Source organism: Equus caballus, chromosome 2, assembly GCF_041296265.1.
Source record: "Equus caballus isolate H_3958 breed thoroughbred chromosome 2, TB-T2T, whole genome shotgun sequence".
Taxonomy (NCBI): Eukaryota; Metazoa; Chordata; class Mammalia; order Perissodactyla; family Equidae; genus Equus; species Equus caballus.
Window position 1 is genome coordinate 96,638,757 of NC_091685.1, and position 131,140 is coordinate 96,769,896.

A 131,140-nucleotide genomic window follows, 5' to 3' on the forward strand; every position below is an offset into this window, starting at 1 on the left:
TAAAAAGGCAGATCAGTCAACGTAACAGTAAAGGGAGGCTTCCATTCCTTGAGAGCCCACTCACTGGGTGGGAGACCAACAGGTGCAGAGGCAGCCTCATTAAAATGGCTGGGATGCGCTCACTAGGTCATTGGAAGGAATTCAGCAGTACAAGTGAGAGCTACACAAGCACACATTTTAAAGTCCACACAAGAAACTCTCATTTGAATGCTTTGCTCTTTTGGAAACGAAGTCCCTAGGATTGTCCAACTTCCATAACAAAACAGAGCTTGGTAAATTACCGTCTTCTGAGAAGAAGAGCCTCTTTTTGCTGAGCTATCTGCAGATCTCCCGAGTGTAAAAAGAGGCGAAAAAAGGTCATCAGATATGTAGGTAGATGGGCTGTGATCACAAGAGACCTGTAGTTTTGGGGGAAAGCAAAATTGTCTAGGGATCGAGCTGACCTTTGTGTGTCTCAGATTTCAATGATTTTTAAAAAATTTTAATTCATCTATTAAGTGTGGATAAATCCCTGAATTCTCTCATGCCCGGTCCTGGAAACTCCAAATGCTTGATACAGGAACAGCTGTGGTGTGAATTAGTCGCTCTAAGCTTTTGGGCTGCTTCCAACTTGCTATTGCTCGTGCCCTACAGGTCAAGGAAAGAAGTGATGTAATGCACTTAGCTGGGCCACTTTAATTACAATGGAATGGAGAGGGGGAGGGGTTACAGGCGGTGACAAGTTTAGCACATGACTTGCCCTAGGGATGCAGGAAACAAAAACATCGACAACCATTGGCTGCGTCCACTTCCGACCCGGGTATCTAGTCCGATGTCTGGAACCTTGAAACACTTATTTCCTGGGAAGAAGGGTGGCGCTAGCCTACAGAGCGTCAACCATAAACACACACATACACACCCCCAACGGAGGCTGGCAGCGTCCTCCCTGCTGGGATGTGCGTGGGGCCGAGTGCTTAGCACACGGTCCCCAGAAGGTTCCCCCAAAGCCAGCCACAGCGGCCCGGAGGACCTGCGTCCGCGGAATCTGGTGTCACCCGGGCTCGCTCCAAGTGAGCTTCGCTGTCGTCATTCATTCGCAGTGTCCGGAGCGTCCTTCCAGCGGGGAGCTGGGCTTCGCCCCGGGTGCGAGTGGCCCGGGCATGGAGTGTTAACCGCGGTGACCTCCAGGGCTCTGAGCGGCTAGAAATCAAAGGGGCCCGGAGCTCGAGTCGGCGCTTCGGGGGCAGCCGCGCCCCAGCCCAGCTCGGCCCTGACCGCGGGGCCGAATCAGCTCTCGCCGCCCGCAGCCCTGCCCGCCGCCGAGCCGATCCCGGGACTGAGCCACACCACTTCCTCCTCCCCCCGCTCCCTTCCTCCGCCTCCTCCCGCCGCCGTGGGCCCCAGCCGGGCTGCGGCGCGGCGGGCCTGGGCGTCTGCGGCCGCGGGCTCGCGGGGGGCGGCGGCGCCGCGGAGAGGATGCTGCTCGCCGCGCCCGCGTCCTCGCCGTCCTCCTCGGCCGCCCGCCGGGGCTTTGTTGTGGCTCGGGCGCCGCGGGCCGCCCCCTGGTGAAGTCGCTTTCCGCCGCCGCACCTAGCGGGCGGGCGTGTGCCTGGGAGTGCGCGCCCCTGCGCCCCGCTGTGTGCGGGACCCGAGCCGCGGCCCCATTGTGCGTCCGCCCGCCCGCGGCGCCCGGGAACATGTGGGTGAACCCCGAAGAGGTGCTGCTGGCCAACGCGCTGTGGATCACCGAGAGGGCCAACCCCTACTTCATCCTGCAGCGGAGGAAGGGGCACGCGGGCGATGGAGGCGGCGGCGGCGGACTGGCGGGTAAGGACCCGCGGCCGGTCTCTGCGGGAGGGGGTCGGGAGCGCTGCGGCGCCGCCCGCGGCCCCGGGCTGCGGATCCCCGAGACGCCGCCCGGTCCCCGGTCCGGGGCTGGGCGACCCGCCCCACTTTGGTGCGTGGAAGGCATCAGGAGTCGTGATTTTGAGACTGGGAAAAAGATGCTGCTTTTCCTACCCTGTCAGGCTATGGGGCCCTTCGTCTACTGGGCGCCCCCAAAGTGGGTGGTGTTGATGAGAATGGAGATGAGTGAGTCTGGGGTCGGGGGAGTATCGGCCCTTAGGAATTGAATGCAGTCCTTCCTCTCCCCGCCCTTCTGAAAAATAGCGCTTTATATATGGGCAAGAGAGGTGAAGGACGGTTAATTTTTACTTCATTTTCTTTACTGGTAATAGCAGGATCAGGTTTAAAACGCTCTTTTGTTTCCAGGGAGCAATCACTAAGGAGCTGGTTTGGTCATTTCCTATATTAGTTATGACGGAAGAGAATGAATAAGGAAAAAGGAAATTTTTTTTTGGTTGCACCTAATTAGACAGGAAACAAAGCAGGTTGTCTGCTTGTGAAAAGAATTAACAGTATAACTACATTTTAACTATTTTAACTCAATCACTTGTTTCCTGAACCCCCTCACAAGGTATTATTAATACTGTAACTAGTATTACTGAAGCCATGTCATACCATTCAGGATTATCAAATCAGTCATATCCCAAGTAGTGCCATATTAGAACGGTCTGTCTTTATTAACTGACTAGTTTGCCTGGTGGGAGGTTACAAATAATCTCCAACTCATCCCAATACTAGAGAAATTGGACCTTCCTTTCTCCCTGTTGGTTAGAATGAACAGAACTGGGATAACTTTTTACAACGAAAAAGTTAGCTGAAGAAATAGGAGAGGTTTAACCAGGAAAGGACTGCAGAAAAGAGGTGAACCTTGACCTCTTAGGCCGGAGTTCAGACTATATCACCCCCCAGGAGCTTGTGTGCTTGGTAGATTGTTGCTTTCAGAATGCCCTGGTATGAACTAAAAATTCCTGATAAAGTGTGTATTTAGCTATGATTATAATGTATAAGCTAGTTTTCTCAAGATTAAAATTCAAATGTCACATATTGGTTTGAAAGATCTTGCTAGTGCATGACATCGCCTGGGGGTAATTTGATTTTTCTGCACTTTTTCTACCATAAAAGAGAAAGGAAGCTGCAGGGCTCCAGACCCTCTTCTTGAAATTCTTATTAGTGGCCTAGAATCAGAATTTTCCAGGTTGCTTTCTAGAAGTTGTCTAACTATATACCTTAATGTGTAACTTGCATATCTAATATTGGGATCAGCCCAGATTGTCTTTTAAATCGAAAACAACAATGGAGAGATGGAGAGTAGACCGCTTACTATATTGACAAAGAACATTTCCTGCCTGGAGTTCACCCTCCTACACCATGTAACTACTAGATATTTATTTTCTAGAGTCATTTGCAATAAGTTATGAAAAATTCAGAGATGCAGAGCCTTCTTTTTCTAGTGAACATTTTTATTGTGTTCCTACTGACTCTTAGAGCTGTTACTACCTACAGTCCATCTGGAATCTCATCATTGCTGACTTATTTCAGACTGATAAAGTTAGATCTTTTTAACTGAGAACTCATAGCCATTGTACTTACTGCTAGAATAATGGAAATTATTATCGTGAGTAAAAATATTCCTGCCAACAGAGGCTATTTTCAACCAACAGAGGTATTTGCTCTGATGGATTGGTGCCATGTCAAATGTAGCAGGAACATGTTAGAAATCCTTGTACTAGGTATAGTATATTCTAATTTGAATGTGAGTTCATTCATGCATTCATTAACTCACTAAATCATTTAACAGATATTTGTTGCCAACTTCTGAAATACCAGTGTCCTGAAGCCCACAGCCTAATGGGAAAAGGGAGATGTTGATGAGATAAACACATAAAGTAATAGAAAATTGGCACTCTGCAGGGTCTCAGCAGAAAACAGAATCCAGCCTGGTTCAAATGAGGAGAGTTTGGTGAAAAGACAATTAAGAAAGATGGAGGCAGGGTTACCAGAACCAGTGAAAGTCCCAGCAGTGGGGAGCTGTTAGCGCCCTAGGCCTGAAAAACAAGAGGCAGGAGTGATGCTCCTGGAGTCTCTGTGACCTGGAGCCAGGCAGGAGGAGCTTGGGCCTCCAGAGAAGCAGCCACCCCTAGACACCCAGACCACAGCCAAAAGGGGGAGGAGAGAACATGCCCTGACTGCTCTCTTCTCCCTGCCTCCCAGCCTCTGCCATTGCCCTCTCATCAGTGGAACCCAATAGAAGCCAGCCGGACAGGGTGTCCTGGTGACATAGTTTCTAGGGATCAGCCACCCAGGCATGGATCTGGGAGATGGCGGCTAACTGAGAATGACCAGCACTAAGAAAGGAACATACTGTTGGTTATCCCAGTCTGGGAAGGGGGTGGGATGGAGGCAAGGAAAGATTCCCTGAGGAAGTAACACTTGAGCTGAGAAATGAAGAAAGAAAAAAATCAGCCTGTGAGGACAGGAGGGAAGAGCAAGTGTTGGGTATCAGTTGTTGGAAGAGCTCAGAACCTTTATATAAAGTGCATAATCGGGACCAATGTGCCATTGTCTGCTCAGCAAATGGGTAATGGATGAGTGGGAAACCTGCTCAGTGTGAACTGGCCAGGAGCACTCAATGTATGTATGGTCTATGTGCTTGGTAAGATGTTAGCACAGAAAGCCATAAAAAATAATGGACCACAATGAGGACACTTGCCTCTTTATTTTTTATCTTTTTGAGGAAGATTAGCCCTGAGCTAACATCTGCTGCCAATCCTCCTCTTTTTGCTGAGGAAGACTGGCCCTGAGCTAACATCCGTGCCCATCTTCCTCTAGTTTATATGTGGGATGCCTACCACAGCATGGCTTGCCAAGCAGTGCCGTGTCCACTCCTGGAATCCAAACCAGCAAACCTCAGGCCGCCGAAGTGGAACATACACACTTAACCGCTGTGCCACCAGGCTGGGCCCCAATTGCCTTTTTATTTTATGTTATTTATTTGTTTTTGCTGAGAAAGATTGTCCCTGAGCTAACATCTGTCTCAATCTTCCTCTACTTTATATGTGGGATGCTGTCACAGCTTGGCTTGATGAGTGAAGTGTAGGCCTGCACCCGGGATCTGAACCCGTGAACCCTGGGCCACCAAAGTGGAGCCCACGAACTTAACCACTGTGCCACCAGGTCAGCCCCCTCATTTTATTTTAAACCGAGCTATTCTTGTCCCAGTATTCCAGGCAATACTATAGTGCATAGATATTGATGCAATGAAGTTTTCCTTTGTAGATTCACCTGATTTATTTATTTAACCCCCTTTAAGTGAGATTTCATATACACACAGAAAAGTGCATAAAATAAAGATGCAGAGTGCAATGATTTATCACAAAATGAACACCTTGGAACCAACTCCAGGATAAGAAAAACAGAACATTGCCAATACCCTAGGGGCCTGCCTTGTGACCCTGGCCCAAGTGCTACTCTCACCCTCCCCCAAAGGTAAAAAAAACTATCCTGATGTTTTTGGGTAAGTGCCTCCTTGCTTTTCTTTATAGTTTTTCCAACAAAGAACATATATATCTCTAAACACAATATTTTGGTTTTGCCTATTTTTTGAGCAAAGAATGAAATGGAATCATAGAGTATATATTCATTTATGTCTGGGTTCTTTGCTCAGCATTATGCTTGTGATATTTATGAACGTTGTTGCCTGTGGCTGTAATTTGTTCATTTTTCGGTGCTGTACAGAAAACTATTATATGAGTATACCACAGTCATTTATCTACTGTATTGTTGGCGGAATTTTGTATGATCCGTTTTTGGGCATTACGGATAAGGTGGCCATGATCATTCTTGTATGTGTTTCTTGGTGCCTGGGGCAGGCCATGCATCTCTGTTTGGTCCATACGGAGGAGGGGAATTGCTAGCTCCTAGGTGATGTGTGTCGTCAACTTTAGTAGATAATACCAAACTGTTTTCCAGAATAGTTGTACCAATATACTGCCACCAGCAGCATATGGGAATTTCCCTTGCTCCAACTCCTTGCCAGTATTGTCAGTCTTTGTAATTTTAGCCATTCTGGTGGTTTGGTAGTAATATCACATTGTGGAGTTAATTTTGTTTTTTCCTGACTGATGTGGTTGAGCACTTTTTCACATTTATTGGCCATTTGATTTTGTGACAGTATTTTGTGACGTGGTTGTTCAAGTCTCTTGCCTACTTTTCAGTTAGGTTGTTTGTCTTTTTCTTACTGATTTGTAGGTATTTTTAATATATTCTGGATATGAGTTCATTGTTGGTTATTTGTGTGGCAAAATATTCATTCTGTTACTTGCCTCTTCCCTCTCTTAAGGATAAGCAGAGGTTCTTAATTTTAATGTCTGTTTCCTTTATAGATTCTGTTTCCTTTATGGTTAGTGTTTTATTGCATCCTGTTCAATAAGTCCTTTCCTACTCTGAGGTTATAAAGATATTCTTCTATATTGTCTTCTAGAAACGTCACAGTTTTAACCCTTATATTTGTATGCAATTCACTGGGAATTAATGTCTGCATGTTGTGTGAGGTAGGGTTAAGTTTATTTCTAAAAAAATTTTGTGGACATCCACTTGTGCCAGCATGATTTGTTCATAAGACTATTTTTTCCCACTGCCCTTGTAGGGCTACCTTGATCATAAATCAAGTGCCCAAATATGTGTTGGTCTGTTTGGGGTCTCTAGTCTAATTCTTTTGTCTTATGGAATATTCTTTCACCAATAGTTTTGCACTGTAGTTTTACATTAAGAGTTTACATTCATTAGATCAAGTCCTCTTATTTGTTCTTTAAATGTTTCTTGGCAATTCTTTGTCTTTTACATTTATACAACATTTTAGAATCAGCTTATTAAGTTCCACCAAAACAAAACAACAGCAACAACACAGACTTTTAAACTTTTGGGGTTTTGATTGAGATTGCATTGAGTCTATAAATTTGGGCGAAATTGGGATCTTGTAATATCAGGTCTTCTGGTCCACGAACATGGTATATTCCTCTATTTATTTAGATCTTTTAAAATTTCTCTCAATGATGCTGATAGTTTTCTGTGTAGAGGTCTTATACATCTTTTATTATGTTTATTCCTAGGTATTTCATATTTTTTTGTTCTACTGTATATTGTGTCTTTTAAATTTTTATTTTCTAATTCTTTTTTGCTAACTTATAGAAATAGAGTTTTTTTATACTGACCTTGTATCCGTCTTGTATCCAGAACCTAGCTAACTTATGAAATGAAGTCTAGTAATTTATCTGTAGATTCTTTTGTATTTTTTACATAGTCATATCATCTGAGAATATTGACAGTTTTATTTATTTTATTTTATTTTATTTTTATTTTATTTATTTTAATTCTATATGACTGGAATTTTTTCAGATGCTTTTCAGTATCTATTGAGGTAATCGTATGATTTTTCTCTTTTAATCTCTTAGTATGGTGACTTATATTAACCGATTTTCAAGTGTTTAACCAAATTTGTTTATATAAAATAATCCAACTTGGCTGTGATATATTATTGTTTTTATATGTTTATTAAAATTGTTTGCTGATCTTTTATTTAGGATTTTTGCATCCTTATAAATTAGTGGGATTGATTTATAATTTTTTTTTTAACAACATCCTTGCCAAATTTTGGTATCAAGATTATACTGGCCCTAAAAACAGTGCTCACTCTGTGTTCTATTTTCTGAAAGAGTTTGTGCGATAGCAGTATTATTTCATCCTGACATGTTTGGCAAAATTCATTGGTGAGGCTATCAGGCCTTGAAGTTTTCTTCGTGGGTCTATTGAATGGAATGCCAGCTATTCACATATTTTACAGTTTTCTTTTACTGTTAGTTTGCTGAGTTGTTTATTTCTAGCATTTATCCTTATCATCTAAGTTTTCAAATATATTGGCAGAAATTTGTTAATAATATTCTTTCTCTCTTTCATTTTTTGCAAGGAAGATTGGCCCTGAGCTAACATTTGTTGCCAGTCTTCCTCTTTTTGCTTGAGGAAGATTGTTGCTGAGCTAACATCCATGCCCATCTTCCTCTAGTTTATATGTGGTATGCCTACCACAGCATGGCTTGCCAAGCAGTGCCGTGTCTGCACCCGGGACCCAAACTAGCAAACCCCGGGCTGCCGAAGCGGAACTTGCGTGCTTAACCCCTGTGCCACTGGGCTCGCCCCCGAAGCTAAGTTTTGATATGTAGTATTTTGGTGATTATTTCATTTAGAATAGTTTCTGTTCTCCATTATGATCTTTTTCTTTGATCTTGAATTATTTAGATATATAGTTCTTGGGGCCGGCCCCGTGGCCGAGTGGTTAAGTTCGCGCGCTCCGCTGCAGGCGGCCCAGTGTTTCGTTGGTTTGAATCCTGGGGGCGGACATGGCACTGCTCATCAAGCCACGCTGAGGCAGCGTCCCACATATCACAACTAGAAGGACCCACAACGAGAAATACGCAACTGTGTCCTGGGGGGCTTTGGGGAGAGAAAGGAAAACAGTAAAATCTTTAGATATATAGTTCTTAACTTCCAAACATTTTGATATTTATTTTACAGCAGTCAGAAACCATAACCATATTTTATATAATTCACTGTTTTGAAATTTAATAAGACTTGTTTTATGCCCTGTTGATAATCAACTTTTTTGTAAATGTTACATGTTATGCTTGAGAAGAATATGTACCTTGCAGTTGCTGGATAAATGCTTTCTTTATGTTCATTTGGTCAAGTTTGCTACTTGTGTTCAAATCTTCGATATCTTAACTGATTTTTTAATCCTCTAATTTTGTCATTTACAGAGAGAGGTATGTTCAGTTCTTCCACCATAATTGTCATTTTGACTGTTTCTCCTTGTAGTTCTTAAAATTTTTGTTTTCTGTTTTTGAGGCTATATTATTTGGTGTATATGTGTTCATAATTGTAGTATATTTCTGGTGAATTGAACATTTTATCATTATGAAATGTTTGTCAGTATCTCCAGGATTGCTTTTTGCTTCGTTATTGTAGTTAGAACAGATTTATTTGGTTAGCATTTGTATGGCTATCTTTTTTATAATTTTACTTTCAACCTTTTATATCCTTATGTTTTAGATGTGTCTTTTATAAGAAGCAGAGAGTTGACTTTTTTCTTCATCCAGTTTGAAAATCTTTGCCTTTTATATGGATTCTTTAGTCAATATACACATGACTTGTGTTTAAATCTACTATCTTATTAAATGCTTTCTATTTTTTCCATCTGCTCTATGTTCTTTTTTTTAAATGAGCATTTTTTTAAATTGCGGTAACATTGGATTATAACATTATATAACTTCCAGTTGTACATCATAAATATATTTCGAGTTCTGTGTAGATTACATCATGTTCACCACCCAAAGTGAGATCATATGGTATTTGACTTTCTCCCTCTGACTTATTTCACCTAGCATAATACCCTCAAGGTCCACCTATGTTGTCACAACATGGCTGGGTTTCATCGTTTCTTATGGCTGAGCAGTATTCCATTGTGTATAAATACCACATCTTCTTTATCCTTTCTTCCCTTGATGGGCACCTAGGTTGCTTCCAAGTCTTGGCCATTGTGAATAATGCTGCAATGAACATAGAGATTGCTCTGTGTTCTTTTTATTTGCCTTTGGTGGGATATGGGAGTTGATTTTTTTTTTTAATGATTACACTTTAAGCCTCTATTAGCTACAAGTTTATATTCATTTCACTATTCTTTTAGTGGTTACTCTGGAGATTATAATGCATTCTTGACTTACCAAAGTATATATATTTTTAAATTTAATTTTTATTTTTTTTGAGGAAGATTAGCCCTGAGCTAACATTTGCCGCCAATCCTCCTCTTTTCGCTAAGGAAGAAGCAGTGTGTAGGTCTGTGCCTGGGATCCGACCCTGTGAACGCTGGGCTGCCAAGGTGGAGCATGTGATCCTAACTGCTATGCGATGGGCCAGCTCCTCAAAGTATATTGTTAATTAGTACTTTCATTGGACTTAAAATTTTTTAATTGGTACTTTTAATCTCTTCCCAGATAATGTAAGGACCTTAGAATACTTTAACTCCATTTACCCTCACCCCCATTTATATGCCATTATTGTAACATATTTTAATTCTGTATATATTTTCAACCCAAAAACATATAATTACCACTGTTTTTAAAGTATGTATTCAGTTAGATTTCCACACACGTTTACCATTTTTGTTGTACTTTCTTCTTTCATGTTTCCTTTTTTCTGGAATCATTTTTCTCCTGCCTAAAAAATTGTCCTTTTCTCTTTCCTTAGTGAGAGCCTGTTGGTGACAAATTTTCTCAGTTTTCGTGTATCTGAAAAGGTCTTTGTTATGCTTTGATTCTTGAAGGATATTTTTGTTTTGAATGGTTGGCAGTTAATTTTTTTAAAGCGCATTAAGGTATTGTTCCATTGTCTTCTGATTTACGTTTTCTTTTTAGAAATAAACTGTCACTCTGAATTACTGCTCCTTTATAGGTAATATGTCTCTTTGCTCCAGCTGCTGTTAAGTTTTTCTCTTTGACTTTAGTTTTCTGCAGTTTTACTGTGATCCGGGTACTTGTGGATTTTTAAAAATCCTGTTTGGGGTAGAGGCCTTCAATCTCTCTTTTATTGGTTTTATAAACTTCTCATCCACTGTCTTTTCAAATATATTGAAGTCTCTGTTCAACTCCAAGATCTTGAGCCCACGTGGGTCTGTTCTGTTGTCTCTTATTTCTCCTAGTTTTCCTTCATGCCATCATGTCATCTTTTATGCCTGACTACTTTTGATTATGTACTGGATATTTTACTTCTACTGTGTAGAAGTAACTGGACGCAGAAGAGGATGTATTCTATAAGAATGCTGTATTCTATAAGAAAGATTGTTTTCTGCCAGTTGCAAACCAGAATCGCATTAATTTTAGGTATTGATATATTTGAAAACTGAGCTCTCACCTGGGTAGTTTTGCCTACTTAGCATTCATATTTATGATTAGGTTGTAGGCCTCTAAGGTCTCAACCCAAAGAGAGAGGAATGTCATTAGCTTCCCGCCCTCTTGGGTGGCCCTGACTTCTTTGGCGGCCCTGACTTCCCTTTCCAGTCTATGATTCTGCTAAAAGCACACCCAGTCTCTGGGCCGCTCAGCAGCCCCTCCTGGATGAAGCAGATGCCTCCCAAAATAACAAGCACCCCACATGTAGGGCTCTTCTCTCTGAGCCTCTCTTTTCCCCAGGTGAGCTAATTGTATAGCTGTCCTCGGTGACAGATAGTGGCACAAATTACTTTGCCATTATCGTGGGGGTGCTATTCTTATCCCCATTTTACAGAACAGGAAAGTAAGGCTGTAGAGAATGAGTGACTTGCCGTGGGTCACACAGCTAATAAGGAGCGGCCTATTTGCTTATGTATTTATTTATTTTTCTTTACAAGACTAATTATAATGATATATACTTTATTTTCTCTGTATGTTATTCTTTCGTATTTTCTTTACCACCCCGCTTGAGAATCTAAAACACTCAAAAAATTTACATGCAATTTTAGGAGTTCTGTGGATCCCAGGTAAATTAGAACATAGGCACTTCAAGTTAGAGGACGTCACCAAGAGATCGAGACAATTTCTCATTACGCAAAATCAAAAGTGTAATATCCTCAGTAAGCTGTTCTGTCAGAAATATGTTTGAGTACCAACTGTGTGCAGAGTGCTTAACTTTATAAAGACATAAAAGAAAGAAAAGGCAGGTTTGTCTTGCTGAGCCATTGCTAACTTAGTGATCAAACCAGGATGAATAAATTTGGGAGAGCTGAGAACATAGGCATGGAGGTAGGAGTGCTGGAAGGCTGTAGCAAATTGTCCCATGTGAGATACAGCACTGGACTGTCCAGGAGTTGGACCTTTTGCACCCCATGGAGTCCTTCATAACTAGGGAAAGTCTCGATGTGGTAACCAATAAAGGAAATCAGAATACGTCACCCCAAAATATGCTTCTTTGACATAGAAATTATTTTGAGCTGAAGGCAATTAAGAAGCCATAAATGCAGACAAAGCTCCCCCTTTTTCACTTCAAGGCAGGAAACAAATTCTTTTGCTGCAGACAGATTCTTATCGGTCCAGAGGAATCTGGAAACAAACCTTGTTAAACTAACGCTTATCTCCCTAGTTAAGGAAGATAAGGACTACCTAGCCCTGGTTGGACTTACCCCTTTGTCTTGTCAGTTCTTCACAAATGTATTGCTTCTTTGTCTAAAAGTATAAAAGCTTCCTGCTCTGGTCACTTGTTTGGGTCTTCATTCTCTTGTGAAGGCTCCCATGTACGTGTAAAAATTCAGTAAAATTTCTATGCTTTTCTCCTGTTTCATCTATCTTTGTCAATTTAATTTTTAGACCCAGCAGGGACCCAAAGAGGGTAGAGGGAAACTTTTTACCCTCTTGTACCAAAGAACCCCCAGTGGTGACAGAGAAATAACAAAGCAATGCTCTTCAAGCTCTGACTAGTTATCAGGTGCCTGTATTTAGGGTGAATGCTTTCATCTTGCTAATTTTTAAGTTTTAGCCAAGTTGCTACTAGTTGCACCTAACAGTTAATATTTTTCTTTGTAGATTAATTATATATAAAAGTGAGTAAAATTTGTGTTAGTTCCTAACAGAGTTTATTCTCATGACTGGTGACTTCTGTGCATTGGGATTAGCAGTGGTCTATATCCGTGTGTGGGGTTGACTCATAATATGTACATAATAAGCAAGTGCTGCCAGCAAGAAGCATGATTAGACAAAAGCAAATGTTGCTTGCTTGTTCCCTGAATTCCTCCCCCTCTGCTTGTTATCATCAGCTTCAAGAGAATCTGGTCCACAGAATGATTGTCTCCCATTCCAGTTTGTCCTGAGACCACTTTATTCCACAAAGAAGCTGTAAGGTTGAACGCATATAATTTGAGATGGCTTTTGACATCTTCTGGGTGTTTGTAAACTGGTGTCAGTAAAGTAGGGAAGAGAAGATTAGCTCCAAGCTTCCTTTCAGAAATTTGAGGGACTGAAGCCAACTTGCTGTTCCAGGGGCACTGCGTATACTTTCTGCTTTGCCATCGTCATGCACTGCGAGGACCCACTTCGTGAAGAGACCCGGTTCTCCATTGTCGGATGGTTCCCAGGCCTGCACCCAAAAGCTTGTTTTGTCGTTGTATACAAATCAGGAGGTTGTCATTTGGATCTAGGCAGTTTATGTTGTTAACAGCCGTGGAGTGTACCCCCTTGAGGTCTGGGGCATGGAGGCTGAAGCCCCTGCATGCTTCATGTGGCGGTGGAGTGCAGTGACTTCCAGGCGCGAATTGGAAAACCTCCAGGGTTGCTCTTTAGGCAACTTCTTTGTGTTCTCTGCCCCCTCACAGGGCTCCAGTCTTTCAGTAAGCGGACAACTGGATTCAAATCCCAGCCCCATGGGTTACCAGAGATGTGATTTGGGAAGTTTCTCTTCCTTTCTGAGCTTGATTTCCTATCTCAAATGGCTTACTAACCTTTTAGCACTCCCTCTGAAGACTCTAGGAGAGAAGTTATGTAAAATACAAGAAACAGAAAGAGCCATTCATAGATGATGGCTCGTCGTTGTTCTCCCCTTGCTGCTGATGTCGTTTAGGTGTTAGGAGGCAGCTGGCTCTAACTGATTCACAAGCGTGTGAGTAACTGAAGAGGACTTCTGTTTACAGAGTCCGTGAAGTTTTTAAAGGATGCTGTTAAAGCAAGTGGATAATGTCTGATATTTTAGCAACTTAAAAAACTTCAGTCAATTGTTCAGGCTTTTTGGAGAAGGTAATTTTTGATCACCAACTTTAGATTGTCTCCACATCTCTCCTTCCCTCTCTCCCTCCTTTCTTCCTGGATATGCACATTTTGAAAGCTCTGCCAGTAAACCCAGTATTCTCTGTCTCCTTCTCTCCCCACTTCCTGTCCATTCTCCTGTCTCCTCTCTCCTTTCTCTCTTCTCCCTGTCTCTCTGCTTGCACAAATGACTCTCTGACAGTGGCAAATAGGGACTATCGGGGAAAGGACTGGGTTGGAAGGCAGGGGAGGGGCCACCTTTTCATATACCTTTATATATATATAAAGATATAAAGAGATATGGTTAATTATTCAATCAGGAATTTGTAGATTAGAAACATTGTCTAGTAGTTAAACCAGAGAACTATGAAGAAGTCGCTAATCCACTTTCCTCATTTCTTTGTTTTCCTTTCCTGTCAGGTGTTGAAGCAAATAATCTATAAATCAAAGTTTGGGGTAAGTTTATTATGAGCCAGGTCTGAGGCTTCTTTCCCTGAGGAAGGATGCATACCCAAGAAATGGGATATACAGTGTGGTTATATACTGTCTGGAAACAGAGCATATGTCACATATGACAGGAATGGCTCCTTTATTACTGTCACAAGTTACTTAGCTGGCACAGCAGGTCAGTGGTCACAAGGTGAGCACAGTAGGTCGGTTGTCAGCAGGTCAGTCAGTAGTCACAAGGTGAGCACAGTAGGTTGGTAATTAATCTTTAGTGTCTAGGAAGAGATGCTTATCCTTAAGGAAATACCCATCTGGGGGGAAGCTACATCCCTATCTTTAGGGGCATCTTCTTGTCTTTGGGACATTGTAAATGTTTAAAGTAGGTGTACAATGCATGCTCAACAGGCCACATCAGGCCTTTCTGGAAAAACAAGGTCAGGCCAAATTAGTTTTAAACCAAATGGCTTCCTCATGTACTCCAATATATCCTATTGTTTTCATTTGTTTATCACAGGCATGTGCTCAGAGAATAGGCCAGTCATTTTTTAAGGTGTTCTGCAATTGTCCCTGGCTTCTAGTTTGCTTCAAATGACATTTCAGTTTTGCTGTTAGGTTATTTACACATCCTTTCAGGGAGCTAGATTTTCTAGCTGTGGGAAGGTTCCCCTAACTCTTCGCGGCAGATCTGGATTAGAAACTCTCATTTGAATGATTCAATTCTTCTACTTTCTGTTTGGGTCCAAGGGGCACAGAGCTGGGTGAATAACTGTGTAGCCCAGCAGGTGAGGTCTGTGAAATGCACTCCTACCCTTTCAGCTCCATTAGTCGAAGCCTTGCTGGGCGAGTATTTGCTAGAGGGAAGGTCAGGTAGAACATTAAGGACTTGATCTCTGTTTACTCTCTAAACAAAACAAAAAAAAGTGAGTCTGTTTATCTCATTCCCTTTTTTCTAGATAACTTGCCTTTAATACTTCTTAATAAGGAAAACTCTTTACATTTCAGTAGTACAAATGAATTTTTCAAATCTTTGTGTTAAGCTAGGAACCAAGGTAGTCACTAATAAAAATAAGTGAGAATTAGATTTACATTTGGACTCTTTAATTAAAGCGTAGAAAGAAGAAATCATTAATTCATCTACCTTCTTTCCCTCCACTGGTATTTTATAACATTTACATATCTATTACTGTAATGAATGACGTAAAACACATTATTTCTAAAAGTGTCTTTGTAATAAATTTTCAGATCTGTGGGCTCTAAAGCTAAATTTCAAAAAATCATTGTTGTGGTCATATTATTTTATGAATGACTAATTATAACGTAGAGAGAGTATCAAGGCAAAGGAAGTAACATAACATTTGCTAGAGTCCTCTGTGGTTCAGGCAGTCTGCTGAGAACTTTTCATACATCACTGATTTGATTTTCATGACAACCCTGTGGGTTAGACATTATTCCATTACAGGTGAGGAAACTGACTGCTCAGAAAAGTTAAGGATCTTACTGGAGGGGACCCTGCTGGTAACAGGCAGAGCTTGGATTTGTACTTAGTTTGACTGAATTTGGAAAGAGAAGGATAAAAAGTGAGAGGGAAGATGAAATTGGAATGCATCCTTTGGAAAACTAAAGGAAACCCAGGCAAAGTGCGTCCCAGTCTTAGAAATGCAGTCTTGAGTGTGGCAGTGAAGGGAACAGGCAGAGCAAGGCTGCACCTTCTCCCATGTGGGGGTGGTGTCGTTGTGGTGTCATTGGCTGGCAGCTGTCGTGGGTTACACGTACATGACTGTATGCCGGGGGCATGTCTGAAAACTAACTCTGGATTTTCCAAAAAAAAATTTCCAAACTTTCTCGTTTCTAGCTTTCTAGCTAGGCTGTGTTTGCCACCGCTCTATGGAGCCATTCCAAGTTATACAATTAAGAGGGCGTTGAACCTTGGGGTGGAGAACCAGATGAGGGAAAGGCCTGTTTGCGTGGATATTCCACAGAGACAACAAATATCCATGTTTATTTTGAGGGAGGTCAGTCTCAAACAGTGTGTGGCTACCAAAGGAGAAGAAAGGTAAATTTGACGTACAGTATTGATTTTTTATTAATGTAATTTGTGTCAAATGTCATAAAAATTTTCTTTATTTAGCATCTGTTTCGTTTCTCCTGGTGGATATAAAAGTATTATTGAACTTTTTGTAGGATCATTACAATAATTTGGCTCCCCAAATTATTATTTTTTTTTAGAAATACTTAAATGGGTGGGGATTTCAGAAGGTTCTTGAATGGCATGAAATCAAATACAAGATTTATGGAATTAATGAGGAATGTGTACTTTTCTGGAACGGAAGCTCTGCCACTTTCATCAGCTCCTTCTAGTGGATTGTGAGTCAAACAGATGAGGGGCTGATACCCTAACATCTTACCCTTCTAAACTCTGATTTTTCCACCAAGTGAGTTTCAGGAATTTATCACTCTTGCTTGTACCAGGCTTACTATAAATTGTAAGAAGTCTCATACCATTTCCAGCTAATTCTGTGAGTCTTCAAACCAGTGAAAATGTTCTGTTTGCCGTATAGTGTTTGAACAATAAGAATATATCACTGTCTTTAAATACAATGATAAAGATATTAGTGCTCTGGGGCCGGCCCCGTGGCCACGTGGTTAAGTTCGCGAGCTCTGCTGCGGTGGCCCAGGGTTTCGCTGGTTCGGATCCTGTTTTTCATTTGAAAATGAGAATGGTTCACGCTATCCACCTCACATGGTTATTGTGATGGTCAAGTGAGTTACTGAAAGTTCTTTGAAAGCCAAAAGCATCAGTCAGATTGAATGTGATATTAGGATTCTCTGTTTCCAAATGAAGGCCTCTCTTATCAAAGTATCCTCCAACTTCCCCACAATATCAGGAACAACCACAGTGGTAGGATCAAAAATCTGCTGAGCAGCCACCAGCTTGGTTGGCAGCGTGTACGAAGTAAAAATAGTAAGTAAAACAGCCTTGTTCACGAGGAGCAGATATGCATTAGAAAGAAGGAAGGAAAGGGGCTGGCCCCGTGGCCGAGTGGTTAAGTTCGCGCTCTCCGCTGCAGGCGGCCCAGTGTTTCGTTGGTTCGAATCCTGGGCGCGGACATGGCACTGCTCATCAAACCACGCTGAGGCAGCGTCCCACATGCCACAACTAGGACCCACAACGAAGAATATACAACTATGTACTGGGGGGCTTTGGGGAGAAAAAAGAAAAAATAAAATCTTTAAAAAAAAAAAAAAAAGAAAGAAGGAAGGAAAGAAAGAAAGGAAGTAATGGAAGGAAGGAGAGAGGGAGGGAGGGAGGAAGAAAGAAGAAAAGGAAAAAGAGGAGAAGAGAAAAGAAAAGAAAAATACGTGGCTGTAGTAGCTGTCCGGGATGGTAGATTGTCAGGCGTTTTGATTTTTAAATCTAGCTGAAACGGACTGACCAGTCCTTATTTCTTTGGAAACGGTGTAGTGTGTTATATTTATGTCACACACAGAGTTAAACAGAAAGTGTAGGCAGTTCCATGGGCCTTGTGATTTCATGGACCTTTAGATTCCATGTACCTTTTTACCATTTCGTTCCAGGACAACAAAAGTAAGGAATCAGAGAGAAAGCCTGCTTAACTGTCCTCGGGGGGCCTTGTGTCCAGATGGTCCGGATATGCTTGGGAAAGCTGGCTTTGTGAATAGAAGTGTGTGAACACATGTAATAAGAATTTAATGTTGTTTAGTTTAAAGTTGTAGGATTATTCGCTGAAACTAACAGGGAAAATGAAGATCCAGACATTAAACAGTATCAAACTTACAGTCCCCCCAAACCCTAGAGGATCTAGAAAGCATCTCTCAGAAGGAGAAATTTCTCTGGAAAGACTTTTTTTGTTTTCCTGGGCAAGTCTGGTCCTGACACAAGCTGAATAAAGGAGAGATTAGTACCTGGATATTTAATAACTCTTGGCATTTTAAACTCAAATAATTATTTTTGAAGGGGAATGAGGAAGGAGGGGATGGAGGGAAGAGAGAGATTGCCTATAACGTAAAGGTCATTTTTTTTTAATTTACTTCTTAAAAAAAATTTTTTTTAACTTTTTCTCCCCAAATCCCCCCAGTACATAGTTATATATTTTAGTTGTGGGTCCTTCTAGTTGTGGCATGTGGGACACTGCCTCAGCTTGGCCTAATGAGCGGTGCCATGTCTGCATCCAGGATCCGAACTAGTGAAACGCTGGGCTACCAAAGCGGAGCGCACAAACTTAACCACTCAGCCACAGGGCTGGCCTTACTTCTTAAAAATTTTATTGAGGTCATATTGGCTTATAACATTGTATAAATTTCATGTGTACATCATTATATTTCAGTTTCTGTATAGACTGCATCATGCTAACCACCAATAGTCTAGTTTTTATCCATCACCATACACATGTGCCCCTTTACCCATTTTGCCCTTCCCCCACCCCCTTTTCCTCTAATCTGTTCTCCTTATCTGTGTGTTTGTTTATCTTCCACACATGAGTGAAATCATATGGTGTTTGTATTTCTCTGTCTGACTTATTTTGCTTAGCATAATACCCTCAAAGTCCATCCATGTTGTCACAAATGGCATGATTTTGTCTTTTTTATGGCTGAGTAGTATTCCATTGTATATATTTACCACATCTTCTTTATCAGTTCATCCACTGATGGGCACTTGGGTTGCTTCCATGTCTTTGCTATTGTGAATAATGCTGCAATGAACATAGGAGGGAAGGTCATTTTTTTAAAAACGTTGAACACTTAAGAATATTCTTTATTGCACAGAGAAATATCTTTTCCCAAATATTTTCAAACATGTAGTCCTCTCAGTCTATCTTTTTTTTTCCAGCTTTGATAGAGATGTAGTTTATAGTTATAGACATACATTTCATTACTGTGAACAATGTTTGTAGATTTTAAGAGTACAAGGTGATGCTAAATGGAAACTGACATCAGCTCCAATGTCGGGGAGACAATAAGGAGTGATGGAGACCAGGGCAAATTGGGGAGTCCGTGCCCTATTGTAATAGCTAGTCACAGGCCTTTATTTACACTGGCAATTGTATGGTGTCACCATGATATGTATGTTATAATTTACAAATATATGCTGTTGATTGGATTGTATCACTAGGAATGTTCATTTCCTGATAATCATTCAACATCTTTGAAATTAGCCCTAAAGTGTTACTGATTCAAGTAATCATGCTTTCCATGGAAAACCTGGTTTCCTGATACGGTGAAGGAATTCTGGGGCTTGGTAGAGTGTTACATCCCAAGGTGTAAATAGCTCTGGAGAGACTGCAGTTCTATATTGAAACCAGTTTTAACTGGCAAGGGTGTGTTTCTTGCCCAAGACCAGATTTCATTTCAGTTAATTAAATAAAGACTTAATGAGATGAGATGAGAACTGAACAGTGTTTTATTTAGCACTTGGAGAACACGGGTGAATAAACAATAACAATGTCCCATTTGGGAAAGGTGTTCTGATTTCCCAAAAGTCTTTTCGTACTTATATTTGAGACATCTTATGCTAGTATCCACCTATTAGGGCAGAATGCATTTGCGTATTTGACTGTATTTTTCAACTGTACAAAGATATCTGTTAGTGTTTGGTTTTCTTTCCAAACAAGACCTCTGACAGGTGTCTGACAAGGACTCCATGGGGCATCCGTCTGTGGAGGCTTGCTGTCCTGGGAGTCTGCCAGAGAAGATGGAGGTGTAGTCTGCCCTGTATCCCTAAATCCCATTCCCCTTTACTGACTTAGAGCCATATTATCCATAACATATTATCCATTATTCATCAGTACTCTTTCAAGTGTATATTTTCAACTGGTACCACCTCTAGGGACAGCAGTCTAGTGTTTAATAAGAGTGTAGACTTGTGGTTCAGAGTGTGGATTTGGAGCCACTACCTGAGCAGGTCCTACACAGGGCATTGTGCACTTAGAAAAAGGTGTCCCCTCTGAGCTGTGCCACAGGGCAGGCGCAGCCCCCCAGACAGAGCTGGAGCTAGATTTCAGCACCACCATCCCTCTAATCCAGGTACCTTTATGCAATGCACGCACCGCTCAGAGGTGTGAAATAGCCCCGTACTTGAGTTTGAAACCCACTTCTCACTTTCAGACTGGCGTGTTTTGGGGGGCACATTGACTTTCCCTGCCTCAGTCTCCTCATCTGTAAAATGAGGATAAAAGGAGTGCCTGTGTATTGAAGCTGTTTATATTTGTATCTGGAAAGTGTTTACAGCAGCAGTTGGAACCTAGCGAGAGCTCCGTACATCACGGCTCTTGTGACAAATTATAGAATGAGGAGTGAGGGGGGAGGTTCAGCCTTGGGCACTCAGCTCCATTCCTATAAGAGGGTGATTTCCATTATCTGAGAGAAGCAGAAGCTCAGAGTAGCTGTGCTTCTTAGTCAGTTCAGCCTTGAGGTTCAAAGCACCAGTCAAGAAACATTTTCACCTCATGATGTAGTGGAAAGAGAAGAGGATTTGGAATGCAAAGGTGTGGCTTTGAGTCCCGGCTCTACCAATTGCAGCTTTTTCATGTAGGTAAATGTGAGAAGAATAGCTACTCCTCAGGATTTTCACTAAAATCAAACGAATAATGAATCTGGATCCACCGAAGTGCTCTGCAGAGGTTTAGTTTAGTTTTGTTTTACTGTGAGGTTGCATGAGGTTTTAGACCAGGTATTCATTCCACGAGACAGATAACAGCTTGCAAACCATTTGCCTTTTTGTAAATTAATCATTTTGGTGGTTTCCAAGAGTTGTTTTTTTTTTTTTTAATGGGTTAGTCAGAAGAAAATTCCTGGATTTTGGCAGGGAGACTCCTCATAATAATTAGTAATCCTACTAGTAATCATAATAACAATATATAATACCAGTTGAGTGTTTATCGAGAGTCTGGCACGCTCATTGACCATCACAACAACTGCAATAAGTAGCACTTGCCATTATCCCCATTTTGAGGAGGAGGGGACTGAGCCTCAGCCTCAGGTCACTCACCCGGGAGTGCTTGGTCTGGTGAGATGCGAACCCAGGCCGTCTGCCTTGAGTCTACCTGCTGAAACACCACAGGCTACCTCGCTTTCTCCCTGACATTTCTGGAACCTCAAAAGCAAGTTTAAATGGCCCTATGGTGTGAGGAAGAATGTGGCTGACCATCTTTGGATAAAGGACAGATATGATTTAACTTGAATTCATTGAGCACAGGCCAGTACCGTCTGGATTGATAGCTTAGAATAGCAGTTCAGAGCATATTCAGGGTAGACAGTGGTTGTTGCAGCAGTAGAAGGTCTCTCTGCAGTGTTCTCCGTTTTGGAGTGGAGAGTACCTGTTGTTCACGTTTGCTACCTGTGGTGCTCATCTCCTTACCGTTGGGTGTCGGTGGCTTTGGTGTGCAAGCTGATGCATGTGCTATTTCTTGTTGATGTCTTCGATAGACAGTGCTATCAGACCCATTATTTCTCAGGGTATCTGACCTCTGATTTCCCCTGGTTCCAGTATTTTAAAGGCCTTTTTCCTGACCTGGTGCCGTTTGTCTCAGAGTGGCCAGCTTACACACACCAGGCTGTACGAGAGGCGGTAATTGTCCAGGCGGTCTGATGAAGAAGAGTTACTCATGATGGACTCATGCAGGCTTACTGATCCTGTCAAGGCCTGGACTCTCAGACAAAGCTTTCAGTGCCTTGAGTCAGAGTGGGACTCAAGGGTGAAGCTCTATGAAGCTGTGAGAAGAGACCAAGTAGATGGAGGTGTTTTCTACCTAACCAGTCTGTGTGGGAGAAGACATCATCCCTGCCACTCACTGACACTGAGATTTTTGGCCCCCTTGACGCCATACCCAAATGTCTGGACAAGTCAGTGGTGACATCCCTCAAAAGAGAGTGCTTGCTCAGCCTCAGTGAAATAATTGCACCAAAGGGGATTTTTACAAAGGAACGTGGTAAGGGAGAGAACCCTATTGCATCATTATTTTTTACTCTGTTTTGAAAACCAGAGGAAGAAAATTTTGCACAGCCTCTTAAATGGAACTGAAGTGATCATCTCCCTCATGCCTTCATGGGGCTCTTTGTTGTGGTGGTGGACAAGTTGAACTGTGGGAATATGGTTGAATGCAATTTCATTTTCACATCATCAGAATCCTCTAGCATTAGTTAAATCTCATTAAAACTGTGGCGATTTGTTCAAACCATGCATCTCTCTCATATCTTAGGAAAAACAAATAGCTAATGTACACTTTTACCTTCACTACCTTTATGAGAGCTTCACATTCTGAAATCAGTGAGGTGGTTTCACTGTGTTGTCACATGAAAGCTGAAATGTCAACTGAGAGACCAGTTAGTGGCAGTTCTGTAGCTACGGTGAATGAAGACTATGGGACATCAAGAAAATCCAAAAAGAGTAAGAATTAAGGAGGGGCTGGCCTCGTGGTGTAGTGGTTAAGTTGGCGTGCTTGACTTCAGCAGCCCGGGGTTCACAGGTTTGGATCCCTGGCGTGGACCTAGCACTGCTTGTCAAGCCACACTGTGGCGGCACCTCACATAAAATTGAGGAAGATTGGCACAGATGTTAGCTCAGCAACAATCTTCCTCACACACACACACACAGAATTAAGGATACAAAGGACAACAAAGCAGTGCCAGAAGGATCTAGCATGGATCCCAGAATGGCACTAAATGCTGCTTTTATTTGCATTACCTATGCCTAAATTTTCATCAAAGGAAGTAGACATCCACCTTTTCTAAAATGGCTAACTTAAATTAATTGAAAGCTTTGGCAGAACTGTTACTTATTACCGTTTAAAGTTAAAAAAAGATTCTTCATGTAACTCAGAAATTTCTTGAACTTGAGAGAGAATTGTTTCCTTCTCCCCTTATGTTGGATTGTGGCCAACATTCCTGAGCAATGTTGAACATGGTATCAAAGGAATGTGCCTGAAGTATGTAGCCAGTGACCTTTATAGTCACTATACACATTTGGTGAAAAAGTGTTTACCACATTACATTCTTTATTTACTTAAGTCCAGTAGAATCTACTTGTTTTAGCTTTAACCTCAGTGGTGGGCCACGTATCAGAATAACTATATTGCACCTGCAAATGCTTTAAAAATAAATGCACGTGAGAACTCTGCTATATTTTCCTAGTAGACTATGGTTTTAAAAGAACATTATATGTGGAGAGAGATTTTAATTAGAAAAGGGTACCACTGCTTCTGTGTAATCAAAGAGGGGTATTAGAGATATAAAAAAGAGGCCTGCTGATATGTCAGGGGGAGTCTACTGGCATTAGTTGAATGAGCTCTTTTTTTTTGCCTTTTCCCTGTTTTTACTCGCTGGCTAATTCATCCCGCATTCATTCATTTATTCATCCATTCGCTCACTCATTCATTCATCCATCAAACAGATCTTAGGTGCTTACCACCTGTTAGGCACTGAAGATGCAAAAATATGTGACATCATCCCAGTGCTTGAGAGACTGGATTCAGCAAGAATCTGCACAGATGTTTAATACTGAAATTAGTTTCTTGGTTTTTGTTAAGACTTAATGAGAGAGGCCTTGAAATGCAGATTGAAATGTATGTGCCCTCTATGGAGAATTGTTAATTGCACCGAATAGGGATTATACTTCATGGATTGTCCACACTCATCCTAGGCCACACATCTTATCTCCGGTGATTCGAGACTCTGCCCCAGGCTGGAGTTGGAGAGCCTGGAAGTGGGCACAGGAGTGGGGCCAGGCTGCTCCCCAGCTGTGGGCAGTGACACAGAGGGAATCAAAAAGGTGAAGGCAGACTCGGGGCCAAAGGGTCTCACCCCTCAGAGGCTTGAAAATCAGGCCCAAGGCAAAGAGTCTTCAACTGGGGCAGAGAATAGAGGCATCACAACTCAAAGGTATTAGCTAATTACAGCTGTTTTGCATACTAGGATCTGTGAAGTGCTGGGGTCTGTGGACACTCAGTCTGAGATCTCTCCATAGTTTTTAATTTTGATATTTTCATTTTTATTATGTGAATAATTAATTGTATGAATAAAAAAGTCTTAATACAAGTTACTCTGGGTTGTCGGAATGACCACGTTATGACTGACACCCCATGTTAGTGGTCAGGTTAGCACTTGCCTTTATGGTGACTGCTTATCAGTTGTTCTTGAGCCATTGAGAAAATGGCAGAGGCAGCTTGAATACATAAAGATGCATTTGGCCGAAAGAAGGTCAGATGATTTCACAACACGCTACACAAAGGTGTCCTGAATTCGAATAGAGGAAATGGCGGTGGAGTCACTGCATTGCATGATGAAGGTAACACATGTGCTGAATTCCAGAGAAAACCTGTACAGTATTCTGCATCCAACTGACAGTTAGGTTTCAACCAGACAACCTCATCTTTCACAGTAAATTCATGAGGTTATTTCAGATTCTTACTGGTTTTATAATTTTGCTGTATTTAATTTGACACTATATCTTGGTTTTGTAGTTGTAAATGAGCTTTCAGTGTAAGAAGTTTATACCCGGGTTTATGTATTTAAGGAGCACCGTTTTTACAAAAGGTAGTGCTAGGGGAGATTGTGAGAATGTTTATACCTTTAAGGTCCATAATTTGTGTTTGGGAAACTAGACAAGAGAAGAAGAAACTGGAAAAGATGACCTTGAGCAGCTTTCCCTCAAGCTTCCCCTAATTCTTTCTTTTTTTTCTTTTTTAGATATTTGGCTTTTCCTTTATTTTTCCTTATTTGTTTCAGAAGAATAGCCCTGAGCTAACATCTGCTGCCAGTCCTCCTCTTTTTGCTGAGGCAGATTGGCCCTGAGCTAACATGTGTGCCCATCTTCCTCTATTTTATATGTGAGACACCTGCCACAACATGGCTCAATAAGCAGTGCGTAGGTCTGCACCCAGGATCCGAACAGGCAAACCCCGAGTTGCTGAAGCAGAGAGCATGAACTTAACCACTGCGCTACTGGGCCAGCCCCTCCCCTAATTCTTGAGGTTAATAATTTATTAATATTCTCGGCAAAGAAGGCCTTTGACACAAAGACACTTTTTAAAATTTAAATAAATTTTGAATAACAATACATTCCTATGGTTCAAAAACCTGATATTGAAGGGTATACAGTGGAAAATTTCTCAGGCCTGTTACCTACTATATTCATTTTACTGTTGTTTTTAAAGATTGGCACCTGAGCTAACAACTGTTGCCAATCTTCCTTTTTTTTTTCCTTCCCAAAGCCCCCAGTACAGTTGTATATTCTAGTTGTGAGTGCCTCTGGTTGTGCTATGTGGGATGCCACCTCAGCATGGCCTGATGAGTGGTGCCTTGTTCGCACCTAGGATCCGAACCGGCCAAACCTTGGGCTGCCAAAGTGGAGTGTGCGAACTTAACCACTAGACTATATGGCCGGCCCCTACTGTATTCATTTTTTGTGTATCCTCCCCAGATCTTTTTTGCACATAAAAGCAAGTATCAATTTAGCTTTATCTCCTATAGCTTTATCCCACCCTTTCTCCAACCCTTTGTATAGAAAGGTTTTTCTGCACCATACTTTTTCAGTGCACAGTGTATCTTCCTATATCAGGACAGAGAATGTCGTTCTCTTTCTTTTTTATAGATGCCAATTATTTCATTATATGGCAATGCCATCTCTTAACCACTCCCTTACTAATGGACATTTAGGGTGTGTTCAAACATGTACCATAAAACTAACACTGCAATAAATAACCTTGTACGTGTCGTCTAGCCAAGTGAAACACATCTGTGGAATAAATACCCAGTGAAATTGCAGAGCCATTGAGTACACGCATTTGGAACTTTGATAGATTTTGCCAAGTCACCCCGCCTCAGGATTTTACCAAGTTGCACTCTCACAGGCAAGGTATGAGGAGTGCTTGTTAAAGAGAATGTCTTATCAGACTTTGGATTCTTGCCATTTTGATAAGCGAAAATGGTATCCCAGTTTTTGGTGTTTTTTTTTTGTGGAAGATTAGGCCTGAGCTAACATCTGCTGCCAATCCTCCTCTTTTTGCTGAGGAAGACTGGCCCTGAGCTAACATCCATGCCCATCTTCCTCTACTTTATATGTGCAACGCCTACCACAGCATGGCTTTTGCCAAGCGGTGCCATGTCCACCCCTGGGATCCGAACCAGCGAACCCTGGGCCGCCGAAGCGGAACATTTGCACTTAACCTCTAAACCACCGGGCCGGTCTATCCCAGTGTATTTTTAATTTGCATTTCTCTTATAAGTGATGTTGAACATTTTTCACATGTTTACAAGGCATTTCTATATCCTCTTCTGTAGACTGTATTGTTCTTTGCCCACTTTTTAGTGAGTGGCTGCGTTTTTTCTTACCCACATTTGGAAACTGTTTATACTTTGTTAGGGACATGAGCCCTTTGTCTGTGATCTGAGTTGCATCTTTTTTTCCCAGTTTGTCTTTTGACTTAACTTATGGTGTTTTGGCCGTGTAGAAATTTGGGAGTTTTATGTAGAAGAATATGTCTTTTTTTAAAATGGTTTCTGGATTGTGAATCATAGTTGGAAAGCCTTCCCACTCCCAGATTCAAAGGGGATTTTGAAAAGCCTTTCAAAAACAGTTACTCATCAGTGATGCTTAGGTTGCTTTCCTGGGCTACATCATAGCCATGGGGCGTGGGAACTTACTGGGGCTCATGTACCTCAATCCTGTCTGTTTCATGGTTGCCAGTAGCTGAAGCTGAACTAGGATATTTTTGGTTGCCTATTGAACCAGTAATAGACCAACTCTGTCCTGAGCCTATATCCTATTTCTTTTCCTTGGTACTATTTGAGAGGGTGATAAGAGGGAGGGGTAGAGCAGAAATGGCCAGCTGACCCTGGAAACTGTGCAGTGATGTTGCATTAATCAGGCCTGTTTGCATTAATCAGGCCTTTTCACAAATATATCATCACTCGTTATTTTTGTGACTTTTATTATCTTAAATTTCTTGGGAAAGTAATGCTACCTGTGTGGTTAAAAAGTAGCACTTTGATCATTAAGTTTGACATTTTTATGGAGACTATACATTAATATTTTCACATTTCAGTAATTTTAAGAGCCTGTCCAGATTGGAAGAAAGCTGTCAAAGTCTGGGAAGTAATGATGTAAATCAGGCCAGCTCTGTTGGTGATGCCTTCTCATGTTAAACCCCTCCAAGGAAGGCCATGATGATTAAGCTGTGTATATGGACATCCTTTTTATTTATGCCAGCCACCCAGGGTCTTGAGAAGAGAAGCTGAGAGTGCACAGCCTATAAAAGGGTAATTACTAGGAGTTATTAGAGTTCGTAATTCAAGATGCCATAATCATTCAGACACAGTAAGGCCCTTCTCATTTGAAAGGCCTCTAATAAGTAGGTACTAAGATTTCTATCATATGATGTAATTTGATAGTCTAAGAAAAAATGAAAAGCTCACTCCCTCACAAAGGAGGTTGAAAAAAATAAAGAAGAGGGAGGAAAGGAAGGGGGAAAAGAGAGAGGGAATGAGAGATGATGAGAGAGAACGCCAAAGAGTACTTAGCTGTAATTCAGTGAAGAGGGAGAGAATTACTGGAGGAATCCAATGTCCTGAGAAGCCAGGAAGGAGGAGAATCAGAGACATAACTAGGAGGGGACAAGAGTGACGTTCCAGACAAGGTGGTGATGGGAGTCTTTTCAAAGGAAAATTAAAATAAATAAATAACAGCAGCATTGAGCAGAAAATAATGGTTTAATTGTTTTAGCAATAGTTGAAGAGTGAAAGGTTTAGCATGGTATCACCTTTAAGAATTATCTTTAGGCCAGAATCATAGTATTATCTATCATATGTTGTTTACCAGACTAATCACTCCCCACTCAACCCAGATTCTCTTGAGATCAACATAGCACTGCCATGACCCAACCCAATGTCAGATATATGGTAAGTCACTGTGTAAATGTTTTCTGGATGAACAAATGATTGGATGATAAATGAATTATCTATTTGGGGCATATTTAGACCTCTGACCCAAGTTCAGACTGAATAAAGATATTTTTGGCTTTGTTATGATAGTGATTTATCTATCTGTTTGTAGAACCAGATGGAAAGGTTAATGGAAAGGATTTCAACCACCATACTTGGGTGCAGTTTATACTGCCACTGCTCCTTCTATACTTCTGAGCTTTTTTGTTTCCATTGGTGGGGAATGAATGAGTTGAAAAATGATCAGCATCAATGGAAACTCTCAAAAGACCAAACACCTTTTTTAGTTGTGACATTTGTGATGGTTGTCGCTTTGATAGAACAATAGTTAGTTCATATGCTCATGCGATATTATGTTCCTTTCCTTGTTTTCATGCCATTGGAGCTATTCTGATGGTTGAAGCTTGGCCTGAGTAAACCTTTTCTCATCCCCTAAAAGTTTCCTGCTTCTATGAATTGGGCATCAGTTATTACTTCCATTGACTGAAGAACAGCCTCCAGGCTTTGTGGGAATCCAGGACAGGAAAGGGATAAATCCTGGGTTGGTGATGGCACAGGCCAGACCTAGGAGAATGGGGCTAGGAACTTAGGCCCACTGAGACTAGGCATATTTTCTGAGACAGTCTCTGCAGAAGGCAGTTGAGTAAGACCCAGGCAAAGATGAGCAGATGTCAGCAAGAAGGAAGACTCTGTCCTAAGGGAATTGGGATGTTGGGCAAGATACCAAGACAGACATTCAGCCACTGGAGAATAATTCTGGACACTGGGTCAAATTGTTCTAATAGGACCAGCAGGAAGATGGGGGTTCCTCAAATAATCTGGCTCAAAACAGAGCCCACGTCCAAGTGCCAGTATTTCATGTTCCCCTACCCTGGGATTTAGGAAGATGAAGAAAGAGGAGATGAAGGAGTTAATTGGGACTACTCCGGGCTCACAGGTTGGGCGGCTAAATCCGGGTCAGAAACAGGCTAACCAGTTCTTCCAGCTGTCTCACAGTTTCCAAGGTAATGTCTGTTGTGTTTCATCTTAGCCATGAAGCATGTTTATTTATGAAAATTTCTAACAGTCGCACACGTGGGGGTTAAGGAGAATACTGCAATTTTTATAGACTGTTAGGGGAAAAAGATGGAAATGGGAAGGATGCCATGGGATCTAAAGTAGATAAAGACTGAAATAAGGTTGAATTTTCTGGAACTGGAGTAAGAGCATATTATTCCTCTTTTTATTTGTACTGCCTCTCTCTGGGCATCCTCATCTCCCCTAAGGAAGTTATTCTAGAAGCTGATGAGTGAGACTACTACGGGCTTTGGAGTTCTACTGCCTGGGCCCAATGACTGGAGCCACCACCTAAGTGTCTGCATGCCCACTGGGCAAGTTACTTCACTTCTCTGAGCCCCAGTGTTCTCATCCATTAAATAGGAATAATAGTTGTATATATGTCATAGGGTATTGTGAGGATTAAATTAGAAAATGCGTATAATGTGATTAGGATAGCAGCTGGCATAAGGTCAGTGCTGTTAGTCATCCTTGGTGATATAGGGTTGTTGTCTTAAGGGTCAAGTGAAATAATGTATATACGCTTGGCATATATAGTACATTTCATTTCATTTCTCCAACAAGGTATATACAGGGCTTCTAGTGGAAATGTGGACTCTGTGCCCAAGACCACCCCTGAGTTCTCAGAGGGGGGCCCTTAGGATCTCCAAAGTCTTCCCTATGCTTTGGGTCTAGTTATCTGTTGCTAGTTAGGCTCCAGGGTAATTCTGGAAACTTCCTTCAAAGGCTGGCAAGCTATAGTGAGGACATTTATCTCAGAGAGAAAGCACCATCTAGGAACCAGGAAAAGAGCTGTGTTTGCTGATTGGGCCGCAATGGCTCCCCTCTGGGTGCACACACCAGGAGCTGGTCTGCAGTCCCAGTTACAAGGGCCCGTCATTCCCCTCCTGGAGAATAAAGAGAAAATACTAAGCTTGCTGAGGCTGGAACTGGCCACTGTTGTTAGAAGTTTATGGGTCACCTCGGAAACCCACTCTTCAAAGCCTAGCCCTACTGGGAGAGAGTGGATTAAGAAGGCTCCCCCTTGATAGAAATAAAAGCAACAGAGAATTTGCCACCTTCCCTGGGGTGGCCAGTATTACCGCCCAAGTCATACAGTGACATTTGGTTTCCCCTGCTGCTCCTGACAGCCCATGGCCCTTGTCGCCTTGTATGTAGGAAGCAGCCGAGTGGATTTGCTTGGACATTGAAACAACATCTGTTACTGTATGTTCCCTTGAACTAACTGAGAAAATGATCATTTTAACAGTTGTTATTTGTATGTGCTGCATCTGTCTTCTAAACCAGATCCTATTGTCCTCCAAGATAGCAGAGAGAGGTTATATTTCCAATGCCCAGCAAAGTGTCTTCTTCACGGGTACCCAGTGTCCCATTTCATGATGATAAGGAGGAAAACACGCACCTTCAGGACTGAGACCATGTTTATTCCGTCACCTTTTCTAGACACTAATAACCAAGATGACTGCTTACTAAGGTTCAAAGCATAACCTTGGCAAGCACTTTTTCATCTAACGCTCAGTGTCCTTCTCTGTAATACAAGAAGATGGAAGTGTATGACCTAAAGCTCCTTTCTCACTCTAAAACTAAGCATTATTGAAAAAAAAACTCCTAGATACAGTACATGGGCAAGATATTCTACAGTTTATGTAGCACTTCCATACACAGTATGTCATCTGATTTTCCTAACAATCCTGGGAGATGGGCAGAGAAGATAGATTATTTGTGACTTAGTGGCGGGAAACTTTGACTCAGAGAGGCTAAGTGACTTGTCTGAAGTCACACAGCTCCTAGGTGGGGAAGTAGAAACTTGAAGCCACTGCCTCTGATTACCTAGCACAACCCTGGGTGGGCCCTGCCACATTAGAAATGTTCCTGTTTCCATCAAGGAAATAGACCAGTGCGAACATCTAAATGTTTCCCTTGGATGGCTGTGTACTCTCCCAAATTTAAGTTCAAAAAACTTAGGTTTTCTAGGGGTTTCCCTGATTATCTTTTTGGAAAGTATTTGAAATAAGCATGTTGGTAATTTCCTAATCGTTTGGCTTGCTCATTGTGAAAGTGTTTGGTCGTTGTGGTTATTTATTTACTGGACTCTCTGGGGAGGACCAGGAGGCCTGAGACCTTGGGCATAGATTCTGTGGGGTGGTCCTAACTCACTTTTCCTCGGGGTCCATTCAGAGGTGCAAGGAATAAGGATCAGAGAGCCTAAAACTTATAAAGAGGAGATTTTTCTATCCTAAAATAAAAATTTTGCAAGAACTAGACAAAGAGAAGCAAAGATCAGGCAAATGTCGCATGAGTCACCTCCTGATGTATATATTTAGATGTATTTTTCTCTTATTAAAAAAGGAAAAAATATGTATACAACATTTAAATAAAGTAAAGCACATTTAGTGTGACTTTATGGGAAAACTACATACTATCAACTCGAATGATGTCAGTATGCATCGAAATTGAGTGTATAGAAATCTTGTAATGTGCTGTTAATGTGAAAGGTTTGTTTAGTCTGATACAGAGCTTTCCCTGTATTTTCACATCATAGTCCACTCCGAGCTCACTTAGAAAATGGTAGTATTTGCAGGACACCTAGGGTAAGGCCCCACCTCCCTGCCCCTAAGGGCTGAAGAATTTGTATGCTGCCATTCTTGTTACCATCTCCTGGCCTAATAGAGAATTAAGAGCTGGGCACCGGGGGACCCCCGGAGCTCTGCTTTCCCGTCTCATAGACCGCACCCTGTCACACCCCTGGAAACCCTGAGTGCATGAAGCATGCACCTCTCCCGATCGCAGAATCTTCATGCCGTGACTGAGCCGTGGAAAGAATCTGTTTTCCTGATCTGTGTTCTAGATTTCACAGAGGCCCTGGCCCTCGACCAGCAGGGGACAAGTTCTGCAGCCAGGAAGTGCTGTGATGAGAAGCCTCGCGCTGCCTGTGCCCATTCTCAGCGGAGTGGGTGCCTCAGCGTATTGTGCCCAGTGTCTTCCTTGCCGTCCTTGGTTATAGCTGACGTGCTGTTGGGAAATTAGCTTGACAGGCATAATTGAGATACATAATGTCACAATGGGAAAAGGGGAGTTGTGGCTAAAGGGATAAGGGATGGTGAATCAAGGAAGAATCCTTGGCATTCCTGAGTTGTTTATGTAATAGCTATTGAACACGAAGGCCTGTGCAGTTTGAAGAAGCATCTTGAATATTATTAATTTATTACCGGAACATTTTTCAAAAAAAGACCTTAGGCTTTTTCTCTCTCCCTTTAGTTCTGTTTCTCTCTCTCTTCTCCTTAATGCAAATGACACAAAGGAAAGTTGGGGCAAAAATCGTCTGTCTGTGTCTTCTGGATTCAGGGAACACATGTAGATTCTGTATGGAATCATGATTTTTAGGGAGGGAGAGAGTGAAACTTTTATGTTTATTAAGAGATTAGATTGGTTGAGAAACATTGGCATAAAAGGAATTCTTGCCTGTGACTATCTTTTTCAAAAATTTTTAAATATTTATTTTGATGTAATCCTATTCTTTCATTGCCTTGTTGTGTTTCCTTAAATCCAAAGATAGAAACCAAAATTTGAGGGGTCTTTTTTAGAGTTCCCATTACTCTCAACTCAGTTTAAATGAGCATGCTTTAAATGAGCAGCCTGTGTATTGTAGTATGTGTGTGCACATATATGTGTGTATACCATGTATGTATGTATAACTTATGTGTACCTATGTCATTTTTGCTTAGATATTAAGGAGTGAAGTGTAGAAGATGTAATTCAGGGTGAAAGGAACATAAGACCTTCATTCCTTTAATTTCCCCACTCACTAATAAAATAATAATATAAAAAATAATTCCCCCCACATTGCATCTTTGTTCATCAGTCTCTAATTGAAGATGCCTGAGTCAGTGACCATTGCTGGTATCATAATGTTGGTGTCATACTGCTCTGTGTCTGTTGTGTCATGACATTGTTTAGAGCATGAAAAAAGAACTGTTTCTTGGAAATGACTTGAAATCACTTTGCAAAGAAATGCCCCCCACCCCAGTATACTGCTTTTTTATTGCCATTCATCATTTTTTTCCATCTATTATCAGTATTTTTCAGAATACTTTATAAGCTATTTCTTGGCCATACCTGAACTGTTTCTTAGGAAATCTCAATTGGCTCTAGTGTATTCCATAAGGGACTCATCTGCATTTCAAGGTCATTTACATATATTGAAAAACATGTAATGTTATAATAGACAACTTGACAAAGTAAGGATGTTACTTGCTTCTGTACACCAGCTTTGCAAAGTCAAGCCATCTTGACAAGCTTCCTTGTTTGGTTTCTCTGTTTGTTGACGCCATGATGTTCTCTTTATTTTCAGGTCCTCCCAGCTCACTTTTCTCTTTAAAGCTTTATCTGGACCTTAGGTGAAGATTGCTTTTGTTTGATTTATCAAAAACTGAAATTTCTCTGTGAAATACCCCTCGGTCTTACCCAGGTGACTTAAGGCTAAGCTGGAAGTGGAATCCTTCTGAAGATGGCAAGCAAGTGGAGTTGCATGCCTTCAAAGTGATAAGGTCAGACAGAACTCCCAGTAATCATGCCGTGCTGCTACTGTATCTCTCCCCTATAAATAGCGTGATTGTTTTAATTACAGTTCTGTAGCCGCTGTTTTTATCTATTCTGGATATTTGGATGCAAGGCTGGAAAGCATGTGATTAAATTGCTGTTAATGCCTTGGTACTTCATTATATAACACTTGTCTTGCTGTAGTGGAGAAGGGAATGTTTACTTAAAGAGTCCATCATGGATGAGCCAAGGGGGTAGGCAGGGTTTTAGTTGGGCACTTTTGGTTGCAAGGAACAGAGGCTCAGGTTCCCTCCAGTACCTGGGTTTTGTCGCTGGGATACATGGGAACTGGAACCAGGCTGGGAACGCTGACAGGAGGCAAGACAGGAGTAGGGAAGTGGCTCCTCGCCTCCCCTCTCAGCTCCCGGGGATCACGTGGTCCCCTTCTCTGCTCTCTACATTCCTGCTCCCTTCTCTTCTTGCTGACGAAGGACTTTCTCACCCTCTGCTTTATATCTTTTCTTTACCTCAGTGTTTCTGCTTCCGTATGATCTCCTTGGTTGTTACATTCCCTTTTCATGGAATCCTTTCATCTTCCGCTTCTGTAGCTGCTTGGCTTTTCTGTTGGCGTTTCTCAGCTCACCCTCCCTTGAGAGGGTGTGATTGGCTTGCCTCATCTTTCACTTGAGGCCGCCTCTGAGCCCCGTGAGTTAGCCCTGACCGCAGTCCCTGGTGAGCGGCAGCCTTCTCTTGCGTCGTGTGCATTCCTCTTCTCCGCCCTACACAGCAGGCTAAGGGCCACCAGTTCTTGGGGTGGCCACTGCCCGGTACACAGAGTGCCAGGAGCTGATTGGTTACATAGTTTCATCTTTTATAAAATCTTACAGCAGGATCTTCATTGTGATACTTTGTTATTCCTTTGTTAGTTCTTTTATTATTACTTTACTACAATACATGCACATTATAAATAATTATGAGTGCAAAGTTCTATAAAGTCTAGTTCTAACAGTATAAAAATTACTTTTTAAAAAGTTCTAATAGTCAAAAGAGTCTCTGGTTTCTTCTCTATGGGGCATCTCCCATATCAATGTCATTCCCCAGAGGTAACCATTGTTAACAGTTTAAGGTACGTCCTTCCAGACATTTCCTGTGTAGCTGTAAGCACATAGAGCCTCTTTCTTTGCCTTGCTAATATATAGCCAAAGCCCATGCGACAGCTACTTAAAAAATAACGAATACTCAGTGGTGAAAGTAGTGAAACTAATTTCATTCATTTCATTTTTATAGTTTTTATTTGGAAACTATAAATTTCCTGACTCAAGATGATCTAGTTATTAAACACCCCAGTCCTTACAGCTGGGTTAAGCAGTATGGTGCTGTGTATATAAATATGTATCAGTTTGTAGCATTGATGCACTTCATATCCGACTGGCAAAAAATGAACTTAAACTTCTAAAGGCAAAAGCCAGGCTCATCTCCATTGAAATGTGTTTTTGAGGATACCACTCGTTTAAATACTGACTCATATCTGGCATATTGCATCCTAGCAACAAGATGCTAACCATAGTTATCTGAAAAGAAGTAGCAGCTTTAGTATAAACATGGTAATCATCTATTTACTTGATGGCGTGATCTCTCTTTGAGTAAAGAAAGCCTACAGTAGAAGCTTGGAAGTAATTGAGAAAACAAAAAAAATTGTTTTTCATCATAAACATATTGAATGTACACTTGAGAAATTTTTGAAAACACAGAAGAAAGTAAAATTATTTTATCTACCAGTATGTTAATTTTTGTAATCTTTAAAAATAGTACATATGTTCTAATTTATAATGCAGATAATATTATTCTTGTATTTTGACAGATTAGGATCATATAGAAGAAAAATTATATAGTTTTGTGTTCTTTTTTTCATATAACATACTAGATACATTTTGCCGTGTCATTAAATAATTATTTGAGGACTTGATTTTAAATGTCTAAGTATCATTGTAGATATGTACTAAAATTTATTTACACATTCTAGGTCATTACCTAAATGTAATTTTAAATTCATAATTGTTTCTATTTCATAGTATTGTCTCATTGTGGAGAAGGGGTTCCATGAATTAGAAGGGTTGGCGGTCATCTTGGGGCTGGAAGTGGCTCCTGCAAATGCAGCCCACCTAACAGAAGGGGTCTGAGGGGTATCATGCCCAGGTTTCCCCGAGGTCTGGATGCAACTTATCTCTTAGAAAGGGGTGGGCGTCACGGCAATGAACTGCCCCCACCTGCGCTAAAAGGGCTCCTCCATGCTCGCTCTCGAGGCTGACCTTGGCCTGCACTGAGCCATCAGTTTCAGGTTTTCAGAGCTGCCTCTGCAGACAAGGTTAGAATCAATACACCTTCCTGTTGCATAAATGGAAGCAGCTGTAAATGTAATGAGACTGCATCTACCTTCCTCTGACTGCCTTGAGGGCTTGTTTGAGGAATTCGATCACACAGGAGTGTTTTTTGAATAAATTCAGTCCGTTGTCCTCATTGGTCTGTATCAGAGCCAACTTGAATCCCTGACAGAGGTCTGAGAACAAGCAGCTCATCTATGGGGATGAATCACCTTCACACTGCTGGGGTCAGGGCCGGCTTCCTGGGTGGCTGCTGTACAGGGACCTTCACTTAGAAAGGTCCCAGGCTTGGTTTAGTGTTTTACTGTGGCTGTCTTGAAATTCTTAAGAAGTTTTGGGCAAGGAGACCTGCATTTTCATTTTGCACAGAGCCCCACAAATTATGTAGCTGGGCCTAACTGGGCTGTTAAATAAGGTATTAGAAAATATTTTTATGATTCCTTCTCAGCCACTGGCCCAGAGAGAAGGAAAAATGAATTGCAATTGCCATCCCTTTTTACGGGAGGAGGTGCGTGTGACTTTAAGAGACTGGCCTGCAGGGTGAACTCGAGCGGCTCCTGGAAGAGTGGCCTTCGAGGGTGCTGGGTGGACTGGAGCAGAACATGCTCATTGGCTGCATGACAAAGGCTCTGCAGATGACGCGCTCTTCAGATTTCAGTCTTCTGCTCTGTTTGGTTAGTTATAAACCAGCCCGTGCTTCATCATTTGTGGTGGAAAATATGAACGTCAGGGCTTCTTTCTCTCCTTTGGAGCCCTAACTTTCTGGGTACGTATAGTATATAAGCATGAATTTCAAAGACCCTTCCATCCAGAATTAGTTTGAAATACTACAACGCGGGTGCTCTCCCCCCCCATCCCCCCCCCCCCCACCCCCACTCTGAGTTTTGTCCTTCTGCACCCTTGAGCCTGCTTCCTTTTTGGTAAGAAATGTGTCAAGGGTCTGTCAGGATTGCCTAATGCACTAGTTCAGATTCTCCACACTTTTTTTTTTTTTAAGACTTTTTATTTCTTTTCCCTTTTCTCCCCAAATCCCCCCGATACATAGTTGTATAGTCTTCGTTGTGGGTCCTTTTAGTTGTGGCATGTGGGATGCTGCCTCAGCATGGTTTTGATGAGCAGTGCCATGTCCGTGCCCAGGATTCGAACCAACGAAACACTGGGCCGCCTGCAGTGGAGCGCGCAAACTTAACCACTTGGCCATGGGGCCAGCCCCCAGATTCTCCACACTTTTAAACCAGCGCCCCTTTGGGATAAATATATAAGGAAAACCTCGTGCCTCCTCATACTCATGTATTCTTGCCTTCAATTAAGAAATGATTTTGAGTTTTATTTTAATTTGCAGTGGGAAAACAATTTTTTTCGTTTCCCGAAATAAAAAGTTGTATTATAGAATTGAGTGTGCTCTTTAAAACTATACATATGATTCTAATAAACACAGTTCTGAAAAAATTACTGCCCAACCAGCCTTACCTTCCCTAATTTAGTGCTATTTAAGGTGCCTGGTTTGCAACCTGTTCGTTACCACTGCCTGGAGCTGAAGAACAGAAATTGAGATTAAACATTTAGAAATCTAGAGCAATTTGTCTGTTGAATTAAATAATTAAAAAATCAGAGGCTTTATTTTCTTTGTCTTTTTTCATATTCTATAAATATTTTTTAGTATTTCATGTGCGCCATTTTCGACAAAAGAATCAGTCTGCCACAGATTGGAAACTAAAAACAAACAAACAGAAACTGATTCTTTAACCACAAATAGTTTAAGTACTATCCTAATTGAGAAGTATTGTCCTAATGGGCAGAGTCAGCGATATATTTCCTATGCTAATAGACTTCTCATTAACTTATCTTTTCACAATCAGTGACAAGCCCCTGTGAGAGAAAGGGAGAGAGAGAGAGAGAGAGAGAGAGAGGATGTGTATGTGTGTGTGTGTTGTGTGTGTCAGATGGGCTCCCTCCCCTCGAGTAACTTGTCATATTTTCAGGCAGCCATGATACATGTCTGGCTGGAATGGTGTCATGAAAGGCAGCTATTGAAGTTGAGAGGAAAGAGTTGTGTATGGCCTGTTCAAACCAACAACAGTGGTTTGAACTGTGTTGTGAAATCATTTTTACCTAAATATGCTAGAAGGATTGGAAAATAGAAACATTCGTAGACTCTTCTACACTGAAGGTGGAATCCCAATATTGAGACTGGTCTCTCCCTTGTAGCCAGTAGCACCCATACTTGAGTAAGGCTGTTATACTCTTTGAGGTTATGAAACTGAGAAAACGCATTGCCCCCATCTCCAGCCCCAGCCTCCCCTCCCAACAAACCTCCCACGTGCCCACCTCCTTACACAGAGACAGCCGTCGCCTGTATCCCTCTCTCATCATACACACTGTGGCTGGCCCACAGTGACCCGTGTGTGCCTTCACACTGTTCACTGTGGCACCATGAACTCAGGTGCGTGTGTAGGTGGGGAGCTGACCCTCACCTGGAAATTCCAGCATTCTCCTTCACAGCTGTGCACACAGGACACTTTCGCTAATCTCTCACCTGCTCCCTGGCCAGGAGGGCAAACATAGTGTTCAGCAATCTGTGTGTTGGGTGTAGGAGTTTAAATTGATTAATTAAATCTTTGGGTTTTCTTGTTTTTTGGCAACAACTGCTAATCTCTAGACTGGTTTCCAAAAGTCGGAGGATGGAAAGACTTGTGCTTCCCTTAAATATCTCTGCTTTTGATCCAACTTAATTCCAAATAAATCCCAATGTTCATTAAAGAGTGAAATTACTTCTGAAAGTAGAGGGGTTGATTTCCAGGGTACAGAGTTGCAGATCTGGGTTGGATCTGCCTTACCTCACACTTTCTGAGATGGAATTCCCAGCCTTCTTCTCAAGTATTGGTTTCCTTTCATTGTACGATTCTTAGACAATTTTAATTATTTAGGGTCAGTTTACTAGAACTTAATATATTGGATAGTGTGGTACAAAGATGAATAAGCTCTGAAAATAATTCTTGGTTTCTCCCAGTGTCCATCAAGTTGAAAACTTTGTGGCCCATAGTCTAAATCTTCAGCATAAAGTGCTGGGCATCAGTGTAGGCTCCGGGAATTCCAAGATAAATAAGGCTGTGCCTGCCCTCAAGGAGCTCACAGACTGGTGGGAGGAAACTGTACTTTTTTTTTTTTTCAGTAGGAAACAATGTGATAATTACCTTAGTAATATGAAGTCAAAGTGGTTGGCAGATCACAGAAAAGGAAACAGTTAATTGCCAGGAGATTTGGGGGTTGAGTGTTGAGAGGATGGGGAGGGTGTTGGAGAAAGCTGAGCAAATGCTTTAGGTAACCTTGACCTGGATATTGAAGGAAATAGACGTTGGCCAGAAAGGGAAAAAAGAAAGGACGTTTCAGATCAAGTGAAATGACTTGTGCAAAGCTTGAAAGCTTTAACAACAAGCAAGCAAACAAACAAGGTTTATTAAGAGAAGTGTAAAATTTATGATGTGGCCGGAGCTGCATCTGTCAGCAGCTGCTTCTGGATGTTATTGTTTAATTACTTTCTGCCTAATATCACGTAGCCCACATAAAAGTGGTGAGTGGTGAGACTTACAGGAAATGTACCAGTTACGTCTAGGGAGCAGCAGGCCGAGGACAGGGTGGAAGCACGTGACCTGCAGCAACTTTCCATCTTCCCAGAGAGTAAGTCAGACGTGGGAGTGATGCAGAGCGACTTGCAAACCCTGATCCAAGATTCTTGCCTTTATATAGAAGATACATAAAGAAGTAAATCCAGGAGGACTGGCTCTCTGGCTTTAGAGATATCAGTGTATATTTGCTGAAACGAATCGAAATCCAGCGTATATATTAGTGGAAAACTCTAAATGGTAAATTCTGAGTTTCTGACCTGGACCTCTCAGCAAATGTCAGCACAGTGGGAAAGGCAAATCACTCGCAGAATAGGAGACTGGAATGGCCAACAAACAGGAAAAGCTACTCAAACTCATTAATCAGAGAAATGCAAATTTAAACAACAAATAGATACAATTTCTCATCCTTAAGATTGGCAAAATAAAAAACAATCGGATAATACCAAGTATTGCAGATATTATGGAGAAACAGATATTCTCTCGCTTTCCTGGTAAGAGTGTAAATTGGCACAATCACCTTGGAGAGCAATTTTGTGATACCTAAGAAGGTTTAAAAACACACTTACCCTGTGACCCAACGATTCCATTCTAAAGAAATCTGCTGTCATGCTTAAGGATCATGTACAAAGAAAATAATTGCCGTGTCTGTTATAGCAAAACATTGGAGATAAACCCAAATTTCCTTTATTAGGAAAATGGATAAGTTATAGTCCATTTATACAGAGGAATGTTACCCAACATTTAAAATGAATGAATCAGATTTACAAGTATAACCTGGGTAAATTTTGCAAACGTTGGGTGGAAAAAAATAGGTTGTAGAATAATATCTACTCTTTATCATTAATGTAAATTTTACAATACACATCAGAGTTAAATCTATATTCATGTACATACACATGGGGCAATAAAAGCGTAAGGATCTGGATGGGAAGAATACAAAATAGTTTGAGAATGGTGACTGGAGAGAGGGAAATAGGATTGAGGAGGCACAGAGGGGACCTTTGCTATGTGTTACATTTTCTTTCTTTAAAAAAAAAAAACAGATCTGAAGCAGATAAGGCCAAATGTTAAAGTCAGACTGGTGGTGCATGTATTTTGTAATTTCTTATACTTTTCGGTAGTTTTGAAATCTTTCATTAAACAATAGTGCTTAGTACGTTCCAGGCACTCTCTGAGTGGGTACTATCATTGTTTCCATATCATGGTACTGTTATTGTTTCCGTATCATGACACAAACTGAGGCTGAGCCTGCTTCCTTACCACGCTGGCATGGTCTTCATAGATCTCTGCCTCATCTCCAACTGGCTGCATGGCTGAGGAAATAGAGGGAGGCTGAGTGATCTTTAGGATCCTGTCCACTCTACATGAAATTATTCTGAGATCGTCACTAGGATCATTCAGTGGGTTGATTGCTGTCGTGGGCACATTCCTTTGTGTCCATCACTCTCTTGACAGATCCCCTCCCCTTCCCACCCCACGCGTGGTCTGCCCGGGAGTGGAGCCATGACTCTATAAGTATCACACACCCTCTAGTGCCCACAGCTGGGTAGGAAGCCCAAAGGTACCAATTTTGCAGTGTTTTCTGAATCTCCTTGAAAACAGCACTTTTATGTTACAAGATGCTCCTGAACTAATATAATAGGTGGATGAAGGGAAGAGTTATTTTGAGGGCCATAATTTGATTTAGTTATCTCAGGCGATCAAAGATTGTTTAACACCAGAAATAGCTGACTAGAACAGCTGCTAAAACAACGCTTTGTGTGGGAAATGATGAACGGTTCAGTATTTTGACAGCCCTTTCAGAGGTATGAGTAATAAGACTTCTAAGAAAATCCTGATTGCTGCTTTTTTTTGGATTCTCTAGCCCAGATTTCCCATCTTCTAGTATTCTCTATGGATAGAGGGTGGAGGACAAATATTTCTCTTTTCCAGTGTCTTGATTCCTTATATCAATAGAGTTTAGGCAGCATGGTGATAACTGATTATTTAGGTTTTCAAAAAATGTTGACACCACTCAACTTAAACAGTAATCTTTACTACACATATTAAAGATTTTGTTCTTATTGTCTTTAAACTAAATCAGGGTATAGGGCATTGCTCCAGTCTCTGATGCATATCCAATAAAACAAAAGATTGTGTGGAACTAAGATGAAATGTCTGCCCCGCCTAGAGACCAGCCCCCTATATAAATGGCCTGTAGTCTTTGTTCTGTAAGATGGTTCTTTTGGACATTAGTCAGCCATCTACCCCCTTGCTAGGAAGCTGTAATAAAACCCTCTCTTCTACCTCTTTGCCTAATTTTATGTGTACCTAGTGTGAGTATCACCATATTTTACTGTCTGTACTTTACTTTAAAATATTTCAGCATGGACCCTGTGGTAGGTATGTATATACCTGTTAGTCTTCATCTAAATCTTAGTGGAAAGTGAAGTTGGTGGTGCTAGTTGTGAACGCACAGTCAGGGTTGGTGGGCTGGCATCTAATCAGAAGCCCTCACTCCTGGGGAGGTCTACCTTGAGCAACTCAGTATTCTTCATCTCTGAGTGACACCAGAGGACTTGTTAATTAGAATAATGCATATTGGAGATGGATTTTAATTGGGGACATTCGTGGTGATCAAGACGTGTCGTTTGAGTTGGACCTTTTCAGAGACCTTCCCTCCTGTATATTAAAGAGTACAGAAGTCTAGTGAGACATCAAGGATGGGGAAACAGGCTCAGAGAGGCTGGGTCTGGGAGTTGGGAAGTGGCAGAGCCAGTACTGAAGAATTCAAGAACCAGGACTGCCTCTGTCAGCTGCTCTGGCCAGTGAGCTATGCTTGCCCTTGGAAGAATCTTCATCTACCAGGACACTCTGTAATGAGAGGCTCATTAAACCCTGTAGGCTAATCTTTGACTGCAGCTTTCTAACTCCAGACTGAAATTTATGTGCCTTAGAACCAACATACATGATGGCTTCCAGTATTTTGGGCATTTTATTTCTTCTTTTGATTCAAGAAGAGGGAAGCATTACAAACATTCAGGTATCATGAGTGATGCTTTACGTTTTTAGTTAACAGAATGTTTAGCTGGCATTGTTTTCTGTTTTTCCTATTAATATACTCTTCCAGCTGTAGATCATTGAAAAGTAATTAGAGGTCTTTGCAGTAAATCCGAGTCACAGCACAGAAAACAAAAATGCACACGTGTGTGGCATTATGTGAAAATCTACCCCTGGAAAACTGCAGGCTCTAAGGATTTTATTTTTAATATACTTCACATGGTCCAGAGCAAACCAATGAATTAGTTTCCACTTTAGTGAAAGTTTGTTTTTCCTGGTGTGTTCAGGTCAGCTAATGGTCGCTGTGGTTTGGAGTGTTCCTAAATGGATTCCTGTCCTTGGACAAAGACCAAGGACAATGTAGGCCTTCCCCGTGGCCAACCTCCCTTAGGCGGCTTGATTAATACTCCTGGCTCAGGAAGGCAAGTGCTGTTACAACCACTTTACAACTGAGAAAATCAAAGCAGTGAGAAGTCAAATGGCCTGTCCACGCCACAGAATTGGTTATAACAGAGTCAGAGCCGGAACTGAGCTCTTCTGAACACTAGTTGACTCGTCCCCTGCTCTTTCCATGACTCCAGGCTGCCAGAGCAGAAGGAAGTGAATTTCAGTGGTATTGTGCCTATCAAGGTATTATTTGGTATCGTCAGAATCAAACCTCAGGATTACAAGATAACACGTCAAGAGATACTTGTGGTGACAGCTTCAGAAGAACTCGAGGTTCCGATTCAGTATAACTTCATGAAGAGCCTGTAGGGGCCAGGCGCTGAGCTTGGTGCTTGCTGGTGTGCTATTTATTTTCAACAGTGGCAGAGCAAGGGAGGCTGGGGGCCGTTGGCCTCCCTTCCCAGCCTCAGCCACCATCACTTCCATCCCAGAGCTATCCTTACTAAACATGCAATCCAAGTAAAAGTCAAATTAAATAAAGGAGCGTCTTGGCAGGTTCTAGACAGGTGCTGAACCCCTCATTCCAACCAGCCTCTTACCTCTAAGTCTTACTACCTTCAGTCTTGAAGAACAACCTTGTAATTTTGATATTGTCTCCATTTTGCAGTTGAGAAAACCAAGGCATTGGGAATACATTGTCTGCCCTAAAATAAAAACTAGCCAGGGTTCCTAATTGGTCCTTCCGAGTCCAGTCCCTGCTCTATGCTGAGTTCTAGCTGACTTTGGAATAATTATGGGCTTTACATTATGGGGATATTTTGGATTTGTCCTGCCAAGTAAGGGGTCTAGTGTATTTGACCTTGTGGAGTTTGTGTGTCTGTGTCCATGTTCTTTTAGAATAGTGTAGAAAGTGTTTGCTGTCTAATGACGGCGCAGTGTGGATATAGGAGGCACACCTTCCTGTAGCGGGGAGGGAAGGGGGAAGAGAAATTTGCACTCCTGGAAAGAGAAGGCACTGCCTCTTCTTAAGTGAGCATGGGTCTACTGGGCATTTGTATTTCTCACAAATAGCTAAATTCATTTGTGGGATGTCCAGGCTTGCCTGGACTTGGATGATGTAAGCAAGTTTCCCCAGGACCTGACCAGATCGCTGAGGTTCCCAGCCCAAAGTACTCACCTTTGTGCTACCCAATCCCTTTCCTGATCCTTTGTCTAATTACTGCATCCTCGCAGAGTGTAGACCACACTCCAGTCAGTCAGCTCTGGTTTTAATGATTGATGTGATAAATGGCAAAGGACTCTGCTGTTGAGATGGGAAAATGCTTGTTTCACAGCCCTTGGTCACTCCTAAACAGTGTTAAGACACTCCTTGACCTGCTCCCCTGCTAGATTATAAAGGCCTTATGGACTAGGTCGTATTCAGCTTTGTGCCCACAGAGTTTGCTTTGCACATAGTAGGTACTTAATTAGTGTTTGCTGAGCTGAACTGTACTTTTTTCAGTAAAAAAGAAAAGTGGGGCAGATGAAAATAACATGTGGGGCAGCCGGCTGCACCGACTCAGATATACATAATTGGTTCCTGTGGCTTTGACAAGTTACTCAAATTAAAGATTAATTTCTTAGATGAAAAAGGGAAAATAATGCATATTGGCCATTATGAAGGTAAAGCAGAGACCCCAGCATGTAAGTGCTTAATACCTTGCTTAGTTTTATTTGAAATAGACATTTATAAATTCCACCGTATGCCAGGGACTGACACAGCCTTGTTAGCCTCCCATTACTTTTGAAACCAGCAGTCTTTCAGCTCTTGCAGTTTCTCTCGGAGGTTGTTGGAACAAATAACGTAGAGCCAGCATCATCGTGTCTAAGATGAGAGTTTTGTCAAGGCAGGGTGCAGTGGGAGAGGGGTTGTTGAGAGGTCCAGCAGAAGGGGCGTGTTCCCACCGCCTCTGGGAAAGCACTGAGGAAACTCTCATGCATTTCTCTGCCCTCAGGCCTCCTGGTGGGTACCCTTGATGTCGTGCTGGACTCCAGTGCCCGGGTGGCTCCTTACCGAATCCTGTACCAGACTCCAGACTCTTTGGTCTATTGGACTATTGCCTGTGGTAAGTAGCGATACTCTGAAATACAGAGAAACCTTATGATTAATGACTTTCTGCCAGAGGGGAAGGAACATTTATTTGTGGAATGCAATCTTTTGGTATTTCAGGGTAATTAGCCTTAGCCATTTCAACAGATAAACCCCAAATGTCAATGGCTTAACACGGTAAAGGTTTCTTCTCACTCTGTCGAAGTCTTGTTTGGATCTGTGGCCTCCTCCAACTGTAGTGACACCCTCTGGAGCGCAAAGCCTTCAAGGTCAACCTAACGAGGGAAAAGTGGGAAGTGGAAGCACACCTGCGTTTTAACTTCTTTGGCCCAAAAGTGTCACACACCACTTTCATTCACACGCTATTAGCTAGAACTAGTCACATGGCCCCAGCCTAACCCCAAGGGATGCTGGGAAATAAAGAGGAACACATGGAATACTTGGGTGTACTAAGTAATACTTATACGTCCTAGCAGAAGACTTCCTACTGAGTAGGGATCTTTTTTTCTCCTGATGATAATCTGTAAGAATGTGCTGTGCTTAAAATGGTGGGAAACGATCATCTTGTTATTGGATCTCTCACAAGGATTTCTAATCCAAAGTCGCCAAGATGTTTTTAGTGGTTTGTTTGCATGTGGCTTTTCAAATAACCAGAGGAAAAGCCAGGGCACTGAACACTTTAGTTTTTTCATATTTTTACTGCTACTTGATTTTTTCTTCCGTTAATAGAATTTATTTTTTAAAGCAGTTTTAGATTTACAGAAAAGTTGAGCAGATAGTTCAGAGAGCTCTCATATACCCTCCAGATACATAGGTTCCCCTATTATCAACATCTTACTGTGGTACATTTGTTCTAATTAATGAATCAATATTGATACATTATTACTAAATTTATTTACACTATTACTAAGTTTATTTAGGTTTCCTTAGTTTTTACCTAATGTCATTTTTTTTGTTCCAGGATCCCATCTAGTATACTATATTATATTTAGTTGTCGTATCTCTTTAGGCTCCTCTTGGCTGTGGATGTTTCTCAGACCTTCCTTGTGTTTTTTTGAGGAAGATTAGCCCTGAGCTAACATCTGCCACCAATCCTCCTCTTTTTGCTGAGGAAGACTGGCCCTGAGCTCACATCCGTGCCCATCTTCCTCTATTTTATATGTGGGACGCCTGCCACAGCATGGCTTGACAAGTGGTGCGTAGGTCCACACCTGGGATCTGAACCAGCGAACCCTGGGCCACTGAAGCGGAACATGTGAACTTAACCACTGTGCCACCGGGCTGGCCCCAGACTTTACTTGTTTTTTATGACCCTGCCAGTTTTGAAGGATACTGGTCAGGTTTGTTATGGAATGTCCCTCTACTGGAATTTGTCTGATGTTTTTCTCATGGTTAGGTTAGGGTGATGGATTTTTGTGACCAAGATCACAGAGGTAAAGTGCTGCTGTCATCACGTGTCAAGCAAGGGTACATACTGTCAGCTTTATTTATGAGCGATGATGTTGTCCTTGATCACCCAGCTGATCTTCACCATCAAGTTACTCTTTTCTTCCCCTTTCCATGCTGTCCTCTTTGGAAGGAAGTCACTATACACAGCACACACTTAAGAAGTGGGGAGTTATAATTTATTCAATTATTTTTATCAGTATGGGACCATGAATATTTATTTTATGCTTTGGAGGAGTACAGTAGTACTTTACTTATTTTGTTGCTCAAATCATTCCAACTTTGGCCATTGGGAGCTCTTCCAGTTGACTTTATTCAGTTTTTAAATTGGTTTCTACTCCACAGGAAGTGCTGTGCTGGGATCTAAAGATAGTTAGACCCAGTCTCTGCTCTTGAGAACACAGTAAATATTCAATTATAGCCCAGTGTGAACAAATACCATACAGCGCCATTTGATTGCAGAGCACCCAACTAAATACAGGAATCTCTGCCGGCTTTCTCCGTAGGTACAGGAAGTTGTCTGGGTGTGATTTCAGCCTGCTGGGAGGCTCCAGTGCCCTAGTAATGCTCCCTCAAGGATTTAGTAGTACCCGAAATTCTAACATTGTAGTTATATCCGTTTAGAGTGATTCTGGTTCAGATGCAAACAGCCCCGTGAGGAACAGTAGAATCTATCAGTCATTTATACATTCTGGTGAATGAAGAAATGGCATCAGGGTTTAGGGCTTGGGGAAAACCACCTAGGAGTGAAGCATGGGGATTAGAGTGAGAGGAAAGAGGTAAAGAAAGAGGGAAGCTGGGACCCTGAAGAAGACAGACTCACTAGTGTAACCCAGGCTCCTGTAAGATAGCATTCCAGCCATCTCTTCCATTCATTTAGTACAAAGGGAAACAGCCCAGTAGCTGCTGTTGACGGGGAAGTGCCCTGTGGTAGTTGGTTGGGAAAGTGTCACATTCTGTTGGCAAACAATCTAGAACAGTGTTAAAATAGACGTTGTAGCCAGCAAGTGAAGAAGCAGAAAGAAAGGAAATTAGAAATTAGGCAGAGCCACGAAACCACTTGACTTAAGAGGGTGTGGAAAGGACACTTGACACATTCTCACTCACCTTCCAGCACTTCCTCTACTTGTGCCCAGAGGTTTTCAAGATCCTCTGGAGCCTGGAGCTCCTCAGGGCCCTCGGATCTCTCCTTACAGTGCTCTAGGCTCCTGGCTTTCCCAGGTCAGTGTATGCAGTGCTCTGAGCAGCTGGTTGGTGCCTGTGTGACTCTTGTTTCCTGTCCCCTCAGCCCTAACCTTTTTTTCTTTCCCATTCCCTGACATCACTATTCCTCAGTCTGTTTCTGGGGCTTTGCCATTCTACAAAGCAGATGCTCCTATGAATGCTCATGTGGGAAAGAGCCCAGAGTTACGAAGCTGAATTATTCCTGAATTATTCGCTGAGCCAAGGCTAAGGAACCCTAGGCAGTAAATGCTGATGGCATAATTTATGCCACAGAGAGATCTACTTTCGTTTTCCCAGCAAGTAATGCCTGTCACAACTGTATGATCTCATTATAATAAACGCAGCACAGTTTTAGCTTCTGTGTATATTGCTTACCCATAGAGATAGCTCCAGAATTTCCTTGTGGAAGACTCCACGGAAGTGACAACCGTTGTGAAAGTCCCATTCACCCGTTAGTTGTTCTTTCTGATCGATTTCTGTTTAAAACCCAAATTGCTGGCTCCCTTTCATGAGAAGATTTAAAGAGCAGAAGGTGCTACCTTAAAGAGATTTCTTTGATATGGTGGCCTTTCGGTTTGTAATTTTAATGTTGTTTTTTCATATACTACAAGGTTGGTATTTGGTGGGACAGCAGGTCGACAGCTTTTTAGTTTGCTTGAATTTCGTGAGTCATTGCTGTAAGAGAGCTTCAGCAGAAAGTTGGGTGACTTTAACTCACTATCCTGTAATATCCATAGGATTGCAAAACCTTGTTCGATGCCACGTGCCTTGCAATCTTCAAGCTGTGTAAGTTGAATTACACAGCAACAATGTCTTCATGTTGACCGCTTTTAAGAGCAGTAGTCTTAGTGGTAAATCCTAGTCATGTGATTTGCCTTAGCCTTGGGCCACGTGGAACTGGGCAGGAGGCGTTGTACTGACTGCCAATATAATGATCACCTGGCCCTTGGCAATATGAACCATACAGATACAGAAGGTGGAAGAAAACAAGAGTTATTTGGTGAGACATTATTTTCATATACTCCTTTTTATTATCTTCTAGCGGTCTGTATCCAGATTGCTTTGAATAAATTGATTTTTTACATTTCCTTGGCATTTAACTGGGGTAGGGGAGCCAAAAACCTTCTTAAGTGATGACTCTTTCTTTTCACTCCTGCCCAAAATGAGGCCACCATTCTCTTCGGTTGGTATTCCATTGTGCCATCAATTCTAGCCTACTGAATTGCATTTTACTCAGTGGTTTGTGCAGGAAGTTATGCTTTTTGCCATCTCTAAGAACATAAACGAAGCAGTAGTAGAGGAATTTGCCCAGCTAGCTTTGTTGAGCTGGTTGTACTCTAATGATCCTACCTCTCCCAACCAGTCAATTGACTGAGTATTTGTACCTGAGGCTCTCATTAGGGACCTAAACGGCCGCAGGTCTTCCCCCAACAGCTGGTGTTTTGGACTTGGGACCCCAGAGGCAGGAGAGAGCCCAGTCCTTTGCCCTCTTTGGCCTTCAGTGGACTTAAGTAGAAGGCAGCCCATTTGACTCTCCCCGTTAGAAGAACTATTCTAACAGTAAGCAGGGTTATACGGCCTCAGTGAGCACATGGACACATAGAAATGCAGGTAATTCCAAGGATATTGTCTAAATAGGAGTTCTGGGGCAGCTAGGGAGAAGAGTTACAAACAGAAAGACAGAGGAGCTGTTGACAGTTCCCTCTGGATACATGTGACCCTCCAACAGGACTGATAAAGGAAATGAGGTGGAGGGAACATGTGACGGACACCTCACTGATAAAACACCCTGAAAGTACCTTGATTCAGCTGCCCATTGATTGTTTCCTTTTTCTTTACCATCCCAGAATCTCATCTGGGCCTAGGTGGTCGTTTGTTTTCAGAACTGAAAGATGTGTTAGCCATCATCTTGTTCAACACTCTTATTTCAATAGGATACAAAGGTAAAGTGAATTGCCGGAGTTCACATTGCTAGTTCAAGCTAGTTAGTGTAGAGCTGAGACCAAGTTCTCAGGTCTCCCCGATGCCCAGCCCACTACTTTTTAAGCGGCACCATGCTGGCTTTTATGATTAAACATTCTTTTAGTCAGCAGCTGGTAAGCCCCGAATTTAATTAAAGATTGCTAATTGGTTCTGGTTCTGCTTCTGCTATTTCTCTACAGCAGAGAGAAAATGTTGGGTAATTTAGTTGCCTTCCACATGAGATACACGTAATGTGGAAGTTGGTCAGTATTTCCTGTTTTCTTGGTCTGTGGACCTCAAGAACTGTTCTTTTATCCTTGGGAACACAGCAGCTTAAAAAAAAAGGAAGTTGGGTTTTTTCTTTAAGCAATACATCTTCGTTCCAGAAAATTAGAAAATATAGATAAGAAGAATAAAAAATTAAGAACAATACAACATCACAAATTTTCACTTTCCAGACTTCTTGTTTATAGGTATGTGTGTGTATGTGTGTATACATATATATGTATAGACTTTCCATGTCAGTAAAATAGATTTCTGTCATGTCAATTTTAATAGGTAGATAATATTTTGTTGTGTATATAACATAATTTACCTAACTGATATACTATTGTTGGAAATCTAGGTCTTTTCCACCTAATGTTAACCGCATTTTGAACAACCTTGGTGAATATCTTCTGAACAAAATGTTTTCACATTCCCTTAATTATCACCTTAGGATAAATTTATAGAAGTCAATATGCTGAGTCAAAGACTATGCATATATGTAAGGCTTTTAGTGTCTCTAGCCTGACTGCGCTCTAGAAAGATAGTCATTGACATTCATGCTCTCCATCAGCTAGAAGAGGACCTTGGCACATAAGTAAAATAAGGACATTAACCACTGGTTCTTACTGCCAAGGTTGGGTGAGCTACCTGGGCCTCCCTTTTCTCAAAGTGATCCTAAAGCTGTGAGCATATTGTGATGGCCTGTGAGAGACGACCCGCAGAGTTATGTGAGAAGCTTCTAACAGTTACACAGGGAGTGCTTCCAGGCATGCCTGACTTCAGGAATATGTACAGTTTGCAATCCAAACATACTGGTGCCAGGGCCAGAGAGATTTCTGCTGGATGTATGTTAGGCAACAAACAGCTGATTTCATAGTGTCCTGACATCAGAAGCTAGGAATATCTTCTGCATCACACTTCAAGATGAGATCTGTGCGTTTTGTGGTTTATGATGATAATAGCAAACGTAAGTGTTTATTTAGTGCTTTGTGTGTTCTAGACCTACGCTAAAGACTTTACATATATTATCGTCTTTAGACTCCAGCACAAATCATTGTGGTAGGTGGTGTTAACTACATTTTATAGATGAAGAATCTGAAGCACAGAGAGGTTAAGTAACTTACCCATGGTCACGAGGCTAGTATGTGGCATGGTGGGGACTGGAAACCAGGTGTACTTTTTTGACATCAATGTCTGTGTTCTGAGCCATTGTGTAAAATTGTTTCCCTGATAACCAGGCTCCTTATTACTCCAGATAACCTCACCTCTAGTCATACTTACCACACTTACAAATACATCAGGAAGTGGTAAAGTGTAGCAATTAAGAGGATAGGTTTTGAAGCCAGAAAAATTTAAATTTGATTTCATGGAAATATGAAAGCCTCAGTTTCCTCGTCTGTAAAAGCATTGTAACTGGACCTACTCATATGATGGCTGTGAGATGACGTGTGATAACGTGTCCAAAGTGAAAGCATGACGCCTAGCGTTGGTCAGCACAAATAGGAGATAACATTCTCTTTACCTTTCTATTTAACCTGTTTATAATTATAGCTTTAATTAGCTGTGGACTTTTAAAACATAAATCTCCCTTTTGTTTCTAGAAATGTTTCAAATCGCCATATGATTTTGGGTTTTATCTTTTGCCCTCTCCAAATACAAGTTTGTCATTTTTCTGCGTGTGGAGAGTACAATGGTAGCTTTGTAAATACTACAGGGACAATAGGGGTTACTCTAGTGTACTGAGTATTACTGCTGCCTTCATTTAGGATTTAAATTTCAGAATTATTATCTTTGTGGCTAAGGTGGTGTTTGGATAAGGCCATAAAATAGATGATCCTGTCACCTGGTTCCCTTTGTTTAAGTAGCTTCAAGTGCTATTCGTTTGAAGACTGATCACCTCTGGGATCCAAAGGCCCATTTTGGTATCTGCAAATACTAGGTTGGTTGCTTTTTAATCCCCCGGAGGTTTTGTGGGTTTGTTTTGCTTTGTTTTGTTTTCTGCTGTGTCATGTGTGGTTTTTGTTTTTGCATGTACACACAAATGTATACTTACACGTGTGCATACACACACTCTTGATCAGTGAAAATTTACCGTCTTAGTTATTTTGGAATTTAGTTTTTTAAGTCAGTGAGATAATTTCAAAACCAAAATTTATTATTAATCGTGCATTGCAAAGAAATATCCACTGAATATCTATCAGTGGGGCCTTAAACCTTTGTCCTTAATCCTCAGAGGCCAGATGCAATAGAATCAATGCGTGGGTCCATCTTAATACTTCTTCCTTTTTATGTCAGATAGACTTTATGTGCTTTAAGATACGTTTCAAACTAGATGAGAAATGAGGATAATTTAGTATTTTTCCTCATCATAAATAATGTTTAAATTTTGCTCAGATATGTACACAGGACCTGTGGCTAGTATTCTAAAAAAAAACCACTCTGAACGATAAAGATTCCCATTTTTCCAAAATTAATTTCTAAATCACCTTAAGCCCATCGAGGGTTGCTCTAGTTTTTACCAGAGCAGAACGCTTTCACTCGGGTTTCCTGAAGGATTCCCGTTCCTGGCACCAGCTTTCTTTGTTGTTCCAGCTGATTGCACAGTCGGGTCAGCCTGTTTTTCCTGCTGAATCTCCGTAAATGAAGCCTTCCCAGAAAGTCGACAGCCAAGCCCTTCCTTTCTCTTCTGAGCGTCTAACCCATTTTGCTCAAACTGTTGGGTAAATAGACCCGTCCCTTTTCAGTCACGGCAAGAGCTTCATGCTGTCTCACTTTAAACAATAACAAAAGAAAAGTTCCAAGATCTTAAATATTGCAGCACTTGTGCTTATTTTCTTGAGAAAGGAATGAGCCATTTATGAGGAACACGTGGGATTCCAACATGTTTCCTCTGGAGTCTCGCTCGTTCCTAAAGAGTGGTCCAGCAAAAGCGACAGCTGCTCTCACACTGTTAGTAGGATGTTTGTGCTTTGTTCTCCGAGAGGTGACATGGACCCTTTGTTTGTTCTAGGGTGAGAAGTGGACACAAGTAGACGCCTGCTTTCAGAAATAATTGTTACTAGATTGGCATCTTCAGAATTGGTCGCGTCTGCTTGGGGAGGGAATCCAGCTCTGCCTTATGGGTGTCCTCATAATTCTAGTCTCCAGAACCTGGAGCCTGGAACACCTGTCCTCATTTATTCTTTGTGCATTTAGGAAACATTCAGAGAATATAGTGCATTTGCACAGTAAATATAAATGTAAATGGTGCATTTACATTACTCTCCCTGGGATGTATCTGTTGAGTATAAACAGGAATCCATAGTTACCTGAAACTACCATTGGCTGATGGCATTTGCGTCTTTTTCTTTCCTCAGATAGTATATGGTGATAATGGTTTCATGCAATGGTATACCAAGTTCTTCCCTATCTAGAACCCAGTCTTTTGGAACTTTGGAATCTTAGGTCTGGATGTAGCCAGAAGAAACTTCCAGAACCTCTTTGGTAGTACAGAAGCAGGCCCAAAGTGCCAAGGAAGCTGAAAGAGTCGAAGACCTAAGGATACTGAGATTTGCCATCCCAGCTCCTCTCCTATACATGGGGGCAGTGAGTGGCTGGTGACAACTCTGAAAGGCCAGCCTTTTCATATGACACTGACATGCGTGCGAGAAGCAATAGGACATGGAGGCTAGAAGAGAAACTATACAGGCAGCAGCAGGAGGAGGGAGGCCAGTGGTGATAAGCAAAGACAGAAATGTGGAGATGTACATCCCAGGCAGTGAGAGGTAGAGAGCCAGTGGTGAACATGACGTTAGATCGTGGAGGGTGGAGGTGATAGAAGTGGTGGACCATGGGGCAGGGTGGAGAGCGGGAGGTCCTGGGGCAGCAGAGAAGACAATAGATGGGGAAACAATGTGGATAGTAAACCTGAACTTCAATACAAGAGTGCTCAGATGGTTACTTGAAGACGGGGATCAGCCATGTAGGTCTTCGTATGATACCCATGAAAATTGGAAGTACGAATAAATGTTTATTGAGTGAATGCATGCATGCATACACTATTTCTACCCTGGGTGTGTGTGTGGGGAGGGTGTACTTATGTGAATATGTGCCTAAGGAAAACTGAAGACAGCATGTGCAAAGCTGAAGGCAAACCTGTTCTGCCCTAGGTCCTGTAGCAATGGGCTTTCTATCCAGGATAACTGAAGAATTGTGAGGTTGAACTGTGGTTGGATTCCACGGCCAGTGTAATAGCAACTCCACAGTCAGGTACCTGGTATGACTACCTGGTAAAGGGCAGAGCACGATGAGGTACCAGTCAACAGCCAGACTGCCCTGGCTGAGCCAAGGGCATGTGTGACAGCCAGCCTCTGGAAGGCACATCTGTGATCATCATAGGCAGGATTGGAGGAGAGGCAAAATCAGGTGCTGGAAATTGTGCCTGATGGGCCTGCAGAAGCTCAGCAGTCTCATGGGTCCCCAGGAGTGCCTCTGTCCTAAGGTGCATATAGCTGACAGTGCCAACAAGCACAGATGGGACAGTGGGTGGAAGGCGCATGGTTGGCATTTACTTTGGACAGGGCTCTATCTGTAGATCCCAGCCAGTCACAGCTGGTGATGGTAGTGACCTGTTTACAGACGAGGAAGGGAGCTGTATGTTTTAGAAAATTTTCCAATGACTGTTTAAAATTTTAAAGTCTAAAATCTTTTAAAGCTTTCCAGCAAACTCCAAAATGACTCATTCCCTAAATATTCCAAATCGGCATTGTGTGTTTTGCATCCAAAAAGTGTTTTCTACCTTCCAAAGTGTATCTGTGGACATTATTCCTTGTAATTTCTACAGCATCGCTCTGAGATAGGTAAGAGTTTTGTTTTGTTTTTCATTTGTCTCCACTTTACATGTAAAGTGTTTGAGACAGAGAGGGAGGGGGACCCAGGCATCCTGCATTCTGGCTCTTGCCATGGCCTCGTGGTATAGAGTCATTGATTGCTTTTACATGTGATTGACTGTGGCCCCGAATAAGTGAGCCATGAAAATGCCCATGGAGAACTACAGACTCTCTTATTCTTTAGTGTTTTCCTGGGGCTGCCTCTCTACTCAGAAATTTGCTTTGCATCTTCTACGTAAGCATTCCATCTAGGCAATTTTGGTGTTTAGGCTTAAAGTAAAAGACAATGAACTTGGATTTTGTTTTGCTTTGCCTTTGTGCACAGTGGGTCTGAAACCCCTCAAGCCTGTCTCTCGTTCTCGAAGAGATTTTATTTATTTATTTTTTTGAGGAAGATTAGTCCTGAGCTAACATCTGCTGCCAATCCTCCTCTTTTTGCTGAGGAAGACTGGCCCTGAGCTCACATCCGTGCCCATCTTCCTCTACTTTACGTGTGGGACGCCTACCACAGCATGGCTTGCCAAATGGTGCCATGTCCGCACCCGGAATCCGAACTGACGAACCCTGGGCCACCAAAGCAGAGCATGCGAACTTAACTGCTGCGCCACCGGGCTGGCCCCATGAAGCGACTGTAGTTCTTAGTATCCTGGTAGACACATTTGTGTCTGCCACCTTTCTTTGTCAGGAGTCAGAGTGAGATTCTGAGGTATATGGAATGACTGTGACAAAGAACAGAGAGAAGACATTTTTAAGAAATCAGTTAAAAGATAACTTGGAAATCTAAGCAGAGGCCTAAAGGACGAATCAGTGGCATCACAAAATCATTCTTTAATTCTGGAATGAATAGTACATACATTTTATGTATATGATTTATGGATGATTTATAAAACACTTTTTCTGCAAGATTGTTAACAATCCCAGAGCAAGGGAAAAAAGGAAGAGAATTTATTCCAGTGTCTTTACAAGCACATCCTGACATCATCCCCGTTACGCCCTTGTGAGCAGAGAGAGGTGCTGCGGTTGTACAAGGCAAAGGGTGTTTAAATTTGCAGGTTGCCAGGCGAGGCGCCTATGCTTCTTGTTACTGACTGAAGTGCAGTGACTTGGTTGAGCTGGTAAGGATGACCTCATCCCTTTACATCTCAAGGCAGCCGTGCTCCAGAGAGCCAGGCTGCTATTCCCCAGCGATAGTCCATTTTCACATCTCATTCATAATTGAAGTGAGGGAGGATCATTTTCTGCCCATTACAGGAGGGGGTTGCATCAGGTCTCCAGTGGCGTACCAAAGCTCTCCTATTGTTGTGGCTTAACAACCGTAACGTAGGATCCTAGCAAGGTCTCAGTTACCCTGTCAAGTGCAGGTTCTAGGAGGGAGAAAAGAGGAGGGTGGTGCTAAACTTCCAGTCCAGAAACCAGAATGGGAGAGATGTTGCTGCCTTCTAACCTGAAACAGTGTCTGAAAAGTTTTTGGACTCTCCTGATCAGAGTTGACTGTAACACCGCTCTTACTCTTGGGTTTCTACATCTGTAAGTGTCTTGTGTGTGTCTCCTCTGGAGGAGAGAAAGCATTTAAAGGCAGAGTTGTGAGAACGAGTCTCCTTCAATGGTATTGAATATGCATGAAGTGAGTCTGGTTTTTTATGTATCTTTTAAATTCTGACATTTATTTTTATCATTGTTACATTCGTACAGGTGGTTCCAGAAAAGAAATCACTGAACACTGGGAATGGCTTGAGCAGAATCTCCTGCAGACACTCTCCATCTTTGAAAATGAGAATGATATCACCACATTTGTGAGAGGAAAAATACAGGTAGTGGGTGTTTTGTTTTGTTTTTAAACTTTTTAGTTGGAAATAATTTATAACTTACGGAAAAGTTGTGAAAATGAGCAGATATATGTATTTTTCTTATTTGTCTTTAATTCATACACATAAAACTTCATGTATGTATGCTCCTTTGCATTTGCTTTTTTCACTTAATAGCTCCTGGGTGACACTCACATAAGTTCACTGACATTGTCCACGTGGTAGTGGTGTTTTTTCTTTTTTTTAAGATTTTATTTTTCCTTTTTCTCCCCAAAGCTGCTGGTACATAGTTGTGTATTTCTAGTTGTGAGTCCTTCTAGTTGTGGCATGTGGGATGCCACCTCAGCATGGCTTGATGAGCGATGCCATGTCTGCACCCAGGATTCGAACTGGTGAAACCCTGGGTCGCCAAAGCAGAGTGCGTGAACTCAACCACTCGGCCACGGGGCCGGCCCCTGGTTTTTCATTTTAATAGTTCTGTTTTTTATTTTGAAATAGTGTTTAGATTTACAGAATAACTGCAAAGATAGGTGGGAGAATTCCCTCAGACCCTACAATCACCTTCTCCGAATGTTAACATCTTATATAACCATGAGACATTTATCAAAACTAAGATATTAGCATTGACACAACATTGTTAACTAAACTACAAGCTGTATTTGGATGTGCCAGTTTTTCCACTTCTTGGCCTTTTTTTATTCCATGATCCAGTCTAGGGCCCCATGTTGCGTTTAGTTCATTATTTGAAGCTGCGTGTTATGTGTATACGCACCATAGGTAATTCAGCCAGTCTCCTATGCTTGGACATTTAGTCAGTTTCCAATTATAATTTATAATTTCCAATTATAAATAATGCTTCGTATATATATTCATGCATATGTATCTTTGTGTTGTTGGCATTGTATCTTTAAGATAAACTGGTAGAAGTGGGATTGCCAGGTCAAATGGTAAATGCTTGTGTTCTTTTGCTGAATGTTGCCAAGTTCCCCATCCCAGGAGTTGTGCATGTTACATCCCCACTGGCATGGTCAGGTGGTCAGGGGGCCGGGGCGGGGAGGGCGGGGGAGCGGGGGTCCTGTTTCTCCACAGCTTCTCCAACAAGGCGGATTGCCAACCTTTTGAGTTTTTGCCAGTCTGATGGGGGAGAAATATTTTAGTGTTGTTTTAATTTGTATTTGCCTCATTTATGAGTGAAATCGAACATCTTTTCATATGTCGCAGGGCCATTTTTGTCTGCTTATTGTCTTTTGCCTCTTTTCTGTGGGACTTCGGTCTTATTTTTCTTTAATTTTTAAGTTTTTTAAAATAATGGCCATTAGCCCTTTGTTGATGACATATGTTATCGATATTTTCTCTGTTTGTCATTTGTCTTTTGACTTTGCTCATGTTAGCTTTTGCTGTGCAAAGTTTAAATTTTTTATCTAGTCAAAATTAGCAGTTCTTTCTACTATAAGATCTGGAGCTTTAGTCATAGTGAGAAAGCCTTTTTTTTCACCCAGGTTAAGGAGGAGTTCTGGGAAGTGATCTGCCAGCGTGCTTCTCATTAAAATTCCACAGAACGGTTGATTTTTATTTTATTTCTTCTACTTTCCTAAACTTTTACATGAACATGTAATAGTTTTATACTCAGAAAAAGAAGGAAAAGAGTACAAATGGAATCTCATTGTTCTTTAGAGTCTGATGTTTTTGAAGGAGAGAGCTGAATTTTAACTGGGCCACAAAAAATTGGTGAGGACTGAATAGTATGAAAGTACATATGGTAATACTGACTTCTTCCTTACTCCCACCCCTTACTCCTCAGAATGAATCTTTTATCCCTGCTTCAAGATTGGTGATTTAAGTCTGTTACTCTATCCTTACTAAAGAGATTAAAAGAGTAGTGAAGGAGATAAAAATGAGAGGGGGGAGACATTGTAAAGGACCAGTGTGAAGGTAGGAGGAGCTGGAAACTTACAGGCAAAAAGTTCTTTCTTTAATAATTGAGAGTTGTTATATTATTAAAACCAATCAGATTTTATAACATCTTCATTTGGTTTCTCAGTGGTGTATCTGAATTTCTGGGAAGTAGTGTAAATGGAGAGAGTCTGAGGATTCCTAGTTTGATCACGTTGAAGGATCTGGTTGAAAGCGGGCAGCCGATTGGTGTGGTACAGACATGAAGCATCTTCTCTATCCAGGAGCCACTATTGAGGTTCTCACTTACCTTTTCCTAGTCCTCCCTCAAATGTTATCATCTTTGGAAAAAAGGTACAAATAAAGAACTATAGGAAGAAACGGAAGCTTAGAAGTGATAATAGCCAGGAGGGGGGAAAAACCCAGAAAAATAAATCAAGGACAAATTATGTCAGATAGCCATTCTTCTCACCGTTTCATTACAGCAAAAATGTCAGATTTAATTCCCCTGAAACCAATTATGAGGAAGGAATTGCTATTAATGCAATTATGTGTGAAAGAATGTCATTCATGTGCAAATGAATGGTTTAAGCATTCACGGATTGTCCAATAATGAAGAGAACCAACAAATTTGTTTTGAGATTTAATTAACTTTTATAAATTATAAATGTAATAATTAATTGAGGAGGCAGCCATAATCCAAACACCCTAGATAACATTTTGTGTATTTCTTTCTAAATTTCTAGTATGCGTTTTATCATAATAGTCTCACGGTATGTATAATTTTGTATCACATCTTTTTTCCTTGACCACTATCTACTATATTGTTATATAATTTTTAATTGTTATTGTTGTCCCATAATTGACCTTACCATTCCTCTCTTTCTCAGTATCTCCTTAGCTTCTAGATAGTGGGGGCAGGCACAAGCAAAGATACAGTGAACAATTTTGTTCATAGAACTTTTCCTGTAGTTTTTGTTTTTTTCCTTTGGGATAGATTACAAAATATTGGTTACTGGGCTAAATAGTAGTAGATATTGTTGGAATATTAGAATCCCTGTGCGATTGCACCATTGCTGACTTTTGGCATTATAGTTGTTTAAATGGTTTTCCAAATTTAACAGGGAAAAGTGGGTGTCTTATTGTTTTAATTTTCTGTCTTTGATTGATTATGAAGTTGAACATTTTTTCCTGTTTGCTAAGTTAACTTTCCCCTTTTCATGAATTACCTGTCAATGCCCTTTGCATATATAAATTTATATTGAACATCCCGCATATTTAGATCATAGTAATTTTCCAGAGATATTTGGGGCTGTTGTCTAGAACCACGGTGACCCATTTTATATTATGGAGAACATACAGGAAGGAGATACTCCGTCCCATCATCCAGTCCACCTAGCTAAAATATTACAGCAAACTAAAACGAGATTCAGCATTCTAGACCCTCTCTTTTCTTAGAGGTCAGGAAGTTCGGAGTGGAGCCTTATGGGGAGTATTATCATTAATATTAAAATTAGTTGGCAAGGCCTGGTCTGTTGATATTAGTGTATTAGACCCCAGAGTGTTTCAGAGTGATGTGTCTCAGTTCTATATCCTCATGAATCTTCTTATATTTAAAAATATTTTCTTTTGAAAATTTAAATGAGCATAGTAGAAGTGCGATTTTTAGTAGATCTTTTAGATAGCACAGTCTGAACTTAATGTTTTTCTACTGAAAACATATGGGTATCATTTGGTTTGTTATATGTTGCTCCCTGCTAATATTCTCCTTATTCTGACTTTAGGTGAGAGCCCTACTCCAGTGGTCCCGGAGAAGAGCACATGTTAGCCCACTTGAGAGTCTCCAGGCTTACTCTGAGTTGGTTGGCCATTGGGATTGCCTAGTGACCCAATTGCTACTTCTTATTACAGGGTTCTCATTCAGCATTTTAATCGATTCATTCATTTATTTCTTCTTTCATTCTTATATATATTCTGATCCCCTTCTAAAGGCACTGATAACTTTGAAATGTCATATTGACTGTAGGTAAATTTGCCAACTGGGAAAGATTTTCCCTCTGAACTAGCTGCTGCTTCTCCCCATCCAGAGGTCCAGGACCCTCCTGCTGCCTCCTGGTTGTCTAAAGTTCCCTAATAAGCATTCTGCCAAAGTCTGCTTACCTAGGTCCAAATATGGATCTCCCCTAAGCTCCATCAAAGTCAACATCTCTATTCTCTCAGTGGAGCCATGTCAAAACTAATTAGAGGAAACAACCTTATCTTAGATCCTCTCAGGGAAGTATATTGCTACTTCCCGTGCCAGCCATAGAGCCCTCCCGTGTGACTCAAGAGCAGGACTCAGCAACTTGGTACTTAATTTCCCAAGGGTTGCTAACTCTTAAACAATTTTTCATTTAGAAATCTGCAACTCTGGAGGACACAATAAAGGCTAAGATATGGCACTTAAGATACATTCTAGTTTGGAAAGGCAACATATACCCACTTAATCTTTTAGTGAATATCTTTTAGATGCTAGTTACGGGTGATAAAAAACCGTTTAAGATGCTATCTTTATCTTTGGAACTCATATTTAGTGGAAGAGGGACATATAAACAGAATATTTTCAGCCAACATAGGAATTAAGAGAACATAGAGGTGAGAATACTTAGTCCTCATATAGGATCGGGTTAGTGTCACAAAGAACGTGATTTTCACGCCTAACCTGGAAAAGTTGATTTGGGCAGATTGAGATGGGGTTTTATGGCATGAGACCCAGACTGGACTTTTTCCCTCTTTCACTGATATAGCCTTGGACATTTTTAAGGCAAGAATGCTATTGTGAGATCTCTATTTCGGAAAGTGGCCATACAAAATAGATCAGAGTGTGGAAAGACACTGGAGGGGCTACCAGTTTGGACGCTATGAAGTAATTCCTGGACTGTGTAGAGGAGCTAAGGGGTGGTTTCCTATTAGAAGAATAGGTTGGAGACTTGTCTTGGGGTTGTGTTACATAGCAGACCCACTATTTGCTGTTATGGTTATTGTTTATATGTTTGTTTTTTACTAGAATTGAATGGTGACAGAGATTATGGAAGAGTAAAGCCATCCCTCTTGCCATTACTCATTATCGCAACTGCTGGCAACAGGGGTGAAAGATCTAGCAGTAAAAATAAAATTCTAGCAAGTCATTTCAGTACACGATGCACTTAATGTGAGGAAGGGGAATCCTATCTGAGGGAAGGTTCACAAGGAGGTGGCAATTGGACCAGACGTTGGGCTTAGTAGGATTAAGGAGACAGAGAACAGTCTGACTTTAGATTTTTGGCACACAGAGCATCAGGACCACAGACAAGAAGGTGGGAAAGCACACAAATGACATATTCAGGCCCTGAGGGTGCCTCAGGGTGGCTGGGGCAGAATTACAAATGGGGAATTTTTGTCAGACGTAGTATAGTGAGAGAGAAAAGGTTGCAGTGTGGTTGGATCAAAAATGTGCATGGTCTAGAATTTTGGACTTCATGCTGTTGATAGTAGAGAACCACTCAGGATTTTGATAATAAGAATTTTGTAGTCAGAATAAGTTTTAGAAAATGAATTTGTAGAGAGCATCCAGGATGTATTGGAAGCATAGGAGTCGAAAGCAGGAATTCTAGATATGAGGCATTTGTACTTTTCTGTCCTTGGAATATGGAGGCCTCAGTCGTATCAAGGAGAATCCAAGAGGTTACCCAACTTGACACAGATATGCAATGATGCTGTTGGAATCTGAAGCCAAGACTTAAACATGCTTGAAAGCTTGTGCTTTTCCAATGCTACCTTGAGATCAGAGAAAATGAAGATGAGGTGAGAGAGATTTGATGATTACAAAGTCTAACGTGGAATTCAAGGAAGCATTTTCTATCAACAGATATATGTAGAAGCCAATTTTCAGGGGATTACAGAGGATAACAATGAAATGGCTTCTCAAGCTACGATAATGATTAAACGGTAGATTAAGCCAGTCACTTGCTATGCAGATATTTCATTTGCTGTCCAAAATTTGTATCTAATATAATTTTTGCTCTCATCTTCACCCCTTTTCTGTTCAGATGGTTGCTGTTGCAATTTCTAGGTTCCCTGATGTCATTCATGGCCCTGGGACAGTAGATCTGTGGCCAAGCATCAGTTATTGATGTGTTCTGATCTTTCTTTCCTCCCTTTCTATTCATGATGGAATTTTGTTGATTTTTGAGAAAAGCAGAAGTTGACCTTTGGGGTGACTCTATCACGATAAGCTAGGAAAAGTAGTAAAACTAGCAAAATCTTTACATCTCCTCATTTGTGATGTAAAACTAGGGGCTTCATTTTAAGTGAACTGAACAAAATGATCACCACCAATAAACAGATAATAAAATCTATATTGTCATGTCAAAATCTTTTAGTACACACATGCTACTTGTTGATCGACTTAGAACTTGGGGATTGGCTTTGAAAATAATTCGTCAATTTTTTTTTAATTGTAACCTTAAAAATTGTTTTTTCCTTTCTGATATGTACAGCATAAGGAACAAAGCACCTCTAGTCATGTTAATAGCAGTTGTATGCTTTATGCTTTATCCCTGCTTAGGGCATCATTGCAGAGTATAACAAAATCAATGATGTGAAGGAAGATGATGACACAGAGAAGTTTAAAGAAGCCATTGTGAAATTCCATAGGCTGTTCGGGATGCCCGAGGAAGAGAAACTCGTCAACTATTACTCTTGCAGCTACTGGAAGGGGAAGGTCCCCCGTCAGGGTTGGATGTACCTCAGTATTAATCACCTTTGCTTTTATTCTTTTCTTATGGGAAGGGAAGGTAAGTTGGCTAGCATTTCAGAGGGAAGCTTTGGAAAGTCTACTGAGGTTTGCCCTGAACTCACAAATCACATTAAAATACCAACAATAAATCTGTAGTTAAAACTGAGTCAGCCCTATTTTTGATGATGTAACAAATGAATTCAATTATTTTTGGTCCAGTATTTGTAAAGAAATTGGTCATTAAGGAATAAAGATTCACCAAAGGTATAATTAATTTAGCAGACATGGACTTAAATCTGTAATGATTATGAACTCAGAATTTATATGGTCCAGATTTGTCTCCTAAAACTAACAAAATAACAATAAATATGGGCACACAAACTCGAAGGAGTTGAGCGAGATTGGGGGGTGGAGGTGTGGGATTGCAGCATCTTGAAAGGATTTTAAGGAGCCAGGTGTTGACCTAGCCTTGTTCCCTGTGCTCAGCCAAGCTGGTTATCCGGTGGGTGGACATCACTCAGCTTGAGAAGAACGCCACGCTGCTCCTGCCTGATGTGATCAAAGTGAGCACAAGGTCCAGTGAACATTTCTTCTCTGTATTTCTCAACATCAACGAGACCTTCAAGTTAATGGAGCAGCTCGCCAACATAGCCATGAGGCAACTCTTGGACAATGAAGGGTTTGAACAGGATAGATCCCTGCCCAAACTGAAAAAGAAATCTCCTAAAAAAGTGTCTGCTCTAAAACGGTAGGTGACCAAGACCGAGTCTTACAGACTTTAGAAGCAAGAAACCCATCCATTCATTTATGCAGTTTAACTTTCTGAACAACTTCAAGGGTTCTGAGCACTTTTATGGATATAGATAAAGACTGCCTGAGGCACTCCAGTTCTGTACGTGAGGCAGAGATGACCAGCTCCAGTACAGTGTGATGGGAACTCTTCTGGTCCTGTGAGCAGAGTGCCATGGGCGCACACATGAGGAGATGGGGCAGAGTGATGGGAAAGGCCTCTCAGTGGAGGCTGCTTGGAGCTGGACTCTCAAGAGATTGTAGAAGTTACCTCTGTAAATTCAGAAGGATGGATATTTCAGGCAGAGGGAATAACATGCTGGGGGAAGCTCAAGGGAAGAGTCCAGAGAGAAGTAATCCATCACATGTCTGGAACGTGGCAGGGCCTGGGATGAGGAGAGGCTGCAGAGAGCCTGGAAGTCTGGATGTAGGAGTAGAGCTCACAAGACGTGAGGGAAAAATTGATGCTCTAAAGTGTGACTGTGTGCATGGAATTACCCCTAACTGAGATGGATAATAAGTCCAAGGGAGATGAGAGCTCAGTTTTGATCACGTTGAGTTGCCTGCAAGACATTGAGTTGGAGATTGGTCCAGTAAGATATATGGAATTGGAAATTATTGGCGTACAGCTGGTGGTTGGAACCTGACATGAGGTCACTGCAATGAAGAAGACTTTGTTGATTTGAGACCTGTCTCAATAGAGTGGTGGAGGATGGATGGTGTTAATGCAGCAGGTTAAACAGCATATGAAAGGCAAGGAAAAGGAAATATGCAAGTGTAGACTGCCTTTTCAAGAAATTCAATAGTAAAGGAGGGGGGATTCCTCTTTCTAGAATGTAAAAGATTTGAACATAGGATAGAATGAAGTAGGCAGATGGGAAGAGTTTGGTGGTGAGGGTAGGTACAGGGACAGGATGGAGCATAAAGACAAAGCTATAAGAAAATGAGTAATTTTTAAAAGTGACATCTTATAGGGCATGGATTTATGTGTGCTGTTTCCTCTGCCTTTGAAACAGAGAAAGGAAATAAGAATAGGTGAGGATGGAGTTAATTTTGGAGATAGAAGGGAGGAAAGTGGAAGGAGGCACTGCTTCATAGCCTCTCTTTTCTCTGTGAAGCCAGAAACTAGACCATGAAGGGGCTGAGGTTGGGTAGAAACTTGAGGGGACAGATTTAAACAACAACCTGATGTATATGAAAAAGGAACTCATTATGGAAAAGACTGTAGTCACTAGAGGACCCAGCTGAAGTTGCAAACTCAAGTTGTCCAAGAGGCGTGTTGTATCTGTGTTTCAGGAAATTTTGTTGTCTGTTCAGGGTGGACAGTGATGGCTGGCAGATTCATGTGGCTTGTTTGCATTCTCATTAGGTCTGTCTTAAAAGATAAGGCCCTAAAAGTGGCTCTGGGTAGGTATAAATGTAATAATCTCTTTAGAACTAATTATTGTAGTCCTTTGAATAAGAATGAATTTCCTGTCCAGGCCTAGTTTTCCTAAGATTCTTTAACATGTACAGATTGATTGTAAAATGGCTACACAAGGGACCTAAATATGTTAAAATAATTTTGTTGTACTTTTGGGTCATCGGTTGGTGTTAATGCCAATAGAAAGCCAGGAAGGTAGGGATAAGTCTGGCAAGATCAAGGAGGGGAAAGATGGGCTGGGGAACCTCCATTGCTGCGTCATTTTGAAGGTATTGAAACATTTCTCTTGGGTGAGATGACTTATTATTGTTGCTTTCTAGTGATCTTGATGCCAGGGCAAAGAGTGAGAGATACCGTGCACTTTTCCGGCTGCCCAAAGATGAAAAATTAGACGGCCACACAGACTGCACCCTCTGGACTCCGTTTAACAAAATGCACATTTTGGGGCAGATGTTTGTGTCCACAAATTACATCTGCTTTATGAGCAAGGAGGAGAACTTATGTAGCCTCATTATCCCACTCCGTGAGGTAAGTGTCAGGCAAAAACGGGCGTTTTAAGAGTTTCATTTGTAATACTTTTCTATGTGAGCCAGTAATATTTTACCAACAGTTCGTTGGCTTTTAACCGTACATGAATGTTCATAATTCTTTGATGGCACTTGCTCCCCTTTCATGTGTTGTCTTTGCTCTAAGTGATTGTGGGACCTGCAGGATCTCTTCTTCCAGCGGCAGCCTGGTGTTTATAAAGGGAGATTTTATCATTCAGGTATGGTGAGGCCAACAAATCAGGAGATGACTGCCATTGAAAAGGTAGTTTGTTTTCCTCGCAGATCCCACTAGGAGGGGGCATGCCATGCCATGGGGACCATGTCACACCATGGGGACCACATGGGGAAGCACCAGGGTCAGTCAGCAGACAGAGGGAGTGGGGAAAATGTGGGCAAGAGCCTTTATTGTGATTTCCAGAGAAGAAACAGGGAAAGCAGGGTGAACAGGTTTAGGATTGGCTAGCTTGGATAATTTCAGGGGACTCTGGGGCATAGAGGCTGTCCCTAGTTGTCTGGTATCTGGCCCTGGGGTGATTAGGGCAGGTGAATAGTGGCCCTGAGTGTGAGAGCCTATAAGGCAGGTAGTTGGGCTGTGGGCTCTGGATTGGTTGGTTTGCATATGAAAGTCTGCTCCAAGGTGAGTTCTTTACTATCTCTAGGAGTTGGCTAACTCTGGGAGGGCTGGCCCTCCCAAGGTCAGCAAGGCCCCAGGATGTCAAAGCATCAAATTCGGAAACTAGGAAATGTGATTATGAAGCCTGGCTCACATCCCGAGAGAGAGCACCCTGGTGTAAAGGAGACAGTCTAGGCTGTGAATCAGAAAGCCGAGTGTTGTTCAGATCTGGTCTGCTGATTCCCTGCCTTAGATCCACCCAGGCTGCTGGCCACAGCGGTAGACCCCTCAGCCCACCCCGTATCTTCTGACTCCGAATCTCTGCAGCTTTACAATCTGTATTTTAATAAAGTCCCAGATGGATTGTCATGCAAAATCAAGACTAAAGAAATATTACTGTATCTGGGGTGAAGATGATTCTGTCATGTCTTCACAGTGATAGGTTATCCCGGTCCTTGTGTGAGGTTTGGGGTTGAGAAGAAACTCCAGCTAGGATGTCAGGGTTTGGCAGCCCTGCAATTTCTAACCTGGCAACTTTCAACCTACCCTAGTCCTTTTCTGGAAGTTAAGATTGTTAGAAGCTTTGGTTATTTAAATAAGACTGACTCTTTGTTAAGATTCCCCATAATAAATGATTCAATTGACAAATTAGTTCTCCTTCTTATAGGGTAAGCAAACGTGGTATTATAATACATTTTGAGGCTAGGATTTGTTCTTGGGGGTGAATTGTGAGATGCATAATTCATCAGAACTTACGTTAGGCTCTGAAATGGATTTCAGAACTTTTTCCAGCAAATTTACCTTCTTTGCCATAGACTCTTACTAAACTTAATTTTCTTCGTCAAGTACTACTGGAATGTGGTAAAGCAGAGTTACCTGGAATGGCTAGGGAAGCCCATTCGGGGATTAAGAATGTACCGTGGATGTGCCGTTTATGAATCTGAGCGAGTCATCACTGTTTATCCAGAAGGAAGTGAGGAGCAGAGAAGGGCTGGAAGCCGTTGTCAAGACGTCTGCTCTCTGGCTCACTGTCTCCCAAGGTTTAGGTCCAGTGAGCTCTGTTTACATTTTAGTATGATTTAGAGTAAATGCAACAGTGAGAGCTCAGAGGCACTGAGAGAAGGGTGATTGATATTCTCAGCCCATCTTCTGCTTGCCAGTTTTCCTTAATAGGTAGTAGGGCAGATATAATTCAGTCATGTTCCAGGGCAAATTGACGGAGGGACAGTAGCAGAGGAAGCATTTAGAAATTAGCATGTTGTGGCTGGAGGATGCGGCTTTAAAGAAATGCTCAATGAGACAGCAGCACCCCTCCCTGTAACCTGATGAATCACTGAGGTATATTAACAGTAGATCTTTAACCCCGGCTAATGGAAGAAGCAAAGGACTTGATGTAATTTTTATTACCTTTCGGTAACCACAACAACAGAAAAGCATGGCAGGAGGGCCTCCACCATCCATCCGCGGTCTGTTTGAGTAAAGAGTGGTCTCTCCATGAACTGGGTACCTTCCACAGCTGAGTTAAGCTGATTCATCCCCAGGAGCCTCCATGGAAATGTTACATTCTACTTGGAATGGCCGCTTTTAGGATTGTGTACACTAGGATTTGTTGTTTCATTTAATTTTTTATAAATAAGCTGAAATATTGACTACAGGTCAATATTTTCCACATATAGACTTAAGGTAGACCAAGTCGACAGATGTTAAATGTTGACACACAATCACGTTGCTATAGATTTTGAAGACATCACTGAGGGGCAGCAAAGCAGGAGGATAAAGTGAATTGATTTGGTTCCTCATTAGAGAGAGCTTCCAGATGAAGTCTCTTTTTTTAAATCATAAATTACCTTGCACATGTTCCACATTAAACCTCCAGATTTGATTAAATTCCAGTCTATTTTATAACTTAAGTTGGTAATGAAAATCTGTCTTCTTGTACTGTAGGATGCTTGACTATAGCTGTTACCCTTTTCTGGTGGCACAAAGCTTATGGGGATAGAATTCTCCTAGAACTCATTTATCAGTGAAAAATCTTTTGTAACCCTTGTGAACATTCATTGTTTTATGTGGGAGCTTTCTTGTTTCTATCTCCATGATCCAGCTAGTTTAAGGACTTTCCACTTTGCCTTTATCAAGAGCCGCATGGCTGTCTGTGTTTTAGGCACAGAATTTGAACCTTTCATTTCCTGGCATCTGTCATTTAGTCCCAACACGTGGTGATCAAAAGAATCAGAAAAAAATTTGTTGGGGGAAGGAGTTTTTATAGGTCTTTTAAAAGTAAGCATTGTTTAACATGTCTTAAGTGTCACGGGAAAATCCTTTTCATGATAAAGAGGGGGTTTCTTCTGTTTCCCTGGTTTTTTTGGCATTAGGAAAAAAAGCTTTTATGTGCAACTCTAGGTATTTCAGAGGATTCCTTTAAAAATATATAAATATATATAACTATATGTATTTATAAAATCTGAGAGTAGACATCACATTCTGCAGTTTTCCCTTTATAGATCTCTGCCATACCCATTTTGGAACTTGGGGACCATGCAACTTTTTAGGCAATTCCAATAGATTTCTTAGCCTTGATGGGGGAGAAAAGTTTTTAAAGTTCTGCTGAGGAGGAAATGTATTTCACGCGAAAATGCTGATGAACGGGTTAAAGATGAAGCTAGACTGCTTGCAGGTGGAAGTAAAGAGAGGAAAAGACACTTTAAGTATATAGTCAGAGCTGCTGCAAGTAAATCATTTATCTAGGACTTGCCTTGAGGGTTTTTTTCTAATGTGCTAAAGAAAAAAGTTTTAATGCATTTATCCTAGTTCTCAGTTGATGAAAATCCTATTATCAACCACCAAGTGTATGTCTTCAGTTCAGAACTAAAACAGATGTCTCCCTCTCCCACTTATCTCCTGATGTGGTCGACTTACCTCACCGCGCATACACACTTGTGTGCATACACACACCCAGACACACAAAGTCAGCCAGTGCAGATAGGGTTGCAGTTAAGCTGTTTACCTCATGTCTGTGCAGAGTCGAGCCTTTCACACTTGAAAGTGGTAGAAGGTGAGGGTGCAAAGCCCTGGAGTATAAGTGAGACATTTGAAGGATGGTAGTGTTTTGAAACCCATGCCAACATTAAGCTTGGTAAAAGGAACCAGTATCATGGGTTGTTTTCTGTCTCTTAGATTATGCAGCAGCTACAAGTCCTCTCTCTTAGGGTTCCATGAAATTTTAATGAAAATCAGAGAATCCCTTCGCAAGAAGGTTTCTCCGCCTCGGCACTGTTGACACCTTGGGCCAGACTTAGTTGGGGGCAGGCTGTGCACTGTGCACTGTAGGATGTTTAGCAGCATCCCTGGCCTCTACCTACTACGTGCCAGTGGCACCATCCGCTTGTGAAACCAAAAATGCCTCTAGATGTTGCCAGATGTCTCTTGAGGGGGCAAAATCACTCCCAGTTTAGAACTACTGCTTTAGAAAGACCAACAAGATGATTTCAGCTTCTGGTGTGAGCTCCAGTTTGATTTGTTATGAGCTGTTTTATTTATTGGAACAGAGTCAAAGAATCTCAATTTGCTTCAATAAAAATGGGTGGTTTCTATAGAATAAAAAATTGCTGTGTTCCTTCTTTAGTGCTGCTTATAGGCTGCTTGGGTAGTCCCTGGAAAGTAAAGCACCTTGTTTCATGTTTCTTTTCAGGTGACAATTGTAGAAAAGGCAGACAGCTCCAGCGTGCTCCCCAGTCCTTTATCCATCAGCACCAGGAACAGGATGACCTTCCTATTTGCCAATTTGAAAGATAGAGACTTCCTAGTACAGAGGATCTCTGATTTCCTGCAACAGACGACCTCCAAAATATACTCGGACAAAGAGTTTGCAGGAAGCTACAACAGTTCAGATGATGAGGTCTGTGGAAGACACCTGTGGGTGTTCTGGTTTGTCCTATTGCTCTGCCTGGAAGTGTGCACCTCCTTGTCCATTTTGTTTGATCTTCAGGCTTTGTGGCTGTGCTAAGATAAACCACCTACCCTGATGCCCAGAGCAATATCTCATTTAAATCTCATGGAGTTTGTATTTGGGATCATAAAGCTGGACAGAACCTTACAGATATCTGGTCTAACCGTCTTGTTTTACGGTTGAAGAAATTATGAAGTAACTTATCCTAGTTACACAGCAAGTGACTCTGGTTCATATAGTGACATTGATGGGAATGCTACAGAGGTCACTAAGTAAAGTCTCAGACCTGAAGTACAACAACATTATGATGATTTTATTATGATAAAATATGTATTGTGTCCCTGTTGAATTAGACCCCCGACCAACATCCAGGGAAACTAGAGCCCCGGAAGATATATGACTAGCTCAAGTGATGGGCAAGTTATTGGCAGCTTAAACATGTTATAAAGATGGTGAGCTCACAAGTAACATCCCTGGCCCTGTCCACCTGCTCCAAGCTTATGTGGGCATCTTTGAGGCACCAGAAGCTAGAGAAGAGGTGAGAGAGGCAGTCCCATAAGCAGCAGATTTAACCTTGGCATGCTCTGCATACATGCTAATCAGAGAGGCAAATGCCCAACCGGTTTGTTGCAAAAATATGTCTAAAATATGGAGGAACCCTGTTTCGAACATTGAAGCTCTGTAGCGTATGACCCATGCACCTGTCTAATTCCTGCCAGAAATGCTGGCCTGCTGCCTTTGTCCTGTTTCTTCACATAGCAGGAAATGTCTTGGGAACAATGACATAGCTATTGGTGTCTGTTCAGAGGACACTCAAGAAGTAGATTCTACTGCCCAGCCCCTTCCAGTGTCTTCTTCTTCTCTGCATTGGCAGGTGTATTCTCGGCCCAGCAGCCTTGTTTCCTCCAGCCCCCAGAGAAGCACGAGCTCGGATGCTGATGGAGAGCGCCAGTTTAACCTAAACGGCAACAGCGTCCCCACAGCCACGCAGACCCTGATGACCATGTATCGGCGGCGGTCTCCTGAGGAATTCAACCCGAAATTGGTGGGTGCCTCCTGCTCTTCCGTGGAACAATATTAGAACAATATTATTCGAACAATCTATATTAGAACAATAACATTTAAAAATATTTTAAAATCAAAGTAAACTCATAAATATCTATGTAAATAGATATTTTCCTGTAAGTAAAGCAGATTTTGTCTAAATATGTCACTAGGTTTCTGAGTAGCTTCTTCGTGAAAAGAGACAAGAGTTATAGAGGGCACAGGTGACATTCTTTTGTCTTGCTTTTAACTTGTTTAAGTCAGCCAACAAAGGAGTTCATAATTTCTCAGCCCACATTTAAAACACATAACTCACTTTCACTTGGAGGTGTCAACATAAAGCTATAAACATAATTTGCATTCTGCTGACCTGTCACAGGTAAGTGGAATTCTGACTCTGGGCCAGAAAGCTTCATGGCAGAATTGCAGGCTATGATAGAGGTGTAAAATTAGGGAAGGATTCCACCAGATCTGAGTTCTTTATTATTAGGAGTTCTTGTCTAGAACTTAACTGCTCCATTCACGAGGGGAAATGTTCTGACGTTCCCTGGAACGTCTCCTTACCATCCTCCAAGTACTTTGGGATGTAGTCATGTTTCATTATCCCTTTCAGGCCAAAGAGTTTTTGAAAGAGCAAGCCTGGAAGATTCACTTTGCTGAGTACGGGCAAGGGATCTGCATGTACCGCACAGAAAAAACACGGGAGCTCGTGTTGAAGGGCATCCCGGAGAGCATGCGCGGGGAGCTCTGGCTGCTGCTCTCAGGTACGGCCCGGCTTGGGATGGGAGCACTGGCCCGGAGCCTGCGGGACCCGGGCTTCCCTTCTGCCTTCTGTCATGCATCAGGGCTTCTTTCAAATATTCAAACCCTCAATTCAGAACGACATCTCATTTCCTCACCAGAGTGTGGAAGTCCCTCAATTACTCAATAAAAATACAGGACACTTATTCACTGGCCCAGATGTCGAAGCTACCATCCTTCAAGGCCTCACGACCTCTTCCATTTCTTCACTAATGCTATTTAGGAAAAAAGAGAACCTGAAGGAAAAGAGTGTAATACTTTGTGATTTGGGAAATCCTTTTTTCCTTTCCCACCTGTGTCAACTCCATTGTGAATGTTTAAGTGCGGCACATGTGCAGAGCAGTCACTGAGGTCGGGGACAGAGGGAGGAAATGGCAGCAGTGAGAGCCGCCTCCTTGATTTTCGCCACCGCCTGAATTGACTGGTTATCACTGGAGATGTGGAGGAGACTCCAGAATCTACTGTGGAACCGAAAGGCTGCTGAGATTCCAAGCTGGAGACGCCAGGAAGGATAGAACGGGGACGGGTCATGGACCTGTGGGAAACATGTGTCCACCTTCTCTGGTGCACAAGCCAGGCTCATGTCCAAACTTAACCCTGTCAGGTCAAACCATTGAGCCCTGCTGCAGAAACCAGAGGTCCGTCAGGCTAAGCCCATCCATCACTCCTTCCTCCCAGCCGACAGCATCCAGCGTATCCCAGGGATCTCTTCTGTCACGAACATCAGGGCTTTCCTTCAGGTGTCACCAGTCTTTACTGCAATGTATAAAGCTCTAACTTCTCTGCCTCGTTAGAGGCCTGACATGTAATCATTCTAAATAGGCTGATGTGAATATTTTATTTGAACCTAAGATGGTCTGACGCAGTGCTGTTATTAAAACCTTTTATTTAAAAAATGACATTAAAATTAAAAGACTAGTTACCAGACTTACAGGAAAGCCATTAAAAAAACCCTCATAGCTCTTCGTCAAAGCAGATATGATGGTAAGTGCCCGTAGTGAGATGTATTAACATCTCAGAAGTAGGGGAATAGAAGCCTGAAAAATAATTGGCTTTATCCGTTTCATGTAAAGTTAGGTTGTTGTAGCCTCATTTACATGTCTTGTTTTTTCATTTTCCTTAAGTAGATCAGCCATAGCTCCTCGTTTAGAAACCCAGATTTGAGTCAGCTCATCTCTAATTACAAATTCAGCCCAAGAGGATCCTTGCCATCCAGTCTTCTGTCATCCTTGTGTTTGTTGAACTAGTCACCTTGACAACCTGATTCAGATCGCTGACAGAGTAAACAAAAAAATGCCATCTTCATCCTCCTTATTCAAATTAGAAGTTATTTACAGCCACATTTTAGATGAAAATGAAACTCGAAATGAGCACCAGGAAACAGTGTACTGCAGTACACAGTCTTGTTGCAGAGACACGCTTAGACTTAGACCATCCAGTGTTTTCTTTAATGGCGATGGGCTCCGTGAGACCAGAGGATGAAGTGGTCTACACACTATCTCTGCTGGGTAGATGACTGAGCCCATGTTTCTACCCACTTCCCTGGGGGTGGGGTTCACGTGGAGACTGGCTTGTCCATGAGGAGACCCCAGCTCCTGGCAGGGTAACCCCGCCTGGGTCCTGCCCTGCTGCTGATGACCCTTAGGGCCACGGCCCCAGGACCTGGCTCGGTGTACTGCCTGCAGTGAGGTGCAGGCCAGATGGCAAGAAATCCTAGCGGGTTTCCCTGAGAACAGAGCAAAAGCCAATGTTAAGTTGCTGTCAAGCAGACTGCCTTTTCCAGGGCAAATGTGTGTAAATTGTAAGGCTGGCTTTCTGGGTGACCATCAGCGACAAGGACTGGGCCAGCCCTGGGGCTCTTATTTCTAAACAGTGAAATATGAATGTTTACCCTGGCACTAAACAAATATATATATGCAGACACACGTATATATGTGTTATATATAATATAATATATATAATTATGTAATATATACATTATATAATATATACAATGTGTATGTATTATATACATTATACGTAATTAGGTTTAGATATTTGCATACAGGGTTTTTCTATCTTCAGGAATCTTAGAATGCAAATATTCCCCAAACCAGTGACTCTCAGCCTGCCTCTCCCGCCCCATCCCCACCAGCTGAGGGACTCCCAGCAATCACAGTGCCTCAGCGCTGTTAGGAATACCCTCACCACCCCCGCAATTACAGAAATCCCTCCACGTCGACCAGAACCTCCTCTTGCTCTTCAGTATGGCTGCTTAAGCCCTTCAAAGCTTGTGCTTTAGCAAGCAGTTTTCTAACTTGTTTTGAGAGGCGGACTTTCCTTTTTCAAGTGAAATCTTAAGGAAAACCCCAATAAAATAAAAGCAAAGCTGCTGAGGTTGAGGGGAGGGCTGAGACGGTGAGGCATCAGCTTGGCTCACTCTGATTACCTCCCTGCTCTGCTCGTCAGCAGCCCCTCAGGATTGTCTGTGGAAGTTCCTTGGAACACAGTGTTTTAGATTGGAAATCTCCACCTGGTGAGGTTTTTATATAGCCAGCTTACTATGGAGCTGAAAGAGGGAAGGAGGCCACAAGTAAATTTACCAGTCCAGCCGCGATTGCAACACACTGCATCATCTACGGGATTTCCTTATTATTGCGCAAGTGTCCATTGAGTGGTGGCAAAACGAAGAGTTTCTGTCGGGAAGTTGTAGTTGCAGACCACAGGGCAGGGCTTCCACTTTTTGATGCTACCTCTGTTGGGTATTTCCCAGGTGCCATCAACGAGAAGGCCACGCATCCTGGGTACTATGAAGACCTGGTGGAGAAGTCCATGGGGAAGTATAATCTCGCCACAGAGGAGATCGAGAGGGATTTGCACCGCTCCCTTCCAGAACACCCAGCGTTCCAGAATGAAATGGGCATTGCTGCTCTGAGGAGAGTCTTAACAGCTTATGCTTTTCGAAATCCTAACATAGGGTATTGCCAGGTAAATGTCACAGATGGTTTAGACTAAAAAAAGAAAACTTATTTCATAGTCAGTAAACAGGAGAAAGAGGTTAACAGAACTATCAGTTCACCAGGGCTTCTCGACTTTGGTACTGTTGACATTGTGGACTGGATACTTCTTTGTGTGGGGTTGTCCTGTGCTTTGTAGGATGTTTAGTATCATTCCTGTTTAATAACATGTTTAATAACATCTACCACGAAATACCAATGGAACCCCCTAATTGTGACAACCAAGATGTTGAGACATTGCCAAATGTTCCCAGAGGAGCAAAATCGCCCTGGGCCCTGGTTTGAGAACCATTGCACTGAGCAGAGGAGCCAGGAGACAAGAGTGCTCTTTCTAGATCCACCACTGTCTGGCTGAGTGACCTTGGAAAGTCGCTTCTGATCACTCTCATCCCTCTCTGGGGTAATAGAGAGCATGCCTGAGTACCAAGCCTAATTCTGGATTCTAGGTTCCACAGTGTTCCTTCTTTGCATCTACCTAAGCAATAATGTCCTCAAGAATATAACTTTTATATGCTATGGTTATATTTTAATACACATTAAAATAAATGCTTAATTCAGTATTTAAAAAAATGTTGCTCACATACCAACTAAAATTATCTCTTGCACTAGTACATATATCACAATTTGGGAAGCTCCAGGATAATATGACCTTAGATTTAAATGCCACGTATTCAGAGAGGGCTTCCCTGACCATTCAGCTAAAAGCTAAAGCAGGCTTAATTCTTCTGTGTGTATGCGTGTGCGCGCGCGCACACACACACGCACACACACAGTGCATGTCTCCTTGTACCACATTACAGTCATGCATCACTTAACGAAGGGGATACGAAATACATTGTCAGGCAATATCGTCCTTGTGTTAGCATCACAGAGTGCACAGCCTAGATGGTATAGTCTGCTACACACCTAAGCTATATGGCACTGTTCTTAGAGGACCATCACCATAAATGCCGTCCATCGTTGACCAACGTTGTTATGCAGCACATGCGTGTATTTTATCTTTTTAATAGCACTTAATTTAAATATACCCCAAAATTGATTAACTTTTACATATTTATTCTATCTTTCTGACACCAGAATATAAACCCTGTGAGACTTGTCACCACAGTGTTCCGCCCCTCAGCCCCCAATACCTAGTCCAGAGCCTGTTACAAATTAGACCCTCAAAAAAAACTTACCTTGACTGAATGACTAAGGAACTAACCATGGCTATGATCATGTACTAGGATTGGCAGGTTAATTCTCAAGTGGAGTTTTAATAATGATTTCACTTGGGAAAATATTGAATCAGACTTTCAAGAAAGAGCCTGTTAGCCCAAGATTCCTTTTTTAACGTTTATATTGTAGAAATCTGATGAACCGTCACTGGTTTCTAGAAGATCAAAAGAAGTACAGGAATTAGTTGGCCTCTAATATAATGGAGTTCGTATTTGTCTTTTGATCTTCCTCTTTTTAATTAAGAGGACTATTAAAGTAGTTGCGCCTTGAGTGGTTATGAGCTATCTGATAATATCTTTTAATAAAGTAGGTTACTTTAGAATTTAAATCACTGATACCTATCATTACCATCCTTATCCAGATGGAAATAATGGGCAAAGAGGCCAACTTTGAAAGGTTTCCTTGTTCTCTGAGGAGAGCCTCAAGACATGTGTACTTGGTTATAGAACCATTATGGATAATTAAAAAGGAAATATTTACTGCACAGAATTAAGGATTAAAAACACTGAGATTTTAGCAGGTTAAAAGCTTTGTCAAATAGGCTTTGGGCAAAGTTTGTGAATGAGGTTTACCTATATCTGGGGTCGGGGGGACACCTAGTCCTTGGTGAATATTGGTGTTCTGAAGACCCTTAACAGTTACAGGCTCAAGGACTAAGGGTTTTTACGTTTTTAAAAGGTTGTAAACATAACAAAACCCAGAAGAATATGTGTGTGTAGCTTGCAAAGCCTTTAAATATTTATTATCTGGCTTTTATAGAAAAAATTTGCTGGTCCCTGTGAGACTAGCTCAGTAATTTTTTAGGTTAACAAAATTGCTTATGTATTTGATGTATTTAAAATGTATTTGATGACATCCTCTTACTCCTTTAGGCCATGAATATTGTCACATCAGTGCTGCTGCTTTATGCCAAAGAGGAGGAAGCTTTTTGGCTGCTGGTGGCTCTGTGTGAGCGCATGCTTCCTGATTACTACAACACCAGAGTTGTTGGTATGTGGGGATGTAGTTAACATTTCACCCATATCTCATCAGGAAGATGTTTCTAGAGCTGAGATACCAGCTGGAACACCATTTCCAGGCACCATTTGCTAAAAGAGTTTCAGACTACTCCAGTTTTCCAAAATGGGAATGAGAGGGCTTGAGACATATAGATTGTACACAAAGGAGTCGCATGTAACTTAAGAGAATACACACGTGTCACTGTTACAGAAATTATCTTAGACAACATTTGGTGTGGGTGTCACTTTATGGCACATGAGAGCTACATCAAGCACATGGACCATCAAGCCAAAAAGGTTTGACAAACAATTCTTTCACAAAGAGGATGGCATCTTTGGAAAGCAGAAGTATTCAAAAAAGGAGTGGACAAAATAGCATATAAAATTTATCCAAAGCTAAGTTTCTAAAGTACTTTTCAGAACTGTTTTGCTGCAAAGCAAGCAACGATTGTGAGCATTTAAACGAATAATTGCTCTTACTCCTTATACTCCTCTCAAGTGTTAGACATTCATTTAGCAGGACAAGCTTTTTGTTGCTAGTGTAGTAAAAGGTATGTTTTATGCTTCCCTCTTGTGTCCTGTCTTCATTTCTAAACCTCGATTCATTGGAAATATTCTCCAGAAATGTCAGTAAGTTCATGAATATGTCCAGCTAGCGTGCTTTTAAGTTTAAGAAACAATCGTTTAAAAAAAATGATTCATATGTGGGGACCATGCATCCAGAAGAGTGATTTTTTTTTTTTAAATAGGAGTTTGCCAAGATATAGAGCTACTTAGGTATACATTTCATGCCTAACCAAACGTTAGGTTGCTGACAAAATACCTAATGGTATGTCATGAAAACTTTGTAAACTGGCTTTTTCAACATCCCTTATAATTGCCATATTATAGCTCTTCCCTGGTAGGGAAAGCATGACAGGAAGACCCAAGAAAGAGAAGATGCAGCCAGGACTAATCTGATGACTGAGCTGTGTTGACGTCTTGGTCTCGTAAATAGTAACTAGTAACATAATAACTGCAGAATAGCTAGAGAAGGGAGCAGAATTCAGTCTCAGGAGCAATTGTGAACTGGATTATTGTGGTCAAGCTGTTTGTTTGGATTCATTAGGAAGAAGGTGTAGTTGACTAACCTGCAGCCTTTTGTGTCCGCCCCTGCTACAGGTGCACTGGTGGACCAGGGTGTCTTTGAGGAACTGGCACGAGACTATGTCCCGCAGCTGTATGACTGCATGCAGGACCTGGGCGTGATTTCCACCATCTCCCTGTCTTGGTTCCTCACACTGTTTCTCAGTGTGATGCCCTTTGAGAGTGCAGTTGTGGTTGTCGACTGTTTCTTCTATGAAGGAATCAAAGTGATCTTCCAGTTGGCCCTGGCTGTGCTGGATGCAAACGTGGACAAACTGTTGAACTGCAAGGACGATGGAGAGGCCATGACCGTTTTAGGAAGGTAATGTACTGAGCCTTACTTTGAAAACCTCTGGTTTCCATCTGTGTTGCTCCTTGGTTTCATGAGTCATAATTGGCTCAGTGGTGATCATACTGCCCACTTCTCTCTGTGGCTGAGGATTTATTTTCATATACTTTGTCTTTAGAAGTTAAGGAAGTTTCATCCTGTTCTTAAGGAAATTCTTGGATTTTGTTTTAAAATGCAGAGTTTGCAGAAAATAGGTGGAGAACTCTAATGGGAGAATTCCAGATTAGCCTCCCTGTGACTTCTGCTTCATTTCTTCTTCCAGGTATCTAGACAGTGTGACTAATAAAGACAGCACACTGCCTCCCATCCCTCACCTCCACTCCCTGCTCAGTGATGACGTGGAGCCTTACCCTGAGGTAGACATCTTCAGACTCATCAGAACTTCCTATGAGGTAGGTCGTGTTTCCTAGCTGAGTGTTACAGTACTCTGAAGATGCTGTGAGGGGCTTGGCTGGATGTATGCCACCTTCCATTGCTAACCCATGGGTGAACCTGCTTCCTTTCACCTTCTGAGAACTAGTTGTCAGGGTAAGCAGCTACCTGCCAGCTGATAGCTTTGAACTCCAGAGACGGACACTGAATGGGGCTCAGAACTTCTGCTGGGTCTAATACCATGGAGCAAATGGTGTGACAAGCTCTGGCCCTGTGGTTCTTTGCTCTGCCCACCCTGAAGCCTGATCAAGTAGCAGCTCAGGTTCAACTCTGGGTGGACTGAGGAGGAGCTGTTGAGAGCAGGCAGAGGGAGGTTGACCTGTATAAATCAATTCACTTCTGTTCTCATGCCAAGTACTTAGGTCTTCTCTGAAGTAGGCAAGCCAATCCTCATTGAATATCCTGGACTGTCCTAGAGAAGAACCAGAGTCGTAGGGTTCCTCTAAAATTGCTTGGCCTGGGTGGGGGAGGTGCTTATGAGCTGGTTCTGAATCCCAGCATAGAACTAAGAAGCTCCTAGGTGCCGTGTGCCCTGTAGCATTTGGTAGTTTGTGGAGCCCCAAGGACTCAGTGCTCATAACACCTCATGGTTTCTTCATTTCCTGAGCCTTGGCCCTGAAAGCTTTCATAGAAATGATCATTAGGAGAGCATGAATCTTCTGCTGAGCACACTGCCCTCTACAGACGTTGTGGGATCCTCTGACTGGTGATTGCCAGCACTCCGACTAGCAAGAACCTGGATAAGGGGGAAATGGTGAGCAATGGGCTGAGGTCAGAAAGTCGCTTAGAGTCAAAATTTTACTGCTTTTTAAAAAAATTGGTGTAGATACCAAAGCCTTTTCAGAAATGTGTGTCCTTAACTCACAATAGGAGAAAGACTGGTCATTTTTTATTTTTAAATGTTTTCACTGAGGCTCCATGTATACTGAAAACAAAACTTCTTTGGTATGTTTTAGAATCATAAAAGTAATGCATGTTTATTGTAAAAAATGTAGAAACTGTATAAAAATATGAAAAAAATAGTTTATCCTTATGAGCATATCACCATATTTCCCTCAAGTATGTTTTTATATTTGCAGTATGCATTTAAAGAATAAGTTTCTGCTGCATAATGCTTTGTAACGTTCTGTTTTTCACTTAGAACATTCCATGAACGTCTTCTAATGTATTAATATCATTTGAAGTTGTGGGTTTTTTAATAGATTCTTAGTGTTCTGCTTTAATGAGATACCAAAATTTATTTAACTGGTCCCCTTTCATTGGACATTTACTTTGGTTACTTCCAAATTTTCAGTATTATATGGCAAACGGGCACTATTATATATAATGATATATGTATATAATATGATAAACTTGTACACAAATATCACATCTCTGATTATTTTCTTTGAGTCCTAGGAATGGGTTTACATCAACAGATCAAAAAGTGTGAATTATTTCCAAGCTCGTGGTGCACACTGTCCAATTTCCATAAAGATTGTCCCAATTTATATTTCCATCAGTAGAGATTAAGAATGGCTGTTTCACTTCACTCTCTCCAAAACTGGTTATTATCATAATGCATTGTTAAAAAATCCTTGCTCCAGGACTTTTGGATCATACTCTATCGGAAATTTTGCATGATTATTTTTTCAGAAAAAGAGCCCATGTGATTTAAGACAATAGTTATTATTATACTTGTAGGTTGTTTTTCTAAAGGCATCCCCTGAAACATTTACTGTTTAGAGAATTCTGGACCAAAGTAGTAAAGCTTTGTATATGGAAACTCAGCTTTGTTCTTGACGGCAGATAAGCTAACATCGTGCTGAAGTCAGCACTTGGCCCATTTTTAATGGGAAAGAGAAGAAAATGGAGAGAAGACTAAGGGCTGGTTTCCATTTACATCCTGTCTGGCTGATCCCTAGTAGTGGCCTTGAGGCTGCCAAACATCCTATCACAGGACACAGCAGCAGTTTCCTTCCTCTGCCTGGGAAGACAGCCCCTTATATTTATATCAATGCCTGTGTTACCTGGTCTTTCTATGCACAATGATTGGTTTTTTGTTTTCTCTTCTCAGCCCAGTGTCACCTGCTCATAAGTTACCAATGGCTCCTGATGCCTTATAGGTCAACCTAAAGGGACCACCACTCTTCCCTATCTTTTTTCTTTCCCTCCTGGCTATTGGATTGGTGGTTCTCAATCATGCTTGTGCATTAAAATCACTTTAAAAACTTTTTTAAAGCCAATCTTTTAAAAATATGAATTCCCAGGCTTCACTCCAGACCAGTTAAATCTAAATCTCTGGCATGAGGCCCAAGAATAAGTATTTTTTAAAAGTTCCCCAGGTGATTCCAGTATGCAATGAGGGTTGAGAACTGCTGCCCTAGATGCAGAATGGGGCCGCTCATTGCAGAAGCCGATTATAACCTGGTTTGGACCGAGGCATGACGCCAGAGTGTTCCGAGGCATGTAAAACATTTCTTTCTATGCTTTAGGATAATTAGCCACGAAAATAGAAAAGTAGGAAAAATACTGAAAGCACGTTTAGCTTTGAGATCTGGTCAAGGACTCCCCAGGTTGCTAGAGGTTGGTCTGATATTGATCAGATCTCAGTTGGGAAGTAGAGATGATAACTTTATTCATAAATGCCTCCTGGGGAAAATCTCCCTTATTGTAAGTTCTCCCAAGCCCCTACTGAAGGGAATTGTACAGACAATTTCAGAAACGGTCGTCTTCTGTGTGAGCCCTGTGTGTGAGGCTCTGCAGTTTTGTAGAGTTATACAGAAGTAGAAGACAAAGTCCCAGCCTTCAGGTTTGACTCAGAGACCAAGATGACCATCCTGGAAGCCACACAGGCACATTAATAAAAGATCTTACAGCAGACACACGACCACCGCAGTTTCTTCATACTCAAGATGACCCAGCCTGTTGGGTTTAATCTGAGAAATGTTAAGCAGGGAAAGGATGTGGCTAATAGAACACGAAAAGGAGTTTGTGCAGAAGGGTAGACAGTTATGAAAGTTCAGAATAATGTGTCAGGCTGGTTAATGATGACCATAATGCTACCACTCATTGAAGTCTGCCCTGTGTGGAGGAGGGCGCTGCGAACTTCCTAGATGGCCTCGCTAGGTAAATGGTAACCAATTTTAAGATGAAAATGTAAGTTGAGAAAGGTGGAGCTAGTTTTTTCAAGCCACATAGCTAGAAAATGGCAGAGTCAGTGTCCAAGTAAGTTCTCCCTAGCATTGAAGCCAGAGCCAAGGGGGTTGGCCTGGATAGACGGGAGATGGAATTTCTAGATGTGATATGGACGTGAGGTCAGATGATCCAGTAAAGGCTGGTTCATGGGGAGTCTTGAAACCCCTAATTGATTTGCAAAGCACCCAACAGCCAGTGGAAGCTGAGGGGAGTTTTTCTTCAAGATATTATTTCTGCTCCCTGTGCAGTAGATTGGAGTGGGGAGAGCTGAAGGGATAGACTAGCAAAGAAGATAGTACAGTTGTGTCAGTGTGGAAAGATCCCAAGAGAAACAGGAAACAGTGTCCATTCATTTATTCAGAAAAATATTTATTTAAGATTTCATAAGTTTCTGTCCTACGCCAGGCATCATGCTTGGCCCTGGGGATAGTTTATCACACTTGATGTGAATCTTTTTCTTTATTCATTTTTAATTTATAGATATTTTTGAGCGCGGTACAGGTCAAAAAGATAATATAATGCATTTCCAGTCCTGACAATTATCAACATTTTCCTGATTTTCATTTCATCTAACTCCCTCTTTTTTTTTTCCCCAGGAATATTTTAAAGCAAACTCTAGACAGCATATTATTTCACTCACAAACCCTTCATTATGTATCTCTAATGGGAAGGGCATTTGGGGCATGACATTTTTTTGCTAATCCATAGCTTTGATTTCCAATTTTAATTTTTTTTTATTGAGGTCATAATAGTTTATAACATTGTGAAATTTCAGTTGTACATGCTATTTGTCAGTCACCATATAAATTTGCCCCTTTACCCCTTATACCCACCCTCCACCACCTTCCCCTGTGGTAGCCATTAATCTGTTCTCTTTGTCCATATATTTGTTTATTTTCCACATATGAGTGAAATCATATGGTGTTTGTCTTTGTCTGGCTTATTTTGCCTCACGTCTACCCTCAAGGTCCATCCATGTTATTGCGAATGGGATGATTTTGCCTTTTTTATGGCTGCATAGTATTCCATTGTATATGTATACCACATCTTCTTTATCCGGTCATCAGTTGGTGGGTGCTTGGATTGCTTCCATGTCTTGGCTATTGTGAATAATGCTGCAGTGAACATAGGGGTGCATGGGTCTCTCTTTGAATTGTTGATTTCAAGTTCTTTGGATAAATACCCAGTAGTGGGATAGCTGGGTCTTATGGTATTTCTATTTTTAATTTTTTGAGAAATGTCCATACTGTTTTCCATAGGGGTTGCACCAGTTTGCATTCCCACCAGCAGTGTACGAGGATCTCCTTTTCTCCACATCCTCTCCAACATTTGTTATTTTTTGTCTTGGTGATTATAGCCATTCTAACAGGGTAAGGTGATATCTTAGTGTAGTTTTGATTTGAATTTCCCTGATGATTAGTGATATTGAATATCTTTTCATGTGCCTTTTGGCCATCTGTATATCTCCTTTGGAAAAATGTCTGTTCATATCCTCTACCATTTTTTGATCAGGTTGTTTCTTTTTTTGTTGTTGAGTTGTGTGAGTTCTTTATATATTTTGGAGATTAACTCCTTGTCAGATATATGATGTGCAAATATTTTCTCCCAGTTGGTGGGTTGTCTTTTTGTTTTGTTCTTGGTTTTCTTTGCCTTGCAGAAGTTCTTTAGTCTGATGAAGTCCCATTTGTTTATTTTTTCTCTTATTTCCCTTGCCTGAGTAGATATGGTATTCGAAAAGATCCTTCTCAGATCGATGTCAAAGAATGTACTGCCTATACTTTCTTCTAGGAGTTTTATGGTTTCACATCTTACCTTCAAATCTTGGATCCATTTTGAGTTAATTTTTGTGTATGGCGAAAGATAATGGTCTACTTTCATGCTTTTGCATGGGGCTGTCCAGTTTTTACAACACCATTTATTGAAGAGACTTCCCTTTCTCCATTTTATGTTCTTAGCACCTTTGTCAAAGATTAGCTGTCCATAGATGTTTTATTTCTGCGCTTTCAACTCTGTTCCATTGATCTGTGTGCCTCTTTTTGTACCAATATCATGCTGTTTTGATTATTTTGCAGTCAGGAATTGTGATGCCTCCAGCTTTGTTCTTTTTTCTCAGGATTGCTTTAGCTATTTGGGGTCTTTGGTTGCCTCATATAAATTTTAGGACTCTTTGTTCTGTTTTCATGAAGAATGTCACTGGGATTCTGATTGGAATTGCATTGAATCTGTAAATCGCTTTAAGTAGTATGGACATTTTAACTATATTTATTCTTCCAATCCCTGTGCATGGAATATCTTTCCATTTCTTTATGTCATCAATTTCTTTCAATAATGTCTTATAGTTTTCATTGTATAGGTCTTTCACATCCTTAGTTAAATTTATGCCTAGATATTTTATTCTTTCTGTTGTGATTGTAAATGGGATTGTATTCTTGAGTTCTCTTTCTGTTAGTTCATTATTAGAGTATCAAAATGCAACTGATTTTTGTAAGTTGATTTTGTACCCTTCAACTTTGCTGTAGTTGTTGATTATTTCTAATAGTTTTTCGATGGATTCTTTAGGGTTTTCTATATGTAAACCCATGTTGTCTGCAAACACCAAGAGTTTAACTTCATCATTGCCAATTTGAATTCCTTTTATTTCTTTTTTTTGCCTAACTTCTCTGGCTAAAACCTCCAGTACTATGTTGAATGAGTAGTGAGAGTGGGCACCCTTGTCTTGTTCCTATTGCTCTGAGGGATGGCTTTCAGTTTTTCCCCATTAAGTATGATGTTGGCTGTGGGTTTGTCATATATGGCCTTTATTATGTTGAGGTACTTTCCTTCTATACCCATTTCATTGAGAGTTTTTATCATAAATGGATCTTGATCTTGTCAAATGCTTTCTCTGCGTCTATTGAGATGATCGTGTGGTTTTTACTCCTCATTTTGTTATTGTGGTGTATCATGTTGATTGATTTGCGGATGTTGAACCATCCCTGTGTTCCTGGTATAAATCCCACTTGATCATGGTATATGGATCCTTTTAATGTATTACTGTATTTGGTTGGCCAATATTTTGTTGAGGATTTTTACGTCTATGTTCATCAACAATATTGGCCTATAATTTTCTTTCTTTGTGTCCAATTTTAATTTTTAAAAGTTTGTTCATCCCTCAAAAAAAAATGTAGATCTGTAGGTTAGTTATCACTAGTTGACAGTGGAACCTTGTTTATAACATTAGCACATTTTGCCTGATTTAAAGATTCATGCTTTTTCCTCCTCCTCTTCTTGTCAACAGTACTAGGAATGATAAGAGCTACATACTATTTGGGTTACCTGCATAGTACATGAAATTCTTAACACCAACTCAAAGAGGTAGGAATAATTTTCCCTATATTGCTGATAAGGAAGCTTAGGTTCATCTTCCTTTTTTGTGAAATTTCTGTGAAATCTGGGACCTGTCTCTATATCTGACTAAGAAGCTATGCCCTTTCTGATGCTCGCTGTCAAAAGCGTGTCTCGGGGGCCGGCTCCATGGCCGAGTGGTTAAGTTCGTGCGCTCCGCTGCGGCGGCCCAGGGTTCGGATCCTGGGCACGGACATGGCACTGCTCGTCAGGCCACATTGAGGAGGCGTCCCACATCCCAGAACTAGAAGGACGTGCAACTAAGATATACAACTGTGTACGGGGCGGGGGTTTGGGGAGATAAAAGCAGGAAAAAAAAAGCGTGTCTCCTTAATATGGCTGAACTTGACATTAATGTGTGTTAAAAGAAGATGCTCTTGAGCAGAGTGGCAGGTTCACATGGCTCGCAAGGCAAACACGAAGTGGGCAGGGGGTGAAGGAGTGGGAAAGCATGGGCCTGGGTGGTGGGCCAGGGGAGTCTCTCTGCCTGCTGAGATGAGGAGCCCTTATTGCCCGATCTTTTGATTTTTCAAGAGAATTTGGAGGTCTTGATTTTATTTGAATTGTCCTAATTTTCAAAATACTCCCTGGGTCAAACAGTATATGTCATGGACATTCTTGCCTACTAGCCACCTCTATAATTTCTGCAACTTTTTAAAATAAATTCTAGATAAATATGTAATGATCAAGGAACTGTGGTTAGAGTGTTTCAGGCCCTATCAGAATTGATGATCACAAGCCTGAGAATCAGGTGGTGTTTTTATGCCCCTTTTACAGATAATAGAACTGCAGCTCAGAGAGGTTAAGTAACTTACCCAAGGTTCCCCAGTATGTTGGAGCTGGGATTCAAATCCCAAGTCTGTCTGTCTTTCATGTGCTTCACATTATTTCTTATGTTTTAACCAGCATGTTCAAGCTACGGCTAATATTCAGTCAGTTCTCACTGTGTCATTTGCATATTTCTGGTCCTCTCTGGAGGACGTAGAAAGGAGGAGCCTGTTGAACTTGATGGAGCTGCCCTCATGGTCTCTTTTTAAAATCTGTGTCTGTTCTGCATCCTCCCTGTCTTCCCAGCAGTGCAAGGGAAAGCTTTGGAGGATGAAGGAAATCACAGAGAGGGTGCCCAGTATGGGGAGGGGAACTCGTGTTCCCCTCAGGAGTGATGGTGGGGGTGGGAGAGGCCAGACGTAGACGGGGCACTTGGACAAAAGCGGCTCCACCTCATTCCTTTATCTGAGCTACCTGCTCCTCGTCCCAAGTCTGTCGGGGAGAAAGGAAACATCTGCAGACAACGTGGTGAAGGTGGTATGAGAGGCTGCATACCTGTTTGTTAGTTGGTATCAGCAACCCGGGGTGTAAGGCGGGGGGACGGTGCAAAGCAGCAAAAAGAAGTACTGCCTGCATTGAAAATTGCCTCTCCGCTCATCAAGTCATTAGAAATTAGACTGGAAAATTAGAAACAAGCCACAGAAACATTCAGATAAAAATTGAGTTGGAGAAGAGACGTAAATGAAGATGGGTAATTTTGTTTATTGTTTAAGGAAGGGGAGATTTTTAGAAAATTAAAATAATTTTAGGCTCCTTCACCTCCATCACTAAATTCTATTTGTTAGCAAAAGTATTGTTACCTTAGTGAACTGATTCTTTTCAGGGAACTGAAATGTGCAGTGCCTGGTAGAAGGTATTGTACGCGGGGCCTTCCCCCTTGTTTTGGGAAATGGGAAATGTTGGCTCCGGGATATACCGAGCCAACTTTTGTTTGCCCTATGTTTAGCATGTCATTCTGTCAGAGCCCCTCCAAAAGGTAGAGGGGAAGGGAGAGGAGAAAAAGGGAGAGACAGACCAAGACCCAGTTGTTCTCATTATTCATTTTGCTTTGGAAATCCTCCAGAAACAGCCAGGCAGGAACTTAGAGCCCATGGTTTCCTTTTAGATCAGGACCATTGGCTCCAGGTGGAAGGGCCATTGTATTCCATTGTGTTCTGTCTGTGGCCAGTCCCAGAGGCCTGGCTGAGAGAGGGGTCCTGCCTGGCAAACAGCAGGATCCATTTCTACTTAAGGAACAGATGTTGATTAAATATAAAATATACAGGGCTTTTTGAATGTCAGGCTTGGGGGAAACAACTCTTGCTTTAGTGATCTGCAAAGATTACCAAGCCAACGTTTAATATTAGTTATTATTATTGGTATTTTATATTAATGTATCCTTATCTCTAACAGCAGTTCTACAAGGACAGTTTTGGGGTCTCATTTGACAGAGGAAGAAACTGAGGGTCAGAAGACTCAAGTGAATTGCCTGGAGTCACACAGCTAATTAGTGAAAGAACAAGAATTTGAATCAAATTTTGTCTGGCTCCAAAATGTATGTTCTATTCTACCGAGAGACAAGGAAGAACTTACTGTCTGATGGAATCATAGATGGTGGAGTTATAAAGCTGGTGTCTGGGCCTCAGTCTTGCAGCTCAGCCCCTGTGGAACTCTGGCTAACTTATTTAATGTCTCTGAACCTTTGTTTTCCCATGTGTAAAATGCAGGTACCAGTACTAACTCACAGGGTTATTATAAGGAGCCAGTGACATGGCATGTAAACATCCCTGCCAGTTATAGGTGCAATAAAATTTAGTTTCCTTCTGGCTAACAGCTCATGTTTTTTTGTTGATCAAGGGCATACTGTGGCCCAGCTTGAAGTAAACTAATCCTCCATCTTTAGCATGTGCAGCCCTTTGCAATGAATGCTTTCCACTTGTCTGTTAAGATCAAAAGAGTTACCTTTCCTGGAAGTTTCACTTTCTCATCCAAAAATTTAACCCCAGAGTGAATTAAATCACATTTTTCATCAGTAATTGCAACCCCTTCCAGCTCATTCTGAATTCTGGCTTCTCAGTGGAAATAAATATGGCATCTTTCCTTATTGTTGAGAGGTGTCTGGCTCAGTCTTTAGAAGGTGCTTCTCTGGAGATGAGAAATTTCTTCTGTAAATCCCATATTTTTTAGGTCAAGACCTGCCCAGTGCATTACTGGTAGAAGACCAACTGGTCAGGCTCGAAGATGTCAGTGTGCTCTTTTGTGTTGATTATCAGAAAAGAATGCTTGGGTCAAAACTCAGTTCCCTGAATTAGTTCTTTCAAAACAGGGAGAAAATAGAAAGCACTAGAAAGGTGAAGTCTTTAGCTATAAACCCCAACTTGAGAGATTATATAGTTCAGAGTCCACCAGCTGGAGCAACCTGTAAAGAGATACCATCTATAGGGTTGCCAGATAAAATACAGGACTGGACATACTTAGAGTAAAAAAGTATTCATTGTTTATCTGAAATTCAAATTTAGCTGGGCACCTTATATATCCTGTATTTTTATTTGCTGAATCTGGCAATCCTGGCCAGTTATTGAGCACCCACTGTATTCTGCATTCAGTCTGAGAAGTGAACTGCTGGGGCGTTTCCCCGGGATGGAGCTGAGTGCGAGTTCTAGAATCAGACAGCCTGGGTTCAGACTTGGCTTTACCACCTACCAGCTCTGTGGACTCAGGCAAGTTAATGATTTTTATTAAGCTTCCATTTGCTTGTCTGTGAAACGGGGGTAAGAAGAGGACTGACTTCCTGGGATTATCATGAGGATTCAGCGTATTCAGCAAATTTGTGTTGAGCACTTACTATGAATCAGCACCGTGCTTGGCTCTGGTGGACGCAGCCCTCGTAGTAAGGGTGATGAGTGTAATAAATAGAAACCAAATGTTAGGTAGTAAGAAATTCAAGTCGGAAGGAACACAGCAAGGTAAAACATGGGATGTGCTGTTTCTCTGAAGGTTTGTGTTTCTGGTGAAGTGGCATTTAGCAGAGACGCAAATGACATGGGGGAGCAAGCACATGGCTATCTGAGAGAAGCACGTTCCAGGCAGAGGGGGCAGCCAGGGCACAGGTCCTGGTTGGCCAGGGAGCCTGCATGATATGCTTGAAGAACAGCAAAAGGCCATGTGACAGGAGAGGGGCTGAGAGAAGGGCGATCAGAGAGGCAGCTGTGGAAGGAGGAGAGCATGTGGGCCTTGTCGGCCTTGGGAAGGACTTGGAATTTGACCCTGAGTGAGCTGTAAAACCACTGGAGTTTTTGTTTGTTTGTTTGTTTTTAGTTTTTAAGTTTTATTTTTCTCGTTGAGAGAGAATTCTCATGCCATAAAATTGGCCTTTTAAACTGTACAATTTAGTGATTTTTAATATATTCACAGCATCATGCAGCCGTCACCACTATCTCATTCCAAAGCATTTCCATCACCCTGAAAAGAAACCCCGTCCCCATGAGCAGTCACTGCCCATCCCCCCTCAGCAAGCCCCAGGCAACCACTAATCTACTTTCTGTCTCTATGGATTTACGTATTCTAGATATTTCGTATAATATGTGGCCTTTCTTGTCTGGCTTCTTTCATTGGACATAATGCTTGCAGGGTTCATCACTTTGTAGCATGTGTGAGGACTTCATTCCTTTTTCTCGCCGAATAATATTCCATTGTGTGAATTGACCATGTTTTATTTATCTGTTGGTCAAGAGCTAGCATTTTTTTTTCAATTGTTTTATTGAGGTCATAATGATTTATAACATTGTGAAATTTCACATGTACGTTATTATTTATCAGTTTCTGTATAGACTATATTGTGCTCACCACCAATAGTCTAATTTTTATCTGTCACTGTATATATGTGCCCCTTTACCTCTTTCCCCCACCCCCATCCCCCTTCCTCTCTGGTAACCACTAATCTGTTCTGTTTATCCATGTGTTTATCTTCCACATATGAGTGAAATTATGTTAAGCGAAATAAGCCAAACTGAGAAAGATCAAACCACTGGAGTTTTAAGCAAGAAGTCCCACCATCTGACTCAGGTTTTGGAAGGAGCACTCTTGCTGCGAGGGGGCAAATAAAGGTGCGGTGCCCCGAGGAAGCAAAGAGATCACTTTAGAGGCTATTGTAAGAGACAGCAGTGGCTTAGACGAGGGTGGGAACAGTAGAGGTGGTGACCAGTGAGTGAGAATCCCTAAGGAGTAGGTGTAGGTAGAGAAAAGATGTCTAAAGACTGAGCCCTGGAGTTCCCTGAGGTTTAGAGATGGAGGGGAGACAGAAAAGGAGTGGCCAGTGAGGTATGAAGAGAAGCAGGAGAATGGGATTAAATGGATTTGAAACATGTAAATTTATGCCAGGCACCATCAGCAGCAGTTTATGTTTTAGCTCTTGTATTAGTTGGAATACAGGCTAGGCTGTTGTAACTATAGACCCCAAAATAGATTAAACAAAATAGGAATTTGCTTTTCTCTTGCTTTCAGTCTGCATAGGCAGTTCAAGGCTCTTATGGAGCTCAGCGGCATGGCGTCAGGGACCCACACTTTCTCTTATCCACTCTTGAAAAATGTTTTATCCTTTCATGAGGGGTGGGTGGCTCCTTTTCTTTTATGGGCTCTTATGCCTAGAATTTCTACTCACATCCTATTGGCCAAAATCTAGTCACCTGGGCACAACAAGCTGCAAGGGAGGCTGGGAAATGTTGTCTTTTGCTGAGCATCTGGGTACTCAGCTGACATTTTGAATTCTATAGATGAAGGGAGAATGGAGGGATGTTGGGGAGTCAGTTGCCAACCTGTGTGACTACCATTAGGTGTCTTTCACATTTGACTTGGCTAGATAATGCTAGTCCTTACTTGATAAAAGACATTCAAAAATTTCAAAAGGCAGTGCTCTCTATACCAATACTGTTCTTAAACTCAAAGGGAATTTCTCAACTCCCGGGTTGTCACTCACTTTTCAGATGGCTTGACTGTTTTCTATCCTAAAATGTTAGCCCATAACTTCAAAGCCATTCTTTAAAAAAGAAAAAAAGCACTTTTATTTTGAAATAATTATAGATTCACAGGAGGTAGCAAAGAAATGTATAGGGAAGTCACGTGCACTTCCTCCCCCAGTCCCCTCCTGTCCCATGCTAACAGCCCAGACAACCTCGCTGCAGAATCAAAACCAAGAAATTGCATCGGCACAATCCACGGAGCGTATTCAGATTTATCAGTTGTACATGCACTCATTTACGTGTGTGTGGGGAGGTGTAGCTATGCGATTGTGTCACACGCATAGCCTTGCATAACCACCATCACAATCAAGATCTCAAATGTACCATCACCATAAGACTCCTTCAAGTTACCCCTTTATAGCCCCACCCACGCCTCCCTCACCCTATTGCCAACCCTGGCGATGACTAATCTGATCTCGATCTCTATAATTATGTTATTTCATGGTTGTTACATAAATAGAAACATGCAATATGTATCATTTGGAGATTTGTCTTCTTTCATTCAACATAATTTCTTTGAGGTTCGTCCAAGTCATTATGTATTCAGTAGTTGTGTTTTTTTTCATTTCTGAACAGTATTCCGCAGTAGGGACATACGAAGGCACTCTAGACCTCTGTTTAGCCTACCCATGTAACTGTTACCCAGGTCAATACCAGCACTCCAGAAGTGCCCCTTGTGTCCCCGTTCTGTCACTATCCATCCAACCAAGGGTAATAATTCTCCTGACTTTGAACACCATAGATTAGTGTTGCCTGATTTTGAACTTCATGTAAATGGAAATATACAGAATGTGCTCTTTTCATTCTGGTTTATTTTGCTCAGCATTCTCATTGTGAGATTTGTCCAAATTGTTTGTTTTCCTTGCTGCATAGTAATCCAGTGTGTGACAATACCACAGTTTATTTATTCACTCTCCTGTTAATGAGCATTTGAGTGGTTGCTTGCTTTTGGCTAATAGTGGCACTATGAGTATTCTAATATATATGTCTTTAGGTAAGATATATACACTTTTCTTTTGGGCATATGCTTAGGAAAGGATTTTCTGGGTCATAGGTATTTATCTGCTGAAAAGAAGCATGAGAATTTCCTGCTATTTATTTGTGATTGTTAGATGGCTTTAAAATAAATAAACGTAAGATAGTAAGTAAAGGTGTAGGACAGGATGCCTGTCATGTGGCAAGAAGTTTCTCATATGTATCAGGATTGTGTCTCCATCAATCGTGCAGACATGACACACTGTGCTGTAGCAGATTTGTCAGAAATACCGATATTGCTCCTTTCCAGAAATTTGGAACTATCCGGGCAGATTTGATTGAGCAGATGAGATTCAAACAGAGACTGAAGGTGATCCAGACCCTGGAGGATACTACGAAACGGAATGTGGTAAGTCCTTGGAGAAATGGCATGTGGCCTTCTTTCTCTATCCTTCCTCACCCTCCTACAGGTCCATAAATTCCTACTTGACAGACTGAAGATGATTTAAAAGAAGAAAATCAAGAACTTTCCCAGTATCTTTTCTTTTTTGTGTGTGTGGTGAGGAAGAGTGGCCCTGAGCTAGCACCTGTTGCCAATCTTCCTTTTTATCCTTGAGGAAGATTGTCCCCAAGCTAACATCTGTGCCAATCTTCCTCTGTTTTGTATGTGGAATGCTGCCGCAGCATGGCTTGACAAGCAGTGTGTAGGTCCATGCCCAGGATCCAAACCTGTGAACCCTGGGCCGCAGATGCAGAGCACACAAACTTAACCACCATGCCACCAGACCTGACCCCCAATATGACATTTTTGAGTTTGTGAAATTTGTTGTGTTTATTCCTTTTGTAGGTACGGACCATTGTAACAGAAACTTCCTTTACCATTGATGAGCTAGAAGAACTTTATGCTCTTTTCAAGGTGAGTTTCAAAGTAAATTCATGTATATTCAGGGACATAAAAGAGTTCACTTTAATAATTCAGTTAGTTCTGGATCTTTCTGTTAAATTCTTAAGGGATAGCATGAGTCTCAACATACATAAATAGGAAGATAGAGCTGAGAACATAAAAATGGAGTACTTAATATGAAAAAATAAACATATTCTTGTAATCATTTAAGTTGATGTTTTAGCTTTCTTCCACTCCATGTAATATTTTAACTGTTTCCTTGGACTTAAGAAAATAACGTGTTTACTTTATAATGCCCATTGGAATGATGAGTATTATATTCTGCCTGAAATTCTTGTAAATTGTAATTTCTTATATCAAGCTGTACTAAAGCACCCTTAAAAAGAGATATATAGCAGAATAAGAATAAAGCTGATCAAATGGCTAAGGAAAAGCCTAATTGATTGAGTCTCTGTGATTTCAGTTTAGTAGTTCAGCCCCTACCAGGCTTGATCCTGAATAAGAAAATATGTTAGTAAATAAAGCAATGTAGAATTTTTTTCTTCTAGAAAAAATACTTTTGTCATAACTATCGTTATCGACCTCATAGGTAAAAATGTGGCAATTGACAGGAAAAAAATCCTAACGATGCTTTTTATGCAGGTACCAATTTTTATCACCATCTCTAGTTGGGTAGCTTCTCATATATACAGTCATGTGTCGCTTAACAACAGAGACGCATTCTGAGAAATGCGTCATTAGGTGATTTCATCATTGTGCAAACATCAGAGTGTACTTACGCTAACCTAGATGGTATAGCCTACTACACATCTAGGTTATATGGTACTAATGTTATGAGACCACCATCATATATGTGGTTCATTGTTGAACGAAATGTCGTTATATGGCTCATGACTGGTGCCTTTCACCCCAGAACTAAACTTGGCTGTATTGAGACCTGCTAAGATCATAGAGGGACAAACATAAAGGGACAAGCATGAAGATCTGAGCTGAACGTCAATAGATCTTAGAATCAGAGGATATGATCGCTGGGAATGTTTTCACTAACATTCCCACTTGCCTGTTAGCAACTGGAGGGTGCTACCATTTTATTTATTTTTGTTTCATTAGTGCCTCCTATGGTGTCTCTCCCCGGTAGGTGTTCGAAACGTGTGTGTTTAATATATAGGTAAATTAGTGGTCAGTTATCAATCTGGTACAGTCTCTGCATGCTTCTTGTGCAGACGCAAAGATTGGGGTTTCCTGGATGGTTAGTGATGTGCTTTGTGCAGCCCCGCAGCATGACCAACCAAGGGGACAATAGCACCCCCACCAGCCTCCATTCAGCACTTGAGAGTGAAGTCTCTGGCATGTGCCATCTCATTCATACATATAAAGCACTGTAGCTAATTGCTTGGTGTAAGTTGGTTGTCAATATAATGATGCAACTTATATCAAAACAAAAAAATGTAATGATCCAACTAAGGTCAGATTTTAAAGGGATACTGAAGACCATAACAGATCTGCTTCACAGGGTGGTGAGGGGAAGGGCCAGGATTTGGGGTCACTAAACAGACGTGGGAGTAGCTGCTGGAGGCAGCAAGACCGTAGACAGATAATGGGAAGAGCCTGAGACTCTCAGTTGGTGTCAGGGATGGGAAGGAGTCTCTGGAGCTGTGGAACCCAAGATGAAAACTTCAGTTATGGACTCTTTCTTGAGTCTTTTGAACACTTTTATTGGCTTTAGTTCACTTGAACAAACATTTATTGAGGCATTTTGCATGTCATATACCCTGCCCGACTTTTCAGTCATGTAAAAAGCCACTTTCTGGGAGTTTTTCTGCAGATAGAGAGGAAAGATGCAGTCCTCTCCCAAGATGCTTACTGCTTGGGTTTCTAGGGTAAAACTTGGTGGAAAAAGGTGAAAAGCTGCCATCCTGCTGAAGATTTGGTAGAAAATGTGCTTCAGGACCTCTTTGTCCTAGTTTCTCTTGAACTGTTTCCTCATTAGTCCTTCGGTCCTTGTTCAGTCTCTGGTCCCTTAGCCACTGAATGATGCAGTATGGGTCTCATCAAGAAATAGGAGGTGATCTGCCTGGCTTGTCTCTGCTGATGGTTGCGAGCACCAGGAAGGTGCCTGCACCCACGTTCAGGCCTATTTCCAGAGTAACTTGGGTGCTTCAGTTAAGAGGAGATGCTTTGGGTAACCTTTATCCACTGACACAGCTCAGGTGAAGAGGACCCCTCCTGGGGATGTAGCATCAACACAGCCCACTCACAGACGGTTACTGGGTATCACCAGTGATAGTTCAGAGTACAGCTCAACCCATGGCCACCGGAACCTCAGCCTCTGCCTCCCTGCCTCTGACGTCACCGCTGCATCTGCCCTGCAGCCAGAAATGCAGTCCCCAATCCCTGGTGAACTTTGACATGCTTCCTTTATTCTCCCAAGGCCACCTTGGAAAAAACCTGGCTTTGGCTCTGCTTTCCACCTCTCCTTCCTCCTCCCCCTACTCTACTCTCTTTTTTAGGTTATTAGCTATAATTCCCAGTAAACAACAATGTGATAAAAACATTGGTCCTCTTTGCTTCTTTCTAAATGAGAGCAAAACTGAAGTACTATACACAACAGACTCCCCCACTTTCAGAATCCCCAGGCAAGGGGGAAAGATCTGTTTCGAAGGTGCTTTTTTCTATTGCAGTATTTATACGTGCGTGTAGGGAAATATTCAGATGGTACTATAGGGAATAAAGTAAAAACAAAGTCCCCGTCTTCATGCCCTTCCCGTCTCCCCCACCCACCATCCAGAGCTAACTGTAAATGTCTGGGGGGAGGGATGTCTTTCTGGGCTTTTCTATTACATGTTTTATCTTTGCAGTCTTCCTAGAATGCGTGTGTGTGTCCACCAGAATCAATATGACCTCGTGAATAAAGAAGCTGCCTTGTTTCCAAGAATAGAAACAGGAAGCTTTCTGTTGGATCCAGATCTCTTCCTCACCACAGCGGTTCCTACTCATAATTTTTCTAGACCTATTTTCAGACGTGTGAAATAGGACCACACTTATAGCTTGAAGATTGTGACTATGATTATGTTTATGTGATTGTGATGACCAGGAGATAGGGGGTTTACGGGACACTAAACCAGGAATTAGGAAACCCGAGATCTCCTCATAACTCTGCTTTGACTAACTGGTTGGGTGACCTTGTGTGTAAGCCACTGAACCTCTGGGCTTCACCATCCTCACCTAGGAAACAAGGTGGTCAGATTGCCCAAATTATAGATCCTTTTCAGGTTAACGTTCTATTTATTTCTTTTAAGGAAAAAAATTGTTTATCTTTACGAGAGTTATTTCTTAAAATGCTTGTGAGTATGTGTGTAAGGGAGAAGAAAATGGGGTTCTGGGGGGTTCCCCTTCTTTCTTCACCTACCTCCAGTAGTTCAACTGGATCTTTCATGCCAGATATAAACAGTAGAGATGGTTGCCATGGCATTGGTGAAGGGTGGTCAAGTAGAGGTATGTGTAGACAAGGAGAAGGCAGAGGGGGCCCTGAGACCAGAGCACAGCCCTAGAAGATGCACACAGGTTGACTGAAAGCCTTTTTCCCAACTTGGGGTGGGGGCCTCTTCCTGGTATTTGTTGCGAGATGGAGTCCCCAATAATCATTCTGTTCTTTAATTTTTCAGGCAGAACATCTAACCAGCTGCTACTGGGGTGGGAGCAGCAATGCGCTGGACCGGCACGACCCCAGCCTGCCTTACCTTGAGCAGTATCGCATTGACTTTGAGCAGTTCAAGGGGATGTTTGCTCTTCTCTTTCCCTGGGCCTGTGGAACTCACTCTGATGTGCTGGCCTCCCGCTTATTCCAGTTATTAGATGAAAATGGAGATTCTCTGATTAACTTCCGAGAGTTTGTCTCTGGGCTAAGTAAGGACGTGATGTTATTGCATGAGTTTGGAGGGGGCGATGGGGCAGTCACTACCATGGTCCTCAGTGCTGCTCTCAGGGCCATTGTCCCCACAATGCCTCAGAAGATTGGGTTTAGAGGGCAAAGGACCACATTTTAAGGTTTGAAAACTGGTTGTAAATTTTTTTAATGAATGGATATATTATATCATTAAATTATTACCTTCTACATTAGATAGTTCTCAGCACTATTAAAATACATTACCAGAGAATTCACAAGACAGTAAAATTCCAACTTAAACACTGAAACCACAGACTGTGATAACTTTACAACAGAAAAAGAAATGTTTGGATGGATTGCTTTTCTTTCACCAAAAAATATATTTATATTACATATAATATATTTCATAAAATTTCATAGCGCTTTTACTAAAGGGCTGAAAAAACCACAACAGCTCTGCAGTGCAAATGGAAGTCTTTTCTGTCTGCTTTCCCGGGAAGAAGGGCTGTCCATCATGAGAGTGCACACTCACACCCACACCTCCCCAGGGCCATGTGGATTGCTGCGTGTCAGCCTCACTGTCTGACCTGTTCACTGCCCTGTATTCTTACTGGATTATTGTTCCCTTTATAATTGAGCAAAATAGCTACGTCGTAGTCGAGCTTGGCCCACCTGATGTGAGGTTGTGGATGTAGCAGGCATTATATCAGGCTGCCAGAATGAGATAAGAAGGAAAAAATGTTTTATTCTAATTGTGCCCCTCTGTGACCTTGGGCCATGTAGTTTAAAATGACCTACCGAGGAAAGATGAAGGGGTCAGACATGGAGCCAACGATGATTCCACAGAGTGCCCTAAACCTTTAAGAATAATGACTGGGAGAAGGCTTAAAGGCCAAAGGAAGCTGATGGTTTTTAAAAAGGCAAAGATGAGGTCCTCTTAGGTAAGAAAAAATGATTTGTATGAAGCACTGATATCTTTCCTTAAAAGGGGGGCCGTGGAAGAACTGGCCTTTATTAAGGGCAGGCACTGTTCAAATGAATTAGAACTTGTTCTTTATCACTTAATCCAAACAACAGCCCTTGGAGGTACTAACGATGATGGTAACTAACATTTGTACTGCGTCGGCTCTGCTCCAGGCACGGTAAATAGTTTATGTGCATTTAATTTGCCTCCAGGCACATAGCGACAAGGCTGGAGGCACAGTTTGTACAGTTCCTATTATGCTTCACTACTTGCCTGCTTCTATCATTATCCCCATTTTCAGTTAAGAGATGGAAGCTCGGAAAAGTTAAGTAACTTGCTGAGACGGGAGTTTTTAGCAGGTCTTCAAATACGTTTTCTGTTCTCGAACTGTCAGTACCTGCTGGGCCCAGGATTCCAACGAGGGCTGTCCAGGAAGCTCATCTTTCTCTCACTACTCAGTGCTGAAGACAGCAAACTGGATTTCTTTTAGGGAAGAAGGAGGTATTAATTTTTAATTACACAAGGAATACATAAGTAAACTCTGCATTTTTAAAAAGCAAGACAATCCAGACAAAACTAAAGAACCCTTTGGCCTTATCCTAATCTTTTTCTGTCCCAAGGCAATTACTTGTCATCCTATTAGTATGTATCAATAGGGGAGTATTTAAAAATTATCTTTGGAGAATAAGGAGGAAGAAAAAGAAACATGTTCTGCATATAGAAAGTCATAGAAATAAATGCAAATATCTGATTTACTAAAGTTCAGTCAAATCCAACAAGGAAAATACTCTTCAAAATCTTCAAGAAAGGATAGGAGGGCTTGAAGTCCAAGATAGAGAAAACACTGGAAAAGTGTGCTTAAGGCTTCTTCAAATGCAGTTGAGTTCTTGAACAAAGTAAACTACACGCCAGATTACTGGGTGAGCTCTCAGAGCTGTTGTCAGCCTTGTGGGTCAAATATAGTTATGAAGACAGACAAGTAGACCAGAGATGAGAAATTCTGTTCAAGTTAAAAAAAAAAAGCTAAAAAATGAATTCTGGAAAAGATAGATCAGTAACTAATGTTAATTCCCAGAAATTCCCTCTAGAAATTAGCGAACAGATGGTCTGTATGGAATTAGAAACGAGGGATTACTATCAGAAGCCATAAATTAGATCATCTTCTTTTCCAGCCATGTCGATGGAAGGCAGAGTCTCTCTAAGCATGTCATGGGTGTCATGATGCAGCCGGTCATTGGCCAGATAACTCATTATCAATGGAAAAGGTGGAAGTGTATAGAAGTCAGTGATTGCATGACTGACTGAACACGGTCCCCAAGTGTGATGGTTAATGAGTCAATTTCAGCTGAGAGTTCACTGGTACCTTGGGCTTGGTATTCAACCTCACTGATTGTTTCCTCATTTGCAAAATGGAGTTATCGTCAGAACTAAAAGCGATAATTCAAGTCAAGTTCCTAGAACGGTGCCAGACTCAAAAAGGGTTAAGTATTATTGTCACTATGCTTACTATTTATCCCCCTCTGCTGGACGCAATCGGCAACTTAAACCATAAAGCTAGAGAAGGCATACTTACCAAATGGGTGGGCTACACGAAGCAGGGGGAGATAGCCAATATGTTGGATGACAAAAACAAGATTAAAAAGTATAAGGAGAGGAAATGATTGGCAAAAACAAATGGAAAGGGATAAATCAGAAATCCTAAATTTTAAGAAATGATTGTAGAAGAACCAGCTAGGGTGTCTGCGTATAGTATAGTGGTTTCAAGCATGGCATTAGGGTCAGACAAATCTGAGTTCAAATCCTCGACCTACCGCTTACTAGCCTGTGACCTTGAACACATCACTTAACACCAATAAGCCTGACTTTTCTCATCTGTAAAACTGGGATATTAATTAAACCCATCTCATGGAATTATTATGAGAAGAAAGTGAAATACGCACAGAAAATAGTTAGCGTAGGACTTACCACAAACAAATGGTTAATAAGTGTCTGTCATTACTTTCGTGATTAGTATTAGTGAGTGTGCAGACATCTTGGGGTTTAGTTAACCATGTGGTCAGTGTGAAACTCCAGAGAGGAGAAAGAGTATAAGAAGTTGAATGTAAACTTAGGCTCTATCAGTGCAAGTCAAGCAGAGTTCCACTATTCTCTGATGTGAAGAAAAGGCTTCTGGAAACGCTCTGTCCAGAGAGAGATTGATTGACAAATTAATACAGTTAATGGATGTGGGTAAGAATAGGGGAGGGTATACATACAAACCATGTCATGTGAAAACTTGAAAAATGTGGATACCTGTACCTTGAGGAAGATTAACACCTGGAAGAGGTAAACTCGAGGGGGACAGGGCAGCTGTCCTTAAAATCTGAAAGGTTGTTGCGTTGAAGAGGCAATAGACCTATTCTCTTTTGCTTTAGACAGTATAATAAGGGGAAGAGGAGGAATTCTAAACGTTTTTTGAGTCATGGACTCTTTGAGATCTAATAAGGACTATAGCTATTTTCTTCCCCAAAAGCGATACACACATAGAATTTTACGTTTTGTGGGCTCATGGACTTTATGAAGTTGAGACTGCAGGTTTAGGATCCTGAAACTGAAGCAAAGATGGGTGGAATGAGATGCCTCTGGTCGTGATGAGCTCCCTGTCTCTGGGGATGTTCAAGCTGATGCTAGATTCCTGTCTTAATGTGGAGGTGTAAGGGGGATCCTATGTTAAGTGGGACATCCAACAAGATAACCGCTGATGTTCCTGTCAACCCAGATTCTATGATTCCTCTTTTCCCAAATCTGATTAATCTTCACCTCGATGATCTGAGATAAAATATTTGCAAAGGATTTTCTGATTCCTGAAATACATATGGACTTTAAGGGAAAAAGTAACAGGATTCTTTTGATTGAAGCTATTATGATGTAATGGCAGATAGGTTAGGATAAATTAAACTGAGGAAACATTTAGAAGAACCCAAAACAACTAAAAAGGATTTGTAAAACGAGTAATTTGAAGCAATCTCAAATATATTTTGAGATTATTTCTGAGCTCTAACAGTTATTTAGAGTGTTGAAGCCTCGTCGCATGATCTTTCTTATTAATAACACTAGTTTATTATGTGCCAGGCACTATTCTAAGCAGTTTATATCTATTGACACATTTAGTTCTCACATTTCATGGGTCCTGATGTCAAGACCCCTGGCAGCATCTTCTATTTATCATCTGGCCTTATGGAGAGGAAATTGAGGTACAGCAAGGTTCACTCTCCCAAGGGCACATATTTAGTACAAAGGATTTGAAGCCAGACATCCTGGTTCCAGAGCTCTTAACCCAAATATGTCCTGGCCAGACCTTCTGTCACACAATGTTTCAATTTGTAAAGTAGACTTTCAGGGGCGTGCTAAGCCGGGAGGGGATACTAGCACACACAATGCATTTCTCATCCGTACTTACGTGACTTCTAGGTGCCGCGTGCCACGGGGACCTCACAGAGAAACTCAAACTCCTGTACAAAATGCACGTCTTGCCTGGTAAGTGAGCTACACAGAGCAGCACCTGTACCTGTAACCATGACCTGGCCTGAAACTTCTTTTTGGTGTGACCTGTTTGCCTCTTTTTGATACACAAAGTCACTCCTTGGTCACTGAGAATGAACTGAACAATGACTAGTTACGTAAGTTCCTGAATCCGCATGTGCTTGATCCTGTGGTCATTCCCCTGTTAGAACAATGAGTTGTGGTAATAGAAAGAGCAGACTTCTGCAAGAGATGGAATCACTGGCATTTGGTAACCCATGGAATGCAAAGGTTGTTAGAGAGGAAAGGGTGTAGGAGCCTGAGATTCTGGCTCCAGGGGAGTCGTTTTACCAGTGATGGAAACAAGTGGGAAAGATGATGAGGTTCTGAGTTCAGTTTTCAACAAGGTTGGCCTCTGATTGAGATGTATCTAGCAAATACAAAAATAATAATACTAATAATAAATAACTGAGGACAGATTGGCACTAAAGATAGAGTAAAACTGTAAATTTGGGAATTATCTTTATAGCTTACTATTTCCTAAAATTTGGTTCCTAAAGCATCGTTCCACAGAATTTAGCAAAGTCTCCATAAAAAGGAAAATGTAAAGAGACACTTAGGCGTGGAGCTGTTAAAAAGGAGGGTCGACTTAGAAATGAGTGAGCCCCTCCCCCAATAAGGGTTTAGAGGCTGTAGGCATTCAAGGCCCCCAGTGATGCTACCCTCCCACCTTTGTAACTTCAGCTTCTCATCCTCTCCTGTGTCATTTCTTTAACAAATAAAGCACACTTTGACTGAGTCATGGCCCTGCCAATATGAAAATTCTCTCTCCTCCCTGCTCTAGAACCATCCTCTGATCAAGATGAGCCAGATTCTGCTTTTGAAGCCACTCAATACTTCTTTGAAGATATCACCCCAGAATGCACACATGGTAAGTGACTTTCGTCACCAGGGGTACTATAATTCATTTCTACAGAGCCCCCTGTTATTGGAAAAAGTTGCCTCCAAAGCTAGTCAGTCAAGAAGTATATGAATTCAGTTGCCTAGTGTGTTACTTTCTTTAGAAGATTTTTGACGTTGGACAATTACTGTGACGAAGGTACTTCTGCCCACCAAAGAGACCGTGTACTTTGAGTCCTGGCGGCTTAGAAAAATCAATCATGTCCTATATAGTTGTATACTTTGCTCCCCTCTCCCCACTGCAGTCAGGCTCATTAAGATCCAGAATCGGAACTAGCACTTATCTCAGAAAGCATTCTCTTATATCTGTCTTTGCTCTGTAACAGACATCAGCAAACTTTGGCCCCTGGGTCAAATCCAACCCACTGCCTTTTTGCATGGCCTGTGAACTAAGAATAGTTTTCCATTGTAAGTAATTTTTAAAAATCAAAAGTAAAATATTTCATGACATGGGAAAATTATATAAAATGTAAACTTTAGTGTCCATGAAGTTTTATTGGAACAAAGCCGAGCTGTTCATTTATATATTGCCTATGGCTGCGTTCATGCTTCAGTGGTCGAAAGGAGTAGCTGAGACAGAGACCTTATGGCCTGCAAGGGCTAAAATATTTACTATCTGGCCTTTTACAGAAAAGGTTTGCTGAGCCCTGCTCTGTGTGGTTGTTAGGTCCACATAGACATGATCCAACTCACTGTATATATCTCCGGGTTTACGTGTTAAAGCATGTACTGTTTTGTCCGGTGTGAATCTAAGCACCATCTCTCAGATTGCTAGCAGCGAGTTATTTACCTTCTCATTCATCATTAGGGCAGCTCCATGACTTCACCCGAATCCTAAAGTAAATGTGGGTTGTCGCTGGGTCCTTTGCCTCTTAAATGTTGCCATCCCGAAGCAAGCACAGCTTAGACCTGCTTTTAAACTGGGAGCCTCTAAGTAATTGAGTAGAGAGGAGTGAGTCAGACCCAGTCTTATTACTACAAGTTGAGGGTAGGAGCTTTAGACAGGATGCTGGCTCTGTATATCTTTATCTAGGTGACCTCAGGCAGGTTCCTGCGTCTCTGAGCCTCAGTTTCCTTATGTGAAAATGGAGATGATAGCTGTCATATAGGGTGTAGTAAGGACTTAATGAGATAATGTAGTAAAGCTTTTAGCATAGTGCCTTACCACATCCTACAGTATTTTCACCATTGTGAGCAATCATATTTTGGCTGCAGAATGTTTGCCATATCTTTCTTGGTGGACGCTCATTTCAGGAAAGAAGCCACTTGTTTCAGAAATGCTTCAGGCATAGTCACAGGCCAGTAGCATTTAATATCATTAAAAGACACTTTTTAAAAAATGTTTTTCTGACTCCAAAAGTACTATTGCTTTGTATTAAAATTTTAAAACAAAAACAAAATATATGAAATAAGCCAAGATACCTTAAAATCTAATAATAGAGAGCGAACTAATAATATCTTGAAATATTTCTTTTCAGTCTCTTTATTCATATTATTATAATAATATATATAAGTATATATAAAACTGGGATCAAACTGCTTATCCAGTTTTGTATCCTACTTTTTTCACTTAAAATCCAGTGAGCATGTTACCATGTCATTAACATTCTCTGAAAACATGGTTTTTAAATGGCTGTGTAATATCCATTGCATGGGCTTACCATACGTTAACTAGTTTTGAATATCTACTTGTTTCCTAAATTATTTTCAACATTAACAGGAGAGGAATTTATCAATGACATATAGTACATTGTCCTCACTGTCTTAAAAGTTGCTGAGGGGGCCGGCCCAGTGGCGCAGCGGTTAAATGCACACGTTCCACTTCAGCAGCCCGGGGTTCGCTGGTTCGGATCCCGGGTGCAGACATGGCACCGCTTGGCAAGCCATGCTGTGGCAGGCGTCCCACATATAAAGTAGAGGAAGATGGGCACGGACGTTAGCTCAGGGACAGTCTTCCTTAGCAAAAAGAAGAGGATTGGCGGCAGATGTTAGCTCAGGGCTAATCTTCCTCAAAAAAAAAAAGCTGCTGAGATTGATTTGACACTAAATGCAGTAAAGGTCCCATATCTGACACACCTTTTGGATGGCTGAGGAAGTGCTGTAATGCTGTCTTACAGGCAAACTGAGTGGGATTCTGTGATGTTGTATGCCTTTCTCTTGTGAAATCCTATGCGCCTCTCATGTCCTGTTTTAAGAAGAAGAAAGAAAACAGTTATAAGTGGTTTCCTTGAAAGTCATATTTTTAAAATGCCAGATTATGAATCTGAAGGAAATTTCTAGTATATAACATGTTTCTGTTTTCTTTTATCAACATAGGTTTTAATTTCTTTTTAAAAAGTGAGTTCTTGATCTTTTGTGGGGCCTGACAGAAAGTCAATCTCATGCCAGCAAAGTTCGGATGATAATATAACAGAGAAGGGAGGGAAGCCAACATTCCTTGGGGACCACCAGTTTTTAAGTACTGAAGACTACATGAAATCATCCATTTAATTCCTAATTACACCCTGAACCCCATTTGTGAAAGAGAATTCCGGGGGAATCCTTCACCTAGAGTAGAGATAGGGTTGTCAGATAAAATATGGGACACCAAGTAAAATCTGAATTTGAGACGAACAGCAAATTATTTGCTTCTCATGGGTTATGTCCCATGAGGTATTTGGGACTCAGTACTAAAAAATCATTTTTCTTTTATGTCAAATTCAAATTTAACTTGGTATGCTGGGTTTTTGTTTTGTTTCTTTTGCTCAGGCAACCCTACCTAAAAGTTTTTTCAATTTTCTACTACAAATGCTAAATCTATGGGTTTATTGTATAACATTCTCCTCTTTCCTTCTGACTCTTTCCTGGCAGTGGTTGGACTGGATAGCAGAAGCAAAAACAGTGCCGACGATGGCTTTGTCACAGTGAGTCTAAAGCCGGACCGAGGTACCGATTTTCTCCTCTCGATGTATGTTTCCCTCACTGCTGATTGAACACTCGTTTCTTGACCTTTGAGCACTTATTTCTTGGCATTTGGGTTTTAGGGAAGAGGACAAATTCTCAAGAAAATCGTAATTATCTGAGACTCTGGACTCCAGAAAATAAATCCAAATCAAAGAATGCAAAGGATTTACCCAAGTTGAATCAGGTAAGTGCTGAACAGTTTAATTCGTTCATTTCAAACCCTGAGGCTCTGTTTCCCAGTCATAAATAAATGCGGAAGAAGCATCCTCAAACAGAACGTGGGGTGCTTAAGTAGTATCCGTCTGGATCTATTTTGGGCATGTTTTTGTGCATCAAAAATGTGCTTGGTTGTGAGGAAATGACCTCCTTAGATAAAACGTGAACCATGAAATAGCCAATTTTGAGAGTACACGCATTCTCATCCCAATCATTAAAAATACCCTCAGAAACGATGCTCATCATCACTTATCATCAGGGAAATGCAAATCAAAACTACACTAAGATATCACCTTATACCCGTTAGAATGGCAAAAATAACCCAAACAAAAAAGTAACACATGTTGGAGAGATTGTGGAGAAAAAGGAACCCTCATACACTGCTTGTGGAAATGCAAACTGGTGCAGACACTATGGAAAACAGTATGGAGATTCCTCAAAAAATTAAAAATAGAAATACCGTATGACCCAGCCATCCCACTACTGGCTATCTACCCAAAGAACTTGAAATCAGCAGTTCCAAAAGTCCATGCACCCCTATGTTCATTGCAGCATTATTTACAATAGCCAAGATGTGGAAGCAACCTAAATACCCATCAACTGATGATTGGATAAAGAAGATATGGTATATATATATATACGATGGAATACTACTCAGCCATAGAAAAGGATAAAATCATCCCATTCACAACAACATGGATGGACCTTGAGGGTATTATGTTAAGTGAAATAAGCCAGATAGATAAAAACTCTGTATGACTCCACTCATATGTGGAAGTTACACATGTAGACAAAGAGAACAGATTAGTGGTTACCAGGGGAAAGGGTGGGTGGGGGGCAGGCACAAAGGGTGAAGTGGTGCACCTACAACATGACTGACAAACAATAATGTACAACTGAAATTTCACAGGCTTGTAAACTATCATGATCTCAATAAAAAGTTAAAAAAAAATACCCTCTGATTCTCAAAAGACAAGCTCATGCTGTTTAGAAATCACTGTGCTCAGCTATAAAGATGTCTGACATACTTTTTTCTTAAAAAGCTGAAATGTAATGAGGGAGATAAAACAATATAAATAATTATAACACAAGATGAAAATGCTAAGTTTCCTAACAGAAGAAGAGGTAAATCATCGGGGCGGGGGGGTGGAAGGCATTACTTCTGTCCAGGGACACCAGCAGATGTGTCGTGGGAAGGGGGATTTGAGCTAACCTTGGAAAAATTGGGCAGCATACTAAAGTGTGTAGACGTGAAACGAGATGAGATCTGGGATTTACTTAGGATACTTCAACAGGGGGTGAAAGAGTTAATGAGCAACTGTAGAACATAGTCCTTCCTGACTCTAGGTAATAGGTACGTGAAACTTTATTATTTCGTTGTTTCTACTTTCGTGGATGTTGGAAATTTTTCAGATTAAAAAAAATGGAGCCATCCATAAAGAGACTTTAAACAACACATCAATCCACCCTACATATAGGACTTTTTGGGCATCTCGTACTAGTCTAATGTTAAATGGCTTTGCGGTCCACTTCCATCCTGCCTCGCTGCTCCCCATGAGATGGTCACATTCTTTGTGTTTTTCCATACTTTTCAGGGGCAGTTTATTGAGTTGTGTAAGACGATGTATAACATGTTCAGCGAGGACCCCAACGAGCAGGAGCTATACCATGCCACGGCAGCGGTGACCAGCCTCCTGCTGGAGATTGGGGAAGTCGGCAAGCTCTTCGTCGCCCAGCCTGCAAAGGAGGGCGGGAGCGGGGGCAGCGCGCCCACCTGCACCCAGGGCATCCCAGGCGTGCTCTTCCCCAAGAAAGGGCCCAGCCAGCCTTACGTGGTGGAGTCCATTGAGCCCCTTCCAGCCAGCTTGGCGGGCGAGGGCGAGGAGCACTCCCTGGGAGGGCAGATGGAGGACATTAAGCTGGAGGACTCCTCGCCCCGGGACAATGGGGCCTGCTCCTCCATGCTGATCTCCGACGATGACACCAAGGACGACAGCTCCATGTCCTCGTACTCGGTGCTGAGTGCTGGCTCCCATGAGGAGGACAAGCTGCACTGCGAGGACATTGGGGAGGACACAGTCCTCGTGCGCAGTGGCCAGGGCACAGCAGCGCTGCCCCGGAGCACCAGCCTGGACCGGGACTGGGCCATCACCTTCGAGCAGTTCCTGGCCTCCCTTCTGACTGAGCCTGCCCTCGTGAAGTACTTTGACAAGCCCGTGTGCATGATGGCCAGGATCACCAGTGCGAAAAACATCCGGATGATGGGCAAGCCCCTCACCTCGGCCAGTGACTACGAGATCTCAGCTCTGTCAGGCTGACATGCGCTTTCACTGGGGATGGGGGAAAGAGGGAGGGAAAGGGTCTTTTTTATGTTCTTCTGTGTTGGGTTTCTTTCTTTTAAATTAAATATTTATTAGTACCTGGCTTAAAGCCTAGTGTTTTCATAATATAATATAAAGAAAACTGTTGGAGAAATATTTAAACACCTCGATGTAGGTACAGTACACTCTGTTGTTGGGGGGAGGGGATTTACCAGAATACAGTTTATTCAGTGAATTCCAAAAAACCTGAACCTGTCTGTGATATGTGTGTATTATAACTTCTTAATCTCGCTGTTGAGCTGTATACATGGTTTAAAAAATAGTGCTGTTTAATGCTAAATAAGGCAGCAGCCACTTGGACATTTGGGCTTTTTAAATACAATTAGAGCTGTAAGGAAAACGAAATGCCACAAACACAAGAATGTTCTTAAATGGAAAAAGGCGTTGTCAGCTGGGGTAAATCCTATACCATTTTAGGGAGCGTTAAAAATATTTTTTAAGATTTGAAATATGTTTCATAAAAGTCTTCTATTCACAAATCCTATTCAACAGATGTTCCCCTCAAGGGTAAACATTTGAGTTTCTAAACAATCATGAAAGTCTAAATGATTTTTACGTGATGCCAGAGTAACACTTTTATTTGATCAATTCGAACAAATAAGAGACCAGTTTTGCATTAAAAAAACTCTTCTGATTATTTAAGTCAGCTGACCAGAATTCAGGGAAAATGAACAATCTTTTGTGCCAGAGAATCTGAAAGTGGCAACGAAGATGACAGAGGGCTCAGGATTTTTTTTTTTGGAAAGAGTAAAAGTACTGATGCTTCTGATACTGGATTTTCAGCTTCTTGTTACTCATTGCAAATAAAGCAAAAAATAAAACAATAAGCTTTACCATTTCCATACTCTCCATAGAGTCAAGAAATTATACCATGTATCACCTATGGCCATCTTTCCAGTTAAATCAGTGTAAAGTAGAGATCGTGTAAACTGAAAAATTCTGCAAGATAACATAACTGAATGTTTTACAGCAGAGCTTGTCACTTTATAAAGGAATAGTATGCTCTATCTAGTTCCTGAATGGATGTGGAAATGAAAACTAGCACACTTGCACTTTGATTCATGCTTCTTTTTTTATGACTATTATAGTTTTGTCTTTGACAGATGTTGAAGGTTTTTTCTTATTGTTGAATTCATGATCATGGTCACCTTTTCTTTGCTTATTCAGAATATTCCTTTCAGCACCTTCCTTTACTTTATTGTACATTGTGTCCTTGTTTGAGCTGTTGCTGCTGTTTTTTATTTTGTTTACAGAATGATTTTTAAACTGTCAAATGAAGTAGTATTAACCTCAAATAGGATAAATGTGAACAAATAAAATACGTCAGATACTCAGATGTGGTTTTCTCTTGGTGCTTGAGTTCCTGCCGAAGGCAATAACCGTTCTTTTGACAGCTTTGCAGGGGGAATTATGTTAGGCAACCATTTTGACTAATGAAACAAATTTTTATAGGCAAATGTTTTGAGATAAGAAATAGACTATGTCATGATGTGCATATGAATGAGTATTTAAAATAAGGAAGAGAATTTTCATCAGTTATCTATTTAACATTCTACGTAAGTGAAAAAAGGGTGAAAATCCCTCTGTTTAATCCTTATTGGTACACTATGATACCATTTGGTATATATTTAATGGAGTTACTAGTCATTTATTTGATCTGGCTCTAAGATTGTTCCCATTACTGCATCATGTGTTTTTATCTGTAAAGTCACTTAAGCAAGCCTCAAGAAATAACTCTGTAAATTTTGATACTCTAACCCACCTCTGCCTCGCCAACATCAAAGATGGGTTTGGGAGGGGACTAAGCATGCGTTGAAGGGTATAGGCCTAGATAAACAAGAGGAGTCAGAACTTCCCTTTGTCATTGAGAGAGGGACTGTACTGAACAGTACATCTCTCTGAATGCTCTGTCGTATCATTGATGCTCTATCGTAATACTGTGCAATATCTTAAACATTGTCCTTATTTGTTCAAGCACATCAGAGTGCTTTTCATCACAGCAGCAATATAGTATATAATGGCAGGTTTTGGTCTGTTTGCTTCTAACAGCTGCATTTGGAGGAGCCCTGAGCCCTTAAGTTGATTATTTCCAGCTCAGTCTGTGAGACAAATAGGCTTGTCAGCTCGTTTCTCCTCAGCCTCCAGAAGGCAGGCAGTGCATTTCAAAGAGCATTTTCTGAAAAAAAAATTAAAGTTCCTGCCTCATTTTTAATGGTTGTGTTATGTCTATTTAGTATCTCCATGGATTATTCTTTTTATTTTAATTTATCTTCTCTGAATGGTCACTTTCCGTCTAGCTCTGTGATGATTAGTTTCCCAAGCTAAGAATCATTACCCCGTCACCATCATGTTGGTGGGGTCGGTGTCTATATCCCAATAGGCTTGAACTGACATCCCAGTGAGCTTCTAGCTCCAGAGCACGGGGCCCTGGCTTTGGGGGAGCTTCCACATATGAAAACTCAGAAGAGAAAGCTACTGCGGGGGGGAGACAAAGAAAGCTTTTGGAGCCTAGATGCTAGGGAAGTGAGTGTGCCGGAGAAACCACAGATCCAACCACGTCAACGTCATTCCATCCAGCATTACTTCAAGTCTGTTTCTGGGTAGGAGGGGGCTGAACTATGTGGAAGTGCCACAGGGGGAGCCCTGGGCAGGGAGAAGGCTCATATGCCAGCAGCGTCCTCACCTCCCACTGAGTTGTGCAGGCTGGGAACCCTGGCAGCCAGGCAGAGGGCAGCTCCCAGCATGCTCTTGTCACAGCAAGGAGGAGAGATAGCCAGGCTTCTCATCCTCGCTGTCCTGTTCCCAGAGATTGGATAGCAGCCTCCCAGTCTGAGCAGAGTAGCCTTGGCCTGGTCTCTGGAGCTTTGTCTAGGGAACCTAAACTTAGAGCTACTTTAGTTCTTGGATTTAACAGAGTGAAACCCCTGGGGAGTGTTGGCAGCTGCCTCATTTCTCCCATCTCTGGTTAAGCGCTCCTCTGATGGGGTGTTCTTCCTTACCCATCCTGTAAAAAGACTCTTTTGTTACTTCTAACCTGAAAAGAACAGCAGTTGATGTGGTGAGTACAAAGCATCTCACACTATTTTCTGCTTTAAAATGACTCGCTTTACATAATGTTTAGGGCCCTGTGCCTTTTGTTTAACATATTCCTGACAGTCTAATTCTTTAGAAGGAGAGCATAGGGAGCCAGACAAAGGAATTGGGAGATAGGCACAGAGTGAGGATAGAAGGCAAGTACTAGGATTCGCTTCCTGTGGGCTTTGTTAATACAACTGGCTGCCAGGAGACAGGTCTGCACAGCAACTAGGAGCAGATGGCTGAGCGCCAAGCTGTAGCTTATTTGCGCTTTCTGGATTCACAGTTACTTCCTTTCCTCACCCTTCACAAAGGCTAAAACTCTGCACACCTAAACCCCGTAGCTCTTCTTAGTATGCATCAAGGGCAAAGTGTCAGCTAGACTCACGCCGCGTCCCTAGGGCTGGGCCAGAGGTAATCTTTCAAATGGGTCTAGATATCTAGGGGGATTACTTTTCAGACAAAAGGGACTGCAGGTATAAAGGGCCTGAGGTGGGCGGGTACCTGGCAAGTTTGAGGAACAGCAAGGAAGCTGTGGATGGAGCAGAGGGAAGGTACGAGGCAGGATGGTGACAGAGAACCAGATCACACACGGTCTAGGACGTCAATGAGAAGACTTCAACTTTTAACTCTGAGTGAGATGGGGAGCCACAGAAGGGTTTGGATCAGGGGAGAGACATGATCCAACTTAGGTTTTAATAATTCTAACAGCTCTAATGAGCATAGAGGTAGATGCATAAGGATGGAAGAAGGCAGACCAGATAGGAGGTCACTGCAGGATTCAAGGAAGAGTTGGTCATGACTTTTTCCCCACCCTCACTCCTGAGGCCTGGAACTAGAGTAGGAACATTTCCACCAATCCTAATGGTCAAAGCAGCCAGTCAGAGGCGAGGTCAGACTCAAATGAAGGTGAGCTAGACCCTATCTCTCGATGAAAGGTGTGTCCAAGAATTTGTGCTTCCTTCATTCTGTCACATCTCCCAACCTTCTGGGTTTTCCTGAGCCTTCTCCAACATTCACTAAATACTTTAGCATCTGGCTCACAGATTTCCTTTCTGCCCCAATTTTTGCTACCATTCAAGGAACTTCAGCATCTACATAGAGAAGCCGGCAAACCCTCCAACCCTGATTTCCGTGACTTTCCGTCTCCAGCTGTACCTCAGAAGTATGACCCTCCTATCGTTCCAGCTCTGTCATTCCTGCTACACTGGCTCCCGTCACTTCTAGTCCCTTAACCCCTCTATTAATCCACAATGTCTCTCACTGATTTTCCTATTCCAATTAGATCGTCTGGCCATTTCTTCAACCACTGTTTTCCCAGCTCTCTCAACTCCAAATTCCCTAATCTTCTGTAACTGCCACGTGTGGTGGCCACTCTGCGGTCCCCAAATCTTGAATCATTACAAACATCTGCCTTCTTCAGTCACATCTGGGCTTCTGAGTAGTAGGTACTGCTAGAGTGGGGGAAATTCACACTAGATAGATTTGTGCTACTACAATTTTGTGATTTCATCTTATCAGATGAGTCCTGAATGCTGCTCCTCTATCCTTTTCCCTGTCCTTATCCAATCCTCTGATTCCCAAAATAGCTATTTTAATTCTTGACTCCTTTCTTCAAACCGCTAATCCTATTCCTGCCCCTTCTTAGGTGAAAAACTTGATTCTGAGTTCACAGAAATAATTTGTGCTATCAGTTGCAACTCTCAACTTTTAGCTCCTCAACTACACATTTATCTGTACCCACAATCTGCTTTTCTCCCTTCTCCATCTTGGAGAAAAATTTGGCATCCTTTAAGCTCTGCCTCTCTCATCTTCAACATCTTCTTCACAATGGATTTCTTGGCTTCAGATTGTAAGAGTATTTATTCAGTCCCTTAAATCTGTTACACACTCTGCTTATTGATTTATCAACTGCATGACAGCCAAACACGAAAGAATGGTCTGATCTTACTGCCTTCATTTCTTCAGCTCCAGTCTAACTTCATTTCACCTCAGCTTGACTCCTGGATTCATCATTGCACTGAAACTGCTCCTGCTGAGGGCACCAAGGATTTCCTAATTGCTGAATCCAGTAGATCCTTGCTGGTTCTTAACTTACTTACTTCCTCTTTCTTTGACATTCAGATCTGTTGACATTCCCTCATTAAAATTCTTTCCTCCCTTGCATGGTCTCTGTGGCAACAGTATCTTCCAGATTCCTTCTTCTCTTTCAGACAAATCCTCCATCAGCTTTCCTGGGCTGCCTTCCTTTGCCACCCCTTAAATGATGGATACCACAAGGATCTGTCTAAGGTCATCTTCTCTATTACCTGTTCTGAAGGGCTTACCCACTTCAATGATTTCAGCTCCTGTCTATCTGCTGTTGACTCCCAAAGGTTATCTCAGACCAGGCTTCTCTCCTGAACTGTTTGATTCAACAAGTATGTATCAAATGTCTTGGGTGTTCCAGGCTTTGTCTATGTTCTCATTTCCTGAATATACCATATGCACCTCAAAGACTGGGCTTGTATTTTCTCCCTATAACATGTTCCCCTTTGTTATGCCCTAACTTAGTTAATAACACCAATACCATCCAGTACCTCAAGCCAGAAGTATGAGTAATCCTTGATTCCTCCTGATTGTGTATGACACACCTCCAGTTACCTATCCATTATTTCTTCTAAACACCTCAATCTCTACTATTCTATTCCCAATTATAGTGTCTTAGTCTAGCTTTGCATTTGTTGATATAGGTCCAAGAGGGTTTTATTAGGTTCATATATTAATATTTGATCTATCCTCTTCAGTCCGGACTGTACTTTTTTTTTAAATAGGTTATCCTTAAACAAAAGTAGCAACCCCAACTACCTGCCACATAACAAGATAAGATCTACTGCTTTGTGCTTAAAAGAACAAAGCATGCCTCAGGCCCTGGTGGATTGAGCAGGCTCTCAGCATCTTGTTTCTTCTTGACATCTTTTGTGCAATATCTAATGGTCCAATTCTTATGCCCCAAGGTGTGACTCAAAAGGGGAACTCAGAGGTTGATGCTCTGATGAAAGGTTATGTATAGATTTATGTCCCTGACCCTGGCAACTCTAAGGCAACTTTCCTTAATTGGATCTGTTGTTTAATAACTGGAAGGCAATCATTCAAAATAGCCTTTTGGCAATTGGTCAGTCTGAGTATGACATAATTACTCTTCCAATCATTGGCAAGTAAGAAAGAAATGGTCAAGTCTGTAAGTTCATGATGCCAGGCTTTCATGTGTGTCTATTAATGTTTGTGGCAAGTGTTTGAAAGAAAAAAGATTTGGATTACAACAATGATGGCTGGATTATAGCCACTTTATTTTTCTCCCCTTGGTCTCTCCCTTCATACCCTCCAGTTACTCATTTAAGCTGCCATTTATGTGATCTTTCTAAAACTTCAGTGTAATGTTTTCCCCTGCTTCAAACTCTCAACATCCCAACTTCCTACAGAGTAATAAACAAGCATATAAGAATGCTTATGATCAGTCACTGCCAATATCTCTATAAACCAGTTTCTCAGCACTTATTAGTATTCCAAGAAGTGAAGAACCTAAAATATACAAGGTATTACCATTTATTCATTTTTCCCACTTGCTGGTTTTGATATATAATTTACAGCATCCTTTGTCATACTATCAAAATCTATGAACTACGTGAGATATTTCAACCCCTCCCAAAAATTTAGATCTAAGAGTGAGAGACGGAGGAGTGTTGACTTTCGAAGTTTTGGCAGTGAAAGAAATCTTCATATAAAATGATGTATCATCAATATGAAATTTCATCAAAAGCCAAAAAGGAAGCCTTAGCATCAGATATTTGGACAATACTTCTCTATAATTTGTATTGAAATGTCAGCTATTTCTACAATAAAACAACATGTTATCTTTTCTCACTCTGAGAGAGAAAGAACTGTACATCAGAGCAAGGAAAAAAATAAGGAAGTAACACTGGAATTCACTGAGTCCTTCTGGAAAAGACAAATCAAAGAAATGCTCATTTAAGCTGAGAAGACATTTGAAAGAGTCCATAAAAAAAAAAGTACCAAATCTTTTGGGATGCGGCGCTGGGTTAATTCCTCAGCAGCTGGTCTCATAAAGAAGAAGATGCACCATGCCATAAGGGAACTTGTAAGTACCTGCTGCAGTGGAGTTAATCTGGGTATATTGGCTTCCTAAAAGACAAGCAAAATATAGTTATAAACTCCTTTGGAAATGAAGTATAAGATGAAAGACCTTTAATAATACACACAGGTTGACATGGAGATTTCAGAATTTCCTTTGGAATTCCATCTTCTTTCTAAATGGGGAGGAGCAAAAAGGACTGTTTTAGAGCAAATTGTATCCTTGGTGGCTTGACCAGGTTCAAGAGTGTTTGCTGTGAAGAGACATCACAGCTGGAGTTCCGCAGGCTGTACCCATCACTTCAGCAACTGTCGCCACCTCATCCACCACGGCTCATTCTAGAGGCCCCCAGTAAACAATGCTCATGCAGGCAGTGGTGAGGCCAGGGAAAGATCCAAACTATCTAGGGGATTAGAGATCCACTCATCTTTCTAGCAAAATGTTTATCTATGTGCTGAGATTTCTTGAAAAATGACACTTAGTGGATGGACTTGTCATTGGGCTTAGCCTTGCCACACGCTAAATGTAAACTTTCTATGTCCTACAGTGAAGTTTGCAGTAAACATCAGTGCATCCTCATGAACATCATGTAATAATAACTAATGATTTTGTTTACTTTTTATATACAAGTAATACACAATACGACAATCAAAAACAAATACCCATACTGAATGCTAGAAAATGATATAGAGAGTCTGCCTTTATTAATACAACTCCTACTTCCCACATGGAGGTAAGTATTATTGATAGATTGAAGTTCATTTGTTCTATGAATTTATATACACATCTACATACATACACACATTCTTTTAAAAAACAAAAGTGAAACCAAACTAAAAGTTATTCTGTGATTTCATTTTTTTCACCTAAGTGTCAGGGAGATCTTTTCATGTCAGTATATGTAGATCTACCACATTTATTTATGTATTTATTTATGTATTTATTTATTTATTTTGTGAGGAAGATTGGCCCTGAGCTAACGTCTGTGCCAATCGTCCTCTATTTTGTATGTGGGATAGCACCACAGCATGGCTTGATGAGTGGTGTGTAGGTCTGTGCTCAGGATCTGAAGCTGCGAACACCGGGCTGCTGAAGCAGAGTGCGTGAACTTAACCACTATGCCACCAGGCCTGGCCCTCTACCTCATTTATTTTAATGGCAGCACAGGATTCATAGAAAGGGAATGTTCCATGTTTTATTTAACCACACACACCCTCCCCCACCCAGCTGATGGACTTTCACTATGGTAGACTCTTCTTATAAACATTGTGGCCATGAATACCATTGTAAAGAGATTTGGGGCATAATTAAGAATGTTTCATTGAGAGAGAATTGAAGGACTAAAGTTACTGGATCAAAGCATATGCCCATTTAAAATCATAACAAATAACTGCCAAATTGACTTCTAAAATAATCCACTTGTTCACACTCCCATCAGCAGGGACTTCTCTCTTCTCACACACATGGACTGACATTTGAAGTTAATCTTTGAATCTTTACTAATCTGCTAGGTGAAAGATGATATTTCATTTTAATCTGAATTTCTCTCATGGTAGGGAGGTGGATAGTTTTTGAAATGTTTATCAGTCCTTTAGATTTCTTTTGGATTTGTCTTCTACCTTTTGGTGTCCTGTGTTCTGCAACAGTGTGTAATTTTCATGAGACCAAATCTGTTACTCTTTTTATATATGACTTCTGTTTCTTATTTCTCTAGTTCTTAAGTGCCATTCACTATGGCAACAATGAGAGAATAAAATGAAAGAGAACAAGGAGGTTATTAAGCATAATGAATTGTTCCACCCTCACGGAAGGCTAGTGACGTTCCAAATGGAAGATGTATTTTTAAATGATATTCTTAATAGCCGCTTACACCTGTTCAGTTGCAACCCACATACCCAAATTAATATCTATTCTAGTGTATCCTGCTAGGAGGTAATGCTGGCTAAAGACCATCCTCTGCGACTAAACTCGAGAGCCATATTCAATATATTCTGGTTAAAGTTTTACTTCTCCAATAAAAAATAAAAGAATACATTCCCCCTTAATGCCCAAGTCAAGAGGGCAGAAAAGAAGGGCGGAGTTTTGAATTCAAGTGTAATTGAAGTGATATTATCAAGAAGAGCTTGACAGAAGCATCTGCTCCAGGCAGCACTCAGCAAAGACAATGCACTCTATTCTATTATGAACACCAGAAGCCAAGGGATCACAGAAAGAAAAGATGCTATGGAAGATAGATGATATCCTTCATGATGCAAATATTACCTAACATTAACTGTTTCCACAGGATTTTCTTTCTGCTTAAAATGCAATTTCCTCTTGGGTTCATGGCCTCAAACTGGCAAAATTTCCCTGTACAGTGCTGCCAGTACCAGGTTGTCTCAAGGGGCCATTTTCCACGGCTAGTGTGCCTCTGGCACCTCCCATCAGGGGCTGGCCTGGGACCCAGTCAACTCCCTGGTGGCCTCCACTGACAGTCATAAGCTCATGACACAGTGGGTGGAAGCCAACTTTCTGTACAAAAGCACGTACAAAAATCATGTACAAAACATGATCTAGGTCAGATCACCCTTCATCCTTCAAAATACCTTCCACTTCTCAAGGGCACTTCCTTCTATTGCACACTTTTTATTTTCTCTGCAAAGGCAACCACAATTGCTCTTTTAAAAGTTCCTTTAAAAACATGAAAAGTCTGAATGAAGAAACTTAAACAAAGGTCAAAATGATCCACATTAAATGAGACAACCATTTAAGGATTCAAGGATGCTACTTTTAAAATAATAAAGCCTTAGGGGCTGGCCCCGTGGCTGAGTGGTTAAGTTTGCGCACTCTGCTGTGGCGGCCCAGGGTTTCACTGGTTCGGATCCTGGGTGCGGACATGGCACTGCTCATCAGGCCACGTTGAGGCCGTATCCCACATGCCACAGCTAGAGGGACCTGCAACTAAGATATGCAACTTTGTATTGGGGTGATTTGGGGAGATAAAGCAGAAAAAAATAAAAAATAAAAAAAATAATAAAGCCTCAGCCTTGACAGAGGGATCAGTGCCAGGTGGGCCTTCCACCCAGAAAGCTCACAGACAGTAACACCAGCAGACAAAACTAGGTAACCTTCTTTCCCAGATCTGGCTAGAGAGAGAGAACACACACGAGAGAAGGACATGTGAGCTCACCGAGTAAAATAGCTAGGCCAAGAGTCAAAACATCAAGAACGAAGGAGGCTAGCTTTCTAGAGATGTCCACATCCTCTTTCTGAAAGGCACCTCTGGCTGTGACAGGGATGGGGCAGCGCTCACTGAGCCAGGTTTCAGGAGGTAAGACAACCACATGCTGACACTCCCACGTCTGTTTTCTATGGCTCTCCTTCCCATCTACAGATCCAGTCTTTGGAAACAGGAAGGGATATTATGCCCCAGTTTGAAGTCTATAACCTGAGAGCTTGGAAAAAAAAACAAAAAAAAGAGTAAAAATGTGGCAAGGGAGTCAGTGAAGCAGAGGGCAGATTAACGGAGGCCCCTCTTATGGGAATAAACATCCTTCCTTTCTGAATTGACTCCCTTTTCTGTCTTCTTTCCCTCCTCCCAGTAACTGCAGCTGCCATTGAAATTCTCATGAGAAAAAAAACAAACCTGGAGATTTTGTGACCCCCTCCGGTTCCTAAGAGGAAGAAAGAAAGAAATTCAGTAAAACCACTTAGTGAAGCTAAGCTTGTGGGCAGACTTGATCCCAGGTTAGCTGTCCTTCCCTCCACCTGTATTTTAAACTATGTGTTATTTAGTATAATATATCCTGAAATGCCATGAATCAGAGAGCCATTTGGCTTCAGGACTGTCCTCAGACACAGGCAATTGGTGTGTGGTCTTGGGCCCCACCCTTTAGAGGGCGCAGCTTTGTCCTTCTCCTCAGCTCATACGGTTTCCTACATACCACTCCAGAAGGCACAGAGACCGTGGTCAGTGGCGCTGCATCACCCTCACTGTCTAGACCACGTTCCAGACCTGGAGCCCATTAGTCCCCGCCCAAACAGCCCTGAGCCCCCTCCCAGAGCCAACCAATCTTCTTTCCATCCTCCTCAGAGCAGATCCATTTATCCTAGATGTGGGCACCAAGGACAGAAGGGTGCCTATAAGTTGAGAAGATTTTTTCTGTATCTTTGGCATATAAGCTGGGTTGTCACACCATTTGCACAAGGCCACTTACGGTGAGATATGGAGGGGGCCCGTACGGGGGTAGCCCTTTGGCCTCCGTGTGTACTCTTGCACCACCCAAAAATGCTTGGAGTGGGCCTGCTTGGCTTAACGATCTTTCTTCAAAAAGGGACCACAATTATTTACTCATTAGTATGAAATCAATTTATAAAGGAACCTAGTCTATAACACAATGCATCAGCAGGGTCAGGAAGGAATGGAGGGCAAGCTAGCTGTATGATCAAATTGATCCTGTACTGATGCTGTGGACCACTGGATGTCTAGTAAATGCTTCTAACCTCTGGGCTGACACCATTACTATTCACCTCGTGGCAAGTGGTGCCCCAATTTCAAGCCTAATGCCTAAGACAGCCATGGCCGACAGGTTTTATCTTACAAGCCAGATCCTGGCTTGTGTATTATATTTGTAAAGATTCTGAGACATTCTCTGGACTCATGAAAAAGGGTGCCGTGACGAGTTAGCCAGATGCGCCATTGGTGCAGGATGGAGAAATAGCACACATGTGCCAGGTGTCTGCCACCACCAGTCAAAAAGAAAATATTTTAAAACTTCCTAAGGGTGTGCCCTTTAGACTTAATCCTATTTTAAACTGGAAACATCCTAAGGAGCTAGAATAGTGAAGACTGGAGTCTGAACTGGACTTGGGTTTTTATTTTCTGGAAACCAAGAGTAACCTCCCTTCTGCTCATCCCAAGTTAAGCAGACAGCTTTCGGTCACGCATTTGTTGTCTTCTCCTGAGCCCCTCCTCATCCTAGTAAAAGCCCGCCTCTCTGTCCTTGTCATGGACCATTCACCTCTTGTGGCTGCCGTCATGCCATTTTGCCAGTGTGAGCAGGCTCAGGCACTTCAGAAGTGTTTGTGGACAACAAAGGAGTCCCCAAATTCCACACAGTCTTCCTTCAGCCCAAGTGGTTGGAGTAAGATCAGAATGACCAGGGTGCTAAGCTTGGAATGGCTGTTAGCTGGCAATGGTGGCAAAAATATTCTTTTAACCACAATACGGCAAAACCCATATTTACAGAATAACATTTTAATATTTAAAAGGATCTCAAAGACTCCAGTCCAAACTCCCCAGTCTTACAGAGGAGAAACTGAGACTCAGAACGGTTAAGCTTTACCCAATTTTATGGAATAAAAGTGAATCTGGCAATCTTCAGTTTCAAATTTGTTTGATTTCCAAATATCTAAAGAAACTGAGAGCTTTGGACAACTTGCAATTGTCAAAACATATGTTAAGCCCAAATACTAATAGTGAAGATTTCTCTTTGAGAATTGCCAGTATTTCCCAATACTTTTCTATATAGTCCTGGAGGGGTTGGAGGGGCCCCCCGGGAAGCCTGTCCTCAGATATTCATGTCTTGAGTGCTTTTCCTTAGCACACGCTTAGACAGATGGGGGTGGGTGTTGACGATCTCTCTCTGTGACCACAGGCCACCTCACCCCCAAGAAATATCAGAATTCACTTTATAATGGAAATTTAAACTTCTCTGCTGCTTCTCACTATTTACAGTAAAAAGAATCTCCGTTGTTTATAACCGGCAGGAAAAAATGCTCAATTTGTATGAATGACATTAAAATGTAAGCTTATGGCTGCAGTGTACAGTACAATCTTATTGATTTTGATTTAGAATGCTTCATATATGGAAACAAAAAATTCAGAGAATGTGTATAGAAGGAGATGATTTCTTTGTTTCAGATCATTTGGTATCCTTAGGGATTTCAAGTACAAATCAATTTTTAAAATCCAGATAAACTAATTTATGTTTAAAGTTCTGAGTTTACTTTGATTTTTGTAGTTTAATAATTATTTCTAGTATCTTAAAGATCAAGCATCTGCTCACTTTTATTTGCTCTCCTTAAAAAATATGTTATTGAGTATTTCTGCCTCTAAGGATGATTTTGGAATACCTTGTGTCAGACCAACTCTACTGCAAGAACAACTAGGAAGTCTGGATAAGATACCAAAAAGCAAAAATAAAAACACACAGGGGCTAGCCCAGTGGCCGAGTGGTTAAGTTCACGCACTCCGCTTTGGCAGCCCAGGTTTTCACTGGTTCCAATCCTGGGCGCGGGCATGGCATGGCCCATCAGGCCATGCTGAGGCGGCGTCCCACATAGCACAATGACAGGCACTCACAACTAGAATATACAACTATGTACCCAGGAGCTTTGGGCAGAAGAAGAAGAAGAAAAAAAAAGATTGGCAACAGATGGCTCAGGTGCCAATCTTTAAAAAAAAAAAATTTTTTTTAAGTAAGTCCGTGCAAAATTTAAAAAAATAAAAATAAATAAAAAATAAAAACAAACAAGAAACCTGTTTGAAGTCATAAGAAAACTATCAAGGCAGCTAGGACTTCAGGGACCAAGGTCCTGGAAAGAAGAAGTGTGCATGGAGGTGATGCCAACATTCTGTGCACTTTTCTCCTTGAGAATTTGTCAGTTATTTATCAGGGCAGGGCTGAGGCTGAGAAGCTAAGCAAAAAGTGGTAGCAAAGACGAAAGATGCTGAACAGAACTTTCAGTAGCCTCTCCAGGCTAGAGAGAGAAAAATTGGAGCTCAGGAAAGACAAGGCAGCAAGGACATGAGGACCCAAATCCTGGAGAGAATGTAAGCAAAGAGAAGTAAACTCTGCATTGGGTGCTCCTTTCACTTCAAGGCTTCTGCTGATTCCTAACCTGCATATGGCCAAGACATTAAGAAGCTGAGCAGAACTTCAGGCATTCTCTCTGAACAGGGAAATGGAAATCAGGTTTCAGGGCCTGTCAAGGAGTTGGAGTTGTAGTAAACACCCTACGTTATTAGTTGGGAGTTCTGAAGGCCTATATTCGAAAAGTAAGTGTGAACCCAAAAAAGGCCAGTCTTTATCAAGACCGAAATCTAGAAATAAGCTCAATCTCTGAAATAAAGAGAACTGCACCTAGTTTCAATGCCTCCCTCCCCTAAAAAGGTACAATCTCTCTGGGTGAAGATAATATCATCCAAAGCCTACATGACTTTTTATATACAAAGTCTGGCATTCGATAAAAAATTAGCAAGCATCCTAGAGGACAAGACTAAGAGAAAAAAATAGACAATGGAATCAAACCCACAGATGACCCAGATATTGAAGTGATTGACACAGCCTTAAAAGATTGTGTTCAATTTGTTTAAGGAAACAAATAATAAAATGGAAAACTTCATGAGAGAACTGGAACAAAGAATTGAGTGAAATTTCTAGAGCAGATAAAAATAACTGAAGTTAAAAACTCGATAGAGGCGTTCTACTGAAGATCAGACAGAGCCAAAGAAACGCTGATGAGCTGAAAAACGTCTAGACAGAAGCAAAAAGAAAAATGAAATAGGAAATAGCATAAAAGACATACGGAACTTGAGGAAAAGGTCTAATCTACATAATTGGAATCTCAGAAGAGGAGAGGAAAGAAAATGAGCAGAAGCAATATTTGAAGAGATGAGAAAAGGGCACTTAGTTGAATTGTCAACTGGCCGCAATCAAGTCACCTATCCACAGAAATTAGTTCATTTAAAACATATACTGTGTTTGTGTGTGACAGGCAAGTAGAAGGCACGGGGGACGCAATGATGTAGCATATGGTCCTGGAAGAGCTCACAATCCGTTGGAAGATGTAAACACAAAAACAATTCCAAGACAATGGAGAGGTGCAACGGTAGAGACAAACCAGGGAGTCTGCAATCACTTAAAAGATTCCTGAGCACCCTGTGGGGAGGGAGGGTGAATTTGGGATGTGATGCCTCCTCTGAGTCTCAGGGGTGAATGGGATTGGTTAGCCACTGAGGGAAGAAGGGCATTCCAAGCAGAGAGAACATAAGAAGTTAGACAGAGGCAAGAGAGGAAATTTAGGAGAAATAGAAATCAGTTTGATATTGTTGGGATGTAAAAATGTTACAACTTTTGCTCCATGTCTCTTTTATTTTAACTTTCTTTGTGGTGGCTTTTATCATAGAGTTAAATTTTGATCTAATAAAATTTATCAAGCTTCCCTTATTTCTTTTGCCAGTTTTGTCTGATTCAAGTTTGCTTTTCCTATTCCAAGTTAATAAATATAATCTTTTATATTTCTTTAGTACTTTTATTATTGTTTTTTTCTTTAATGATTAGGTCTTTAATTTACGTATTTTGTGAATGACATTAAAAAGAGATTTCCCCCAAAGTTTGAAATGTTACCTTTTTCATATATCAAATTAAAAGAAGTAGGCAGTAGCCAATTTATATAATCTTAGAAGATACAGTAAAGGTTTTTCATTTTGTTCTAAGTCTGGTGACAATCCATTCAAAGGGTGAAATTTTTATCATTTTAAATGTATTTTTATTGACATACAGTAGAATGTCTTTTTGGTGTATAGTTCTATGAGTTTTGACAAATTCATGGAATTGTGTAGCCACCATCACCACAATTGTGGTACAGTAGAGTTCCATCAACCCACCAAAAAACTCTCATTCAACTCCTTTATAGACAAATCCTTCTCCTACTCCTGGAAACCATTGATCTGTACTCCTTCTCCTTAGTATTGTCTTTTCCAGAATGTTATATAAATGGAGTCCTATGCTGTGTAGTCTTTTGAGACTGGCTTCTTTCACTTAGCATAATAAGATTCACCCATGTCGTTGCATGTATATCATTCCTTTTTATTGCTGAGTAGTATTTCATTGTATGAATATACACTTTGTTTATCCATTCCCCAATTGACTTCCCCAGGCCCCTCTCTCCTTATAGTCTCTGATAATCTAATATGGGTTTAGGGACTAAACTTATTTATCAAATATTATCCTTTTTTACATTTCATATCTTCTCTTTTAAAAATCATTTTCGTATTCAGTTTTACAAGCATGTTTACAACATGTAAATTTACTTAACTGCCTTTAATGCTCACTGCCAGTCCTTTCATATTCCAACTTCTCCATTTTTTTAATAGACAAAAATATTTAAGTTTTTATAATGTCAAAGTCATTAGTAAATCTCAGATTAACATAGACAATGGGCATTCAATAAAACTTTGATCACTGTAAACCTTAATATGGCCAAAAGTACTCAACTTTGTTTCATGTTGGTCTTAAAAACAAATTTTGGTGGATAATTTTCTTGGACAAGTGTAAAAATTTTCTTGGAATGTTTTGTTTTGCTTTGTATTATTTTACAAACAAAATCATGGTCCCAAGTGATACTTTTTGAATAGATGAAAGCTTTAAGAGGAACTTAAGTTCAAATTTAGTTCTTAAACTTTGAGTATGAAAACCCCAATCACCACTATACCAGGAATGCCAAATCACTCATCTAAGTAAGCATTTCTTATGTGGTGTGAACCATCCTTCTTAAGATGCTCTAGATTTTTCTTTTCTCTTTTGAATGCAAAATATTTAAGCCTGCCCTCCAATTATTTAGATATAACAAATTATTTTGCTTTACTTTAATGTGGCAACATATTAACAGATTATTTTTAATCTTTTTTTCCATCTGTTTAAGATCATAGACTTTAAATAAGATAAAGCTGCATTAGAGCTTCTGCGGATTCACTTATGAATGTAATGTCTGTTTAATTTAGCTTGTGACACCTAAACTAGTAAACTGCAAAAAAAGAAGAAAACTATTGATAATGTATACACAAGGGATGTTCATCTCAATATAGGCTGAAGCTTATACTATTACAAAAAAAATTATTTGAAATAGAATATAGTGCCTAGTTTCCAAAAAATAGATAATAAGCTAGGGCAAGATTATAGGACAGAATCACATCCAAAATGAAAATATGGACAGGCTCATTCATATTGTAATTATCCTAATCATCTGTACCCTGGTAAGAACTTCTGCCCAACAAATTACAAAAGCCATATATATATATATATATATATGAAAGTCATCACATAGTAGAAAAGATATGGACAAAAATAAAACTTCTGTTAATTCAGACTTAGATAGATAACTGGATCTCCCAAAAGAAATGTAGGGAATTGCAAAACAATCAAAGTTACTGTAAGAAAATGAAATATCTATAATGAATATAGGTGGTTTTTACATAAATTGAGGAAATAAACCAAACAATTTGCTAATGAAAAAAAACCACAAATAAAGGAAATAATCCAGACAGCTTTTTAATAATTCATTGCATAGAAATACAAAATCTTGAAACAGAATACAATGGATGAGTTTACCAAAAGTTAAAGGTTGATGCATACTATTGAAATGCCAAATAGTCCATGGGCATTTTTTCACATTCCTGTCAGGAAGATTCATTATGTTTTCCCAAGTACAATCTCAAGAACATCAGGCAGCTGTCATTTCCAGGCTGGTTTGTTTGATGGCCCTGGGGCTGAAAAGAACCGTTCTTTCAGGAAACAGTCACATCCCTCCGGTTAAACTTCAGAAGTCATGCTGAAATACATGCAGACATAATATTAAGTGGCTTTATTTTCTATGTCCTGACTTCTCCAGCAGGTATTTCTAACACCCGATGCCATTTCTTGGTTAATAATGACTTGAATTCTGTTTTTCCATCGCTTATTCTCTTATTCGTCTCCGTACGTGACAATGTTGCCACGCCTGAAAGCTGTGGACAGTGAGGGCGCCAAACCTGGTGGGCTCCTCCCCTCGGACAACAGGATAAGGACACTGGGGCGGGTTTCCTGAGCCGAGATCGTGTGGGGGTCCCCAACGTGACCGACGTCCTCATGGCAGGAGCTGGGGCGCGAGAGGGTCGTTGCTCGCCTACCTGCCCGCGGTGATGGAAGCAGGGAGGGAGCGCTGCCCGACTGGTCCACCAGCGTCCAGGGCAGGATGCTTGGCCCGGGCGGGCGCCGACACTCCAGGCTCCACGCGGGGCCAGGAAGCCCTCGCCTGTCCTGGATCCCTTCGCGCAGTAGCCCTGCGGCCACCAGCCCAGGTATGCCTGACTCAGCAGGGCGCCTCCTCCAGCTTCTTTCTTGGGCTCTTAATTTTGATCCATCTCTCCATAAGCGGACCTACATGTTCAAGTAATTTTTGCCAAAGAGCATGTGGATGTTTCTGAGCTTTGCATATCTTATAATTGAATCATTATTCTCTTTTCCATATTCATCATCAGTCTAATCAGTTTTATTTTCTTGCCCAACGTTCTCTACATTAGGGAAGTTTTCCAGTTTGTTGTCTAATCACTGATTTAAATTCCATTAGTGCTTCTAAGACACTGGCAAATTCAGGGATGAAACTTCATTCCTGATTCCTAGTTCCTTTCTTCGGGTCTGGCAGAAAATGTGTTCTTCGTTATTCTTGGGGCTTCCGCATCCTGTCGCGTGCCTGGGGGTCTTACAATGTCAAGAGTGGTTGAAGGCTCTTCAAGCAGCCTGTCTCTGCCACTTTCAGGCCACACCTGGGCAGGGAAAACTGGTCTGAAGCTGTTGCTCTTTCCTGGTGGTTGGGGAGAGAAAGGACTTCCGGGAGAGGGCAGTCAATTCTGAGTTAAGCTGTTCTTGGAAGTCGTTCTGCCTCTACCTGAAAAATCCTCTCCCTTTCTGGGACTGGGGTTTTTGGAAACAACAGCTGGGAAGGAAGAGTTTTCAGGACAACTTGTCCATTCCATCCTACCTCCTATCTCCTAAAGAAATGAGCACAAAGCTAGCTACCTGCTTGAATGAGATGAAGGGAAAGGGGAAAATATAGGGAAGAAAAAACTTCATAAAATAATATTTCGAAATATTAAGTAGTCCTATACAAATTCTGTTTATTTCTTTCACTAAATCAGATTTCTGTTTGGCTATTGAAATTTTGAATTCTCTGCATTTCTTCTTATCTTCCACAGGTCCCTTTTCTTCTCAACTTGTCTGCATCTCATACTCTTTTTCATCTAAGCATGATTTCTCTTGGGACTTTCTGCTTCTTTTTTCAAAATTCGTGTCTTCTTTACATCATTTTTAATAGGCTGCACAATTCTTTTTACATTTTCTTCTGACTCCTGAAGAAAGAAGTTGTCTTTGCCACCATGTTTATTCTTTTTTTTTTTTCTATTTATTCATTTTTAACCCAAGGCTGACCTATACAGACTCAAGGCATGCCAAAGAGGCCTCTACAGCTTGTCATCGGCATCTTTTATGGGTTGAATTATGTCCCTCTTCCCCCAAAATTCATATGTTGAAGTCATAACCCCCAGTGCCTCAGAATGTGACTTTATTTGGGAATAGAGTTGTTGCAGGTATAATTAGTTAAATTAAAATGAGGTCATTAGGCAAAATGGATGAATCTGGAGGACGTTATGTTAAGTGAAATAGCCAGAAACAGAAAGAAAAAAACTGCATGATCTCACTTATATGTGGAAACTAAAAAAGTCAAACATACAGAATTTCTGCTGAGAGTTGAACAGCAGCTACCACAGGTGAGGAAGTGAAGGGAATGGGGAGACGCTGGTCAAAGGGTACAAAGTTGCAGTTGTGTACAATGAGTAAGTCTAGAGATCTAACATACGGCATGATGACTATAGTTAATAACACTGTATTGAATACTGGAAATTTGCTAAGTAGATTTCAAGTGCTCTCTCCACAACAAAAGAAAAAATAAAGCTAACTATGTGAGGAAATGGATATATTATGAGCTTGACTATAGTAATCACCCCATTGTGTGTATATATATGAAAACATCATGTTGTACACCTTAAATATATACACTTTTTATTACATAAAAAAAAGATGAGGCCATTAGGGTGAGCCCTAATCCAGCATGACTGGTGTCCTTACAAAAAGGGGACATTTGGACGCACAAGAGGAGAACACCATGTGAAGGTGAAGGCAGAGACCAGGATGATGCTTCTGACTCCAGAGACTGCCAGCAAACCGCCAGAAGCTAGGGGAGAGGCATGGAACAGATTCTTCCTCATAGCCTTCAAGACTTCCATCCCAAAGCCACATAAAGCCATCTAAAACATAAAATTAACTTTGTCACTTCCCTGTTTAAAACCTCCTCGTTACTTAGGAGATAATAGGATCAAACCTCCAGATTTGCCCTACCTCCTTAGGCTCAAGTCTAATTTCTAGCTTTCCTCTGCCTTGCCTTTTGTAGTCCAGAAAAAACAATAAGCTTTTATTTATCCAAACTCTCTATGCTGTTCCTTGGCCCCATGTCTTGGCTATGTTGTCTCATCCGTCCAGCGTGACCTCGCTCTCCATGTCCCATGCCCCCGTCCCTTGCCTGGGTAACTCCTACTCACTCTTTTGGAGTTGGATCCATCAGCACCTTCTTCAGGAAGCCTCCCAAATGCCCGTAGTCTGGGACAAGTACCCTTCTTCTCTGCTTCCCAATCTCCTGGGTACATCTCTAACACTGTACTTAGCATACTGAATCATAATCATCTATTAATGTGTCCATGTCCTCAGATCTTCGCGCAGTGCATGCAGTGGGTAATCAGTGCATAACTGCATGTGGAATGAGACATTCATTGAATAAACAGTTACTCCAAGAACGTTAGAACAGCTCCACCCAATGGATGGATACCCCAAATGCCAGTCCCCTTCATACTCTACCAAGAAAAGCTGAACAAGAGAGTTTAGCAAAGGAGCTAATCAAAGAGGGTGCACCTTGAAAGGGTAAAGGCCCAGAAACATGGGGCAGAGCATATGCTAAAGGACCGCTTCTGAGTAAACTACCTCCAAGTGAGCTGCTTCATTATGAAATTCAGCTGGGCAAGGAAACCCTCCCGGAGAGTGATCAAAAGGTCATTCTACAGATCATAGGAAAATAATGGAAAACAAGCTTTGTTCTCTCGTCTGTGAGATTCAGGCATTTTAAAATCAGTCACATATGTGTTTCCAAAAACTCATTTTAACCACACGAGTGAAATGTAAAAAAGAGGGCTTTTATGGCATTTTAAGCACGCTAATATATTTGCACATTATAAAGACTGCATATACTCCAGATGATTTTTCCCCTGTCCTTTCCCTTCAGACACAGTCCCCTGGGCACCTCAGGTGTGGGAGACACTGAATTCCCTTGGGAGGTTCCCCATAACCTGCTCTCTTAGCATTTTCCTCACCATAGTCAAACAACAAAGTGAAAACAATCAATGGAAGTAATTTCTTTTCTTTATTTTGCCCTGCCCCATCATGCTGTGTATGAAATAAAATCCATCTTATTCTTAGAGTCAGGGCCTCCTCTTTCGCAGACATGCAGGATCGACAGCTCACCACGCAGCGGCTGCCATGGGGCTGTTCACAATCAGTGCAGCGGCTGCAAACCCCCTGGTGTGTCTCTGACTCACACGTAGTGTTGGAAATGAGCAAACAGGGTTTGAAGCAACCACCACAGACACCACGAAGAATGCTTACCATGTGACGTCAGTTAGTCTCTGCCCCTTTCCCCAGTGTCTGGGTCACATTCACACTAGGGCTGCAATCCCCGACCTTTAGCCGAGTCCTCTCTGCCAGGCGGGATGCACCACTCTGCAGTTTCCATTTGTCTGGGAGATTAGGAAGAGGAGGGATGAGGGAAAGAGAGGGTCCTGGAACTGGGCTGTGACCTCTAACCCGGCGACCGCGTCCTCATCCGAACAGAGGCTCAGCTTCCCCAGCACCAGAAGCCTCAAGGCTGATTCTCAGCTGGAATGTCCCCGTTTCACCCTGGCTGCTCTCAATAAAGAGACCTGCGTCACAGTCCTCCTTCTCCTACGTAATAACTGTGCCCCAGAGTGGGTCACCGTCACCAACTCAGGATCTCAGAGTGCGAAGGGACCTTTCACATGTTTTAGTGAAAACTTTCGTTCCATGCTTTGGTTCCCTACAACCTGCAAAGTGGTCATCCAACTGTATTGATAAAAAACGTAATTGTAACGATCATTGATTATGCCCTTGGTAGGTGCCACTCTGTAGATACTGTGCTAAGATCTTTACTAGTGTTATTTAATGATATCCTCACAATACCA

General features: G+C 41.4%; 1 protein-coding gene across 2 annotated transcripts; it reads left to right on the forward strand.

Moving 5' to 3' along the window:
* The first annotated feature begins 732 nt into the window (after positions 1 to 732).
* TBC1D9 (TBC1 domain family member 9) lies at positions 733 to 110,167 on the forward strand. Of its 2 annotated transcripts, none has more exons than XM_023636512.2 (21): positions 733 to 1,806; positions 45,120 to 45,230; positions 56,674 to 56,792; positions 63,265 to 63,493; positions 63,922 to 64,183; positions 65,968 to 66,175; positions 70,497 to 70,703; positions 71,629 to 71,799; positions 72,412 to 72,562; positions 75,352 to 75,566; positions 77,686 to 77,803; positions 78,973 to 79,258; positions 79,548 to 79,677; positions 93,389 to 93,487; positions 93,926 to 93,994; positions 97,648 to 97,888; positions 102,283 to 102,348; positions 103,178 to 103,264; positions 106,144 to 106,218; positions 106,317 to 106,420; positions 108,048 to 110,167. In XM_023636512.2, the coding sequence occupies exons 1-21, from the start codon at positions 1,677 to 1,679 to the stop codon at positions 108,768 to 108,770; spliced, it is 3,801 nt and encodes a 1,266-aa protein (XP_023492280.2). In that variant the 5' UTR covers positions 733 to 1,676; the 3' UTR covers positions 108,771 to 110,167. The 2 variants fall into 2 exon arrangements, with proteins under 2 accessions (XP_023492280.2, XP_070114698.1); XM_070258597.1 differs by lacking the exon at positions 733 to 1,806 and adding an exon at positions 4,957 to 5,058.
* The last annotated feature ends 20,973 nt before the right edge of the window (positions 110,168 to 131,140 follow it).

Coding starts and splice junctions, on each gene's coding strand:
- TBC1D9 (XM_023636512.2), top strand. CDS start 1,677: ATGTGGGTGAACCCCGAAGAGGTGCTGCTGGCCAACGCGCTGTGGATC. Junction 77,804..78,972: donor CTACAACACCAGAGTTGTTG/GTATGTGGGGAT, acceptor CCCCTGCTACAG/GTGCACTGGTGGACCAGGGT. Junction 79,678..93,388: donor TCATCAGAACTTCCTATGAG/GTAGGTCGTGTT, acceptor GCTCCTTTCCAG/AAATTTGGAACTATCCGGGC.